This window comes from Anoplopoma fimbria, chromosome 10 (genome assembly GCF_027596085.1).
Source record: "Anoplopoma fimbria isolate UVic2021 breed Golden Eagle Sablefish chromosome 10, Afim_UVic_2022, whole genome shotgun sequence".
NCBI lineage: Eukaryota > Metazoa > Chordata > Actinopteri > Perciformes > Anoplopomatidae > Anoplopoma > Anoplopoma fimbria.
In genome coordinates this window covers 14,182,901-14,327,079 of record NC_072458.1, presented here as the reverse complement: position 1 = coordinate 14,327,079, position 144,179 = coordinate 14,182,901, and the positions used below count along the sequence as shown (strand labels likewise).

The following is a 144,179-nucleotide window of genomic DNA, read 5'->3' as shown; positions in this document are numbered from 1 at the left end:
TGTTTGACAAATATTCAAAACCTCTTATGGTTTCGTTCGCAAAGCCCTGCAAGGTGTAGGTAATGTTGTCGATGTGATCTGCCAAGAATGTCACCCCATACCATGGAAATAATCCTATACCCCACTTCTCTCCTATACTTATTCTCCAATGGTAAGATTCCAAATTGTGGAACTGTGCCAACTCACGTTTCTTCCTACTACTTGAAGCGACATCAGATTGGACCCCATCTGGCCCTACTCCCTTCTGGATCGTAAGAACCTCATATGGAAGTTTCAACAGTGCCATATAACAGCATCCTGTCCACCCATATGGTAGAAATATGTATGCCTTATTACCACAGACCCACCAAATATCTTTGAAATTTCCTATAGTCACATTCCCCGGCAATATCTGGTTATGTACCCTTAAAATTGTCTTCTTTTTGTGTTCTGGTATCTGAAAAGATGCTTCATACGAATCATTACTATTCCCATGTTTCATTTTACCCAAGTCCATCATATAGTCATCACAATCTGATAACCCCATAAACGTTCCCGGCCCATCATAAGTTGTATTTGAACAAAAACAGCTGGTAGCTCCCACTTCTGTCACCTCCATTACATCAGGGAACGCAGTTCTGATATCTTCATGCTGATCAAGTAAATTTACATATGATAATTCCATCAACCAAGAACAAGTAAATCTAGGCCTAAACAGATGCACTGACAAAGACATCACTATATCTACTGCTGACTGCTGGTGATACAACAGCCATGATAATGCATAACTTTGACACCTATTGGTTAGTGGTTCTGGTATAGTCTCTAAAATCGCAGGCCATGAGTTCGGCGATAGGACTTTCACCAGACATGGACCATCCGTTTTCACAACCGATCTTACGGAGTGGGTTACTTGCTGGAACCATAAGTTCCTACCTGCCCAAGGGTCTGCGATGTGTAACACTGAAGGATCAAACCCAAATGCCTTCCATTTAGTGTCTCTCTTTTGTACTGTATGGTATTGATCCATCATGTATTCTGGTGTCTGATCAGAGTCAACAAAGTTATTATCTACGTTTGAAATAGTCCTCTGAGCTGTCATAGATGACTCTACATACCTCTCTTCTATCCTCTGTTCTCTAACTTCAACAGTGTCATTACTGCTGTTCACGCTAGGCTCTATTTTTGACATTAGCTTCTGGGTTGCATTAATCACATCCTTAAATGTCCAAGATGTCATATTAGATGTCTGCGTTATATTTACAAATGTCGTAGATGCCACAGATGTCGTCACTGTTGTAGCATTCATCCCCTTTGAAGTCATAGCTAGAGTAGTAGCCTGAGTAGGTGTATGAACATTCTTAGTTGTTTCTGGAACTAACGTAACAAGCTTCATCTGTGTACTAATCACCTTTGGAGTAGTTACTGTAGTAAATTGTTTCTGAACCCCGTTAGTATTCGTAGAAACTCCAATAGGCCCCAAATCTCTTATCAGGAGTGACACTCTACGAGTTACACGACCTTCGATCCAATAATTTTGATATGGAACAAATTTAAACTCCGGTTCTACATAAGTACACGTGTATTCTCCTTCGTCTTCCCGAGTAACATTACGCAGGACAAGGGAACAATCATCTTCACTTTTCTTCCACCTCATCTCATTAAACAAAATATACTTCCTTTGATCACGAGGCACAATGTCATCTTCAGGTCTTGTCAACAACAAATCTTCACCACGACTATTCTCCCATTTGGGAGGCAAGTTACCACCACTGTTCCATCTCCCACATTGACAAGGAAGGTAAGCTGTTCCTCCTAACCTAACTCTGATCACAGTACTCAAAGGAGGTGACGTTATAGATACCACCTGAGGCGCCTTTGTAGTTACATGTGATGCATTTATACTTTCAATAGCTTTTGCCATTGAAAGAGTAGATTTCTCTTCCATTTTCCCAGCTTTCGTCTGGAGAGTTGATGTCATCGTTGTCAATTCTCTTGTTTCCCCAACATCTTGGAAGTCCATACTCTTATTCCCCCCTAGTATCACTAGAGACACTATGCGAACTCTAAATCCTAACTCGGGCCGCTTACTTCCAATATGTCGATCGTAAAAAGTACACCTGTAATCACCCTGATCTTCCTGTTGAGGCTTGCGTACATAGAGACTACAGTCTCCCTCACCCTTCACTCTCCTTTTGTCATTAATTAATGTATATTTCCCTAATGGTAATGTCTGACAGATCTAAGATCTTACCATGGCCATCTTTCCACTGAACTCTGAGTTTCCCTTTACCACTATTTTCTTCTGTACACTGACATGGAAGCCGAACTGACTCCCCCAAGGTTGCTTCAACCCTGGTTCTCGTAACGGTTTGGTTTGACTCTTCTCCTAACTGGTCTCGGGCTCCTTTGTCTAACTGGATCCCTGGGTTGTCCTGCAGCGGAGTCACCGCCCTTTGATATCTCTGGCGCTTTGCAGGCAACTGAAATAGGTCCTGCTGGGTCTGGGACATGTTGAAAGACAATGTCTCTAAATCTTTTTTCCTGTCCATCAACTGCCGAGTCATTTCTGGCATCATCAGGAATATGTACAGAAACATCACCATTGTCCACAACTTGGACGATCTCTCCTTCTGAATTCTGACTCTGGGGATTTTCATGCATCTCCCTCTCTGGTGTGTGTTCTTCCACATTGTCTTCGGGCTCTCTTGAGCCTTCAACATCTTGGCTCGGTGAATGTGGCGCCTCTTCACTTGGCGCTTTGACACAATGTGATAAATGATACCACGTGGGAGACCCTTTAACCTGGCATGAATTTTATTCCTAAATTAAACCCCTACCTAAACATTGTAGCATTTAGTGAACACCAACTGGACCAAACAGTTCAAACGGCAAAGGAATTCTCTGTAACTCCCAAGAAAGTGTCACCGAACGCCTTCACACCCCTACATTCCGACCTCCATCTAGAGGGAGTTTTGAGACGAGTGAGGGGGGGGTTTCAAATGCTACCCTTCTTAAACGAAGTTCATTGTGCATTTAACAGCTCATTTATTATATTACGTCCCTTTTAAGAAGAGCTCATGTTTTATTTACTAACTCGTTCAATTCATTAAGTCTTCTAAAAAGAAGCTCATAGTTTTATACCTTACCTTATTCAATTCATTACGTCTTCTAAAAAGAAGCTCATAGTTTTATACCTTACCTTATTCAATTCATTACGTCTTCTAAAAAGAAGCTCATAGTTTTTTACACAATACATCGGGCCACATATCTATCCTTACAAATTATTAAATGTCCCGTTCTCAAATCACCACCTATGCATGTTTATTCAATCATAATGTGTTTTTCTTTCTTTTAACTTTAACACATCTATTCTCTTCCTATACATTTTTATGGCACACAGTTGGACCACATCAGCAGCCAAGTTTCACACACACACATGCAGCACTCCTACGCACACCCATTCTCCCCAGTTTCTTCTCATCCCAAAGTAAACACACACACCCATTCTCTTCATCAGTTTTAGATCCCTTCATTCATACAGCATGCTTATTGCCGCTATTTCCTTACTTTTTCTCATAAAATTTATGCTACCTCTGAGATGTAGATATTCGATGAGAGGCTGCATCAGACACCGTTCGTCAACAAATGCCAGAGTGGGAACAGTCAATCGAATTGTGATTCTACACTCTCCAGTTATTAAACTGACCATAAGATGTCATTCCAGGTTTTACTCGGCCCGTACTACATGCTCCTACTCTTGAGGGCTCTATCCTATCCGATTTTGCGGCTCAATCATATGATCATTTCCTTTATTTCCTTTATTTCCTTATTTCCTTATCACTTTTTACATTTATTTATTCAAATTACCTGGATCCAGGTTTCCCCAATTTTGTCTTTCTAACTTAATTCCGGACTATGTCAGAGCCATCGTTACGCAGTGGCTAATATGCATGTGTCTTACCGTTAAGAAGTTGAGGGCCCCTCTTCAATTAATCTTGCACGATACTGTTTAGCACACCTTATCGTTACCATGAAGCTATTCTAAACTATTCCTTGTATTTCTCATACTTCTTTCCTTCACTTTTTATCTTCCCCCTTTTTACATTAAATTTAGCATGGAGCCTCACTTTAAACATCAAATCAACAGGACGTGTCCATAGCAAGAAGGTTCTTAATTTACGGTGTGACCAAACAACTCCACATAACAGCCCCAATTTATGACCAGCATTCAATCGAGTGAGCTCACCGTATGTGAAGTTGTAGCAGAAAACCGCGAGGCCACCTCCGATCCTGTTCGTGACGCCAAATTTGTCGTATCTTTCATGCGACAGTGCTGTTGAAGTGATGAGGAAGGATGCTCCGCGGACACTGTTCTTGCTGGTATAATAAAGTTTATTACAAACAAGCAACACATGTCATGACGGACGTCTAGAGCGCCCGGAGGTCTCAAGTCGAATCTGTGAGTTCCCTACTTTTCGGGCTCTCACACCTCATTATATAGGGTACATGTTATTCACATTTGGGCTGAAGTCAAGACCTTGTATGGGGCTCCGATATTCTATACATTTGCCCTTTGGCCCCTGGTATCGCGCACACCTGCTTCCTATATATTATATAAGACAAGAGCACTGGGGACCTTTGTCGTATTGTGCAAGGCCTGAAAATATACCACACTACTCAATACAACTGCATCCATCGTTAACAAACCACACCTGCTTTTAAAGAACAAGCTGAATGAAAATGAATCGGTCAATTTAGTCAGCTCACATGTCAGTCGGTCAGTCAGTCAGTCAGTCACTCAGTCAGTCTGTCTGTCTGACTGACTGTCTGTCTCTCTGTCTGTGCAATGATAAACTCTCGACCCACACATTGTAATACGCTGAGAGGGGTAGACAAACAAAGGGAGAGTGAAGGGGAGGGGGGTGTAGTGGCATATAGGAGGGAGGGCTTGTATGCAGAGATGTGTGCGTGTGTGTGTGTGTGTGTGTGTGTGTGTGTGTGTGTGTGTGTGTGTGTGTGTGTGTGTGTGTGTGTGTGTGTGTGTGTGTGTGTGGGGGGGAAGGAAGAATCAAACGCTGGCTGAATTGGGCCCAAATATCCAAGGTTAATTTTGTGAGAAAGCTGCAGTGCCCAGATAAGACCATCCCTGCAAATGAGTTCTGCCTGCCTGGATTACAGCTAAATTTATGCAGCTTTCCTTATCCTTTCACAAGCTCCTCTGAAGTGGCATAATTAACTTGCGCACATAAAATGTGCACATTTTCTGCATGGTGGTAACATTCCTCATTTTAGTGCTTTGATTTTTTCTTTCTCTCTTTTTTTGCCCTATTCATGAAGGTACTTTAAATGTGGCTTTTTCCTCAAGTTTAGAGATTGGTCATTGTAAGATAAGTCTTTCACTACTTGATCATTGTAATTACTTAATGGCTAAATCTCTGCCGTCATTGTTTCCTTATAGATACAACAAATAAACAAACACAGCGCTCCAATTATCCTCAAGTGCACATGGTGTCTGTGCACTCATCATTCGTGCTTTACAGTATATACACATACAGTACATGCATACACAGAGCAGGTAAGCATTAACATAGTAGACTGTTTGACAGTAAGGAAGCAGAAATCCCTGATACATGTCCAGGCCTAGAGAAATCCTTGAATCTTCAAAGCACATGCAGCTGAGATGCAAATATTGTAAGCTGCACTTGAGGACAGGAGAGAATATGCTCTGCTATTACAAAGCTTTTCTTTTTTTCTTTCCCATCATGCTCAAGAGTGCTCTGTTTAACTGCCCCCCAAAAGCTGTCCAAGCAGGGCTTTCTTAGTAGTAGTAGCACTGGTCCCAACAACCAGTTTAACTGGCACATGACCACTTGATTAATATTCATCCCACAGAGAACCAGCTGCAGACACATACACACACAACGAATAATAAAAATACAGAGCAGGGACACATGTATCCTAGTTTATGGTGGGGTCTTTCAGAAAGGATGAGTGATGGGTGGGATAAATGTCCAAAACAGTCTCACTGTGGATTATGAAATAGTCACGAAATGCAATCCATTGGTTTTATGTACAGGGACACAAATTGTCAGTTTTTCTTGTGCCGCTCGGAATTACTTTTTTTCAGGATGACATTATGTTAAAAACTAAAGTTAGGTTCAGGCAACAAAACCACCTAGTTAAGTTTTAGAAAAACATCATGATTGGGCTTAACATAACATTGTACAGTTAGCATTAGGCAACAAAACAAATGTTAGGTTTAGACAACAAAACCTTCAATCAAAAATCCTGTGTTTGTTGTTCATCACCTCTCATCCACCCACCATAACTGGTATTTCTGGATATTGAATACTACATTACATTACAGTCATTTAGCAGACGCTTTTATCCAAGGCGACTTAGAATAAGTAGTATACTATATTACATATCATTCACCCATTCACACACTGATGACAGGCTACCACGCAAGGTGCCACCATCAGACTCTAACTAACATTCGTGCAACATCCAGTCCACACCGATGGCAAGGCTTCGGGAGCAACTTGGGGTTAAGTGTCTTGTCCAAGGACACATCGACAGCTGAAGCCGGGTATCGAACCACCGACCTTCTGATTGGAGAACTACCTTGCTCTCCACTACGCCACAGCCGCCCACTACTACTTTGCTTTCTCTGACTGCTGTTTAGTCATGTGGATGCATTTCATTTATGTGTCCACCATGAAAAAGTATCCTAATTGTTTTTCCATAGGTGTTATTTTCGTCCTGAGTGACACAAAAAAAATGACAACTTGTGTACACAACCTGCCATGATACTGGGCTGGAATGTCTGCTGCATGTGGAATCTGCTAAAAAGATGAAAATCTAAAAAAAAAACACAACACTAAACAGCTGAATTCAGGGCTCGCCTCTGTTCACTAGCTTTTGCAAGGCAATCTCTCATACAGCATTTCTTTCATCTGTCTTCTTGATGTATTAAGTGTGTTCCTAAATGTTAACTTTCCATATTCTGAGACAAATCAGCACCACTGACACAGTGACACAGAGCTGGGTGAAATTGGTCAAAGTTTCACTTGAATTAATTAGACTTAAACCACATTGTTTTGGAAATGAAAGCACATTTTTTGCCAACTTATATCCAAACACACATCTCTTCCTGTCACTCTACATATTATATCCCCCAAGTATTCAAATATTATGTTACATTATTATAATAACTGCCTTTGAATTTTTTACTGAAAAGACAATAATCAATTCTGCACACTCTTGAAGGGAAGCTACTAACAATTATTTTTGCTCGTGATTAATTTGCATAATATTTTCTTGACTATTTTCTAGATTAATTGTTATGAAATATAAAAAAATAAATAGTGAATAATGCCCTTCAAAATTTCTTGGTATGGCTGACCACCTGTCCGATGCTAGACTGGAGCTGGAGTTGAGATGACTTGTACGGCTGGATGTTTCACAAGAAACCAGTTTACAAGCTCATTTTTATTCAATAAAAAAATTGAAATCATCGTCAGAAGATAGCAGGTTCTGAGTTCTGAGATTGCATTTCGGCCAATGCATTCCGCCTCTTTACACTCCGCAATGATTCTTTCTGCTGATTAACTTATTTCACATATTATGAATTAGTTCTCCATATACAAATTTGTTAAAATCCCATTAGGCTGAAAATGAAAAGGGTTTGACAAACAGAAACAACTTATCTCTTACCAATGACTTATAATTTGCTTCCTTCCAGACGCCTAATTAGTTTGTGCTTATTAAATTAGGATGCGTGATGGTCATCAAGATGAACCGCTCTGTGCTTTTATCTGGTGGTCAGTGTGAACAGATATTAGTTTATTTTCCACCTCATTTCAGGGATGTCAGGGAATATCCAGCAGCAACAGTAAGTAAAAAACACGTGTTAAAGGCCAGAATGGGTGTGACATTAAAGAGGATGTTCTACAGATACTGACTGATCTCTTGGCTTTAATTAGGACCTGCTAGGTAATCATTTCTATAAGAAACAATTAAAGCAAGTAAAGGTAACCCTAACTCAAAATGATTAGTATTAAAAGTAGCAGTGTTGTTTCAGTAGAAGTAGTAGCAGAAGGAATATCTGCTGTAGAAGTAGCCCAATAGACCTTTACCATGGCAGCCATTTAGGCTTTTTCACACTCAAAAAACAGTCAGCTGAACTAAAAGTAACAGGACACACAGGTTACATTAAGCACAATTTAATATATAATGTTAAACATTGATGGAAAGATATTGAGTATTTTATAAAAAAACATTTGAAATTGTTAAAGACATTTTTCAAAACTCACATGCCATTTAAGTGCAGCTGAAATCCATATGTCACCAGTTCCCACTCAAGTTAGCCCGCTTTGTTGATTGATCGCATGTTCAATTCAATTCAATTCAGTTTATTTTGTATAGCCCCGAATCACAAATTACAAATTTGCCTCAGAGGGCTTTACAATCTATGCACATGCGACATCCTCTGTCCTTCCCTCACATCGGCACAGGAAAAACTCCCCTAAAAAACCCCTTTAACAGGGAGAAAAAAGGAAGAAACCTATGGGAGAACGACAGAGGAGGGATACTTCTCCCAGGATGGACAGAATGCAATAGATGTCATGTGTACAGAATGAACAGCATAACAGAGATACAACACATTCAATGTATATGACATAAATGATTCATATAATAAGACTACTTATAAAGGTAGATGGGATGAACAGTTCTTGAGATATGCGAGGGACATGTATACATACGTACAGACAGATACAGATTCCTTGCTTTATAGTTAGATACATATATGTTCATCCACACACACACACATGTACATTTGTTTGCCTGTGTTACACACTGAGGCCAGCATATTGGGTATTGCCAACACTTGCAGGGAAAGTATATAATATAATTCTAAATTATTTCTTAATAAATTGAATAAAAACAGAACTCACATTAACAGCAGACTATCACTGAAATCAGGGATATAAGATAGGGCAAATAAACAGACCATGACTGGGATAAACCACATAATTACAATTAAATGCAGAAAATGTCCAAAGACAGCACTGGACTCTTATGGGACTCTTTGCAAAAAATACTCAGAATAGATCTGAAACAGCAAATAACTAACATAGAAACACAAATGAATACAAATTCATTTTCAGTTTTGATTTCAGGGAATGTAGATTACAATCTTGTAAGATTCTTGAGAGGAAATACAAAGCGCCATTTATACTCAAGTCTGCACTAAAGGGCAGATGGTTACATTACATTACAGTCATTTAGCAGACGCTTTTATCCAAAGCGACTTACAATCAGTAGTATATTACATATCATTCACCCATTCACACACTGATGACAGGCTACCATGCAAGGTGCCACCATCAGACTCTAACTAACATTCATTCACATCCAGTCCACACCGATGGCAAGCCTTCGGGAGCAACTTGGGGTTAAGTGTCTTGCCCAAGGACACATCGACTGCCGAAGCCAGGTATCGAACCACCGACCCTCTGATTGGAGAACTACCTTGCTCTCCACTACACCACAGCTGGTGTGCCTACTGGCATTAAAGCCCACAAATTAATGTTGGGGCCAGAACATTTAATGGTATTAAAGTAACAACTAAATTCTTTGAAATCAACTGGAAGCCAATGGGAAGCTACAATGACTACATGATCTCTATTCTGTGTTCATGTCAGGAGTCTTTAAGAGCGACCTTTACCACTGAGACAGGAAACAAGAGTTTCTCTCTGCAATTTGGGAATTAGTTCGTCGATCCTTGAATGTTGATTATAGTTTGCAGAAGAAAACAATGTGCGATAAAACTTTTGGTTGTGACAGGAGGGTGGGGCTCAAGAATAATTGTAAATTAGTCTCCTACATGGTTAAGAGCTAATCAACAAATTTCTGTTGACCTTACTGATCTCAACTAGAATTGTCCTATTTCAGACTGGTTTTCCAAAGTTGTCACAGGTACAGTTCCAATGACTTTAGCCATGTTAGTGTGGTTGCTCAAGGCATGGCTGGCTGTACAGCCAACCACTTTAGCTGATGGATTCAGACCAATCACGGAACCCATTGGCTATCGACCAGTCCGATGCTAGACTGGAGCTGGAGTTGAGATGACTTGTACGGCTGGATGTTTCACAAGAAACCAGTTTACAAGCTCATTTTTATTCAATAAAAAAATCGAAATCATCGTCAGAAGATAGCGGGTGAGTTCTGAGATTGTATTTCGGCCAATGCATTCCGCCTCTTTACTCTCCGCAACGATTCTTTCTGCCTTCAACCAAAGCCTGCTCCAACGTGATTTCTCAATACTACTCGGACTACAAAACGGATACCATAACGCTACCAAATACCAAACTCTTGTCCCATTTCATACAGATGTTGGATACGAGTAGAGAAACTGTTGATAGAGAATACCAGGACTTTGATGTTCCCCTGACTTTTTTCAAAATTGTGCTTTATGACCACATTTGTATGTTCGTATACCAATACAGGCTGATAAGCATTAGCTCAAAGCACAGCCTCACAGAGAATGTGTAGTCTCTTAGTGGAGATTCAGACCAAAAACAGTCTTGTGTTGGAGTTTCTAAACGGTTATCAGAAGCACTGCACACCAGTTGTAATTCTCACGGGCAGGATTTTACAACTCTGGAAAGTTATCATGGCAGAAGCTAATTTATCTTTTGTCGTGGCGATTGCAAAGTAAACAGTGGAAATATGGAATTCACATTACAAAGTAATCCACCAGGAAAGTGAACTTGTATGCATGTGATATGATTGGCCAACGCAGTACATTGCATCAGTTGTGGCTAATTTAACTTTTTTGTTGGACAATCCTGCTTTTTTGCTGAGGCCCCTTGTGTTGCAACTGCGTCATTGGACTGGCTGCATTCAAATTAATCAGCTGTGTTTTTTTACACAAGGCCAAAGTCTGTCTTAATGAGGCCTTAGGATACATATTTGGAGCTGACTGCATAATGTGCTGCTGCCTTAAAATTGGGAATTGATTACGTGTAGATTGTAGTTGAATACCCAATGGAAGCCAATGCGGAAGTGCCTTAATCAGGCGACTCCTCCTGTAGCAAAAAGAAGTCTGATTGCCTAGAAATCTATGAGAAAATGACCCTACTTCTCACTTGATTTACACATTGTAAACATGAGTTTATGGTCTCAATCACCAGTCTTCTTCAATACAGCATGATGTTCATTAAGTAAATTATGGTCCTATTTAGTGTCAAATAGACCATAAAGCGGGGTGTGCTAGTTCAGGGTGTGGTTACCTTGTGATTGTCAGGTCGCTACCAAGGCGTTGTCTGGTCTGGGAGATGTCAATGTTTTGGTCTTAGAACTTTAACCCTTTCACAGTGTGTTTTCATTTCATGAAAGTTAATTGTATCATTTGGTCGCATACAAATGTCTTATTCAGGGTTTGATTGTACTTAAAACACCATCTCGTGTCACTGCCTTGTCCGGTTTGAGTGTTTTCTTCTTACTACTTTAACCAGTGTGTTTTCAGCTAATTAAAGGAGCGTAAAACAGTATGCAGAGCAATAATATAGCAGTAAACAACTATTTGCTATGTAAACACATAGTGGAGCAATGTGTACCTGAGAAGAAAAGGAAGTCTCTCTCCCTCAGCATGTATTCTTATCAGAGCTTCTCCTTGCTTTGCTCACATAGCTGGTTAGGTCACACATTTCTTTTTATTGCATGTGAGTGTGCCCCGATAGCTAGCTCACAGCCCGCGCTCTTGACTGCTCTCATATGATGAACGCCCTTCACAACCGACAGATTTGTCTCGGTAGCGTAGCCCCGGCCTCCGGCTCTGCTTTCTTGATGGACACTTTTGCTTTTGATGTATGCCTTCCTCTTTCTGGTATTTTACAGTGTGTGTATTTACCGGCCCATTGCAGGAGCAATGCAAGCATGGAACCTCATAGAACAGAATACGGACATGCTGAACAAATCAAAAAAACATATATTTCTTTAGAAAATAAAGGTGCAGCACCATGCTTAGTCCCACACTGTCACTATGGTAACAACATAATTAGTGAATGCGCTCTATCGCTGTCAGCAAGACTGGACTGAAATTAATTTCCAACGTTTCACAAATGAGTTGATGAGCTTGAGATGGAATGGATTATGTTGGCTGGGACATATAAAAGGAACGCTGATAATGGAGATGATTTGTGTTCATAATTCAAGGTTCAGCCCTGTACAGGATTCCAGAGAAAGAGTGTCCACATTCTACGCTGTCGCATGAGCAAACTTAGCGTGGCTATTCTCCAGCACACGTTTTCATCAAATAACTTCCACCATAATCTTTTCAATCATGTACGCCTTGCATGTTGAATGAAGGGTGAGGATTACTAAAACCTTTGTTACAGCTCTTAGCATGGAATAACTGTTAAAATTCACAAAGTCGAAATTACTTTTTTCCATATCTGACGTGATGATCTGTACTTGCATCAACTTCTTGCCAGACAGAGAGGCGCTTTGCAAAGTCTCAATCACTCCCATTGTGATGATTTTCTGTGTAATCCAGCAATTTTCCCAATCCGGATTATTTTATCATCTCCCTCCTGATAAACAGAGGCAAAATAAATTCTGATTTCATTTACACCATCCAGGCCAGAAATAATCACTCCCAACCCCATTTATAAGTCTGGGGTTGTGCCCTAGTTTTTGCAAAAAGCATTTCACTAAACTTTTTGCCCCATTGGCAGCAGGGCCAAAGTGTTAGTACGTCAGTTAGTTCATCCATGTTTTTAACTCATTTTGACCCGCTGTCCTGTCCTTTAGCTCCCCACTCAGGACCATAGACTGTAGGAAGTTAACATAGATGTCATCCATTGGCGGAGCTTTAAAGTTTGGCATTTTTACTGTCATCATCTTGTTTTTGCACAACTGGAAATGACATAAGACATTTTTAGGTTACCAAAAGGTTGCATTTAACTTTCATGAAGTGAAAACACACTATGGGGAATGTACTTGTATTTGTATAGGTTCCAACTGGCCTTCAGGACTAATCATTTACTCATTCTTACACTGCAGGCACAGCTTTCAGGAGCAAATTGGGGTTAAGTGTCTTGCCCAAGGACACATCGAGGATCCCACCGCCGATCAACTATTGAAAGACGACCCACTCTATCTCTGAGCCACAGCCATCCTGCAAAAATTCTAAGCCAAAAAAGGCTTTCACAAGGTACCAGTTAATCACAAGGTAGCCATGCCCTAAAGCATAACCTGCTTTATGTTCTATTTTACTCTAAATGGACCATCATTTACTAAACAGTACATCATGCTGTATTGAAGGAAATTTGAAACTACAGATTGTACAATACAATCAGACTTTCTTTGGCAAACAGAGGAGAAAATAAGCAAGTTTAATCCTCTTTATGCACATCATGCATACATAGGCTGTGCGTAATATAGTGGCTAGCATTGTTGCCTCATAGCAGGAGGGGCCTGGATTCAATTACCAGGCTAGACGAACCTTGTGTGTAGAGTTAGCATGTTCTCCCTGTGTCAACGTAGGTTCTGGGTCATTTAGAGTCAAACAGAACATAAAGCAGGGTATGCTTCCTCCCACAGTCCAAAGACATGCAGCTTAGGTTGATTGAGGACTCTAAATTGCTTGTAGGTGTGGATGTGAGCGTGAATGGCTGTCTGTCTATATGTGTCAGCCCTCGATAGTCTGGTGACCTGTTCAGGTGTACCCTGTGTTTGCCAAATATGAGCTGGGATACAATTATCTCTACAGTCTTATTTGGATTTACAATTACAAGTATACATGGAGAAGTTGATTCAGTACCTTTGCATCACCCACTATCATTATTAAACACAGTCAAAATTTGGAAGAGTTTGAATGCACAGTGGTGAATTTGGCCTTTCATCTTACATTTATGAAAAACAAATGTAATTTACTGAGTGTTCTCTTAGTCTGTCAGGATGTGAAAACATCGTTTTTTCTGAATTGACTGCACCATTGAAATGTCTTATTACAAGATGAAACCCCACAACAGTGCATGTCCTGTTTTCAAAGTCTTTCAGCTTTAGAAACATTGACTGCATCTGCCTTAGTGACGCCATTAAGAGAGTAGCTGATTAAATTAAATCCTACCTATAAACTGAACATGAGAGAGACTATGATTGCTGGTAATTGTCAAGTTCAATTTGTCTTAATATTACATTCAAGGTCGAAGGAGTCGTGAGAGTGAATATGGAGTGTCTGCAAAGATATTTAACCTTGTTCCTCAGTGTATTTACTTTATATTTGCATATGCTTCATATCCCATTCTGTGTGAAAAAGGTGAATGGGGCATCTGAATGATCGGGGTCAGATTGTATGCTGACAAAACTCTTTAACGTGCTTATTTTTTCTATTTTGTATTGTTTGCCAAATAAAACTTCACACTGTCTATGTGTTTAAATATGTTTAAGTTGTGATCACGGTAAAATTGCAGCGTGAAGGGATTGCAGGGTTTGCCAACTTCTTCGTCTGAATGTCCTCTGATGAATAAGTACTCCATTATTAAAACTACCAAGCACATTGTCCTGCAATCAGGGCATTGATTGCAGGACAATGGATGTGTTTGATTGAGACACAATCAGACACTTCTCTAATTCAGCTTCAGAGGAAAATCAGCAGCATGCAGAAGTGAGGTAAAAATCACACAGTAGTTCTTCTTCAAAAGAGGCCAAGCAGTGGGTTTTATAAGGACCTGGGGTCATAAAGTTTAGTTTTTAGCACATATGTTCGTAACAATTTAAACAGTTTAAAAAATGTTTAACCTTAGTGTGGGCAGTGGCTTTCACAATGAGTACTTTTAACCAAGTGTTTATGTTGCTTAACCATAACCAGGTCTTAACCTTACTGAAGTATCCATGTGTATTTATTTTAGAAATATATAATTTAAAGAAAGTCAGCACTGAGTGTCTATACCAAGTCCAATCCTAATATTTACCTTAATGATGATTAAATATATATCCATCACTTTGAAATAACAGCTGCAGCCTTCTAAGTTCAGCCCACCTCATTTTCTAAGGGCTACTTGATCCAGATATACTGGAAGTCCTGATTAATAACTGTAGAGTTGATTATTTTATAAATTATTGATATGATATGCATGAAAGTTTAACAGTGAGTTCGCCACTACTGATATCGGCATGATGCAAAGAGCTATTATGAAAATATATCACTCTGTTGGAGTTGTGGGAACTACAGACAGTATTGTTTCAGAGTGATGCTTCAATCAATGAATTTGGCAGAACACAGACATTGACACATATAATAATAATAATAATAATAATAATAATAATAATAATAATAATAATAATAATAATAATAATAATAATAATAATAATAATAATACTTAAGGATCTGGAGCAAAATGAAGAGAAAGTATTTTTGAAGTAAAACGTAACAAACCAACAGTGTTGACTTACTTACCATAGTTTTGTTACTTAATTTACATAGGCTAAGTAATGTGCATGGTTATTACATAACAGATATACTTATTGCAACCCAAACCATGATATTTTCCAAAGCCTAGCAAATTACATCTGCTGCCTAAATCAAACCAAGCAGTTTCATTACATAAGTGAAGTTGGAAGTTTATTTTGAAGAAAAATACTTTATGCATGAAACGAGTGGAAACACTTCCTGTGAAAACAGAAGTTTATTTTGAAAAGGCGCTATGCATGTCATGAGCGGAAAAAGACAAGCAGTCCCTGATGAGCCCAAAACACTAGAAGGGAACCTTAAGCGTCATAGTTTGAATCGTAGGACCACTGACCAAGCCTGTTATTTGACAAGTTGGGAGTGATAATGTGTTGCATTAGACACCAGGAACACGTTATCAAGGAGGTATTCGCAATTATTATCAGAGAGAAATTCCATGAAGACCCAATTTCCCTAGGGAGAAATAAAGTTCTATCTTATCTTATCTTATCTCTAGGCACATGCAGATGGATGCTAATCAGTGAACAGTGATGAAATTATATATTTATTTAGTAAATATTTAAATTGGCCTTAAATCAAGGAGCACTTGGCAACTTCTAATCAGCCCAGTGTGTCTGTTACCTCTTGAAATTAGCCTGCGCTTATTATCGCCTAAAAGCTTTAATTTTGTTTTGCAACAATCCCAGAGCTGTGTGCATACAAAAAGAAGTGGCTCACCAGAGACCGTCTCATTCACAACTGCTTTGCTCCTTTTCGATTTTGCCGTTGTTGTGGAGGAGGAGGAGGCTCCCCATGGAACTTTCTATCACTACCTACAAGCGCTCTCTCTGCGACCAGCCACAACATACAGCAACAGCTTGTAGGTAATTGATCAGGCAAGTGAACTGTAAAATATTCATTTTCTACTTCAACAGCCAGATAAATCTCTGGGGAGGGTTTGGGGAGGACGCTGGCTGGAAATATTGCTTATGCACCACGAGGTAGGAGCTGCGGCAGCATGATGGTGAGGGGCAGATAAGAGGGGAAGCGTCTCTGGGTTTGGGTGTAGCTGCCAGTGATGGCCAGTCATGCAATTCCCTGCTTGGCTTTAGACCAAGAAGCCAAATCCCCCTCTACAGCCCTGGATTTCATGCTGCAGAGCTGAGGGGAGCTTGGTCTGCAACCTCCATGGCTGGCAGGCTAAAAAGCTGATTCCGGCCCCAGTCTGCCTGACCTGTTTTTGTGTGTTGTAGCTTCAAACACATCAACACATAAGAGACAGTGCCACTTCAATTCACTGTTTGTGTGTGTGTGTGTGTGTGTGTGTGTGTGTGTGTGTGTGTGTGTGTGTGTGTGTGTGTGTGTGTGTGTGTGTGTGTGTGTGTGTGTGTGTGTGTGTGTGATTGAAACTTAAGCAGAGGGGAAAACAGCAATTTCCAAGGCTCTCCTTTTATTTGTCAATGGAATTCGTCAATGAGGCAGCCGGTGAACCAGATGAGACATAAATCCCTAAATGTCCCTTGATGGCAACATTGATAAAAAAGTCACAATGTCAGAAAGGGAAGGTTATTCAAAAGGTGTTTTTTCTGACATTTTGTGTGATCCATCTTGATGAATTCACATTTAATCTATATCAATCTATATGTGCTATGTTACATGCCTAAAATGTTACATGCCTTTTGTTATGACCTTTAACAGCATGTGGTGGGTGTTCGACCTTCAGTCTCTTCACACACACACACACACACACACACACACACACACACACACACACACACACACACACACACACACACACACACACAAATGTGCTTACAGTTTATTGAAAATATGTTTCATACTCCAGTCTTAAACCCTATACTTCATATTTGGATATTTAAAAATTAGCCTTCTTTTAGTTCTTTCAGTATCAAAAATGTTAATGCAATATTCAGTAGTAAATATAGGTGAAGTAAGTAATGAGCAAATAAATAGTTTTAGTTCTGCAAATAATTTCAAAAGACAAAGCTGCTCTAACAGTCGAAACTGAGATTGAGAAACAACCTGACCAAAGACTAACCATAGTGATGGCATAAAATGCTTTTATTTTTTTAAACAAACCATGTGCTGCTGCTAGGGATGCCATATCAGAAAACATTATATGGTCGCATTACAAAAATGTCTCATAACCAGCTGCATGTCACTTTGATATTTGGAATAAAAAATAAGGAAAACGACTTAAATGGTGACATGCTGTGCATGTGAACAGTGGGTGGTGTGAGCGGGACTGGGTGGCCCTCGCTGAGCTCACACATGCTCTTATTGCTGTGTATGAAGTGCTTTGCTAAACACCCCATAGTCTGCTAAAAGACGTCGAAATGCCCAACTCACAGTGCCGCAGCAGAGCGGCGTGTTTGTAATTAAGTAGTTACAAATCAAAGCAATATGTGGAATGATTAATATTTAATAACACTGAGTTTTTTTTATGGCTTGGTTAATTGAATACCTTATCTTTATTATGCAGATGCTTCATAAATATGAAATATTACACATTACAGATAGCTGCTCTTGAAAACCTCACTGAAGCATTTAGAAATATAATTAAGCTTAGCAAAAATAAACCCAGGACTTTTCCTCTTTGCAATTTTTTCCTTGGGAAGCTTTATCTACAGTGAACCTACATCAACAAAATAATAAATAGCTCTGTGGACTTGCATAGAATTTAACTTCTTACATCCCCGGACCTACAAAATAGAAAACCTATTTTGCTGCCACTTCTATTCCTGCCTTCAAAAGGATGTATTTAGTCTTTTATTCTTTAAAGATCAATGTAAGCTCTCAGAGAGGGTTGATTAATCATGGGATTACGTCTGAGCTCAACCATTGAATATTTCAATATAAAATGTAATCTTGTCATTGTTTGCTGCTCTGCGGTCAGAGCAGGCACGCTGGATTGGAGAAGTCCAACAATCATTGTCTGCAGTGGATTACACAAAGCCATGCACTTTATTAAAGCTAAGGAACTGAACAGATCACGCAGTGAAGTACCTCATATGCTTCTATATGTTTAAAAAAACGCTACATTCATGGCTTGAGCTCGACAGACAAAAATGTGTCTGTATTGTCTGTGTTGTGTAAAGGGTGTAGGTGTTAAACAATCAGGATCCCTGGTATTAGTTTTTAGTCATGCTGGCGCTATAGCTTTAGGTATGACAATGTGAGTCTGTCTGCCTGTCCACCACTGAAATATCTAAACAAATATGTTAACTGTTAGCAACAGCTAAATCACTGGCCCTACACTTCAAAGTATGATGCTCTATAGCGTCATTGGTACATGTGTCAATTGCCACTAGCTACATGCATTCACTGTCAAAATAAACTCCTGTGTTCACAGGAAACAACTTGGTTAGGTTTAGCAAACAAAGCTACTTTATAAAAGGATTGTGCTTTGGGTTAAAATTGGTATGTCCTTTTTTTTGTTAAGTATGCTATGTTATGTACGCTGCAAAAGTCAAGTGCATTAGTAGTAATACTTTTTCGTCACATTGAGGTGTTTTTGATGACATTTTTTCCAGTGTCCCACTTAATCCAAGTAACAGGAGTATCATCCTGTCAAACAGACCCCTAGAGAGACTTTAATACAATCAGCTATTAGTAAATAATAATAAAATGTTATCTAATCTCTATTTAGCAATATAATCCCATTGAGATTTTGAATCTTATTTACAAGAGGGCAGCGTAATACTTTCACACAAACCACAAATTACTGAACGGGAAGTTAAAAACAACATATAAAGACATACAAAATTTCATATAAAAGAGACTTTAAACAAATCAGCAACCAGGACAAATTATCCTCAGTCATGTTTTTTTAAATCTTGCATTATTAGGAAATAATCTAGTTTAAAATGTCTCTGTAGCTCCCACAAAAATAAGGTTACAAAAACGGTGCGGGTTCTACGAATGACAAAAACAAAATAGGACCCATTATTGAACTTTGTGGGACACCAGTTTAAGTATTTAAAAAATCTGCAATACAAACAATTAAACCTATAAACTTTGAGTTCTACAGCTCAAATAGCTAACTGTTTTGGAGACAACCTTATGTTAACCAGCCTCCGTAACAAAACAGAGTGTTCAACCGTAACGTAACTGCAAGTTCCATCAGGAGAGGCAAGTGAAGGAAGGAAAGATAATTGTTTATTATAACAGATATGTGGTGATAAGGTCTTGACAGAAAGTCTTTAGCGCTTACGCTTTACTTTTTTTTAATATGGCTCAGGACCATGATCACATGATATGGAGCACAAACAGAAAATACAGTAATAGCACACTGATGGCGCATGCTACGCTTTAAGTACAACACGTTACTTCCATCAAGGAAGGACATTCTTGTCAAAGGCACCTAGCTTACAAATAACCTTTGACTTATCTGATTGTAAATAAAATAAATTTAAACATAGATGGGCAGTTTAAGTTATACTTTTGCAAATACCTTTCTCTATAATTCATAACACATACAAGGAATTTGGATTGGTGATTGGTGCGTAACAATAAACATACTTTGTTGATGAGCCCAACTTCAGATGGGAAGAAACAGTTTTTGTGGCCTGAGGTCTTAGTCCTGATGGACCGCAGCCTCCTGCCAGAGGGAAGGCACTCAAAGAGTTTTTGTCCAGGGTGAGAGGTGTCAGTTAAAATCTTTCTTGCCCGCCTCAGGGTCCTGGAGGCGAACAAGTCACGGAAAGACTTCAGATTGCAACCAATCACTCTCTCAGCAGAGTGTATGATACGCTGCAGTCTGCCCTTGTCCTTGGCAGTGGCTGCAGTGTACCAGATAGTGATGGAGTAGGAGAGGATGGACTCAATGATGGCAGTGTAGAAGTGCACCATCATTGTCTTTGGAATATTGAACTTCTTCAGCTGCCTCGGGAAGTACCTCTTCTGCTGAGCCTTCTTGGTGATGGAGCTGATGTTCAGCTTTCACTTGAGGTCCTGGGTTATTGTGGAGCCCAGGAAGCAGAAGGACTCTAGAGCGGGGACCAGGGAGTCAAATAGGGTATTGGGATAGATGGGGCTGAGTTCTTCCAGAAATCAACAACCATCTCATCTGTCTTTAGAGCGTTGAGCTCTAAGTTGTTTAGTCCTCACCAGGTCACCAGATGGTCAATCTTCTACCTGTAGGCGGACTCACACCAACGAGAGATGAGTCCAATGAGGGTGGTGTCATCCACCACTTCAGGAGCTTGACTTACTGGTGACTGGAGGTGCAGCTGTTCGTCTACAGGGAGAAGAGCAGAGAAAAAAGAAGGCAGCCTTGAGGGTAACCGGTGCCATTGGTCCGAGAGTCAGAGACATGTTCACCCAGCTTTACATGCTGCCTCTTGTCAAACAGACTGAGTGAGGCTTTTAGGTTATCTATGCTCCTAGACTGTCCCAATGCATTTAGGGCCTGGACAGCAGAAAAGTGTTGACAACTCATTGCTGGTAAGACACAGGTTGTAGTTGCTACACCAGAAAAAGTTGTCCCCACAATCAAGCAGAGTATTGGTCCACTTCCCTCTACTCTAACCTGTGTAATCTAGGGGTAATATTTGACCAATCCTTGTCATTTGACTCCCATATTAAGAATCTGTCTAGATCTTGTTTCTTCCACTGAAGAAATATTAGTAAACTGAGATCTGAAGTATCAACAGCTGCTCTGCCTGCACCCCTACAGTTCACTGAGTCTGTAAACTCTTTTTAACTGTTAAGACCTTCCTGTTTAGACAGGCGTTTTGGTAAGCTCTAGGTACCAGGTCTGAACTCTAAGTATGCACTTATAGTGTACTTTACAGTCTTTTGTGCCTTTTCAATACTTTTTATGTTTTAAACACTGCTCTCTTAAATTAGTGGCCATTGTATGGTCAGCTCGTGTTATATGTTTTCTTTCTTGCATGTAAAAATGCTCATGTAAAGCACTTACAGACAAATGTTTGTATGAAAGGCGCTATATAAATACATTTTACTTTTTAACATGAAGTCTGTGATCCACTTGCAGGTGGAGTCCGGCATATGCAGCTGGGAGAGCATGTCTTGCAGCAGAGACGTTATAATGGTGTAGAAGGCAGAGCTGAAGTCCACAAACAGGATCCTGGCGTAGGTTCCTGAGGAGTCCAGATGCTGGAGGAAGAAGTGAAGGGCCAAGTTGAATGTGTTGTCAACAGACCTCTTGGCTCTGTAGGCCACCTGCAGGTGTCCAGGAGTTGGTCGGTGAGTGTTTTGAGGTGAGACAGCCCTTTGTATCTTTCACTGACCTTAAAAAATCTGGTGTTGTTTATTCTAAAGTTATAAAGAGACTGTAATTACTTTTTTTTAAACACAAGGTAAATACTACATAAACTTTTTTGCAAGTTGTCACTTTTAGTTTTAAGGTATACTTAAGAAATGTGTGATGTTTTTTCCAAATCCCACACTTCACATGTGTATAACATACCTGGTGTGACTAACTTGTCAAACAGATCTATAACAATATCTCCACGTAAATCATTTTTTACAGAAAATGACCATCATTGCAAGGGAGGTTTGCTTATACAACTCCTCAATAGCAGTCTTAAATGATTCATTATAATTCATAATGACACCAATACATCTAAAACAATGGACGATAACTAAAATTGCAAATAAACTTTAGTTTATCATGGTGTCATCAAAATAAATGGGCTGAAAGTCACCCTGTAATAGGTAACTCTCTGTCATTGATAACTAAAGCAGACAACTATTAACTACTAACAGTTTGTTCTAGAGTGCATCCTCCAAAACTCTAAAAAGGCCTTTCTAAAATCAATGAAAGAACAACGTGTTTAAATAAATAAATAAAATCTGATCAATGGTGGAGTAACTCCTTATAAAGCAGGATATAATTATCATCACAGAACGTACATAATCTTGCATTCAATAGTTTTGAGAAAGGTTTACCCAAACAACTCAAAACTTTGATACCTCTGTAATTGTTACAGTCCCGACGTCACCTTTCCTGTTACAAATTGGCACAATTAAACCAAGCCTTCAGAGTCCAGAATCTTGGTAAACAAAGAGATATTATATCTATGTAGTGTTAATATACTCATTCAGGACTCATGCAGGACTGCTTTTCCTGGTTTGAATTTCAGAAAAACCTCATTACTATCTTGTTCAGTAAAACCAGAATTTAACACTGTCAAAGGTGTAACTGAGTGGCGTCTGCCCTGAGCAGCAGCCAGGTAAATCCCACAATGGGGTCCAGACAGTGGTGGTGGCTGTTGATTCTGCTGAGACTGTTATGCTGAGGAGGCTGTTGAAGCTGATGAATTTGTAAAGACTGAGCGTGATAGGAAGGTGGAGGGGCGTGTGTAACAGCAGCAAAAATGTACTACATGCAGAAAGACAATTATATTTAAAAAGAGAATTATAAACTTCAGGCCTTATCATGCTAAAGCATTTTATTCCCGACAGAACTAAGGCTGGAGCTTGATTTCTTGACACACTGACAGTTTCGGGCAATTTTTAAATAGGATGTTTGATTTGGTAGAATATTTAGCGTAAACCCCTGGAACAATGTTCAAACCATCCTGGGACACTAACAATCCCCACTAAAAGCCATTTTAATTACATTCGGTGGCTTAGAGACTCCACCGGTCTAAGGCGGCTTTCATTGCAGGTTTTATATACTTGTGATTAAAATCCCTCCATGGTACACATATTTTTAGGTTAGACATATGATACTCACTTCCTTTGGAAAAAATCAACACTGATCTGCTTTATGATGTGAATATCAAGGATACTTAGCAGTAATTGGAGCAACAGGTCCATTGTCAGTAAGTTTCAATATATGTGCAGTCCATGTATGGGCAGTTGGCCATATTTCCTGAGGTAGTAGCTATCCCCTTTGCCATCGCTCCTGCAGGCTGATTGATTTGAAGGGAAGACGCGCCTCCTGAAGGTTTAGGAGGAGGTGGTCACCCTACTAATTCCACTCCTCTAACCTGCAGCACAAACACAGGAAACCCTGGAATTTGATTTATTATAAAACTGTTAAAACTCACTCCTCTCCTCTTGTAACAATTGGTTAGCATCCTGAAAACCGTCTGCCACCCATCCAACAATATGGTGGGTGAAAGGTAGAGCTACTTCAGTCAAAGACTTATACTAAGGTTTTCCAACGACATACACAAGTAGATCATTCCTGCTGATCGCCATGAAACTCTTTAACGCATCCTCAGTCTTTAGCAAAGTATACATCGGCAGACTGGGATGCTCTGGGGCCCAATCGAATCTGATATAAACCCTCTCTTTGACGGACTGTTTTTGTTTGTGTGAGGGAAATGTCTTCATCGCATCCTGAACATCTTGCCGCCAAATGGTACAAGTTGCATCTCTCTGTGAACCCGCTATGTGGGAAGTAGATCTGACGTGGAACACTTTCATCTCAGGTGAAGTCTTAACCTAAAACACCAACCCCCAACATGGGGCTCGAACCCACGACCCTGAGTCTCCTGCTCTACTGTCTGAGCTAGCCGGGCCTAAAAAGTGCAAAAAAGTTCTTGATTTCGAGCCCAAACCTGGGCAATGATATTTTATGCTATGGACTACTGGGCTTAAGGGATGCCTTCAGTCCTGCAACATATGTCATAGACAATATCAGTTCATCCAGAGGTGTTGGCTAACTATAGACCTATATCTAAACTTCCGTTCCTCTCTAAGATCCTTGAGAAAGCAGTAGCAAATCAGCTCTGTGACTTTATGCATAACAATAGTTTATTTGAGGATTTTCAGTCAGGATTTAGAGTGAATCATAGCACAGAGACGGCACTGGTGAAAATTACCAATGACCTTCTAATAGCTTCAGACAAAGGACTTGTCTCTGTACTTGTATTGCTAGACCTTAGTGCTGCATTTGATACCATTGATCACCACATCCTATTACAGAGATTGGAGCATCTTATAGGCATTAAAGGAACCGCACTTAGCTGGTTTAAGTCGTATTTATCAGACCGATCTCAGTTTGTATATGTAAACAATGAAAGCTCGATGAAAACCAGGGTTAGTCACGGAGTTCCACAGGGGTCTGTTCTTGGACCTATTTTATTTACCTTATATATGCTTCCCTTGGGGAATATTATCAGAAAACACTCAGTAAACTTTCATTGTTATGCAGATGATACCCAGTTATATCTATCAATTAAGCCAGACGAAACTAACCAGTTCTCTAAACTTCAAGCATGTCTTACGGACATAAAAACCTGGATGACCTGTAACTTTTTAATGTTAAACTCTGAAAAAACAGAAGTTATCCTACTAGGCCCAGATCACCTTCGAATTCAATTATCTAACGATATAGTTTCTCTAGATGGCATTGCTCTAGCATCCAGCACTACCGTTAAGAAGCTTGGAGTTATCTTTGACCAGGATCTGTCTTTTAACTCTTACATAAAACAGATCTCAAGGACAGCCTTTTTTCATTTACGTAACATTGCGAAAATCAGGCAAATCCTGTCTCAAAGCGATGCTGAAAAACTAGTTCATGCATTTGTTACCTCTAGACTAGATTACTGTAACTCCTTATTATCAGGCTGCTCTAATAGGTCTCTTAGATCTTTACAGTTGATCCAGAATGCTGCAGCACGTGTTCTAACAAAAACTAAGAAAAGAGATCATATTACTCCAGTATTAGCTTCTCTGCACTGGCTCCCTGTTAAATCAAGAATAGAATTTAAAATTATTTTACTTACCTACAAAGCTCTAACTGGCCAGGCACCGTCTTATCTTAAGGAACTTATAGTTCCATATTACCCAACTAGAGAGCTGCGCTCAATCAATGCAGGGTTACTTGTGGTTCCTAGAGTATATAAAAGTAGGATGGGAGCCAGAGCCTTCAGTTATCAGGCTCCTCTTCTGTGGAACCAGGTTCCAGTTTCAGTCCGGGGGCAGACACACTCACCACTTTCAAGAGCAGGCTTAAGACCTTCCTTTTTGATAGCGCTTATAGTTAGGGCTGGTTCAGGTTCGCCTTGGTCCAGCCCCTAGATATGCTGCTATATGCCTAGACAGCCGGGGACTACCTAGGATACGCTGAGCTCCTCTCTCCTCTTCTCTCCCTCCATCTTTATGTATTAATCCCCTATTTATGCACATTACTGATTTTGCTTCTTCCCCGGAGTTCTTGTGCTTTCTCGCCTCGCAGGTTCCCAGGAATCGGGGTTATATTTGGGCTGTCATCATGCCACCTACTGAGGCCCTGCTGACACCCACTACTACTACCACTATCATTATTAGTCACATTACTATTATTATTGCCTGTACTATTACGCTTATTGACTTGCTTATACCCTGGAGTCTTTGTGCTTTCTCGCTTCGCAGGCTTCTATAAATCGTGGCTGTACCTGGACCATGGTCGTGCATCCTGCTACGGCCCTGCTGACACCGACTGCTACCACCATTATTATTACTAGTCACATTACTATTACTATTACCTGTACCATTAAGCATTTTAGCTTTACTTCCACCCTGAAGCCCTTTTGCTTTCTCGTTCTGCAGGTTTCCATGAATCGTTGTGGTACCTGGACCGTAGTCGTGCCTCCTGCTGTGACCCGACTGACACCCACTGCTACTTCGATTATTGTTATTAATCACATTACGATCCCTATTTTCATAACTATAATTCTACTGTAATAATTGCTGCTGTTATTATAAGTAGTCTTATTATATGAATCATTTATGTCATATACATTGAATGTGTTGTATCTCTGTTATGCTGTTCATTCTGTACACATGACATCTATTGCATTCTGTCCATCCTGGGAGAAGGATCCCTCCTCTGTCGTTCTCCCATAGGTTTCTTCCTTTTTTCTCCCTGTTAAAGGGGTTTTTTAGGGGAGTTTTTCCTGTGCCGATGTGAGGGAGGACAGAGGATGTCGCATGTGCACAGATTGTAAAGCCCTCTGAGGCAAATTTGTAATTTGTGATTCTGGGCTATACAAAATAAACTGAATTGAATTGAATTGAATTGAAAATTAACACTGGAAAGGAGAGCATGGCGATTGGATTAAAGGCCCATTAAGGCACAACAGGATTTATGCTGCGCTCGCCACTGGGTTCCGCCCACATCTGACTAGGTGTACTGGGAAGTCGCGGAGGATGCATCTGTCCTGTGCTAAGAAGCATGTGTAAGCACCAGCCCTGCTAGCAAACCTGATGCCTACTTGGTTGGAAAGGTGTTTCTAAGACAGGGCTTCCCTCCTGAGGTCTCGATCCAAGCACAAACTGTTGTACAGTTCAAGTAAAATTAGAGACATGCTTTGGCCTTCTGTGCCTTGCTGGCTGCCGACGAGCCAGTTCTGAGAAATGCGTGCCCAGCTAGGACTTAAGGCTGTTCCACTACCCAGCCTGCACCTGGCTGTTCTCCACTCGCAGGAAAGTGAAATGGATGGAAAAGGACTCAGAGCTCGGTGACTGCTGTGCCCACATCTTGCAGAGACCTGGCTCCATCATGCCATCTCAGATCTGTGGGTTCCGCAGCGATTTAGGTTTGAACCTTAAATGCAGAAGGGAAATTTCATGTATATATGTATTTATGTATGTATATTCATGACTATTAAAGCTGATACTTATACTGATACTGATACTTATAGCTGCAAATCAGCAAACAAGCAATTTGAAGAGCTTTTTTTTCTGGCGACATATTTTCTCCTTGTGTAAGGTTTTGTAGGGTGTGACCCCTTGTGACCAGTCAGTCATGTTGTGTGAAAACCACAATGGCTTCAAGACTCCTGATAACAAGACAGCAAGTTATGGTGTGTGAACAGTACAGCAGTCTGACCACTTTGAAGTCATGTAGTGTGTAGGCAGCGTAAGAGAACTAAAAAGACTTGTTAACAGAAATGTGAACATAACCTTGTGTGTGTGTTATAAAGCCATCAGAGGCACAGATCACAGGGAGAATGACTTGGTATGGAATTCTCTGTTTGCATGTTGATACGGCAGGAGTTCGCTTTTTATTTGCTCTGACTCACATCAGCCTCTGTGTTTGCTGTTAGTTTTACTGCCCTCTGCAGGGCATCTGTACAGTGTACAACACATCTAAACACACACCTTTGCCCTCTTGGCAATGGTGCAGCAGATGCACCTCCATTGCAAGGTATTTGCAGTTGGACGACAGATTAAATACTTTAAATCACCTGCAGTAGTATGCTCTTTCGGGCATAGATTAATAAACCAATCAACACTGTTAACTACACACACAATACAATACACAATGCACTTTTCCTCTCTTAGATAGTCTCATTCAAAGTTCTTCACAGAGCTATGACAATTAATCACACAATGCAACATAACGCACCCTGCATGGTGTTCCTTGGGCCTCTAAATGGGGTAAATAACCCCAGCACTCACCATGCAGGGAGACATTTCGTCAAACAAATATGATCAAAACAAAACTAATGACGTGTAAATTGTTTATGATGTATTCTGAAACGAGCGAGCCCGGCGCGCTGTCTGGGAGTAATCATAGCCACGAGAAAGACATAATCAGGAGGAAATGAATATGAACGTAGCTGGAGCGCACTTTGACACTCGCCGCTGTGTGTCGGAGTGGTCTGAAGGTGTGCGATGCAAATGTGTGCTCTCCTGGCAGCAGAGAAACATGTAGTCTCTGCCATCTGTGCTGGGTGAGAGAAAAAAATGCTGTTTGAAGAGAGATTGACTGACACAGATACGGAAAGTGTTCCTCCATTTCATAAAAGAGCAATCACAATACTGAGTGTAGTGTTATTTATAAGAGAGGGGAGCTCTATTGAATTTCCTGAACTGGCTGCTATTGAACAGTGATTCAATAAATGAACTCAAAGGGCAACATTACACTACATTTCAATTAGCAAAGGGGAACAAAGGCAGCTACGAATGTGTTACATTATAGTGACAGGCATGCGTGAAACAACTGCTGTATATCAAATGCATCATAATGTGTTTATTAAAGGAGTAAAATATACGACATTCAGATCATTAATATGGGAAAAAACAACCATGTGTTATGTAAAGATATTGTGGAGTATCATTAACTTGAGAATGATTCTGTGTGAGTGTTGTTATCCGAGCTTCTCTGTTCTTTGTTCTGGTAGCCGGGCCTGCTTTGCGTGCATGTGTGTGCATGTGAGTGCAAGTGAGTCCCTCCCTTTGAAACTGTTGGAACTCCCCGTTTCTTCTCCTCCCTCCCTTCGTGCTCATGTCCGACCGGCTAGCTACTTGCTGCCGCTCTGCAATGCCAATCTGCTTTGCACACTGCCTGGTAGCAGCGCTCCGCAATTACCTCAGATAATGCCAGCGTCGGATTGGGCGGCATCTTCGCATAAACCAGGTGGATCCGGTGAGTGTGAGCTTTCCCCAATTAACACCGCAACCTATGTCAGCTCCGTTGACGTTGCTAGAGCTGTTAGCACCATAAGCAAGGCAATCACGGCTCAGACTCTGAATTTAATTTATAGCTCCTTTAAACAGTATTATATATTATAATATTTTTTTAAATGATAATATAAGGTCATATACTGCTTGACTTCTTTATCAGTCAATCCCTAGTACTCTGGGAACTGTAGTAATAAACCACATTTGTTGTGAGCACCAGTAAAAAAGGTGTCACCAAATCAACCAGGACTGAAATCTCAAGGATTGTCCCATTAATATGATCCAGTACTTTACATTTAGACTAGACCAATATACATAATTGAATGTTGCATAGTTGATTCCAAGTAGATGGCTTTGTCCACATGAACACTGTTTCAGTCCTGTACATATTGTACTGTAAATGCTGAGAAGAACATAAGCAGTGACAAAGATACTGTAGATATGGCAGCTATTTCCTTCTAATATTTAAATGACTATATTGGTGGTGTGTTAGTCCACATTAAAAGTACCATGGGCCTTCATGGTACAAAAACAAAACATTTTTGGTACATATGAGAAAGGGCTGTGTACTGAAAAGTATTTGGGTTTATAATATGTATCATGATACAGGGGATACGATTGAATATAGTGTGTAATATTGCAATTTCTGTAAATAACTTTTTTGGGTGATTTGATCGACTTCTGTTCTGGAAACTACTCCGAAACTCGGTAATTGTCAATATACCTAGGATTGCCATACATCCTCTGAATGCCAGAGGCCTCTAGATCTCAGTTGTAAAGTTTCACGAGGCTTTGAATATCCTAGAGGTCCCAACATGTCATTTCATACAGTGAAATCAAGTCTTAAAAAAATTCTAATTCTCATTCACATGTTTCTCTTGATAGAATTTACACTAAATGTCCTTCCTTTCAAGCTGGCATTGCATGATTGCTACCAATGGATGACGTACGTCGTCTAGTTAAAACCTAGCCTGTCAACAGCCTCTTAAAGACTTTACTTAGATCGCTGCATAGTTATACCTTTTGGGAAATCCAGTATTTTGCTATCATTGCAAGAGTGAAAGAAGATCCACGTCAATCTTGTTTGTGCGTTAAGTTCAAAGCTGGAGTCAGGCTACGTGATGTCATGGAAAGACATGAAATCACCAGGACCAGTCGTTACGTGGTGGTGGCAGGTATTGTGTTAAATTGATGTTTCAGTGAAACATCACTTTAACTTTGAATTGTTCCCTTTCGAAAGAATGTAACGTTAGGTTAAGGCAACAAAACCACATAGTTATGTTTAGGAAAAACCTCATTGCTGGGCTTAAAGTAAGCAGGAAAAGATAAAATTGTGGAGACATCACAAAGTAACTTCACATTCACAGCAATTTGGGACATGAACACCCGTCCCCTGATTGAAAGTCCTGTGTTTGTTTGACCCATCAACCTCTTCTCCTGCCCAACATAAGTAGTCTTTCTCACTCTTTGTACTATATCACTAGCTTTGCGAACCCTTTTTTTCCATCCCATAGTGGAGCACATTGATAGTAACGGTGTTTAGGTGTCCTTTCACTGAAACTTTAAATGCCGCAAAATACAGCACACGTTACAATTTCATTCTCTTCTGCTCATTGCCTGCCTATCTTCACAAGGTCTGGTACAGAATAGCTCTGTGTTGCTAAGCAGTTCTATTTAATTATATTTGTAGGCGGAACTCAGTGTTTTCTTTTTGGAGAACTGTATAATAGAACATCTTCCTTATTTCACAGGAAATAGGTCACGTGCAGCGTCACCAGGAGTTAATTTACCATGGCGCAGATATCCCGTACTACTCTACCTGTTTTGATATCGCTGTAAATAGATGTGTTTGAGGGCTTGAGGAAACATGATTTCTCCATACAATCTCTGGGTGTAACAGATGGATTTTCCCCTCCAGGCGCTGAATGAAGAAAAAGAACATTCAATATGTAATTACCTTCCATAGACATCGTCACGGTGTTGTCAGGAATTCAATATGCACCCATGACACTGGCGGTGTAACGCAAAGGAAATAAATGTTTGTTGGCTTTGCGGAGGAGGGGCAAGGGCCACCTCGGCTGTTCATCATGAGAAGCAGGTCCGACCCCCGTCTGATCCTGGGAGAAGTCTCCCCGTGCCAACGAGTCCCTGTCAGAAAAACACACACACACACACACACACACACACACACACACACACACACACACACACACACACACACACACACACACACACACACACACCGACAGCCACATCTATGTAGTATTTGTAATGGTTGTGTGAGACTCTGCTGCAATATATTTTTTGATTCTTATTAACTGCAAGGGTGCAATTTATTTTCCTCTCAGGCAATGGAGGTGGTTGGGTGTGAGGCTAACTCTGGTCAGAGCTGATAAGCTGCCTCTCACACACATGGCCTGCTGGAGGGAGCAGATTTACCAGGAAGACAATGTCCACGAGGTCAGACGCACACATGGGCAAAAAACACACGCACAGACACACACACACTCATTTGTATATTTATACTTGAAGCTACATTTCTACCACAATCTCTAAGCTTTCCATTAAATAGAATAGAAGATACGCAAGATGAATGAGTGAAGGAAACGGAAGTGTGCTTAACTATATATCTTTATCAAACTCGGATGAATTACAGATGAAGGCTGAGTAACTTAAATTCTCTTCTTTTACATTGTAGCCATCTCGCTGCTACTTGTGAGTCCTCTTCAACACAGACGAATGCTTCGAACAGGTAATTTTTATTCATTTAAATCAAACACAAAATACGGACTGTCGTGCGCTCCCACACACTACCACATACCTCCACCGCCCGGGAGCCATCCGGCCTAGCCTACTCCCCCCCCCACCTGTGAGCGGGAAAGGAAGTCTGCCACAGCCATCTGCGCCCCCGGCCTATGGACCACTTTGAACTTGAAAGGCTGTAACGCCAGATACTACCAAGTGATCCGGGCGGAATTTGGCACCTCAGGCCCCAACTCATCCCTCTCTTTCACGACAGTCACCAGAGAAACAGGCTCTGCCTCTCTCCATGCTTTGAGGAGGTTAAGGTGGTAAATCTGTGTTGCCCCTCCCCTGTCAGAACGCACAACCTCATAGTCTACATCGCCCATTCGCTGTGTTACCACGAAGGGCCCTTGCCACTTAGCGAGCAGTTTGGAGCTGGAAGAGGGAAGTAATACAAGTACTTTATCTCCCGGTGCAAATTGTCTCAGCCTTGCCCTTCTGTTGTACAGGCGTTGTTGACGCTCCTGGGCCCTGAGCAAATTCTCCCGTGAACATTGCCCAAGTGTGTGGAGTTTTGCTCTCAGGTCCAGGACGTATTGAATTTCATATTTGCTTGGGCTCGGACCCTCCTCCCAGTTTTCCTAACTAAGTCCAGAACCCCACATGGTTTTCTGCCAAACAGCAGCTCAAAGGGAGAAAATCCTGTGGAGGCCTGGGGCACCTCCCACATTGCAAACAACAGAGGGTCAAGCCACTTATCCCAATTTCCGACATCATCGTGTATGAATTTACGGATCATGGACTTCAAGGTCTTATTCAAACGCTCGACAAGGCCGTCGGTTTGTGGATGGTAAACACTAGTCCGAATTGCCTTGATGCCCAATAATCCGTACAGTTCCCTTAATCTGCGTGACATAAAAGAGGTGCACTGGTCGGTCACAATCTCTTTCGGGATTCCAACTCGGGAGATGACCTGAAACAGTGCCTGCGCAACACTCTTTGCAGAGATAGTGCGCAGCAGCACCGCTTCAGGATATCGCGTTGCGTAGTCCACCAGAACTAACACAAAGCGATATCCTCGTGTACTCCGGTGAAATGGCCCGATGAGGTCCATGCCAATGCGCTCAAATGGGACCTCAATTAGTGGCAATGGTTGCAACGGCGCTCTTCGGATAGCCGGTTGGTTTACTAGTTGGCATTCAGGGCAAGAGGCACACCAACGGCGCACATCTCCCCGAATCCCAGGCCAATAGAATCGGGCCATTATCCGGTCTAGTGTTTTGTCATACCCCATGTGACCAGCCATTGGGTTATAGTGAGCCGCTTGGAAAACCATTTCCCGACGGCTTTCCGGCACCAACAATTGGGTGATATCTTCACCGGTCTGAGTGTCACGACTCACTCTATACAGTCTATCCCTAACCAATGAAAAGGGTGGATATGTCGGTGGTGTGTCAGGGTGTACCATTTGACCATCAATTTTATCACTTGGTCGAAGGCAAAGCGTAGAGCTTTGTCGCGAGACTGTTCAAGTGAAAATCTTCCATGGAGTGTATTTCGGGAACCTGCGGGGCCCCTTGTGAGGGCCCCACAGGTTCCCCCTCCCCGTCAGCAGTGTCTGACAACCTTGCATCACTACTGAGCACAGCACACATACCACATGTCCCTGCTGGTCGCGATCGCACACCCACATATTGCCCCACCAATCTATGGAACCCAGGCCCAAAATCAGTGGGTGTGCATGCGGGAGCTAACCGCAGCCTTAATTCTATACGTTTTGTTTAATTTCTGCTGGAACAACAGGATACCTGTGAACATCCCCATGCACACACCTTATCCCCACCCACTTTGCCTCTACCAAAGCCCTGGGCCGAACCAGGTTCTGGTGGACCATAGACTGCATACAGCCCGAATCCACCATAGCCTGGTGTACACCCCCTTGAATCCTTACCGGAGGAAGGTGCTGGCGGCAAGATGATCCTCTGCAAGGATGATGGCCGCCCCCAGGTCCGCAGGTTGGTGGCACCTCACCCATTCCGAGGTCCCGGTTGGGAGCCCCTCCACAATCTGTTCGATCACAATTCTCTCCAGCATCTTCTGCTCGCCAGCGGACTCCCCTGGCTGTAGCCACCTGCTTGCCGTGTCCCTCAGCTGCTGGGCATAGACAAAGGGATGGTCCGTGGGTATTCACTTCGTGCCCTGGAATCGGCAATGGTGGTCCTCAGGGGAGAAGCCAGTTCTATCCAGGACGGCTTTTTTGACGGAAACTCCCCCGTGAGGACGCTGACAGGCTGAGCGCCGCAGTTTGGGCCTCCCCTGACAACAAGGGAAGCAGGCGCAGGGACCACTCTGCCGCCGGCCACCTGCACGCCGCCGCCGCCGTCCCTTCAAACATCTCAAGGAAGGTCTGGGGGTTGTCTTCCGCGGACATCTTGTGAAGCGCGGGTCTGTCTCTCCACCTGGCTGTGGAATGCCTCCAAATGCCGCCGGTTTACCTCCATCTGCTCTCGATGCATGGCCGCGATCTCCCCCAGCATCTGTGTGTGAGTTCCAACCAACCAGAACTCCAGCCTGCTACTGCTTAATAGGATGAAGTGTGATAAGCAACAAGTTCCAGCTGTGCCAATTAAACTCACCATGGCACTGTTCCCCTGAACCACTCCCACACATCTCTCCCCTGCAGCTGAGCAGAGACCATGCCCACTACCAAATTCATTTTTATTTTTTAATCTGTATGACTTTGAAAAAGCAATTTGGAACAAATGATGTACAACAAATGAGGAAAATGATTGAAAGAAATACAGATGTAGGTGATTTTGATTTTAATCGACATGGCGGCTAGTGGACCAGCAAAGGGAGAATTCACATTTAAATGTAATTATTGGGTTTTTAGGTGTTAAAACTAAACACAAAGGGCCTGATCAGATCACACTTAAAAATGTTAATGTTAAAATTATTGGTTACGTGACGCTATTAACTAACCAGCTAAAGCTACTGGGAGCCACTGTGCTATTTACAGCAGCTCGTCCATTTTAATCTTTTAACTTACCTCTTTTATACTCTTTTATGACAACCGCAGATGGTTGCTAGGAGACAGGAGCGGCAAAAGGGTGGGAGCGCGAAAAGCTGGTGAAGCAAACAGAAAATCATCTGTAGACCAGACCGTCTCATTTCAGAGACCGCTCGTCTAGCCTTAGCGGTATTCAAAGGACGCGACCGACGTAGACCACAGAGGCTGGCTCCTCCGAAGGCTGCAGCCGTTGGATTGGGACACATCTATTGTGTGAGTAATGCTTAGCATGTTAGTATGCGATTTCCAGCACAACCTATGTAACTTTTACTGAATAGTGAATACTGTGCCCCAAAGTGGCTGAAAGGTACAGAGTCTCACTATACAGAATCAATGTAGGTGCTAGCCTTGCCCTGTCAAAAAAAGCCTCACAAAAACCCTAAAGTTTCAAGATTAAAGACTATATTGTAATTTCTTTTCATATTTTATTTAGTCATTTGGATTGTCTCTACTGTATTTTCATTATGTTGGTTATTCTGTACACACAACATTTATTGCATGTCTCTCCGTCCATAAAGAGGAATCCCCTTTCTGTTGCTATTCCTGAAGTTTCTTCCATTTTTTCCTTGTTAAAGGTTTTTTGGGGGAGTTTGTCTTTATCTGAATCGAGGGTCTTCAGACAGAGAGTGTTGTATACTGTACAGATTAAAAAGCCCCTTGAGACAAATTTTTGATTTGTGATATTGGGGTGTAGAAATAAAATGTATTATTAACATCTGACAAGATGGAAATTAAGTAAAATCTAAATCTGAAAACAGGCTGCCCTGGCAAATATAAAAAAGGCATTAGAGAGAGACTATTTGCTAACCAGTAGCTAATGTGGCCACAAGTTGCCATTACAGTAATGAAGTGTATCAAAAGCACAAGTTGAGTGAAGCCAATATTTTCAGCTAACCAAATCAGTTACACAAATAGCATTAGTAAATACAAGATACTGGTTAACTCACAACAAGTAAGGCTTCAAATATCTAAAGGAAAGGAATTGAGCAAAAGCGTGTTTTATTTTTTGGTGAGTTGAGCTTTTCATATTTTTAAGAAAAATAATATGTTAATAATTTTTCTTTCAAAAGCAACATAGTCTCACTTTAAAGAACTGAAAGGTCTCATGCGGCAATTCTTACTCCACTATATATTTACATAGCAAACAGTTGTTTGCTGCTCTATCAATGCCTTGAATTTTGGATTGATCCCCTTTAATAAACATAAAGTTGTAAAATAGTGGTCAGGGTTGTCCTTGTTGAGATGAGATCAACCTCTAAAAGTACAAAGAACTTGCATCACCTCCTGAGCAGTGAATGAAGTTCCAGGAAATCTATGGACAGTTGAGACAAAAGTTAAACCTGTCCATAAGGGCTGTATGTTGTGTTTTTTATGTTACTGCAGTGGAAACGTTTATGGGTGTTAAGGGACAGCTTTCAAGATGGAATCACTGTCCCTAATTCAATCCTGATTCTAATCTTAACCATGAACCTTGATCCTGTTTCGACTAATCATTTGAAGATGTTATCACTGTAAAAAAAAAAAGTCCCATTCTTATGTGATCTTATTTAATTTTATTTGCTTGCACACTAACATACAGCACATGCATGCATACCACTCTCATGACATTATGAGCATGGAAGTAATTAACAATTCCAGTGAGGTAGTGAGTGATGATGACCTTACATGGCATTTGAGCTCCATCACCTGAGCTCAACCCTCCTCAAAGTCATGATTATTCAGCTGTGCTACTTGTTTGTTTACTTGAGGAGGCCCGGAAAGAGCGGCGTCACGATAAGGGAGAAAAACTACAGCTTGCAGTGCACAGTCAGGAGCACAGACACGTCTATAAAGTGAAAGAAGCACTGCACTGTCGGAATATGACAGCCAATCCATCAGGGAAATGGAGGCTGTGTCTAAAACGCCAAGGAGAGAGTGCCTGGAAGTTTTATAAATAGTTACGCCTTTTAAAGGAAATTGGAAGTTGTCAGACACATGCCATCTGCATTTTTTTGAGAATATCTCCAATAGAGGCACTATTTTAACATGACTGAAGCATCATAACATATAAAGTGGCAGACCTGAGAGCCTATATGGGAGCGATTGGATCTCCGGCTGCGCTGAGAGCGGTCTATTCATGGCTCAGTAACACGTCAAGGGCTAATGAATAGAGTTTTCATCTATTAACCTTGCTTATTACTATGCTGTGTATGTGTGACTAAGTGTGTGTGTGTTACTGTATTTTGTGAACATCTATCGTTATGAGGACAGCTGATGAAAATCCTCAGCTCTGATTTTTCTTCTTAGAGGGGGCCAGTTAACCTCATGGCCGAACACAAGTTCTCTAGGTCTTTCACGAAGTTTGTAAAGTCTGATGAGCCTGTTCAAGAGCTTCATGGGACGATAAGCAGATAAAACTTACACATGACATCTTGAAAGACTACAGACACAAAACTGGTTCCCTGGTCATTCTGCACTTGCTTTGGCCACCCAAATCGAGAAATGAAACGTACTAATGCCTCTATGATGGTGATAGTCTTAATGTTTCTTAAAAGGACTTCAGGAAAACAAGTAATTACATCCATTTGCGTCAACAAAAACTCACTACTTTTCCTAGTTTTAGGCAGAGGGCCCACACAATCTATGACTACTCTAGAAAAGACCCTTCCAACCCAGGCACAGGGGTCCATTGACCTACAGGGACTTTTCGATTAAGTTTCCCTACCAACTGACAATTGTGATATGAGCACAAATGCTTTCACATCTTGATGAAGTTTTAAACCAATAAAAGTGTCTCATTACATTAGTTTTCCTAATGCCCAAGTTTTCCAAATGCCTAAGTGGCCCACTTATTGTATCCAATGGGCCATACGTAGTGCTTTAGACAACACTGAGACAGAACTATCTGCTCATGGACTGCCATATACTAAGTCGAGAAGAGAGCTGCTCTCTCCCTAAGAGGGCTCAGAGTGGGATCCTATTTCTGCTCCCTGATCAATGTGTCTCAACGCTGGCAACTGATCCACACAATTTGGCGATATTGTGGCCTTAGAGTTAACTAGACACTTTTACAAACTGTGCTTTTGCTTACAAATCATGCTCAGCATCAGCAGTGGGGTCTGTAAGGGCTTTAGTCTAAGAATGGCTGACTACACAGAAGGCTTCTGGATATTCCTCCTCCAAGACCTTGGTTTCTACAATCTTTTTCTAACTAAAGTTTAATTTGCTCATTTTGTTTTTTCTCTCTTTCTCATATATCTCACCAATATACTCTCCATGAGCTTTGGCTTATTAGCATCCTCAGGGGTCTCCTACTCCAAATACCCCACCAGTTCAGTCAGGAACACTTGCGTCATAGATTTGATCCATTTATTGCAACAATGGAAATACAGTTATACTTGGCGCTGGGACTCCGCTATTGACATGCTCCCTGGATGGCCAAGCAGCTACTAAGTCAAAACAGATATACAGAAATGAGCCCGAGGTTAGAATTTAAATTCCATTTCAACATTTGTTATGTAAGGTTAGCTCTAAACTAAAATGGGGTGGAGGCTGGGGTGGAGGAGGTGAAGCTTTGCCAGCGGTATGGTCGTAACGCGTTGGTGTAACAAGGATCAGTGAGAAGGGAGTCATATTTAAATGGACTGCCTTTGGTGAGAGTCAGCAGTGATTGGTGTGTGGCTGATTAGAAGCTATGATTCGATCGGCTGGCTGTCAGCTGGTTACAGCTGGGGGCGTATGACTTCCGTGTCTCGCATGAACTAACGCTAAGCTTCATTTTCCATAACATGGGTTTATTCAAGTCTTGCTAACCGTCCAAAAAAGTTTCAAAAAAATACTCTGGCTCAAACTGTAACATTTTCTCTGGAACACACACAAAAAGGGGGATAAAAGGTACAAACTTGTCAAATGACAACAATGAGGATTAATTCAGTTAGCAGAATCTGGGGGACTGCCTTGACCCACTGCTGAATCAGCAAACTTTCTATTGCTACCTTAACACGGCTCCACCAGCCTGCTGTGACTCCAGGCTCTGTGGTTTGTGCCGGCTTAAAAATGTAATATATTGACTGTGGATGTAGTAATCTAAACGTCACTCATTGATTTGTTGACTGCCATTTTGAAGGCTTGAGTTCAGCAATGTCTCCGTCACCATCTTGGATTACGGCCGTCTCCATGTTGTATTTTTTTGCAGACAATAATGGAAGTCCATATTTGGAATGTGGAGGAGTGCCGTAGAGACGCCGTATACGGCTCTGGTAGAGACCTGTCAATCACTGTGTAGCCCCACCCTAAATCATACTCCACTTTATGGTCTATTTGACTCTAAATGGAACATAATTTACTAAATGAACATCATGCTGTAATGAAGAAGACTTGAAACTAAATATTGAGACCATAAACTCATGTTTACAATGTTTACTGAGGGAATAAATCAAGTGAGAAGTAGATTCATTTTGTCATAGACTTCCATACAATCAGACTTCTTCTTGAAACTGGAGGAGTTTCCCACTGATGGTCAGTAGAGAGAATGCAAGTTTTAATACACTTCTACAGTGGCTTCACTCAGCACCGGAACCGGAGGTTGCTGCATGATCTAATAACTTATTATCATCTGGAGGTACAAGTGGAATTACAAAACAATACAGGAAGTAGCTAGCTGGTTAGCCTGCTCTGTTCATATCTGTGCAACACAATACAAAGATGTCTTTGACAACGACACTATAACCTCTTCACATTCTGTTGATAATGTTTGCTAATTTTTTTAATGTTTCAAACTAAAATTCTGGCCAGATTTAACATATTGCACCATTTTACGTCAAACTTTGTATGAACAGTATGTTAGTGTCTGGACTAACTTTAAGTACATTTTCAAGTTAATGATACTGCATCCACTTGAAATAATGCTAACTGTCCTATCCATTGGAATCCTCTTCCACAAAGACTCCTGGAAACCCTGAAGAAGCCATAGCAACCCTAAACAAACACAGGAATAAATTTGAACAAAAAAAACATTTCCTTTTATCTTCATTAAATTGCATGAACATATTTATTTCAATGGAAGTGTAACCGACATTTCTTTAAATGTAATCTGCTCAGCACGCCTCAGAAGTAATTGCTTACCAGACAATTTTTTATTGCAACACATCGGCAGGCAATGCCAGCCGGGTAGTAATACGATTCACTTTCTCTAGATCTAGAATGGAATGTAAAGGCAGACTCATGAAAGATAAATGAAGAATATGGTGTCAAATGATTTACACCATATGAATGGATAGATATTCCAATTTAAATGCAAAGTCTTGAAGTGGAGGGAGGCTGTACGTGTAGATCAACACAGACATTTTGGAGCATTTTACCTCAGTATTCATAAATAACATCCAATGCAATTACTCCTCTTCAAATGAGGTTTTAAACCTTACTTGTCATGGTGCGTCCTTATAGTAATGTTTTTATTTCCTAAACCCTGTGTTATTCTTGCTCTCGATGTAATTGCTTCTGTCTTTTGGCTCATCAAGCTGACTGATATCTGTGGTAGGACACTTGCTCAGCTCTCTGCACTGAGCCTGCACAGCCTTTCCACCTCTCCTCCTAAATCAAAACAAAAAAAAAAGTTGCAACCATCTACTTTTATCATCTACCGCATTTCATTTTACCCCTCAGCATAGTGGGTTAAGGGTAATTTTCAATGTGTACGATATGTTGGTGCACCTTATTTGTCTCTTTTAAATGACTCAAGCCTCTCTGTGCTTTCAAATCACCATATACTTAGTAAACAGTTGACTCCATGTGTGATCATTCAGGATATGATTTTTTTAATTCATACCCCTAAATACCTCATTAAATCATTATCATATAGGCACATCTTCAACTCCTGCACTCCTCCACCAGTCTGTTATATCTAATGCAATGAGTTTCATTTTGATTTAGTTTTAATATTCCATTGCCACCAATGAAACTATTCCCAGTTTGACAGGATTTCGGCTCCTCCAAAATTATATTGTTTGGATTGTCCGTCCAAGTAAAAGTCACCAGGGCTGAATAGAGCATGCGCCGCTTTTCTCCCAAAAATGGCATTTATACACGGTAAAAAAACCTGATGCAAACATAAATATAGGAAGGTGTACAAAAAGCCACATTTTTAACACTGGAGTCTGGGGTTCACATACTGTGTTCCACCTGTGGTTAAATTAGGCTACTAATACACTAATACAGTTTTGGTATTAGTACAATGTTTTGGTTCTGATCAATATTGAAAATAGATTTGTCCACTAACTAATTGTGACAATAAGAGCTAACTCTATGTTTTTGTAGTTGTTTATTTTACCGTGAACATTGAAGTGCCCAGACCCCATGGACTTATAACTCACAGGCTGTGCAGTAAAAGCAGCACACTAGAGCAACAGCAGCAGCTTTAGTCCTCCACTAGTACCTACAATGGATGCATTCAGGCGCAGTCTTGACTGTAGGTTACATGCATTTTGGCAACACTTGGAACCTAAGGCACAATCACTGTAGTGACACACATAAAAGAGAAGAAAATTGACTTGAAGCCTAAAAAGACTTGTTGGGTGATGACTCTATGAGTGAAACACAGGCCATTATGTGGCCTATGTATACATCTGTATTGATTAAAATAGAAGCGTATTTATTTTGTTCTTGTTTTTTTTTTTACAGCCTTATATAAAACATATAAATGAAACTCCTTGCCACCAATGAACTGTTAATATAAATAGTCACCACTCCTACAGGATCCCAGGTACAGGGAGATAGGACATTTTGGCAGTTGGACAGATTACTCACTTTCTGTTGTTTTAATGAGCCATTACTTTTTGGGAGGATGCTGTTCAAGGATTAAAAGATTCAAGGATAATTTATTGTCATGCAAAATGCAGAAGTAGCCAAAACATCAAGCAACAAAACAATTCTCTGTGCAGATAATATGGCCGACATCTTATCCTTAAACATATATATCAGAAAAAAACTTGTCCATCAACTTTAACTGTATTTGAGTACCAAGCATCATGATGTAAATAAAAGGGTCCACCTCCTCTCGTCCCATCAGAGTTCTGCTCTCTGTCCTGCTGTCTGCCCGTCAAGAGCAGCTTGATCTGGGAAGAACGATGGATCCAGGTCTCGGTGAAGATGTGGGCCCAATAGTCACCAACCTTCCTTTGCTGGGTTCGCCTGAAGTCTTATTTCATCCATTTTATTTTCCTGCGAAGCCAGCAGCATGCTAGGTAGTGGAATAGACTCAGGTCCTAGCTGTGTTAGCTTAGCTTCCATCTTGCCTCTCCTCCCTCTCCTCCATGGGGCAGTTGGGTGGCGTTTGGTCCGGCAGATCTTGCTGGTTGGTCGGTCGTGGGCGGTGATCGTCTTAAATTCGGCTGCAACTAATTACCCACGCTTCCTTTTCAGATGTTGATGAATGTATTCTGTCATATGCCATTTGAACTCCAGTAATAAACACAAAAAAACACTAAAATTAAGAAACGAATATGCAGCAAAATCTGTCACATTCAATTATCGATATTCACATTGTAACTCAGTACGATGCTTGTTCAAAAAAGGCCCAGTACAGGTCAAGACACATTGTGTGGAATTCAAGGTGTCATCTGACGCTAATGTTTAGAAGTGTAGCCTTTACTTTACTGCTCTATATCCATTCGTACTACTCAGGAATTGTATAAACTAGGATCTACTTGGTAAAATGTTGTAATTCAATGAGTAGAATGCTGTTAAAAGTTACACCTGGCCTCACTAACATTATCATATTGACCAATGTAATATCAGACCCACCAATTGTCACATTCCCTCCAACACTCTCTGGCTGCATCACATGTTTTATGTTGACCAAATCAGTGCAGGAGAGAAAACCATGAAAATGCTGATAGCGATGATGACAAGGACGGCCACTGTGATATTCCCAACATGTTTTGATGCAAGCTGATAAAAAAACTACCTCTTTCCAGCACAATGCAGAGCCATTTGTCATCAAGTAGGGACAGTTGTAATCATCCATTTTGCTTGCCTACACCATCAGTCTTCCCCTTCCCATGTATCAGGATCAATCTAAGCTCATTTATTTTAATCGTCTCTTATTTGCTAAAGTGGCAAAGTCAGGGGAGGACAAGAGAAACAAAGCTTGTTTTGAAAATGAGCTAAACTTCGTTTTCTTTATGCAACAGCGTCCTTTGGAAGGGAAATTTCCAGTTCAGCATGAATCTAAAAGAAAGTCTGAATAAAGTAGGAGCATGAATTCTCAAAATGTTGAAAACTGTATATCAGTATTGGCGATTTAAGGTTCAGGGCTTATTAACAGGAGATAACACAACAGTATGGCGTTTTAAGCCATTTTAAACCCATGAAATGCACTTTTTTTTAATGTTAATATTAACACTAGCATTGATGAGTTTCATCAAAGTACAGTCCTATTAGTTACTGACTGTGTTTTTGTGTGCAGTACCTTTTTAGTTGAGTTTTTTCCCCCTTTAATTTATTACTGTTTGTATTTTACTGTCCACCATACTGTTACCAAAATGTTTTGGTCCTTTTTGTCATGATTGTAATAGTTTTTTTAATGCTTTATAATTCGCCTTAATTTGAGACGATGCTGAGACAGCTGGAATAAGGTGAGTTGTTATTGGCCTCAGTAGCAGCTGGCAACACTGTTCTGGGTTCAGCTTTATCTCACACAATAAAGGAGGGCTGTCTTTGTAAATGCTCACGCTGTATGTGGTTCCAAAAATAGAAATAATTATATGTATGTATACCAATGCAGCATTACATTTATAAAATAATATAAACTCAATTATTAAAATGAAAGTATTCTTAATTATTAACTCTTCATGTATCCTTTTTTATTCATTTCTCTGTAATGTAACCATCCTCCTCATCTGTCCCATATGTGTCCCCATGGCAACATCCTCCAGTCGTCTATACGTCACAGCTGCTGTGTTTTTCATTGTCCACATACCATGCTGCTAAAAGGAGACCTGCCTTGTTCCTTGTAGTAAACTCGAACTACAAAGTGAGTGCTGCTTTCCACGTTGTCATTTCCCTCTACGATTCAGCACGGTTGTGTTAAGTTGGATTTGTCAGCGCTCCGATTTAACAACGTTATTTGCTGTCTCGAACTTCTTAATTATAAGCTAGCCTGCTAAGCTAGCCCAGCTGTGCTTTTGTGACTAGCACTTGGTCTCGCTAATAATGCTAATGCGATTGTGCAGTTCGGCACTTTGCTCGGGTCTTTTATTGTTAGGCTAACCGGAGTCTTAAAAGCCTTTCTCATACTTTTATCTACGTGAATCTGATGGGAGTGGTTCGCATAACAATGCCGTATCTTTGATGCGAATGACCACAGCTAATGCTAGCTACCTTTAGCTACTTGCTGCGGGCTGGCGACACAACTCGCAATAAATCCCGTCAGTGAGGTTGTTTGACGGAACTACTGCGCACACAGAAACCCGTTAGGCGAAAGAGAAAAGGGGTTATTCACTATCGACAGCGAGAGTTTGCTACGGCGTTGTGCAGCCTTTTTGGTAGCGGCGCAGCGGTGCTCTTTGTTTGCTAACACCATGCTATTAGCAATCGCGGTGTGCACGTGAGGTTCACGAATCTCATATTTGCCCGAATTTCAGCATCACAGTTGTCTATTATTAAAGCTGGTGGGCTAAATCCGATTGAACTTGTTGCAGCGTTTCCGTTTTCGCAGCTTAATTTAGCCACCGTGGTCCGTTTAAAGGTTTGTAAAATGTAAACAACCATCAGTCGTGGGGCTTTTTCCTACAAGAAGAAACAAAACCAGAACCCCTTAAATCTGAACCAAGGGCTGACATAAAGAAACAATTCAGCCAACCAAGCTATAAAGACAACCACATAGGTGGCGTTTTATTCAGCAACCCCAACATGAGACTAAGTAAAGTGCTGCTCAAGATGCTATTTAGTTCACAATGAGGTTTTTGGCAGCAGACTGACTTTACTGCAATGGCAAAGCTAAAGACTACAAGAAAATTAGAGTGATGCAGAGATCAAAATGTGGCTGATACCCCTCTTGTTTAAGTGTTGTGTATGGATTCTTGGTGGTTTGTCACTATTCACTATTGGTGTGCTTCAGCTGTTCCATGGATTTTGGCACTTAGAAACAATACAGTATTTCCAGTGGGTATGAATGATTATATAGTTCTGATGGGCACCTTGCATGGTAGCCCCTTTCATCAGTGTATGAATGTGTGTGAATGGATGAATGGGTGAATGATGACATGTAGTGTTAAAGTGCTTTGAGTGGTCGTAAGACTAAGAAAACACTATACAAGTACAGTCCATTCATCATCCATTTTACCACTCATGTTCCACTGGCACAAACTGATTCTAACTGATATGCCACTACTGATTAGGGCGCAGCCGCTGTAGACCACTCATAAGTGGCCTGTCACTCGTGTTCACTGACATACGCTGATGATGTGTCTCTCTTGTTTTAGTGGTGTGCCGCATTGACAAGTGCTATGCTTCCGCTCGTGTTCTCTCCTACGCGTTTCTGATGCTGGTAGGGATTGTTGACGTTGTGCAGACGATGTCCGGGGAGTTAAAGAAAGACTCCGCAGTCTTGAGTCGCTGCGGTAATGAGATAATGCCTGGGCTCTTACACACTTTTAAAAGTGGTTGCCAGGCTGGCAACCAGGCATCAGCCTGTGGTTGCTGAAACTGAAAATACATTTTATTTTTAGTCAACTTTTATTTAGAGTTAAAAGGATACTATACAGTCATATGTCTGCTTAAGTACTTCACCCACAAAATGACCCCTTCTATGTCAGTTATTCAGCCCGTGTAAACTTTAATTGTTGAATAAAACCATGTCTATCTTGCATGCCTCCGTGGTGAATTAGGAATCAGAAAACTGAGAAAAGTCTTGATGACTTAAAGTAAATAGAGGCAGTGTTTAACAGCAGAAAAACTTGTTGACACAACTTGTTCAGCATAATCCAAGTCTCATTTATCCAGTCGCTTGCTCACTTCTTTTCCAAACAAATGCCTCTAAGCTAAAACCTAAAAAGGTTTCGCTATAACTGGACTATTTAATTTAACACTTCTGCACAAACACTTAAGCACTATGTGGTTAAAGTATTTATTTGATAATGGAAGTGGGACATGTCTACATGTCATTTTTATGTTCATACTTCGGGGTATGATTTTCCCTTCAGGAATACACCGTCAAACATCTTCATTTTCTTCACCGTTGTCTCTAAGACCGATGCCTGTGCCCATGCGAGTTAACAAACCAACAGCTTTGTCTGCAATGCAACTAATAAAGCAAATGTATTTATTTTAGGCTGCGCGTGTTGCTGTTTGCTGTCTCTGTTTTTCATGTTAAAAAACAAAAGTCCAAGATTGGAGAATAGAATTTACCGGTCCGTCATGGCTCTGTGTCACATAGTGAAGTGTGGATTCAAATTAAGGCAACACAGCCTGATTACATATGTTACATCTTTCTAGAGTAGTGGAAGTGCCATCAGTGGGTGAAATCCAAGGGCGTTGCGTCAAGCATAAAAAGGAGTCTGTTATTTCTCAATAAATCTTTAAGGGCAAATCATTGTCTCTACTTTTCTAGCTTGGTGCTTGAATAAATTGCAAAAACCTGGAGTAAAGCTGGGTTACTCTCCAAAATATCCCAGGCCACCATGGAAGATTTGTGTCCGCTAAATTCAACTTCTTGTTCAACTTATATGATGAATCTGTATACGTTTCCACAAAAGCATAGTGCTGATAAAGTTTAAAAAATGAATCCAAGAAAAAAATGACATGAAGTTTTGAAATGATTTACATCTAAATGAATCATCACAAACCACGGCGACTATCCTTAGCCCTAACCTGAAACTTAGTCTATATTTGGACCTATCAGATTTTGATCAGGCTATGCATACATATATTTACAGAGGACAGAACTGATATTCCTTTGATTAATCTCCCTTTGACAGTGTTTTTATGTTATTTATGTCCATCTGATGTGTTGGTGCTGTATCTCTTTATAATGTGTGGGAGTAATCATCTTTAGGCAACACTTTAATAGCAGGTTTTATGTAGTAGAGATTTCTCCAATTACCTGCTCACTCAAACTTTGTATCCTTATGTTTCTTTCTCATCCTTTTTTTTTAGTGGACCGCAGTTTGAAGCGCCGGCAGGTGAAGCCCCTCGCCGCCTCCCTCTTAGATGCCTTGGATTACGACAGCTCAGATGACAGTGACTTTGAAGTGGGAGATGCTTCAGGTACGCACAGTCTTTTTGTAATGTCTAGCAGCCTTATGTAATATATCATAGTTTAACAAGAAAAAAAAAAAGATTTACAAAGGTAGGATTAGTTGAAAGCCTGCTGAAGCTTCCATGATTGTGGACAACCCCCAGTTTCAAAAAAAGTTTTGGGCTATATTTTAGCTATATAAAAGAACACAATTTAAAGACAGGACCAAAGAAATAAACATATTTTGTAACAGATATAAGATTTTTTTTAAATGAATGAGCCCCTGGGATATATCTTGGGAATCCTCATCCTAGGATTTGGAACCACTGCTGCAGGGCTGCAACTAGCAAATATTTTTATATTAAGTCTTATTATTTCTACAAGTATTCTCTTGGCTTGTAAAATGTCTGTAAATAATGAGAAAATGCACATTACATTTTCCCAAAGTCTGAATTGACATCTACAAATGTGTTATGATGTCTGACCATCGGTCCAACACCTAAAGATATCCATATAAAAGAGTATGGCAGCCAGTTCTCACTAATGAGGAGCTAGAATGAGAGAATGTTTCAGATTTCTTCTTGAAAATGCCTAAAATGATTAACTGGTCATCAAAATTAGCTAACAATTTTCAGTCTGTCAACAAGTCAAATAATTGACTTAATTGACTGGATTGTAAAGTCAATTGTGTTACCTTGGTGCAATTATGGCCGTGGTTACACTTGCTCATTAAAAAACCAAACATTTTGCCGCTTCAATATAAAAGCCTCCCTTTATTGTTCACTCTTTTGATTCTGTTGTCATTGTTTTGTGTTCTGACAGGATCGGACGGCACCGGCAACAACACAGACGAGGAAGGGTCTAAGGCAAGCGCTGCGGGTTCAGGAAGCGACTCGGACAACGGCGCTGGTTCTGCAGACGACGGCATAGACGAAGAGGAGGCCAAAGACCTGGCTGCTGAGGACAACCTGACAGAAGATGAGGAGAAGACCAAACAGCAGGCATCCTCGGACAGCTCCACCAAAGACACCCCCGCCGTTACCCCTCCCAAAGGCCGACGCAAGAGCAAGAAGACATCGGAGCCTGAGACCGCTGCAGGGGCCGGCACTGAATCTACCTTGACGTCCGGGTCCGGCAGCGTGAACATGGAGGAGTCCCAGGCAGAGCCCAAAAAATGGAATTTCCGCAGGAACCGCCCCTTGCTGGACTTCACTACCATGGAGGAACTGAACGAGATGGACGACTACGACAGCGAGGACGACAACGACTGGAGACCCGCGGCAGGGAAGAAGAAAGGCAAAGCAGCCTCTCAGAAAGGTGGGGCGGAGGGGGAGGACGGGGGCAGCGCTAGTGAGGATGACGACGACGATAACGACGACGACGACGACGATGAAGACGATGAGGACGATGAAGACGATGAGAAGGACGACGGTGATGACAACAACAACAACAACAATAACAACAACAACAACAGTACCAGTGACAGTGACAAAGAATTGAAGAAGCCCAAGAAGAAGACTAAGAGCACCAATGCTTTTGATGAAGAGCTGACTAACGACAGCATGTCCCAGGGAAAGGGCAATGAGGTGACACATTATTATTATTATTTGAATTATATCTTATACTATTGCACTGTGTTTATTGTTATGCACCACTCACCTAGCCAAATTCCTTGTATGTGTAACAGATTCTTAATAATGTCACAAAAAAGTTGCATATAGTAATCAAATAATTAAAAAAAAAATGGATTTGCATAAAGAATTTGAATTGAGGTCACAAGTATATCGTTGGCTATTCTATCAAGATATCAGCCAGAGAACAGGCTGAGGCACGATACAACGCAGCTCACATATATTTCAAGCTAGTCTCCCCTTATTAATGCTGCAGCAATAAGTCAATTAGACCTAAAAGTAATTTTCTATTACTATATAGATAATCGATTACTTGGAACAACGTGGATTCTACAGTGTAAGAAAATGGGTTTGTCAGTGAAATTCACAGAATATCAGTCCACCAACATTTTCCACAATTGAGTTTTGGGTTGTACCAAATAGTTGGAATCTTCAAAGCTTCACTCAACCTCGACATTCAAATTCTAAATCAATATTTCAATGCTGTGCATGAGGATAGGATTGTAATCACATAGGACTTCATCAGTACTACTTCTCTTATTTATACTCCCCATCGGTTCGATCTTTATCGCTAGTTTTTATCTGTTCTTTTTCATTACTAAATATTTGCTTTTTAATATATTGTTTATCAAAACAATCAATTCAGAACAGGATTAGAATTCATATTTTAGATATAACTACATTTTGTTTCTACAACAGCAAAACCACTATATGAACTCGATAATATCTCACTGGAAACAAATCCAACATGTCAATAAAATAAATTGGATTCCTGAGTGAAGATTCTAAAGAATAAAGAACAAAGACATCAGTCAGTATCAGTCCGTCCTCCTTTCTTCTGTCCTTCTCACTCTGCTGATACAGCTGGTCGAGGGAGGAGGGTCTACTGCTCAGCTAGAAGATACGTTTAAGATTTTAAGATCTGTGGCAAACAAAACTCAACAGTTAGACAATTTACAGACTTATAGATTTGTTTGAGTTAGCCGCAACAAATTGCTATTAGCCGAGCTAGCGTGCTGTGCTCGTGTTAACATAGCTGCATTGGATAAAAGACTGCGGACAGAGCAGATTGAAATAGTGCTTTTCTACTAGTTAACATGTTTATGCTTGTTGAACAGGTGTATTTAATAAGTATTGGCTTTTTACTCTCAAAGGTTTTATTGCACTAACAGTAATGAGTATTAGTTGTTATTTTCACTTCACCTGTTCACTTCTGTTTCTCCATTGCCGTGTGTGTGTGTGTGTGTGTGTGTGTGTGTGTGTGTGTGTGTGTGTGTGTGTGTGTGTGTGTGTGTGTGTGTGTGTGTGTGTGTGTGTGTGTGTGTGTGTGTGTGTGTGTGTGTGTGTGTTAACGAAGCTCAGCCCTGACACAGAGAGCAGATAATAATAAATGACACCAAAAGGTTAAAATAAAAGAACCTGTTATGTCTAAGCTTCTCAATACTCCAGTCTTTGATAATTTAGCACTGTTGCTTGTTTAATACTGGGTTTCAGTAGCCATCCCTACTCGGTAATGAACAGTGTTATACTATGCGTATAATTATATTCCAGGTTGGTTTCTGACTCATTATTGGTAGAAATGTTTTGAAAATGTGGATGTAATTATCTCCAGGCTTACAAAATATTTAGCTTCAATCGATATTTTTTGGGGTTTAACCTTTGAAAAAAACATTTGCTGCACGTACTGACAAGTTATAAAGAAAGTTGATTTAATAAAAGCATAAACTAAGTCATTCAATCTGATGAATCACTTTAGTCAAATTGGGGATTTTGTTGGAAGATTTAAAAAAGATATATATGGTGAGGTCATAACATTTGAGAACAGCTTTATTAAAAAAAAACTCAATAGAAGCTCTGGATGCAAAAAAACGACTTTAAGTACATCCCTTAGAATTCAGTTGGGAAGTGTTATTGGTTTCTAAATTATCGTTGTTGCTTGTGGTATTGTTATGGTATGATAGTGTGCAATTTAAGTCATAACTGTTATTTATACATGGTTGTGGACAAATATTTGTTTACCAGACTTTGTGCGTAGAGTCAAAAGGCTGAGTGAGAGCCTTTACATTAGTTAGCTACTGAGCATCGAAGCAAATACAGTCCTCAGCCTAATGCTGGTTATGTAACCACTGCAGATGAGTTAGGTATTTGGCCTGCATATTGGCTACTTTCTTTGTATAGTACTCCATAATACCAAAACAACAATATGGGTCACTAAATCAGCACATAATCCAATGAGAGGTTTAGATGGTATCAGAGCACAGTGTCCATGAGCATTGTGTACAGGATTTACTAACAGTCAGTTACTGGATCTGTGCTCAGATCAGGGGAGGAGGGGACGTTGATAAGTGGCTTTATTGTTTCTCTGATTCTCTGATTCCCCAGGATGCCTTGCTGGACCGGTCCCAAACCTGGAGCACTCAGCACATCCTCATCTGCTGCGTCTGTCTGGGGGACAACAGCGAGGATGCAGATGAGATCATCCAGTGTGACAACTGTGGGGTGACTGTGCACGAAGGTAGGCCGCTGAGTTTGGTCCATTGTAGAAGTGCGTCCATATATGCAGAGCTTCAAAAGACTCAAGCCTAAAGTTAGTATGGCAACAGTCCAGGTATTTGTCCCAATCAATGACTCTGTGGGTCATCTCCTATGGATTGGTGCTGTCTCAGACATCCATAGTTAAGGCTGACCATGCGAAGTGTATCAATGCGACACCATTTATCAAGTGCTGAAACTAAATAATTTTATATACTGAATGAAATGTTATTTATATTAAATTATAAGTCACCTGAGAGATAATGATTTGATATAAGATAATAAAGACAAAAAAACATAACAATAATGTTAAATTGTGAAGATTTGCTGCTAATCTTTGTGCTTTTGGACTATAAGTAAAATAAAACAAGCAATTGGAAGACTTCACCTTGTGCTCTGAAGAGCTGTGATCATCATTTTGAAAAAAGAAAAAATTAGAACAAAAACAACCACCAAACATACACCTATATATGTGTATATATATGTATATATGTATATATATATATATATATATATATATGTATATATATATATATATATATATATATATGTATATATATATATATGTATATATATATGTGTATATATATGTATATGTGCAAATTTATTAAAAAAGAAAAACTGAAATATCACATGGTCATAAGTATTCAGACCCTTTGCTGTGACACTCATATTTAACTCACATGCTGTCCATTTCTTCTGATCCTCCTTGAGATGGTTCTACTCCTTCATTGGAGTCCAGCTGTGTTTAATTAAACTGATTGGACTTGATTAGGAAAGGCACACACCTGTCTATATAAGACCTTACAGCTCACAGTGCATGTCAGAACAAATGAGAATCATGAGGTCGAAGGAACTGCCCAAGGAGCTCAGAGACAGAATTGTGGCAAGGCACAGATCTGGCCAAGGTTACAAAATAATTTCTGCAGCACTCAAGGTTCCTAAGAGCACAGTGGCCTCCATAATCCTTAAATGGAAGAAGTATGGGATGACCAGAACTCTTCCTAGACCTGGCCGTCCAGCCAAACTGAGCAATCGTGGGAGAAGAGCCTTGGTGAGAGAGGTAAAGAAGAACCCAAAGATCACTGTGGCTGAGCTCCAGAGATGCAGTAGGGAGATGGGAGAAAGTTCCACAAAGTCAACTATCACTGCAGCCCTCCACCAGTCGGGGCTTTATGGCAGAGTGGCCCGACGGAAGCCTCTCCTCAGTGCAAGACATATGAAAGCCCGCATAGAGTTTGCCAAAAAACACATGGAGGACTCCCAAACTATGAGAAATAAGATTCTCTGGTCTGATGAGACCAAGATTGAACTTTTTGGCGTTAATTCTAAGCGGTATGTGTGGAGAAAACCAGGCACTGCTCATCACCTGCCCAATACAATCCCAACAGTGAAACATGGTGGTGGCAGCATCATGCTATGGGGGTGTTTTTCAGCTGCAGGGACAGGACGACTGGTTGCAATTGAAGGAAAGATGAATGCGGCCAAGTACAGAGATATCCTGGAAGAAAACCTCCTCCAGAGTGCTCAGGACCTCAGACTGGGCCGAAGGTTCACCTTCCAACAAGACAATGACCCGAAGCACACAGCTAAAATAACAAAGGAGTGGCTTCGGAACAAGTCTGTGACCATTCTTGACTGGCCCAGCCAGAGCCCTGACCTAAACCCAATTGAGCATCTCTGGAGAGACCTGAAAATGGCTGTCCACCAACGTTCACCATCCAACCTGACAGAACTGGAGAGGATCTGCAAGGAAGAATGGCAGAGGATCCCCAAATCCAGGTGTGAGAAACTTGTTGCATCATTCCCAAGAAGACTCATGGCTGTACTAGCTCAAAAGGGTGCTTCTACTCAATACTGAGCAAAGGGTCTGAATACTTATGACCATGTGATATTTCAGTTTTTCTTTTTTAATAAATTTGCAAAAATTTCTACATTTCTGTTTTTTTCTGTCAAGATGGGTTGCTGAGTGTACATTAATGCGAAAAAAAATGAACTTTTTCGATTTTAGCAAATGGCTGCAATGAAACAAAGGGTGAAAAATTTAAAGGGGTCTGAATACTTTCCATACCCACTGTATGTGTATATGTATGTATATATATATATATATATATATATATATATGTATATATGTATATATATGTATATATATATATGTATATATATATATGTATGTATGTATATATATATATGTATATATATATATATATATATATATATATATATATATATATATATATATATACGTATGTGTATATATATATGTATAATATATATGTGTTAAAAACAACATTTTCCTCAGTACAACTAAAAACTCTTGTCTTGTAATGACACTACAGAGCAACAACAGAGCAGCTGTTTTGGACTCCTATACCAGCTTTCTGTGTATGTCAGTCTCATGTTTTACTTGTGTTTTAGTGCCATTACGAACATCTAGCATTATCGTAATCAGTGATGTGAAAACTTCAGATTTCCACTCAATCCAATGAATCAAAAATGAATTGTAGTTCAGTGATCCTGACACATTGTAGAGCACTGCTTCTGTTGCACTGCTTTGCCACCCTTTCCCTTCACTTAAATGTGTTTTTAACTTAAGAGCTCAATTTTAAAAAATGCCTGTAAACTTCCCTCTTGTGTTTATGACTTGTAAACAGTGAAAACATTGTTTTGCCAGGATAATCCTCTTCTGTTAAACAGGTGGAAAAGGTTTTACCAGGATAACTTTTCTATATCATTTAACTCTTTTTCATCCAATAAAACATTGTCACATTACTTGGTAACACATAATATATGTACCTTCTGTTTAGAGTTCACGGAGAAATAAAACATGAATGCTTTTATTTCTATTTAAATGAGTTTCACTTCAGCCTCTTGACTGAAATAAGTTTAACAACAGCAAACACATGAGAACATAGAACATAAAAAACGTGATCCTGGCAGAACTATTTTTTTTCACCTGGTCTTTAGTTATAAACAAAGGGGGAAAACAATTTTTAGATCAGACTTGGAAATTAAACCACCAGAATTTGTTGTATCCCTTCTCCTCTCAGGGCTTCCATATGTCTACCTTTGTAGCCACAACTGAAAAAAGCACCTGATGGTTCATGATAACACTGGATCTGAAAGGGATGCTTATTGACTAAAGATCCAACTCATTAATGTTTAAGCAGTTGCCCTTTTTGACGATGAAGTATGTAAAACATGGGCAGAGTATTGGCTGCCATAGAAAACAAAAATCAAGGGTGACATATTGGCCACATGTTGTATCAGAATCATCCATATTATCCAAGGGAAACGTATGCACACATTGAGTCACCATTAATAGTTTTCCCCATTAACTATAAGTTAATATGATTTTATTAAGTATCTTAAGAGTAACTAATGTCTTACTGAAAAATGCTGATGGTGGTATGTTTTTCGAGAGGTATGTGAAAATATGGCTGTGTGTTTGGCCTAGGAGGTGCAATATTTGTTAAACATTTAAGATTAAATATTGTCGTGCTGCAGAGATGTCCTGGCCTACACATCATATTCTACTGACCAAAAAATATATTTGTTTGGTACAGAACCCTGCACAAACACAAACATAATAATTTAAAAATGTTTTTCAATCAATATGAGAATATGAGGAATAATCCCCTCCAATTTTGCAAATTATATCTTTCAAAATTCTCAGCCCTAGAAAATAGAGTCTGCGTTTTCAAAGAAAACCATCTTTCCTTATTGGTTAAAAATTTGGTCCGGAATACCTCAAGGGTAATTTTTGGACCCTATTTTATTTTGGCTATGTATGCCTCCACTGGCCAATAGTGCGTTATTAACTGCAATGGTATAGTCTGTAGAGTAAATAATTAATGGATCTATATAAAAATAATTGATAAAATGATCCTGCCCTACATTTAAGAATAGATATATTGACAGCTTTATCTTCTAGCTGGATAAGTGATAGTCCTGATGCTGGTGTGCTCATAAAACGTTGGCTCATTTTTAGAGATCACAAAGTACCTCGGTCAAGGCTAAGACAAGGCCAAACAAGGAAGGACTTTGAGGCAGAAATGAGAGATGAGCTGTCCGTATCCGGAACTCATACGAGTCGGTCTCGCTGCTCGACTTCACAGCTTCTCTTTGTTCTCGCACCGCGCTACTGTCCGGACACCCTCACTGCCTCTCAGACGAAAAGAGAGGCCGACATGAAAGGTAGGCGCACATGACCAGGGTGAGAGATCAAAAGCTCTGGAGCAGAAGTCCACAAAGCAAGCGTCTACACAGAGCACAGAGAGGAGTCCTGTTCTTACCAGCCTGCCTTTTGATTATCACACACTCGCCACTCATACAGGCAGACATCATTACCATACCAGAAGATCTCCCTTTTCTTTTATTTGCCTTTGATTGTAAATGCCAAAGAAGACCATTTTGTCACGTATTCACATGTTAAGTTTTCTTTTTATTCAGTCTGAACATCCAGAACCCTTATTTTGTCATTTAAGGGCACCACATTTCTCTTAGCTATGATAGGCTACTGTAGGAAAGGTAAATGGTAATAATACATCCACTTCAGGCTGTCATCCTTTTCTGATCCAGTGAAAGTGATGTTGACTTTTATACTCAAATGTGAGTTCAAAGTACTGTCAATATAGTTATTGCCACAAATATCATGTTCAACACATTTATGTTTGCAACTTATTTTTTTAATGTTTAATACTAATTATTTGGGTCTAATGTTATATATTTTTTGTCATTTTCACTAAATGGAAAAACCAATACAACAACGTGATATTATACTTTCTGACTTCCCTGGTTGGGTGAGTCTGTGTCACCCAACCACAAGCCCTTAACATCTGTAAAACCTTCTAAAAACACTGTATATAGTTTAATTTAGCACAGAGAAAGAACATATATCAGGCTTTGGATACACATGCAATACTTTTCTGCAAAAAAAAACATGTTACTATTTACATGAAAACTAATTTATAACGAATTGTTTTTTACGAACCAGTTGTGATATTTTACTTTGACTAGGGTTGGTGAGAATAAGACATTTTGACAAATCAATCAATCTAGCCAGCTGTCGACTAGTAAGCTAGCTAGCTAGCTTGCGTGCTCTTTGCGTAATACTTACTACACTGGTTTAAAACAAACAAAGTTGCCATAGTGTCAGCAGTATTTGCCAAATAGAAGTGGTGCATTCCATCTAAAAGCATGAATTCATTGCATTTTTCTGCGATTGGATGGCGAAGATTGGCGAAGGGGTTTCTGAGCAGTTCTGAAACTGCTCAGAAACCCCTTTATTGGCAATATACCTAGGAAAGCCATGCATCATCTAACTGCCCTAGGTATTTAGTTTATCGTTCATAGGTTAAAATAACACATTTATACTGCTAAAAATGCTTGTTTTTTGCCTGAAATTGCATTGGATTAGCATAAAGGTGAGACCTATTTGTACCCAGAAAACCTATTTGCATTCCAATATCTTGAGGTAAGAGGTCAAGGGACGCCTGTGAATATGTCCATGCCAGTGAATATTATCACTTGCCTTTGGAGACTTATTTAGCCTCCTTTCCTACAAGCTAGCATGACATGGTTGGTGCCAATGTATTCCTTCTCGTTTTATATGCTAACAGTACCTTCCCTATAGCTCTTTAAAGAGAGCCTGCTACAGCCTCTGCATGACAGTAAAGTCGGAATACAATGCAGGCGTCTGCCAGGTATGTAAGGGGTTGGTGTTGTTTCTCCAGAGCAGCTTCAATGCTCGTCATAGACTCCTAGAAGTCTCCTAGAGGGAGAAGGGGGGATAATACAAAAGATATTCCCTCATTTAATGTTTTCATGATGATGATGGTGGTGATGACGGACAGTGCTGTTGAATATGTTGCCCCAAAATGTCCCCTAGGTTGGGAGAGATCTGGTGATGATGAAGGCTGTAACATAGGATTCACATAATTCCAGTGACCATTGTGGACCATGTTATGGAAACATCTGTGTTCATTGTCTTTCTCCACTCATTTATTCACATTTTTCTTTTGATTGGTTCTCATTTGTATTATATGGTATAAAGTTAGCTATAGATAGATGATTAGTAGTAGACTGCTGCCAAGTTGAATTTGTGAGCCAACGTTGTGCTGTCAGAATAGCAGTTGGCGTTTTCATTCATGTGAGTTGCTCATCACACTTATTCACAACCCCTGGAAAAAAACAACCCATGGGAACACCCCTCCATTGCCTTTACTCTGTCTTTATACTCATTCTCACTGCTGGTTGCATCCACAACAAGGGGGCTTTTGTTGTAGGCAAGCAAACAGTTCTTTCTATTAATTCTCAAAACCTTTTAAAGTACTGTTCTTGGTTCAGTCAACTCTACCTTGCCCCCTTTTTTTTTCCTGCCAAGCTCGTCATTCCTGACAAGGATAATCTTTCCTTCAGGGATTATGAAGATATCCTGTAGTCATCACTTTTTGTCGGCTTAGCTCATATTAGCCAGCAACCCGTGGCTTAACGGTCTGAGCTTTGTATCTCAGTTCAAAAGGAACACCGAAGATTTGTGCCACAGTTCAGCCATAAGTCGGTTAAACCAGCATGGTGGTCGTTCACAACCCCCAGTTCCACGGTTCAAAGCCCAATCAGGGAAGATGAAGCGCCTAACTGTAGCCAGAGTTACTCCAGTTTATACCTCTTTCTTTAGGAAAATAAATGTTGAGTTGAGATATAGGCCTTAGCCTTCTGTCCTTGCCACCTGCTGTGAAGGAAAATGGAGGTAGAAAAATAGGCAGCAGTTATGTTCACTTCTTGGGTAGTTAGATTCTAAGTGCTTAACCCATTTTGAAGGTCAGGACAATTCCAGCTGTGACTTAATTGCACCAGTGGAATAATCAGAAGCTTGACTGGTGTATCCTGCCTTTACGTTTAAGAAACTTAAGATATACCCTGCCAAGCTCTGAAGAGCAGAGTTCAAAATTTGTGATTCACCATGACACACAGCAAAGGATTGCAATCAGAAAAGGACATGCACCCACCAAACAAAGTGTAGAGCTGAATAAACAACTCCGTCCGCCCCAGTGTTTGCTTTCGATGGGCGCCCGACTCCCCAGTGTAGCACACAGTGACGGGCATGCAGAACATTGAGCTTTTGATTTGTGAGTCTTTCCCATTGCTCAAAAAGCCCGAAGGCTGGTTGACTGAATTAGGAGTTAGAGTGTTATCTCCCCAGCGGAGGCAGAGTACTGATTGCTGCCCTCATTGGTAGTGAAGAGCACGTCTGCCTGGTGTAATAGCTGCCATAGAAACCACATCAGCCAAGTAATTGTTTAGGCAACCTCAGAAAATTAAGGGGACAACATTAAAATTCTTTCGCTTGGCTTCGTCGTGCTTCTCTGGGGCACTTTTTTTTATATAAAATGTTCAATTTGTGGTGCTGCAGTGTCCCAGTAGATTTGAAACCAGAGCAGACCAGGTCTATTTTGTATTTTTAATTTCTTACTTGTTGTCATCTACTTGGTTCCCAGAGTGTTACAATAGCAAACCACAGGACTACATTTACAATACAATACAGGCAATACTATTGACATTGTTGTCCAGTGTGCAATAATTTGCGTCCATTGAAGACAGGACACACAGTATGGCAATGCTAATATGTCTCTGGTTGTTGGTTGGTTTCCGTTTTGTCCCTAAATTTTGTAGCAGCTGGCTAAGAATAGCTCATAGAGCAGCAAACAACTTTTGGTTTTAAACACAACATTGGAAGTAAATTAAGAGTATTTTTACCTTCAAACTAACCTATGGCAGAGCAAGAGGCAGGTCCATGTTATCTCTTTCCATTTAGGTTAGATGATTGATGGATTTTGCCATTCTATTGACGAATGACATCACTCGAGACTGCAAAAGGGTTTCCTGAATGTTTGACTTGAGAGAGAGAGGAAACCTGCAGTTGAACAGTAGTAGTTCTTGACTGTGTCAAATAATGTTCTTGCTTCATGCAAGTTATAAAAACAAAATGAGTACAATAAAATGGGTGTCTACTATTTCAAAAATTCTTTGCACTTTGCACTATGTATATTATCTGAATTCCAGTTTATTACAACCTAGTTCTTATTTTAGTACATTTTGTCATCATTTCTGGTTATTACTTTGTACTCACCTTGTTAATAGTTGAGAGCTATGATATATAATGTGGCCATATTGTTAAAATGAAGTCTGACAAGGCAAGAGAGATAAACAGTCAGACGGTTGGAGAGGTTTTAAAGGTTGTTAGCCTTAAGGTCAGCTTATTTGGAAGATAAAATGAATGTGAGCAGTAAAATTATTACCTACATCTTTTTAAAAAAAACAATCATCACAGTTTACTCTCTCTCTGTTGTGCACATTTATTGAACAATAAGGTGTTAATATCAACAATTCAGGTGTCATTGACAGTTTTATCTAGAATAAAGTGTTTTGGATATTCTAGATAAACCCTTAGCTTGTCTACAACCCTTCTTCCCTTTCTAACATTTTAGCCATATCATTACATTAACAAATCTCAGCAATACCTGGTGAGCACAATGATGTCAAAAGCAATACAAAATGGCCAAATACCATATGACAATCAGTGGGTCGTGTGCTGTGCATGGTACTTCCAAAACAGCCTAGGCCTATATCATGATCAGCCCATCGATCCAAGGTCCTACACAACAATACTTTGCAAACATCCTCTTTTCACTTTAGTAAATGTTGCTTCTAACATTTTAAAACAACGTGAGGCCCTTTTTGTAGACTTTCTGCCAACTAAACATGTTGTTGATGTGTCCATTTTTCAATTCATCGTTTTAGTGATTTAAGGACTGTTTTCTTCTTACACTGGGGCAAAGAAGGGCTTTTGTTTTGCATATGGTTATTGCTTTACATTTATTTGAGTTTAAAGACTTATGACCAGCTGTCCTCCTTGCGGTGGCTGCTGACCAAAGGAGCTCTGTCAAGTCTAAGAAAATAACCCTTATGATGTCATATTGGTGTGATCAGTTCCATCTATTTTGGACAATAAGGCGCTGCAGGAATGAAGTATCTTCCAAACAAGAAGTTAGCATTGCACTGGTTACCTTAACAGAAAGCCAATGAGATTATTGCAGTAAATAATCTCTGTGGAAAACCAACATTTTTCGATACTTACACCTTTTGTTCAGCAAGATAATCTTCACAAGTGAACACCAATTTGATGTTTTTTGAAATGTAAATAAAATCAGCAGACGTAAGACGCTAACGTTAGACAAACTACACCAAGGTTTGAATGACTTCATGTCACCATCACTAAGCTAAAGGCCCACTAGCGTGAAGACAGTAGGTAGTCTCATTTAGCCACTTGTTAGCGACCCCCTTTTTAAGACACGTAAAAGCTACAAAATTCACATTTGGGGTATTTACTAATGTATTTTATGTCATAGGACAACACTTTAAAATCTCTTCAGCAGTATTTTTTTGGGCATCTAAACAAAAAACGTCTAAAAAAACTCATTGACTTTGAGACAAGGCAAAAATGTTGACTGATTTCCGGGTTTTAGGACTCTTTGGACTACACATGTATAACAGAAAGCCTGCTTTACATGAGATTGAGATGTTTGAAAGAAGCACATTTTTACCAGGTAGGTAGGGTCTAACGAGAAATGCCATCACGTTGCATAATGGGAAATGTAGTTGTTTTTGGAGCTTGACCCATTCTATGGGCTAAAGGTCAGGATACCTCAACCTCTGCTGCATTATATTTGACCATTCATTTTTTTCTTTTTTTAAATCTAATCTCCTTTGTGTCCCACAACTTTACATAATTAGAATACTAACTCGTTGAAGTAATCATTGGTCCTTTGATTATTGCAAATTGCATTTAAATAGTAGCCTAAATGGAATGATAAACAATTTTGGAAGTGAATACTTTATGGATAACACAAAATAAGGTATTTATTTACACCGCCAAAGTTATAAGGTTATAAAGTTTTCAATGGTTCTTAGTTGTGGCCCAATGAGAGTAGTGAACAGTCAACTCATAGGCCTGTATTTCCTCTGCTTCTTTGTGAAAGTTAAGGCAGTATAATGTAATGAAAGCTGCAGCACGTCTGGTGTTCAATCGCCCCAAGTTCTCTCACACAACTTCCCTTCTCCGTTCTCTATACTGGCTCCCTGTAAGAGCTCGCATCCAGTTTAAGACTCTGGTGCTAGCCTACAGGGCAGTGAAAGGAACAGCTCCTTCCTATCTCCAGGCCATGGTCAAGCCCTACACCCCTGCCCGACCACTTCGCTCTGCTGCCTCGGGGCGACTGGTTGCCCCGTCGCTCAGAGGTCCCTGCGGCCGATCCACCCGGTCACAGCTTTTTTCTGTCCTGGCCCCTCAGTGGTGGAATGAACTCCCCACTGACGTCAGGACAGCAGAGTCGCTGCCCATCTTTCGGCGCAGGCTGAAAACTCACCTCTTCAAGAAGTACTACCCTGAGCCTTCCTCGTAGCACTTATTGCATTCGTATTAGTTGTTGCACTTATTGTATTCGTATCAGTTCGCTGCACTTATTGTATTTGTATTCGTTTACTGCACTTATCCTATTCGTATTAGTTTGTAGCACTTATTGTATTCGTATTAGTCTGTTGCAATTATTGTTTTCGTAGTAATTTGCTTCTGCACTATACTTTTGCTCTGGTTTATGCTTTAAGATGCTTGTTTAAGAAAGGAGATGCACTTATGACTTCTGGTGACTAGTAGTTCTCTTGAATACCTATGTTGAATACACTTCCTGTAAGTCGCTTTGGATAAAAGCGTCTGCTAAATGACTGTAATGTAATGTAATGTAATAATGGATAACGACATACCGGCAATCCTTTTCTCTGTTTCCAGGATGTTACGGTGTGGACGGCGAAAGCGACTCGATCATGAGCTCTGCCTCAGAGAATTCGACAGAGCCTTGGTTCTGTGACGCCTGCAAGAACGGGGTGACCCCCAGCTGTGAGCTGTGCCCCAACCAGGACGGCATCTTCAAAGAGACGGACGCCGGGAGGTGGGATACAATAACACAATGACCCGGTGGTCAGCTGCCATTTACGAGAGGCAGTGAGCGGAACATGTTCAAAGACAAATGATGCCCAATGACCTCAGTTGGTTGAAATGCTGAAGGCAATATATGTACAATGTAAATTGTACATACACTATATTCAGCAGTGGAGAGAAAAGGAAGTTGGATTAAGGAGGCGAGAGAGAGAACTGGCAGAGGAAGGAGAGAGGAGGATGGAGGGAGGAGAAGAGATAGAGAAAGGAAAGGAGTGAGAGAAAAGAGTGTGTTATGTGAAGCGTGGAGACTTCAGCCACGTTATCGCTGATAGTGCTCCTCAGCCAGGCTGCACCCGAATTTACTACTTCACTAGAGCATGAAAAACACAGCAAATTAAACTGTGAAGCCGTTGCTTGCTAGAGATGGATATCTTTATATTGGACTTCGGATTCTCTTCCCTAAAGTCCGCATTTGAAATTGTGTCACACCAAACCACAGCTAGAGTCTGGGGCTTCATAAATCTATGAATCCATTTCTTTTTGAAGTGTCTGAGCAACTCAGTAATCCACTATACTAAATGCAAAAATAACCACAGCCATAGATTTGAATAAATTTGATGGCGTTGCTTGAAATCAGTGACCGGATTTCAATTCATTTTAAATGTCACCTTTTTAAAACTAGGGCAGGGCAAGGTTCTCATACTAATGTGTGTTTTTCTGTTACTCTGTAACAAACCAGTTTATCAACCAATTTGATTTTCTTCCTCTTCCTTTTTAGATGGGTGCATGTGGTCTGTGCACTTTACGTTCCCGGCGTAGCATTTGGAGACATCGATAAATTACGACCAGTGACGCTCACAGAGATGAATTATTCAAAATACGGGGCCAAGGCAAGTACTCTTTTTTTTTTTTTTTTTTTTTCAGATCTATGCAGGTGGGATTATAAATTCACGTTCATGTCACATGTTTCGCATCCTGCAGGGGCCACTTTTTAGATATTGTTTTGATTACTCTCTCATGATTGTATATTCAAATATACTGATTATGTTTCATCATTCCTGCTTAGTTATTGTCCACTCAAACTAGAAAATGTAAATTTTCTGAAGGATATTAAAGATGCTCACTTCCACGCAAATCTCAGAGAATGTTTTAAAATATGAATTCTTGCATGCAGGGCATTGCGTGACAGTTGAAGTTCTGGATGAAGTACTCGAGGAGTTAAAGCACTGAGAGGGTTTTGAAGTGTCAGTTGAATTGTAGGATTAAAATAAGTTATGTGGACAGTTGAAATATAACCAATGAAAGCAATTAGACAGCAGGGATCTGAAGTCTCAGGTATGGAAGCTCATTTCTGCTAATGTGATGAAAAGAAAAAAATGTTAGTCATTATAGAGATATGAAGATATATAGACATGTAGATATAAATATAGATGTATATTCATTGTTTTGAGATATTTGGTTATTCTTTTGAGCGTTTCTTGTTGTTTTCAGATACTAAGGCATTATTTTGAGAACGTTTCTTGTTATTTTCAGATACTAAGGCATTATTTTGAGAACGTTTCTTGTTTTCAGATACTAAGGCATTATTTTGAGAATGTTTCTTGTTAATTTCAGATACTAAGGCATTAGTCATGACAGAAATTGGCTTTCATACTCAGGTGAAGTGGAAGTGCTGAAAAGAGTTTAAATCACTTAATGCAGTTAAACTCTTGTTTGAAGATTGCGATGAAGTTGAACCGTCAGGTGCAAAGTAAAAGCAATGAAAACTGTCAATTTGCCCTTCAAATGTCGGTTGAGGTTGAAGCGCTGGAGATAGTTTTGTCTGCATTTGAAGTTTCACAAATAGTTGAAGTGTTTTTTTTGACAGTAGTTGATATGTCAGTAAATCTTATACTCACTTCTCACAGAAGACATTTGGACTTGTTATTGTAGGAAAATGTGTTACTAATAACTAATAATGGCTCTGTTCATTTCAAGTGTGAGTGACAGTGAGCCAGCATCCACAATATCTGGACCCTGAAATCAAATCAGCTTAAATGGAATTTAGCCATTATTCATTTCATTATTTACACCTGTATCCAGTTAAAACGTCTTCTGTGGAAAAGTCCTGTAGATAAAAGTGGTAACAGTAAAGCAACCTATGTTGTGATGGGCTAAAAAGAAACCAGTGGTCACTCTCTCCTCGTTGCAGCTACAGCTTGAAGTCTCCCTGTTGTATTCTGTTGCATTTAGGAGTGCAGTTTCTGTGAGGACGCCCGCTTTGCCCGGACCGGTGTGTGCATCAGCTGTGACGCAGGCATGTGTCGCTCCTATTTCCATGTCACCTGTGCACAGAGGGAGGGGCTCCTTTCGGAGGCCGCAGCAGAGGAGGTGAGTACTTTACTTTTCTAAGTAGAAGAAGAAGAAAAATTCAAATTTTAGGTAACATGCTGATGGGCAACTGTTTAACTAACAAACCTGATTGAATCAATATTCAAAGGGTTAAGGTTTTATGACGCAGCCACAAATCACCAAACACAAGTAAAGACCAGCCCTGTGAGTCTTGTCCTACAGCTTATCTGTGTTCTCATCACACGGGACAGCCAATGTGAAGCTTCAATTACCATATTTACAATGTACATATGACTTTCAGTTTACATATGACTTATAGGTTAACAAATCTAGGTAGATTTTCTTTTTCTTTGTATGTATAACCATACATTTACAATCAAATACCAGAGCGTTGTAAAGCCTAAAAGTCAAAATGTATATAAAAAAAATGGGTGTTATAAAAAAATCAGCTTCAATCCAAGGTTGTTGGCGTTTCGCCTTGAAAAAACCTTTTTCAAAACCACATTAGATGCTTTTAAGGTAAAGAGATGACATTCTGTACAGCCCTAAAGTTGATAATCAGTGGTGGTATTGATTCATGGGTATTAGCTACAAACAGGGAAAAGCTAACCGAGACATTTTGAGTACCAACAAAATAATATGCCACTGCTCATTTTGTCTGTAAGATCAGCACTGTCCTGTCCATCAAAACAGCCAGCAGCAGCATTAGCTTCTAGCCTGTTAGCTAGGCAGCATGATGCAAGCAGGCTTCAGTGTATCTTCTCTGACGCCCTGCAGTGACTCTAAATGCAGAACAAAGCATTGCAAATAAATAGGACGTCTATTTTTAGAGAATGGATAAAACTTGATCTCGAGGTAAAGTTTGAGCTAACTGCTAACAAGCTAACCAGCTGTGAATATGCTTGCACAAGTCAGTTACCATATCTCACCAAGTTAGTTGACTAGCTTACTCAGTCAGCTCAGAAATGCTGCTGTTTTGAATGTTGCTGTACCTAACCATCAGATAGATTAAACCACTTTTAATGTTGTGCTCTATATTATTTCTCCTAACTTTCACCTTTTTCCTGCTATTTGTTTTAGATGACAAGTCATTGGCGTGCGTCTCAAATTGTAGGACACAAAGATTCAGTTCATGTTTATGTCAATGCCACAACCTGAGTGGTGATTAACTCATAACCATCATATAAAATGACCATGTCACATAATCCAAACTGTAAAATTAATAATTAATCAATGGATATTTAATTGATAATTATCACTCTCTAAATATAGAGAATATATATAGAGCGTATATATTTTCAGGTTGTCTGTCCGTACCATTCTTGTGAACATGATATCTAAGAATTTCAAATCATCTGGCACAAACATCTACTTAGACTCAAGGACGAACTGATTAGAATTTTGGAGGTCAGAGCTCTCTGTGACCTCACAAAACACATAACTCAATGATTCATATGCTAATTATGACAATTTCAAACAAATGTCTAATAGGATAAATTGATGAAGTGATGGTATTTTGGACAGATATAAACTGCAACTTAATTGGTTGGCGGGGGCATATAACTGTGAGCCCGTAAGTGCACTGGCTCACCGACTGTAAGCACCAGACATCGCCTTCTTCTGCACAATAAGCATCCAGAAAAGTGCCGACCAAGTGCAAACCACTTAATCCATTCAATCTCACAAAAAGGCTTCTATCAAGATGCTGATGTCATCCATGGCAACTAGTTAGGTTTAAATGGTCCCAAAAGGCCAGCAGCTAGAAAAACTACTTCTGCTTTTGAATGTTTCCTCCTGTGACAGAGTGAGGAATGAAGGGGACTGGGTTTTATAAATGTCAGTGTAGTAAAAGCTGTTAACAATAATGTTCCCATTCTTAACCTATTATTACAACTGTTAATGCATGCGCGTGTCTCTGCTTTATCAGGATATTGCCGACCCGTTTTTTGCGTACTGCAAACAACACGCAGACCGCTTTGACAGGAAGTGGAAAAGGAAGAATTATCTGGCCTTACAGTCGTACTGCAAAGTCTCCCTGCAGGAGAGAGAGAAGCAGCTCACTCCGGAAGCCCAGGTAATGTTCATCATTCATACCTTTTATACCTTTAAACATGTGCTTGTGTGTTATGATTAGGTTTAGGGCAGGAATATAATGAGTTTAGCGGTATACACTTGTATGTGAACATGTGTGTATACCACGCAGGCCCGAATCACTACCCGCCTGCAGCAGTACAGGGCAAAAGCAGAGCTGTCCAGGAACACCCGGCCTCAGGCGTGGGTGCCCCGGGAGAAGCTGCCGCGACCTCTGACCTCCAGTGCCTCAGCCATCAGGAAGCTGATGAGGAAAGCGGAGCTGATGGGCATCAGCACCGACATTTTCCCCGTGGACACGTCCGATGCCAACGCCAGCCTGGACGGACGCAGGAAGCACAAGCAGCCCGCCCTCACGGCAGACTTTGTCAACTATTACCTGGGTGAGTAAACTTCTATTCCGCTCCAGTCATGGCCATAGTGTTGTTTTTTCTCTTCTCAGATTGCAGAAATGTAACACTTTGAATGGGATATATAGAAACATACTAGTGTTACGAAGTGGAGAGTATTTCCAAATACAAGTTATCTGTTTTAGAATCAGTTGAGAACCTTTCAACCCCGTTTCCTGCCATTCTTTCTTCACCAATTGTTCTTGTTTGTAGGAGGGCTGCATATTCTATGGTTTCAGCATCGGATGTTCGCATGCGCAATAGTCAAATCGCCTGTTATCAAAAAGCAGCAGTGACACTAGAAGCACTGTTTTCCTTTTCTTTTCCTCCTCCGTTCTCCTTCAGAGCTGCCAGAGGAAGAGCTTAAGACGTGATGCTTATCTGTAAGCTCCCTGATAGCCCCTCTTATGGCTCTCCCTTGCTCCGTGCACTTGAATTTATGGATATGCATTTAGAGCATCAACAACATTTTAAAGTAGGAAACTTCTAATCTTTTTTATATTCTCTTATTTTTAGATCCAAAGTGCAGGAATGAAGCCCGGTGTCACGATTGTAATTTAAACAAAGCTGAAGGGTTTTGCATTTATCTCCATGCTGTATATACTAGTGGTGCAACGGATAATAAAACTCACGGTTTGGATCGTATCACGGATCAGAGTCATGGATCAGAGTCCCATTCGGATCAGCACAAAAGTAAAAAGGGAGAAAATATTCGTTTAGAGATCCCTAATCAGGTTTTGTTGTTTGATTATAGCAGCTGGTCTACACATTTTTTTGTCCCAAAAATAATTTCCACTGCTACAAAGTCTGTGTGAACCATCATAAATTCTAAATGTTATCCTTTAACTTTGTTAAGGTCATCAATAGTGTTTTTTTCTTCATAAAAAAAAACAGCATTCAAATGATAAGATTATATTTATGTGGATTAAAACAAATCTTGTTATTAGTAGTTTTAATGATGTATTATAATCTGCTTCGAGCTAGTGTAAACCGCTCATAATTCATCTCTAATATCTATTTATGTTGTTCTGAAAACATCTCAATCAAACAACTGGATTTATTCGAGTTTCTCACCAACACTGCATTTTACCAGATTACACGTGAACACATCATGATAACGTTATCATTTGCCTTTGCCCAATACTAAGTTTTACTCAAAAGAGCCTGTAAGCATCGAAATGTAACTGAATGGAACTTTTCATTCGTTGGCTGTTAGTGGTGCTGCTAACGTATCTAGCTCTCTTTCTGTCAAATTAAACATGGACTGGTTGTTTACAGTGTAACACTAGCTGAGATCGGCGACTACAAAAGCAAATATGCCGTTGTCCTGTTTCCATATTTTACAAAATTTTGGCGGATAAGGATTGTCAGTAAAACTGTATTTCACACTGTGATGATTAACGTTAAATCTCTGGTACCACTGGTATATACAGGATGGTTAAAGGGATAGTTAGGGTGTAAAGAAGTGGGGCTGTATGAGGTACTTATCCATAGTCAGTGTTAAAATATCCCTTTTGGTTATTGTCTGAATACTGTAAAAGCGTTTTTTTCCTCCCCAAATAAATTATTGTGATGCCAGATGTGTTGACGAGCCCGTAACCTTGAGAGCATTCTCCGTTAGCCTGCAGCAGAGGCTCTATCTGCCATCAGTACACTCTCTTGTGCGTTTTCCTGTATATATAGATTGTGATCGTGCTATTGATTTTCGTCCCATTGATATGCAGAGCGGAACATGCGAATGATCCAGATCCAGGACAACATCTCTGAACAGAAGAACTTAAAAGACAAGCTGGAGAGCGAGCAAGAAAAACTGCACGTGGAGTACAACAAGGTGAGCAACACAACCCGAACCACGACAAGATGGGTCATTTCTACTGCATGAAAATCAAGAGAGTGCTCTAACTCATTTAATATTGTATTATAATACAAATATTTTTTAGGCAGTTTTTCCAACATACGTTATTTAACAAACAAGACTATTTGAGCACAGAAATATCACCTCAGAGATAAATACCTGGTATAGCTGAATAGGCTCCAGCCACCAGTGTCATTCAAAAACCAAGCTAAAGAAAATGTGTCTCTTGAAGTATATTGCTTGATTATCTTTCAGGTTTATTATCTTAGGTTATTTATTTTGTAATGTTATTTATGAAAATATTTAAAGTAAGTACACTCTTCTGTCCGATTAAAAGACATCTATAATGCAAAAATCATAGTGAAAAAAGAATTCTAACAGGATTCAGCAATTCTTGTTTTGATGTTAAGGTTTAGCAGGTATGATATTTGCCAAGATCACCGTCTTAGTGTGTAAGCGTGCTAACATTTGCTAATGTGCACTAAACTATATTTGGTAATAAATTAAAGTATTGGACAAATTTAAATGTTGATCCGATGATGGTGTTGGAGGATTATTCAGAGGATCACTAAAGTTGTTACAGTTCTTCCTGAGGGGAACACGTACCTCTCTACCAAATTGACTCTTTGATAAGCCCCGCCCCCACGCTGCTATTTCTTCAAGCTGGCTGAGCTACTGTGGAGCCCACACTGTCACTAACTGCACACCTGCCTGCATAAATATTATCTGCATTAAGCGGTGCACAGCACCAACTGTCACTGCTAGTTTCAGACCGACACAGTTGCCATCGTCTAGCTCAGCGCCCAAATGTACTTGCGACATCTACGCGACCATGTTGGTCTTAAAAGGAGGTGGGTTCAGGTTCATTATTTGCAAACAAAAACCTCAAGCCTATCTCAAGTCGATGGTGTAGTATGTAGCTGCTTTATAAAGGAGGCATTATTCGAATTCAAAGATGTGCCTAAATAGACTAGTTCAACTTGCTTGTACATGATTCATGCATTTTATACCATTTGCTGTAGATCGTTTAAATCAAGGCTTTAATAGTGTTGTTACCTGTAGTTTTGCTGGCCTCTGCAGTGCAACAGCTTCAACATCAGCAGTGCTGCTATATGCGTTCAGTCGAAAGTGTAAGATTAAGTGAGAAAATGTGTCAAATAGAACAGAATAACTAGAAACTAGAAAATGCATTTCCTGCAGAAAATGCATTGGAATGCAGAAAGCTGGAATCAATCACAGAGCATTGCTGAAAATGTGGAAGTTTCAAATGACTTTCCTGAAAAAGCCCAAAAGCCAAGAACTGCACTGCTGAAAAAACCTGGTAGTTGAATTGTAAAACTGGCAGATATGGAAGCTAAACTGCATCATCAGAAGAAGCAAAGAGCTGAAATACAATGGAGAAAAGTCTGGAAGCTGAACTGTTAAACTGTAGAGGTGGTAGTAATAGTAGAAGAAGTAGTCATAACAAGAGTAGTAGTTTTAGAAGCTGAAGTTATAGTAGTAGTAGCAGCAGTAGTAGTATCAGTAGCAGCAGTAGTATCAGTGGTTTAGTAGAAAAAACTGTTTAATCAGCAATAGTAGTAGAAGTAGTAGTAGTAATAGTATTATCGTAATAGTAGTAGTAGTAGTAGAAGTTGTAGTATTAGTAGTAGTAGCAATAATAGTAGTAGTTGTAGTAGTAGTAGTAGCAATAATAGTAGTAGTTGTAATAGTAGTAGTAGTAGCAGTAGTAATAGTAGTAGTAGTAGTAGTAATAGTAGTAGTAGTATTAGTGCTGAGTCACTGTTGGCCATAACTGGTGATAACACAGAGAAGGTTCTAGCTGAACAAGACTCTGTAAGTCGTATTGATTTAATAACTTCATTTTGAGAATCCCAAGACTCTTCTGAAGACGTAGACATGTAATTTGTGTGGATAGTGTTAAAAATGAAAGTGGGGCTGTATAAATTCAATTGAAATTAAATGAATTGAAGAAAACTGAAAATTAGAAATTATGTGTGAGAGAGAGGAAGAGATTGAGAGATGGAGAAACAGAGATTAGAGAGAGAGAGAGTAAGAGAGAGGGAGAAAGGAAGAAAGAGAGAGAGACAGACAAACAAACAGAGAGGAAGAGAAAAAGAGAGAGACAGAGGGACAGTGAGAGAGACAGATAGATAGACAGGAGTTATAACTGCACTAATTAGGTCACATCAATCACCTGCCAGCATCAAAGGCTACCATATCAATATGACTTCAAAGACACTCAGGTACATAGGCTTTAAATGGAGTTAAAGCTGAGGCGCACCTCTCAAACTACTACTGATAACTCCTAAAACCTTAGCGCCGTTTTCACTTAATACCAGACCATGAGAAGCAGAACGACTTGATGAACAAGAATATGTAAAAATTGTGTCTGTAGTGTTAACAATGTGGCTGTAGTGGCAATCTAGAGAGGGGGTACTATTCTCTGTGCAAGATCTTTTTGGAGTCTGAAATAACATGGGTCTCTATGGAGTAGATAGCTGGACTTTCTCTTACTGTCAGGCTGCTCTGAAACAAATGTGTAAGTCTGTTGGATTCCACAGTGTGATGGGTGTGACTACGACAAGATTATCTACATTCTGACCAAAAATGATGAGTGAAAATTGTGGGATTTCTGGCAACTTTAAAATATTTTTTTCCAAGATTCCGGATTTCTTTCCACTCTGGTGATGACATCACGCGCTATAAGCTACGCAGTACACACTCATTATAAACTCAGAAAAGGTCTGAAAAAGGCATTAAACATAAGTGTGATTATTCAAAAAACTGTACAAGATATAAATAAGCTGAATCATACCTTCATAGTTCAAGGTTTTGTGAACATTTGAGAGTTTAAATGGTGTCTCTAGCTGAAGGTATGGGGAAACAGAAAGCTTTCAAAGTTGAAGACGTTTGAGAAGATTTGAGGATTTTCCCCATAGGGAACCATTATATGAAAAATATGAATATTGCTTAATATTTAAAAAAGCATGAGGTAGAAATGAGAAAAGTCATACCAGGAATGTCCTGAAAGAGCTGAATAATTTGATAGTCGAACGGTTTCTGTAGCTGAAAGTATGCAGAACTAGTTGGATGCCAAAAAACAAGAAGAAGAAATATAAGAAGAAGAAGAAGAAGAAGACTAGAAAATTTCGCAAGAAATTTTGACTGTGTGGCTGCTACTGCCTGAAGATGTTGCATATATTGACAGTTCTAAGTCAGCTTTATCATTGAGGTTCATTTGGGGTTGGTTTGGGGTTCATTTGAGGTACATTTAAAAAAAACGTGAGTCAAATCGCTAAAATATTATTATCAACAGAGAGAAAAGACTCTGCCGAATGCGTTGATTAATTTTTATGTTTGTGGTGTTTAAAATGTGACCAAAGGGGCACTTGAGAATGAGGAGCTATCGCTCCTCTCATCTCTGTATTAGAGATTCATAGGACACACGCACAGTGAGCGTGCACTCATGCTTCTGTTCGTGTGTGTAACTGGTTGCCATGGTGATTGGAGCACCTGGGTATACAGGCAGACTAATTAAGGAAGGTTACAGTAGACAGTGATTTAGCACAAAACTAGCTGTCACACCCATGCCTTGCGTTGCAAGCACATGCATCAAAATACATCAAAACGTGCGGCCTAATCGGGAATCGTGTGCTATGACTTTTCTCAGAGATTCGCCAGCGGTTTCCACGGGAACCGGGAAAAACGGCGAGAAATTTTCCCATAGAGATGAATGCGTTTTGGGTGTGGAGAGAGCTTAAAAACACTCAACTTTGGACCCAGACTGACTCGTCATACTTAAATGTAAAAAAAATATTTGAGGTTTAAAACGTTAACATAACTCTGGACTATATTGGGCCAAATGGGCATTTTGATAGCTACCACAGATTTCATGACATCAGAATTTAAGTTTCAGGAAAATTTAAGCCTTTTTCAGATTTTATAATGGGTGTGTATTGGATGGAATGTTCAGACTTAGAGTGGTTGATGTCATCGCTAGAGTGAGAGGAGCTTCAGAATCTTGTGAAAAAAATATTTAAAAGTTGCCAGAATACCCACAATTTTCACTCTTCAGGCATAGTTTTTTGGGTCAAATTGTAGATAAACTTGTCCTAGTCCATAACACTATGGAATCCAACAGACTTATACATTTGGTCACAGCAGCCTGAAAGTGAGAGGAATCCAGCTATCTACTCCATAGAGACCCATGTTAATTCAGACTCCAAAAAAATCTTGCACAGAGAACCATACCCCGTTTCTAAATTGCCACTACAGCCACATTTCTAACACTACAGACACAATTTTTACATATTCTTGTTCAAGTTGTTCTGCTATTTAGGAAAATAGGAGCTACGGTTTGGGAGATTTCAGCAGTAATTTGAGAGGTGCGCCTCAGCTTAAACTCCATTTAAAGCCTATGTACCTGTGAGTCTCTTTGAAGTCATATTGCTATGGTAACCTTTCATGCTGGCAGATGATTGATGTGAGCTAATTAGTACAGTTTGACACACACAGAGACAATGACACACGCACACACATACACAAATGACTTGGAGATATTCAGGCAAAGGAATTGTTATAACTCCTGTCTGTCTGTCTGTCTGTCTGTCTGTCTGTCTGTCTGTCTATCTCTCTGTGTCTCTGTCACTGTCTGTCTGTCTGTCTGTTTTTCTTTCTGTCTGTCTGTCTCTCTCTCTTTGTCTGTCTTCTGTCTCCCACTCTTTGTCTTCTGTCTCTCTCTCTTTTTCTTTCTCTGTGTGTCTCTCTTTTTCTCTTCATATCTATCTGTCTGTCTTTCTATCTATCTGTATCTTTATCTATCTGTCTCTCTCACAGTCTGTCTGTATTTATGTCTGTCTGTCTCTCACTGTCTGCCTGTATGTCTCTCTCTCTCTCTCTCTCTCTCTCTCTCTCTCTGATTTCAGCTTTCTGCATTCCAATGCATTTTCTGCAGGAAATGCATTTTCTAGTATTATTTATGTGATTGGACTTACTTTTTTTCCAAACGAACCTCAAATGTACCTCAAATGAACCCCAAACTAACCCTAAATTAACCTCATTGATACAGCTGTCTCAGAACTGTTAACATATGCAACTTCTTCGGGCAGTAGCAGCCACACAGTCAAAATTTCTTGCGAAATATTTCTAGTTTCAAGTGGCATTTGGTAATATTGTAACTCTTTTGTTAAGTACGTGGCCATCTTACCTCATATTCTAATGGACGAGGTTCTGCTTAGCTAGTACCATCACATTAGACATGGCCTCACTATGCTGCGTGGTGAGATCCCATGTGAGCCTTACTCTCATCTCCCCTCAAACATGTGACCTCTGAAGAGGCTGCCGCTCCATCTGTCAACACGAGGAAGGGAATACAGCAGCAGAGTAAAAGTCACAAGAGTTAATGTTGCGTTCAGTCTTCTGCCGTGCGTGTTAAGCGGTATTAATGGAGTGTGTGTTGCTAATTGCAATGCCTCAGTTGCTCTTACATGACTTTGGCCTTGGACAAAATTCCAGTGGAAGAATTTCATTACAAGTCTGGCTTTTTGATTGATATAGGAGTAGAGCCCAGTACAATGTTTGATTTTTGTGACACCAGGCTCAACTCTTGCAGATTATATGGACATTAAAATGTTACATTGACTCCAAATTTCTTGCAACATAAATGGTGAAACGGCGCGTATTCTAACATGTACAGGCTACTGTTCCACCCATGCGGCAACTCCGGTTCTGCCAAGTGAAGCAAATGCATTCTATCTTGCATTCTCTCTACTGGCCATCAGGGGGCAACTCTTTCAGATGCAAAGAGTCTGGTTGTATAAAAGTCTATGAGAAAATGACTCTACTTCTCACTTGATCTATTACCTCGGTAAACATGAGTTTATGCATTCCAAATATGGTAACTTGCGTTCATTGGTTGTGGAAAAAACATGTTGCGGCGGAAATCCAAGATGGCGACGGCGAAATAGCCAAACTCGAGTCTTCATAACAGCCAAACCAATGGGTGACGTCATGATGACTATGTCCACTTCTTATATACAGTCCGTGGTTCTACCCCTGTGACTGAAAGCCTTTTGATACAGCGCTTGGGAGTAGCTTAATATTAAATAGGCTTTTGATCCAGATGTAAGAGAACTTCATTTAAAATCACACTGACCTTTTATTGTAATTAGGGGTGTAACAGTACACAGAAATCATGGTTCGGTGGGAGTTTGGTACATGTGTCCGTTTGTTTTTCATTCATTGGGAACACACAGAAGTGCAAGCCTCAAAGATCTACCCCTAGCATTTATTTTACTGAATATCTGTTGTTGTCAACTGGTAAATCTGCTAAGCTATTTTTTATTATTAAAGATAAGGAACATTTCAAACACTTTCCCTAAAGGCAGGAGGTCACAATAGGCCGTAAGACTGAAAAACATATATTTTGCTATGAAATTACTACTATTCTACTATTCTCGTCTAACAAACAACTCACTCTCCTATATATATATATATATATATTATATTATATATATATATATTTATTCTTTTAATGTTCCTCTTTGATATGTTTGATCAAATCTAAGTGTGTAAATCGGTGGTGTCCCGGCCTCACGTTGTCTCCTCTCTCCTCCTGCAGCTTTGCGATTCCCTGAAGGAGCTGCTCAACGTGAATGGAGATCTGCGGAGTGAAGGCCAGGCCATGTGGACTCTGCTGGGGGGCATCCTGGGCCAGGTACCACCATCACTGCCTTCTCACACACCATCTCCCCACTTTTTCTGTCCTGCTCTCCACGTACATATTAGCTGCTGAAAAACTTTACAGAACACTCCTGTTTGTAGAATTTATTTTTTAGCGTAGCAGTGATTTGTGATGGAGATCTAATTAGATTGGGACTAGCAACCTGCATGGCCACCAGTGGTGTGACACTGCGGTCTGTAATAACCCTGCTTTTTATAAAAATCCTTTCACTTTGCACTGACTGATTGACCTGTCATTTGCCATGAAGTCAGACCTGACTGTCGGGAAGTAAAAGCCGTCTCCTGCTTCTCGTTCCTATGGTAACCAATTGCCAAGATGTGCCACTATGGCTGATGGGTTTTTTAATGAATGTGAAAGGCAATCTACAAAAATAGACTGAGACCTTTTTGTTTTTCTATTGAAACAGGCTAAAACTTGAGTTTACACACAGCATTCCTGTGTCTCCTGTGCAGCATTCAGTTGTATATAGTGATAAAACAGCAGCATTGGCACAACATTAAATATTGTTTATATTATTTTTGTTTTACATTTTTGGCAAACAAATATGGGGCCCTAAAGAGTTTAGTGTAAAATATGAATCATGGAATAGATGATCAGACTAATTAAAAGAGTAGAAACGTATATAAAGTGATGTGTTTCTAAGAAATGTATCACATATATACAACTGCCAAGTGTGAATAAGATGGCATAAACAGTTACAGACAGACAGACGTACAAACCACTAATATTCTAGAAGAATGTAAAATCAGAGTGTAATAATTGACTGTGTGTCCAATTTAACATTTAATAAGCTGCATCTAATTGTGCAACTCGGAAACAAAAATGTCCCTTTCTTAGGTCTTTCATGAGATCTGAACCGTTTCAAGAGAAATAAACCATGGGTTATGATTTAGCTTATTGTGACTTCCTTTGTCTCATCTCTAGAAATACAATCTCAAATTACATAACTTTACTGAAGATGCAGTGTAGAGCACTATGACTGGCGCCAGGGAGAGGAGAGGGAAGGACAAATTCCACAGCTTAAGTGTATATATTTGAAATATAAAAGACAAATCCCCACCAAGAGAGGTAAAAGGTAATTGTATTACAAGAGAAACTCTATTCTGAAGTTGGTTCAGAAGGGCCAGAATATCATTGGCTCGTGAGAAAAGGTGCAGCAGGATAGACCTATTCCTCTCCACTCATTGTGCTAACAGAATGCGTGACCTAGTGAGACAGCAGTTACTGCTATTGGTTACTCCGAGATGTTGCTCATGAATAGTTGGCCCACATGTCACCTACCCTGCCAATAGAATAGTTCACCTATATGTACACATTGGTGCTGCTTTAGTTAGTTCTTTGTTAGCTCAGCTGTCAATATCTGTCATTTTTAACTACTCATTTTCTGTCCCCCACACGTTAGCCCATTGTCCAACATGGATGTGGAACACAAAAAAGAGTCTACTTGTAATGATCCCCCAGCCAAAAGGACTCGCATAAGAGCCGCCTGGCAGCATTTCAGTTAATACAAAGATGTTCAACATCTGCATTGCACAACTAATTGCATTCCAAGCATCCTACCCTGGTATTACCCACCCAACCCCCAACAGTACTGTACCACTAGTCACTCTTCAACATCACCTATCTAAGCTGATGTTAATGCAAAATAGGTTTACCCACACAACCACCCCACAGCAAAGCAAATAACGGACACAGTGCGTTGACCTGTTGCCCTACTCATAAACCCTGAACCAATATTACCTTTGAGTGTTCGTAATTATTAAGATACTTGTAAACACATACACAGGATTTATTTTCATAGTTTTTTGTTTTTTATTCGAATTAAAGTACAACTCAATATACATATACAGGAAAATATAAAATTAAGAAAGAACAGCCACACTGAAAATTGCCATATTTTAGAGTCCCCCCAGTTTAGACTTTATAGGTCAAACTAATCAGGAAGAGCAACCAATGCATTATGCAGCAAAAACAACCACACATACAGCGGGTAAAATAAGTATTGAACACGTCACCATTTTTCTCAGTAAATATATTTCTAAAGGTCCTATTGACCTGAAGTTTTCACCAGATGTCAGTAACAACCCAAGTAATCCATACATACAAAGAAAACCAAAGTTCAGAAATTAAGTTATGTGCAATAAAATGGAATGACACAGGGAAAAAGTATTGAACACGCTTACTGAAATTTATTTAATACTTCGTACAAAAGCCTTTGTTTGTAATGACAGCTTCAAGACGCCTCCTGTATGGAGAAACTAGTCGCATGCGTTGCTCAGGTGTGATTTTGGCCCATTCTTCCACACAAACAGTCTTCAAATCTTGAAGGTTCCGTGGGCCTCTTCTATGAACTCTGATCTTTAGTTCTTTCCATAGATTTTCTATTGGATTCAAGTCAGGTGATTGGCTGGGCCATTCTAGCAGCTTTATTTTCTTTCTCTGAAACCAATTGAGAGTTTCCTTGGCTGTGTGTCTGGGATCATTGTCTTGCTGAAATGTCCACCCTTGTTTCATCTTCATCATCCTGGTAGATAGCAGCAGATTTTTATCCTTCCTTCAATTATATGAAGTTTGCCAGTGTCGTATGCTGAAAAACAGCCCCACACCATGATGTTCCCATCTCCAAACTTCACTGTTGGTATGGTGTTTTTGGGGTGATGTGCAGTGCCATTTGACCTCCAAACATGGTGTGTATTATGGCATCCAAAGAGTTCAATTTTGGTCTCATCTGACCAGACTATATTCTCCCAGTATTTCACAGGCTTGTCTAAATGTTGTGCAGTCAATACTTTTTCCCTGTGTCATTCCATTTTATTACACATAACTTAATTTCTGAACGTATTTGTTTGGTTTTCTTTGTATTTATTGATTACTTGGGTTGTTACCGACATCTGGTGAAAATTGCACCTTTAGAAATATATTTACTGAGAAAAATGGTGACGTGTTCAATACTTATTTTACCCGCTGTATATTAAGTAACATTGATCATGTTGGCAAAGAAGTTACCAGCTGAAACATTGTCGTGACTCTTCACTTTGAGAGAGCATCGGGCCAATAGGAAACTCCAACTCGACCGACCTATGGTGCTACTTAATCACTCGCTCACTGATACATTCAGACTTTTGCGTTTATAATGTTGGCCCTCCGCTTTGCAGCGGTCCAGCCAGGAATCATACATGATGTTAATAATTCCTTTAGCTTTTTATGCATTTTTGGTTGTCCATAATATTTTTTGTAAATATATTCTAGTCACTCATAGCAATCAATAGTGTCTTGACCTCTAAGATCAAAGGGAACTGTTAACTCTGACAGTTTACCTGGACTATTATCCATTATTTCCAATGTGGTACCTGGTACTCCTTCGGGGTTTTAATGTATATAAGTGCCAGCTAAAGCCATAAAAAGCCTTATTAAAAATATGGTCGTTGAGAAGTATGAGCCGTGTAGATGAATGGTCGAATGATGCTAATGCGGTGGTGAGGCAGCAGAATGGACAGGAGCTATAAGGAGACTGGCAGTGAATCTGCAACAACCACCATAAATCACCTAATTATGAACACGTACGATTTAAGTAGCAACATCAGTCACAGCACTGCATGCTTTTGTGTCATCTATCTGACACATTTTCATCTCCTATTTGTCATCCTGCCTGTGCATTTGCAGAAATTATTGATGTCCCCAACCGGGACTCTCATCCTTCTTCCAGTTCACACTCAGAGCTTTTGTTCCTGATGCTCCTGGCGTCTTCACAAGAGAACACGCAGAAGACATTTTCAACCAGCCACTTTAAAATGCCATGAGGCACAAACAGCTACTGGGCAGCAGATATTATACCAGGGATAAGTGTAAAAAATAGGAAGAAACCTCCGCCGAGATATCAACAGAGGATAGATCCTTCTACCAAGATGGACAGAGGTGCAATAGATCTCATGTGTACAAAATGAACAACATAATAAATTTACAACATAGTCGATTCATCAAGAGAAAAGTAATAGCAGTAGTAGCACAAATAATAGCAGAATAATATAAAATGATGACAGCTAATAACAGCAGCAGTGGATATAACAGAATAATGATAATAAAACATTAATAGTAAAAATAATAATAATAGAAATGAGCTGACTCTAACTATAAAGCTGAGCCTGCTCTAACTATAAAGCTGAGCCTGCCCTAACTATAAACCTGAGCCTGCTCTAACTATTAGTGTAATCAAAGAGGAAAGTCTTAAGCCTCCTCTTAAATGTGGTGAGTGTATCTAGCTTACAGACTGAAAGTGGAAGCCTGTTCAGCAGGGCACTGAGGTTGACCAAGAAGCCCAGACTCTGGCCGACTAAGGCTGAAACAGTTGATCTGTGTGCATGGGCAGGCCGGGCAGACCGACACTTCCTCCTGCAGCGCACACTGCCAATATTTTCCCCAGCAGTGAACCTTTGGTGGCCTTGGCCTTGGAGTGCATAGCTGCACTAAAACAATCTTCAATAAATCATTTTGCTTCTGAGTCACGAGATATGAAGTTTCTATTAGTTTAGGTATTGTTCTCTTCTATACGCTTGAACCAAAAAAAGAGCGAATGAAATTAGTTCATTTTCAGGTTCACTAATACTGTAGAAAAAACTCCTGCACAAACCACAACATGATGTACCAGAACATTTATTATCTCCAAACTGCAATAATATATGATAATTTGAGTCACGAAATTTGATTATGAAACAGTATGACCAGGAATTACACAAAAGTCACAAGCACAGTATTGCATGAAATGAATTAAATTTTATAAAATCGAAAGGAATAGATACCAGTCTCTGAATAAAGTTGAAGCTGTGCGTAAGCAATAGATTATGTACTCATTATATATATATAATATATTTCTGCAAATTTCCCCGCTGCGGGACTAATAAAGGATTATCTTATCTTATCTTATCTTATCTTATAGCAAATCAGAAATATGGTGGATCATTAATATAACCTAAACTAAACAGAAAGAATAATGCACAGTTCAGTTGACTTCTGAATTTAATGTTGTCCAACAAAAAAGGTTAATGATTATTTTCAATATTGAATAATCTGCTTAATCTGTTATTTTACAAAACCCAAATATGTTTAATTTATTGTTTATTTTATTATTTATATTAATAGAAAACAGGGAAAAGCAGCAAATTCTCTAAGTTTGAGAGGCTGAAAATAGCAAATGTTGTATAATGTTGACAAATAAGGCTGGAAAGGTTGCAAATGTGCACTTAATAACAACATGGCAACTAGGGCTGGGCAACTTCTCGATATTATGTCAATATGATGATATGAGACTGCATATTCTCTTTGATTGTGGATATCATCATATTGTAATATATGTGTTTTCTATTCCTGGTTTTAAAGGCTGCATACCAGTAAAGTGATCACATTTTCTGAACACAGTATTATTTGCTTTTACTCTAAGTCATTATATCCACATTACCAATGATTATTTATTAAAATTCTCACCTGACAACATAGTCGCACAATCGTAGTGAGGTTTTTCATCAAAAATGTTTGGATAATAGATTTTCTCCGTCTCCTCCAGCACTAACAGCTACACTGAAGACGCACTTGCTTTAGTGGTTGTAAAACTTATCTCAGGCAAAGGTGGAGGCTGAGCAAATTGGTTTTACTAAACATAAACATCATGATTGAAGGACTGAGTTGATATCAGCTGGCTGTTTGCCGCTGGTTGGAGAGGCCAGACTTGAGTAGGCTAGACACGTTGACATTTTTGAGGGGGCTGCCATTATTATGAAGTACATTATTACCAGGGATACAGTGATTTGGCTTTTTCAGAACCAATACATGGGCTTTTGTTATCTGCTGAAACTGATCCGTTACCTGTTTCGTTAATAAACTGTATGCCTCTGTGTGGAAGAGACTGGGATTATTCTCTATTGTGTGAGGCAACATCAGGCTCGATTTAAACATTGCTTTCATAACTTTGTAAAACAAAATGTAACAAATAAATACATAGAAATCAAGCATGTAAAAAATATATTTTTTATTATGATTGATATAAAGATTTTCTTTGATTAATCTAACTACTAATTGATTGATTATTTTATATATTGTTTCTTAAATTCCTTATTTCAGTTCAAATTTAAACCTAAAATGAATATATAAATTGTGTCTGATTAAGATTTCAATGTTTTATTCAATCTTCATCTCTGGAAAACTAAAGAATTTAGCAAGATAATAAACCCTAGATCAATAGTCAATCTATTGTTGTGACACATAGAAGAATGTCATCACTGTTAGTCATAGCAACCCTTTCCCTCAAGTACTTGACTTAAAACTTATAATGTTTGTAATGTGGATTCCTTTCATCACTGGAGTGATCTGCAGTTAAAATAAACACTATTAAATGTATTTTTGCATTATTGTGGGGAGAAATAGTTAAAACAATTTACAGATTGGATCAACAGACTGTTGTTTTGTGCCACAACTAGATATTCATGATAATACTGTATTGAATATTGAATCTGCTCGGCAACAGAAAGTGTTCGAGTTTGCTCCTGCACTGTAATGTTTTCAGTTTTCCCTGAGGATACAGCAGTGTGGCAGGAAGCCAGACGGCCTAAAGCATGTCTGTGCGCCTGGCCGTTTCCACTCACCGTTTATAATCTGGACCCTTTTTAAACATCTTCATCTGTCCGATAAAGCATGTTAACAATGTTGAAACTGCACCATATCAGCAGTAGAGACACTTCCTTGTGGTCGGACGCGGGCAGCCTGCAGTCCAGGTTGAGGAGATAGCCCCCCCATCTATCAGGCCTCCCTGCGGGGACTCTCCCTGGGCGCTGTAGGCAAAGCGAACCCGTCCAGATTAGTGCTCCTCAGAGGAAACCTTGTCTGTTTAGTGACAAACTCGGTCCCTACGAGATAAGTTTTCTAATTAACCTACGTGGCAGCAATGCACCCAAGATACAGGGGAGAATAAAATGGCTGTCTACTGCTGCTTTTCACCTGCCACATACAAGATGTTCCCATCGCTTCTCCTCACAACTTTGCTGTGAGGGAACTTTCACAGCTCTGCTTTGGCTAACGCTTTATTTGGATAATCTAAACTCTCAGCCAACACAAAGCAGGCAATACAACTCTGACTTTAGCAACACCAGCCTACAATTTAACTTTCATTCAAAGTGTGTAGTGGGTGGGGACAGAATATTCAAGTCTACACATTAGATGATCAACAGTTTTGTCTTTTAATGTATCAACAAAATGAACTCTTCTAAACCTGATTGGACGAACAGACCCTTGCTTGGCAAGTATGTAACGATTGTTATCAACTCAATTATAAACCATAAATCCATACATTTGTATTAAAATAATGATGCCACTTAGCTTCCGCCATAAAACATAACTTATCACGTTACTGATTTTAAAACTTAAATTAGATTAAATTTAGGACGCGTTTTTGAGAAATAACGAAAACAAAATGTTATGTTAATCAATTAAGTTGAGATCTTGTCATGGTGTACAGTGACTTTGTGTTGCCTTTAAGTTTAAAATCTGAATACTTCTTCCACCACTGAATATCTTTGTCTGCTCCTTGTGCCAAGTGCACTCTACAGGAGTGATCTAAATCACTTTTGAAATACATATTCTCTAACCTTGTAACATTTTGCAAGTGTGAGCACAGAAATGACAGTGGGATGTCAGATACTTTGTGATACTGGCTTTTTTTCCTGATATCAAAAGCTATAAGATTCAGCAATTGCAACCATTAAGATCATTTGGATTCCTCGTTATCAACTTTTTTTAAACTTTATTCTGAAACATCCACTAACTTCATTGTTGACAGTTTTGATTATATCTACCTCCTTCAGAAAGTAACAATCCGTGTGGAAACGTTGTGTTCTGTGGGTTACCCAGAGGACAGGGGATGGGTAAAGCTATGGACCGGGTCACTGTTTAGGGAAGAAATGTTGCTGCTCATAGCTGCAACATGAAAACACTTGTGTATCTTTTTTTGGCAGAAACTGAACACCCCAGCTGTTTTGAAAGCCCCAAAAGAGAGGAAGCCCAGCAAGAAGGAGGGAGGATCCCCAGGGAAGTCATCCAGCCTGCCAGCAATCCTCTACAGGTGAACGTACTGTGCCCTGAGAGATGCTTAGCAACCAAAAGGAAGGATTAAAGATGAAGGTTAAATGAAGTAAACATAGTGAAAATATCATCAGATGCCAGAGGCAGTAACAAGTGTTGTACTGCAGAAGCCCATCATTGTTTTTAGACCATTCAGGGTTGATTGTGTGATTTACAATCTATATAATCCCTTTGTCTATGGTAAAACAAAAATCTATAAGGCTGTTCTGTCTGTCTCAAACACTGCCTTTTCTGCTAAATAACCAATAGCTGGCCTTTTCTCACACATTATTGCACATGTTTTCCTGCAGTTGTGGCATCTGTAAGAAGAACCAGGACCAACATCTGCTGGTACTGTGTGACACCTGCAAGCTCTACTATCACCTGGGCTGCCTGGAGCCACCACTCACACGCATGCCCAAGAAGACCAAGAACAGCTACTGGTGAGAGACACGGAGACACAAGGGGGTTAGGGAGCCATACATGGGACAGATACTGTGCAAGGACACATCCTGAAAGTATGGGACCTAAAAAACACATAGACAAAATGATTGTCAGTTGCTGATGAGTTACAAGTGTATTCTTTGGATCACTGTAAGCTTGAGGAACCAGACACACGCCCAGACTGCTGGAGAGCCATCAGTGAAGGTTACAGAGTTCAAGATTCCTCAGGAGGAACGCTCACATATCAGTGTGCTGCTCCATCAGTCTTTACATCTGCTGGCTGCAGAGCTTCCACTGTACATGCAGCTGTGCTTCATGACATGATTCAACATGACAGTGAAGACAGTGCAGAGAATATTAGAGGAACACCACAAGTGGAGGCAGGGCCCCTGTCTCAACAAAATAATAGGCACATTAATAACAGCACATTTGAAGCTGCAGACAAACTCACAAAAAAAACACAGACAACAGATTCAACTAAAAAAGAGACAAAGGGACAAAGTAATAAATACATAAGCAAACATTTATACATTTTCATCTGGGGGAACAAGCAAATCCTTTAGCTGATTTCAACCAGATATTTGCCATATCATATAGTGAAACTCAAATTTCCTCGGGTTAAAACAACAACTTTAATATTGTTGATTAAGATGCATTATCTTTGTGATTATGAAGTGAGAGAGAGACTGTGAAATAAGGGGAATATGAGACTGATCTGCTAGTCACTGGTCATGGCTGATCACATGAAATTCTGCCAGTTTGGATTGGCTGCCAATCAATAGGTGCATCTCTAGTCTCCTCTAACCAGATTATTATCTCAGAATTCTGAGAAAAGTTTTCATTGGAAACAAACTGTTTTTTATTCCTTAAGTGAATGCATTACGTTTCCCTACATTTCTATATTCAGTCACCATGCCACAAAGCCTTACACAGTATGATTGGTCATCATGTTTTACCTCACCATCCTTTAATAGGCCTTACATTGAATTTAGACTTAACTAACGTGTTAGTAACTGGCCAACTCTGCTGAACATCAAGTATAATTTCACAGCCCTACATTGATCTACTTCACAACTTCACCTGGGGATCTTTTTTCTTCTTTTTGCTCACAAACCAAAACTGGTGCCGTGGAGTATTAGGATTACTTTAGGTATTAGGTTTAGGATACTGGAGGGCCATCCTGGTATGAAATATAAAGCATACTGATTAGTCATTACTCCATAAATATTGACTTGATACTTCAAGAAAAATCTATACTTTTGATAACCCTAACCCTAAAACATCTTCATTGTGTGAATATGAACAGGGAGTGCTTCACATATTCATAGTCCGTCTGCTAGCAGTAGCAACACATTGGGATCCAGAGGATGTTTATTCCTATGAGTTCTGACATTTGAGGCCAGTCGGTGGCAGCGAGATTATCACATGACGGATGCTGAGATGGTGGAAATGTCAGTCTCTTCTCTCAACTACTGCACTTCCTTATCTAGACAGGAGATTTAGGGCTTCTCTTTTTTTTTTCCATATACAATAGCTCTGAGATATTCATCGCTTAGTGAAGTACTTCTTTCTCAGTTGGTGAAGAGAGAATCTCTGCTGAATTAACAAACTGAGGAGACGCAGCTGTTATTACAATACAGGACGTGTTTGTGTTTGTCTAACACAATCTGTCTGTGTCTGGAGTAATTCATTTAGCATTCGTTTGACTGAAAATAAGAAGCCTTTTGAATGATGAAAGTGTGTGGATGTAGAGTCATAACTAATTACCCGGTGGTGAACGTTGAAAAAGCCACAGAGACTACAGGCTACTGTGCTCTTCTCTACCACAAACAGAGGAGGCGGCTTGTTTATGGGAACTGTATTTATTCTTAGGTCTAACGTTGACTCGATGCAGTAAATATCAGAATTATCTCATGGGTTTGTGTATTGGCAAGGACATCTGATAAGGTTTGGGTCTAGACTTAAGCAAGTGCTGAATCGATTCCAGGAGCTGAGGGTGTTTACCTCCATTTATCTTAGCTTTGTGGGTGAAATACTGAGTGTCTTACCTCTCATAAATGTGGATGTGCGATCCATCATCAGCAAAAACACACTGATAACCATATGCTCCACTCAGTATATTTCAGGCTTTTTACTCTGAATGATAGTTTGTCCAGTTTATTGTGTACCCATAGACTGCAGGGTTTTTATCCCTCTTTATTAATTTGAACAGTCATGGATGTAAACTGCAACTTGACAGAGGAGGCTAAAACGATGACTACGTCCACTTTTCATCAGTATAAGAAGTGGACGTAGTCATCGTGCTGTCACCCTTTGGTTTGTGGAAGCCTTGAGTTCAGCCATTTTGCTGTCGCCATCTTAGATTACAGCCGTCGCCATGTTGTGTTTTTTTGCAGAGATTGAGACCATAAACTCATGTTTACAATATCTACTGAGGGAATAAATCTAGTCAGAAGTAGGGTCATGTTCTCATAGACTTCTATACAAACATACTTCCTTTTGCAACCAGAGGAGTCGCCCCCTGCTGGTCAGAGAGAGAATGCAGAATGGTTTTAAGATACCATTCTATTTTTATGAACTTTTGGGGAATAATGTAGTCAAAAAAAACAACAGCATCAACACAACAAACTACAAATGATACAACAAGTTTCTTTAGCCATGCTAGCAGCTTTAGGAACAGTGGTGCTTTGAGCCAACATTAGCTAATTAGTTGTAAATACAAAGTGCAGCAGAGGATGATGAGCATGTCAAAAGAAGTCAAATATTCTGACTTAATGATGGTAAAAGCTTCTTGGAAGAAAAACATATTTTTTTGCTCAAACATTATGATTGGTCATCTGGATTATAGAGCTAGCTAACATGTTCATTTTGCTTGTTTCCATCAAGTCGCTTAATTTCTTAAATACTGAAATCATAGTTAATACGATTCATCCAGTTGACGACATGAATGTGCGTATCAAAGTTCATGGGAAGTCATCCAATAGTTGTTAAGATATTTCACTGAGAACCACAAATCTCATGATGAACCACAAAGTCATTAGGAGCTGTACCAAATTAGATTGATGTCAATCAAATATCGGTCAAGATATTTCAGTCTGGACCAAGGACCAAGAACATGTTTGTATATTGATTATTTTATTTTTTTCACTCAGCTCTATTGTGTCTCTTAAGTTGTTTCCCCCTTTTGATGAGAATAAGCTGTTGTTGTTTTTTTTTACAGTAAAGATTTGTGTCTGTGATAATAAAAATCAATACAGGTCAGTGAGAGGAGTTCTCTTCCTTCCCCTCAGGCAATGCTCCGAGTGTGACCAGGCCAGCAGCGATGAGGCCGATATCGCCATGGAGACGCTGCCAGACGGCACCAAAAGGTCCAGGAGGCAGATCAAAGGACCGATCAAATTCATCCCGCAAGAGATGTCTCCGGAGCCCAAGAAACATCAAGTGAGAGGCACGGTGTGTATTGACACACCAGGAGTTTAAAACGTGATCCGTAGTAATTAAGAGTGCAGCCGATGTCAGCGTTGGCCGAATGATTGATCTGCATTGATTACAAATAATGAACTGGAGCTCTCATTTGCCTCATGCTGTCCTTAAGGTTATCAGAGAGTTGCACAAGGTGATAGTGTGCTCCCATGAGCAGAGAATAAACATTGGTAACTTTTTGTACAGAATATATAGTCAGTGGGAACAGATGTGGATTTGGTCTTGGTGCAACTGAGGCAGGAGGAATCCACTCACACTGGCAAAAAAAAACACTGTTATCATTTTATTTGAATACAAAAGCAGGAAGGAAAGAGCCTGGTGGGAAATAATTGAAACAAATGTTTAAAATCATTCCCTGCTGTCACAAACGCCAGAACCCTTGCAGAATTCCATAAATAAAGCACTTTATATGGTTTTTTTTTTTTTTTTTTTTTTAAATGTGCTTCTCTGCCCTGCAGAGACTCTGTTTCTAGAGAGTCTCTTGTTTTTTTGCGTAGTATAGAAAAAAAGAAAAGAAAATTACGACTAAGCAGAATCGGCTGAAACTCTAAAGGCTAGAGTCTCTCCAGCCTGCAGCACGGTCAGGTAACAAAGCATCAGGACTCCACAGAATTTTAAAGCAGTGGTGTCTGCCTCCACTGTAAGTCATGTGGAGCCTCTGAGTTCAAGTGTATTATGACAAAAAAAATCCAATGATTTGTGCACTTCAGTCATTAAGATCAAATCTCTACGACAAATACAGTGAAATGTCACCCTAAACTTAATAAGGGGTTTAAGGACAGGTTCACATGTTACGAGTCAACAGTCAGGTGTACATGTGTACATTGACACAAGGAACCCACTCAGTCACTCACATTCAGAGAGCTGGAGATTCTCTACAACGGGGCGGGAGATGTTCTGTGTCGTTGGATTTATGTCCAACTTCTCAAGCGTGGTAAAACATGCTCATGAGCAAATTCTATTACTTCACACTCGCAGATATTAACTGCCGTTAGCACGAAATAAGTCCTCGTGCACCAATTCAACAACTGAATGTTGCACAGGCAACTGCAAGAAAGAAACAGAACACAGTGATGATAGGTGTACTGATTACTTATTGGATTTAAATTCAGTTGGTCAGCTTTATGCCAAAACATTAACCTGAATTAGTCAGCTTAATGGGTTCGCGATAATGTTGATTTTTAAGAAAACAACATCAAGTGTATATAATTATATACTGGCTGCGACACTTTTGTTATTTTACAATTAGTTTTCATTACGACTTTTTTTCTTCTGGCCCTAAAAAGAGTGCCAGTATGTGGACTGTGTCAGTTTGTGGTGTAACATTTTATGTCAGCTGTGAGAGGGAACAGGACCCCTCCCTCCATCCCTCACCGATCCCACTTATCTGCACCGACCATACTCTCTGATCCCGCGATACAGAGCAGCCTCCCCGCTCCCTCAAGAAACACTCCAGATTGATATCTGACAGCTCGGCGGGGAGGGGAGAAGCGGCGGGTGGGGATTGTCTTTCCCTTCTCTTTTTGTTTTTCAACTGTCAGTGTGTGACCCGGTGCCACTCACTTGGGACTTCAGGGAACTTTCCTCTTGTGACCGCGGACGCCAACAGCAGAGTCGATTCCACCGAAAGCCACTCCCGACTACAGTCTCTGTTACAAATAGAGAGAGGAACAAAGGAGGTGCCCCAGCCACTCCTCCGCTCTCTGCACTCTATCTGTCTTAGATGGGAAACAGCGGAGTGTGTTGGAGCACAGTGGCAGTCTGGGTTAATGTGTTTCTCTGTTCAGGTTTGGAAACCCCGGGCCCAGACATGTGCCGAGGACCCCGCTGGAGCTCTCGGGGATTAAGCAGCTTTCTGATTTCTCCTCGCAGCCACAGCCACTCAGGCGAGGCACTTCAGTGCAGCATTTATCTTCAAATGCAAGGCGCGCCATGGCAGACGCTAAAAGGGCCCTGCTTTGCATTTTTAATGCTTTTACCAGGGCGCCCGAGCACTGGCACTTCTCTAAAGCCACGTTTCAATATATCAGGACTGGCTAATCAACCTCCCGCTGGCCTCCGAGGCTGGTGTGTGTGTCTGTGTGTCTGTGTGTCTGTGTGTCTGTGTCTGTCTGTCTGTTGTGGAGTTTTCATGTCAGGAAAAAGCGGCATGTGTGCACATTTACTTCCTGCCAAAAGGGCGAGCGTGGCCCGGCGCCACCCTCATGAAGCTGAGGGTCTTGTGGCCGTTATTCATGGCCTGTAGTGGATCATGCATGCTGGAGGAAAAACCTTCAAAGTCGTCCTGTGAGCTGAATTTTATTTAGCATGTATGTAATGTTGCAGCTGTAAAATTAATGCTCCATGATTCTACACAGCCCTGCTGAATAAAGACCACCTCTAACACTCCTCTATCCAGATTGAGCTTCATGCAAGGACGAGTCATTAGCACACATTTGTTCTTCGGTGTAAAAGAAATGCAGCCAGGGTTTCCTCCGACTCCATTGTGGATCTAGTTTTAATACTGACCATTTCTCACTGTCAGCAGCTTTCAGCCCCTGCCCCAAATGCTCTTATTAAGCAAAGGTGTTTTTGAGAGATAGTCAGTTAAAGCAGAAGGAGATCACTCTGAAAATGAAAGAACTTTGAACAGCTAAACATGCTGTAGAATGAGGGATTACTATTTCCATGACAGTAATTATATTACAGTTATTAATGGAAGTCATGTTACGTTGTGTTACTGCGCTACCAGAACGCCATTTGATTTTTCTGCCGGGTATGTTTATTACGATAACGTGGACACGCGTAGGGTCGGTATGCATCTTCACATTGAAACATGAACATGAACTGAATATGGCTTCAGCAGACGGTCACTTGCCTGCATTCATGCAGATGTCACTTTGCTCTGCTTTCTACTGCTGGAAGTATCGTCATTGTGAAGAGTTCATCTCAGTCACAGAAGCTAAAAGAACATTGCCGTCTGTTTTAAACTTTACTTTGTTACTTTAAAAGTAATATACAAAGTAAGTAAAAAAAGTAGTTAATTCCACTTTACTGATGCAGAAAGGCTCTTGCCATGGAGGTTACAAGTGGCTATAGGTTAAGATCTGAGGTATCAGAAAAAGCGGCAATTTCCAACATAAATAAAATATTAATAATTTGTATAGTTATTTAGGCTATTTTCATATATTAATTTGCCATCAGTTGTGCTAGAAAGTACTGGCAACTACAGATCTTACTTTGTCCCTCGCGTGCGTGCGTGTCCTTTGCAAACTTCTAGAACCGTTCATCTGATCCACGTCACACGGAAGTGCATTGTTGAAGTTTAGTCATCTTTGAATGAACAGGCGATAGCGCTCTGTGTAGCAGCGGGGTCTGCAGCGGGCCTCTATAGGCCGCAGTTCACTTTTGTTGCTGATTATAAGAGCATTATAACTGAACGCTTCTACACTTCTCTTGAGTTAACATGAGTGGATTCCAACAAAGCTGCAGTTAAACATTTACAAATGATCAGCTTCTTTTACTGCTTCAGTGTTTCCCACAGGATTTCCACAGACAATGGTGGGTGGACCTTGGACTCTCTTGGAGGCCTATGAGCATGGACCCCTGGAAGAAAATGTGTACATTTCAAAGTAGAAACGATCAATCTGGTGCACTTTGTACTCTTGTAAACCATTTGTGCTTTAGCAGTGATAGAATGTAACTAAGTACGTTTAGGCTACTCAAGCACTGCACTTAAGTACAATTATGAGGTGCCCTACTTTACTTGAGTATTTCCATTTTTTTCCCTTGTCCACTACATCTCAGACGGGAAAGATTGTACATTTAACTTCACTATATTTATTTGAAAAAGTTAGTCACTAGTAAGGCTACTTTGCAGATTCAGATTCTTAATACAAAATATAAATAAACTACGAGGTAATATTATGTATTGTATACCTAAATTATATGTATATAAAGCCATCTGAAACATTAAATGCATCAGAAATTATAACCCAATGATAAGGTCTGCCCTAATATATTATTTAAAATGGGCCATTCTGCTAATGAATATACTACACTTTTGGTACTAAAAGTATATTTTGATTCCAGTACTTTTTTTTACTTTTGCTCAGGTAACATTTTGAATACAGGACTTTTACTTGTAACAGAGAGTTTTTACAATTTGCTGTAGTGCTCTGGTTGTATAGATATGAATGGTAAACAAGGTCTGTGTTTCAAGACGGTAGTGGTGGGTTGCCGACATTGCGACAGACACTGAGGACAATTCTCCCTGGTTAACAGTCGTGCCTCATGCACATGGGCTCCTCACTCCCCGCAGGGAGCGAGGGCGCAGTGAGCACTCAGTTCATGGCCCCGGGAAGCAACCGTCACAGTCTAGATCATGTATGGGTTACACTGCTGTATTGGACACTTTTCAACCAGTTTTCCTTTCTGATATTTCCCGCTTTTTAACACTTTGAACCCCTTGATGCAAATTTAAATCACTTCCTTTCTTCTCACTCCCAGACGTCATACACATACCTATGTAATCAGTGGGACTGTGTCGTGATAACGGTATCTCCGGCCATGGAGTCCATGTCCATTGTTGATAAAAAAGTACTTAAAAATTTATGGAAAAAAAGACTCTTCTTTTATCTTCAAATCTTGCCTTGTGATCATCATTATTTTCTGATTTGATTACCCTTTAAGGTGAACTTTAGTGCCACACATTAGCCTTCCACTGCAGTGGGTAACTACGAGTAGGTCTTGTTCAGTATTTGACCCAAAACGAGGCCCAAATATTGTTTGAAAAGTTGAGGTCTTCTTATGTTCAAGCACTAGACGGTTGCGTGTTTTCAACATCAGATATTATTTTCAAACAGAGAGCACACCGGTGAGCATTGCATTATGGGTTATTTGTAGCTGCAGTTTTTTTTAAACTTGCTACAAATTGCTACGCCAATTTTAATCAAGCTGTCAGGGCTTGTTTTCACCTTGCCATTTAGGAATTTTTTCATTGTGTCAAAAAACCCTAATTACTTCCACTGTAGTTACATGTTATTAAAAAATAATAAGCTGAAAAATGCTCTGCATTTATTTGATGTAATGATCATTAAGGGGTAGTTTAAAGGGGAATTGAGGGTTCCAGAGGCTAACTGAAGGTGGCAATAAAATGCCCCTCCTAATAGGACATGATTTACCACCGCCTGTGACCATCGCAGTGCTTACATTAAAACCTCCAATATGAACATATGCCATTAATCAGTTGGAAATTATGAGAATTAAGTTAATATATCTAGTAACTACCACTTCCTATGCTCTGTTAATTTCCCTAATCCTGTGTGAAATGATTCATGCTTGTTAAAGACGCACTGATGTACTTAATTAAAAGATTGATTTTACCCAGGACTTATAAACTGCCTGCAGTTTTAATTTCCTCACCTGAGCAGAGCCTGAGATTAGCCGTGCTGTGTGGCTGAGCGTTTTCTTTTTTTTTTTTTTTTTTTACTGCTGAACCAGCTGCTGAACTGCACCCAGCTCTCCCTGGCCTTATAGATTACTTCACAGATACCACTTTAATACATAAATAACTAAATCGTGTCTTTTGTTTGGTGGTGCAGTCGCAGGAGAAACGGCGAAAGGTCCGCAAGAGCCAATTGGCAGCGTTCTTGCAGTTAGCATTCTTAACGATAAGTGCCCCATCTGGCGAGCAGTGGCGAGCCAAAGGCGACAGATGGGATTGTTTTCACAATCTGTTTAAATATGTTGTCGATTTTTCTTTCCCTTTTAAGCTCTCCCCAGCAGCTCCCAACGCTCACTTGCTAGCAAACAAGAAGGGGATGTTTGATTTTTATTTTCTTCATGCGCCGTTCACTCTCCTGCGAGGACAAAGCACACTTCAGACCCGCGTAGGAGACGGGAAAGCTGCTGCATGTCCGTCCAGCACCGTTTTGCTTCCACTGAAAGAACGTGATTGGTGCTCCGGCATGTTCAGTCGTCTTATTCATTACCACAGCATGACTAACTGTAGAAGTGGTTGGCCAGTATTGCCACAAGTCAGGCTGCCTTCATGTGTTGAAGTGAAGTGGTCAGTGCTTGGGGCACAAAGAGGCCACTGAATTCTACTCAGGTTTTATATTAATTGATTAAAATGAGTCCCACTATACAAAAAAGTAGGTTTGGTTTCAGCTGTGGATATTCCTTACAAAAAAGCAGCATTCAAAGTCCCAGTGAAACAGATAGAGCGCCTTTTAGCTTCTGTACTGCGACGGAATATTTGAGCAGCGTACAGTTACAGGAGGCTTTTATATCACATCCTTGGTATTTGGACCTCTAAAAGGTGGGTTGGCCTAGAATGTAGCGCGATGCGGAGCTCCCGAGGGCTCTGGTTCCAAACACTGAATGTTACATGACACATTTGGTTAAAATTGGTTGGTTTTAGCTTACGCAAGCACATTTCATATTTTGATTTAAATGAGAATACAAGTTACAAAAATACTGTTTTTTTGTAAAGATCCTTTGCATTATTTGTTAGATATGTGCATAATGTGAGCGGGTATATGATCTCAAAGGTTTGTAAGCATTTTTACATTTCATCTTGTGAAAATGAAAACAAGAAAATGTCACTTGAGAATTTTTGTGTTGATTTTTTGATTTTTATAAACTGTTTGTGTTTTGCAGAGAACCAGAGGGCAGAAGAGGAAAAGGGTTCCCATCTGTGAAGACAGAGAAGATAAAATCGAGGTTCGTCCTAGCTTACATGCTAATGACATACTCAAGTTCATTATGAACCAGTTCAGCTCTGCTCTTACCTTATGTTTGCTTTTTTGACCCCTTTGCTTTAGTATTTACTTTAGGTTTGTTTGTCTTGGATCAACGTAGTACCTCATTTTATTGTGAATTTTATTAAAATAAGAGATCAGTGGATTTCTGACACCTAATGCTAACCCTCTCCACAGTCTGCATTTCAATCTGGTATTGATACGGCCGGTAGGAGGCTTGATCCTGCTAGCAAGAATTAACTTCTAAGAGAAAACAATCAAATAATGCATTTATTTCAGACCTTAATTGTGATAAAGGCATTGAAGAATATTTCAATCAGTCAGAAGGACAGTTTATACTTCATTTTCTTGATTCATTTATTAGTCAACAAAAGTCAAATTTAAATAGAAAATGGAAATGCCCTCCAAAATTCAAAGTGCTGTAGCAACTGTTACATTCATGGGTAAAAGGAAGCAACTTTTCAATTCAAAATTAAGCCTCACATAGCCAATGTTTAGAATATTATAAATAATATAAATACCTTGTTAATTGAAGTCGATTAATTCACTGTTGTCAGGCTACTAAGAGAATAAATAGTTCAACATTTAGTAAATTAATTATTTACAACAGAGACAGAGATGCTTTTGTGTTAGCTACGGGGTTGGAGTCAGGAGGTGTTAATCTTAGCTCAGTCTGGACTAAGATTTAGACAGTTTGTGGCTTAAGGGGAAGTTTTGCACTGGAACTATTTCTTGACAAACAACAACCGAGCAAAGGTACTTTTCCTGAAGTATTGTCGCCACAGTGAGGTTGCCAGGTTTGGTACCATCTTTTCGCACAGAGACCAAAGCCAAAAACCTGTGCTCCTTGACCGCATCTGGGAAACATTTGCTGTAGCCAGAGAAGCACACACTGTTGTTAGTCAGGAAATAGATCCAACTAGAGTTGGGTCGGTTTCCTGTAACCACTTTGATTTTATACAAACCAGCTGAACTGGCTTTTGTTGTTATGACACGTTATGACACGTTCTGGCAAAGTAAAAAGTAGCAATCATCGGCTAGTGTTTTGCTTAACGTGAAACCGGTTTGAAAACGTTAACACGGGCCAAACCCTAGTATTAACGCTTACAACAACTTAAGCTCAACCACAAATGGATGTATTTACAGTTTTGTTTGTGTAGAGCTTAAACACACAAGATACAAAGGGTTGATTATCGACCTTCAGAGGTGTTGGCATAACTATAGAGCAGTGGACAGAGCCATGCAAGCTATTTCCCTCTGCTTCCAGTCTTTATGCTAAGCTAGGCTAACCGCGTCCTGACTCTGGTGCTGTAATCAACACACACATGACAATGATGTGGCTCTTAATATCTCTCTAATAACAACAGAAGACTCCACGGAAGACAGTAATTCTTAATTTTTTCTATAAACAAAAATGTACACCATCCCAAAAAATTTAAAGATGTTCTCACATAAAAAAAAGGTTACACATTAGTTGCTTTAAGTCAAGAGGTTGACTGTGAAGAATCCACATCCTAACAATCACTTTCATGAATTGTGTTTGGGTAATGATCCTCTGGTGTTTTCCCCGTCTCCCCAGTTTAAATGTTTTTACATCCCCACCACCACCAAGTGCCCATACGTCCCTCGATTCTAATAAGCCATGTTTCCATAGGAACCATTGCCACGGGAACGTCGGCAACGCCAGTCTGCAATGCAGAAAAAACCCAAAGCCGACGACACGCGGACCGAGTGCACAACCTGCAGAGGACCGGGCGACAATGAAAACCTTGTGAGGTGAGGGAGAGTGTGTGTAGATCAGAGAGGAAGCCGGGGGTGGGGGGCGTTATCAGACCAGCTCTGTGCGTGTGCGTGTGCGTGTGCGTGTGTGTGTGTGTGTGGGGGGGGGGGTGTCTCATGAGGCAGCCATATCCTCCTGATGATTAAAGTTCAGTCTTCATTAGGCTCCGGCCGCCTGGGCTCTGCAGAGCGAGGGGGCCGAGGGGAGCTCATCCAGAGGCCCCCTGTATTGACCTGCCACATACATTTGCACAGTTCATTAAGGCGTAATGAATAGCACAATTTATTCTACTCCTTTCTTGGGATTTCAGGTGTCAGGCATTTAATAAGCAGGTTTTTTTTCCTTTGACATTGGAATTCTGTGAGAAAGTAAAAACAAAAACTAGATCACAGCAGGCACCTGGTCAGAACAGTGTCATGTGATGAATGTCTTACATAAAACACTTCTCCATTCTCATCTGTCCAGAATCCCCTTCATGTATTTCATCATTGTACTATTGTAGTATAGTATAAAGTAACTTGAACCAGTTTATGACTTTTGAATTGTTCTGCTGAAACTCGCAGTGGCAGGAAGCTTTTATTTGAATCCTGTTTGTGTTTCGGACAGGTATTTTTTTCCATTTTAGTTTTTTAAGCATATTTTCACCTGTTGTCTTCATAAATTCAAGTAATGTACACTCTAAGGCACTTATGCCATTACTACAACAACTGTACTCACCACTCTGGTAATCATTTTTTATTTAGGAAAAAAATACTACATTCACTCCTTAATTCTACTGCACTTACCTGTTTTTTCAACCGCTGTTAACCTTCTCTCGATGTTACTCAGCACATCTCTTGTGAATGTTTCACATTCCAGCATCTCAAAGGACATAATCCTTCTCGAGTTTAAGCAATAAGCAAATCAGCAGAAGATTACGACCCAACTATTCAGATAATTGTATAATTATTTCAGTCATTTTTCAAGCAAAATCAGAAACATTTTCTGAGGACGTTACTTTTTGTAATAATCCAAAATAATAACCAATTGATCAAAATAATGATTTCAGTGCTCAATCCCTTTTAAGGAGAGAAAACCAGGCCAAAACATTGTTTGTTTTTTTGATTTTATTCTATTTTGCCTCCATAACATTTGCCTCCATCTTTTTTCAGGTTAGTTGAAAGAAAACACCCAAATTCACATTTAGGTGTTCATTTTACTACTTTGTCTATTTGTGCTGTCGATTTATCACCAAAGTTACCATTAGATACTGCCTAATTTGCATATTTAACCATAACATTTCAGAAAATGCGTTATACAAAAACAAATGTAAGTGATCAACTGGGGAAGTTTCATGTTGAAATCTATTATTTAATATCTTTACCTTTTTTCTATATTAATGTCTTCAAAATGTATGTGATTGTACAATACATATCCAAAAGCCAGAAATCTCCACTTCAGTAGCACTGACCATCCAAAAACTTTCTACTTTCATTCCTATCTGTATTTCTAAAGTTTTTTACAGAGGGGTTTGTTCATAGATTATTCAGAGGCTGATTTATACAACATTTTATTCCCAAAAAATGATTGATTGTTGACAGTACATGCCGAATTCAGAAGAAATCCTTAAAAACCTTAAACTCTAAAATTTCATCAAAATGAAACAAGAATCTTGAACCTGGCATTAACCAATGTTCACATTTCTGTTCTGTGCAAATTAGCACATATGTGACAAGATAATGCATCATTTCCATATTTAAGCATAGATTTCCAGAACACAAAAAATTATCATCTCAGTCTAAGTAATCTAATGTTTTAACTTTTCCGTCTGGGGTGTCTGCCCTTAATGTGATCTAAGCATTGCGTTAACACGTGGAAACACTTGGGATTATTTTGTTGCTGTATTACTGTTGAAACGAGTACAAAGTGTACAACATGCTGAAAATAAAATGAAACAGGTCATTTCACCACCCGCCATACCCTCAATATTTTACCAGGATTTGTCAGCAACTCGCCTTTATTTATTTTTTTGTCCGTGAATGCTTATTATTTGAGACTCTTTTCTTTTCTTGAAAACTGGCTTCTATTCAAGAATTTGTCTTCTTTTGCGCTACTTCACAGAACAGTATGTGTAAACCAAACCCAACAAGAAAAAGCCAATGTAGAGTAAAATCCGCACAAGAAAATGAATACCTTCATTTAAATCCATGTAGTGATATCCTGTATTGAAAAATACACTATGTCCATGGCAATAGCAATGTCATAGAGATGGATGAAAAAAGTTGTAAGGCTTGCTGGTCGGGGGTGTGAGGTGTGCTGCCCTGACTCTTTCTATCTTTGCATTGCACAGGTTGTGAGAGCCGGGGCAGCCAGCTCACCTCCCGTAAAAACTCGGGACAGATGACCGTTGGCTTAGAGACAGAGAGAGGCAAATTGAAGCGTTTGAAGAATGGCGCTCGAGTCAGGCTGAAGATTGAGACCGTCACGCCGCCCCACAACCACCTCTGATCCAAACTGGACCAAGAACTGTCCAACGAAAAATTGAGCAGGACTGTCTGAATCCAAAACATGGAGTCAGTAATTTTTGGTTAATGTTGGACTCTTAACTGCTTTTACACACTATGAGTAACTTGGTTGATTATTTTTGTGACCGATTGTGGCTCTAGTTGCATCTATGCAATTGTCTGCATCTACAAAGTTTTGACCATGTTTTTTATACCATTCATGTATTAAACCATTGTGGCGGATCACCACCTCACCTCTCTTGTGCTAGTTAGGTAGCATTTCCCCAAAATAAGTAAAAAAAGACAGTAGAGTTTCGCTTAGAGCGAACTGTTACAAATTTAATTTGTAAAGCATTAAGTCATTGCTACCTTTTTAAAGATCCAATGAAATGGTGTCATTCCTTCCTTAATGTGATGTATTCCCTCTAGAAATAAGATGTTAGACAGTGAGGGATATATCAACTATGAAAATCTGCTATATTTTATACACTCTTAGAACTAAGGGGTTTAAAGAGGGTTCTTCCTAAGGGGTTAGGTTCTACCCAGGACCATTTGCTTCTGAAGAACACCTGTTTGAAAAAAGTGTTTTTCATGGGTTCTTTGAACGCTTTTCATCCAAACAGCCAATTTTGGAAGAAGTAGTTCTTCAAGGATTATTGAAAGCATGAATGCAATGATCCTTCCAGGCACACTTACCCCAAAACTGTGATGTGAGCCGCTGTGCACCACATCAGTCCCTGCTTATAATGAGCCTCATGAAGAACACTGGGTGGGTTCTAGATGAAAGCCTTGGAACATAAACAGCTTCTTGACAGAACCCCTGGGTGGGTTTTAGATGAAACCCCTGGAACATAAAAGGCTTCTTGATAGAACCCTCTTGGTCGGTTCTTGTTAGCACCCCTTTGAAGGTGGAAAAGTTCTAGATAGAACCTCCAGAGAGGGTTCTTGGTGGAACCATTACTCCATAGAGGAGTTCTCTCTAGAACTTATCATAGGGGGTTCTGGGTGGAACCTTTTACAGATGGTTTTAGGTATAACCCTTTACATTGTGTTCTAGGAGGAACCCTCTGACAAGTTTCCGGATAGAACCTTTATGAAAGTACTAACAGGACTCATTTTTTTCTCCTATTGGGACAAACTAACAAACCCTATCTAGTTAGCACCTCTATTTCCAAGAGTGTAAGGCAGGGTTCTTAGTTTTTTTTATGTTAACAGTATACCCACTAAAGGACCACTGAGACCACTGAAGATGGACTGATTACCACGAAGGAGCAGCTTTCTATTCAGCTCATTTCATGGGATCTTTAGGTCCCATGAAATGAGCTGAATAGAAAGCTGAAGCAGATGGCTTCTTGGTGGCTCACATGGCAGATGAGCTTCCCTCTTGGGAGAAATGAGAGGAGGATTCTTAGTTTCTTGGCCATGTTGCTCACAGTGTGAACGATCAAAAAGCTGTAACAGGCAGAAAACCTACTGGACTCAGTCGATTTTTGCATCTTCTGACTTCGGAGGCTTTTTGCAAATAATTCCTCTCTTTTTCTCTAGGTGCTTTTTTAGATATTTTACTCTTTTGACCTCTCAGTACCACCTCTCATCAGTACGGATCAGTATTATTGATGAAGTCATCACCCTGAGCATTTCAGTGTGAATTTGGTTGATTACAGACACACTTGAACCCAGGCTCTCCCAGACTTGAATGTTGTTTTGTGTTTTCTATGTACATAGAGGACAAGAAGTATTAAGAAAAGTCAGTGTTGTGAATAGAAATGCCAACTGTTTCTGGTAAGTGAATGCTACTATAAAGCATCTGTAGTAGAATCAAACTAGTTTAGTTAGTGATAATAGCACTTAAACATTAGTCTGAATTTCCTTATTGTCTATAGGCATTTAGGTCTTCCTCTGTCTCCATATCTTAAAGTGACAGTTGAACTGACACGTCCTCAGAAAGAAGCCCAGCTTTGTCTCCATGTCCCTGGCGGCCCATAGTCAATGCTGTCAAAACAACAGCTGCTCTGTTGCTCTGTCAGGGCTCATGACAAGTGTCACACTCTGCCCTCATATGTCACCCTGTTGCCCGTTCAGGGCCCTGTATGCATGCTCAAACACATGCAGTTTACTGCTTTTTGCTTCTCTGGAGTTTGCCTGGACCTGACTCCACACTGGCTCCGTCTTTAGAGACTAGACCTCGGTGCAGATCCACTTGCCGTCCCCCAACCAGTCCTTTCCCCTCACTCACGCTCAGTCAGTCTTAAAGACTGCGTGTCAGTTCTACAATGCATGGCTGTATCTATTTATCCAGGTCTATACAGTAATTTTAAAAAAATTAAGTGATGTGGTCTTGTTGAATTTGAATGCCAGGTAGCTAAGTAAGTGTGACAATGTGTACAGTATTTATTGAAGAGGCCAAGCATACGTTTTTGTGCCTACATACTTGATTATATATCATAAGCTTGTGTTGTGAACATAGTTGAACTCTGATTTGTGACGTAGACTTGAAGCGACTACCATTTTTTCTTTTGATAGCCAAACGTTGGTTCACATTTGTTTACGCCCATGCTTTTAAGGGAATATTTCTAATTAACTGTGTGCTGTATTGTGATACTGTACGGAGTAAGAATGTGAATGTTGCTGCTGTTGTGTATATGCAGTGTCTCAGCGTCTGGCTTACAGCTCTTGAAAATTAAGCAGAGCTTTAATAAACTCTTGACTTTTTCACCTTATTGCCGCAGTGATAAATGAGTGTCAGCCAGCTAATTAATTGTTCTAAAGGTGCGGCGGCGGCAGTCCGTTTGTGCGTGTAATGCCCTCTGTCATTTGTGATTTATCACCTGGGAAGTGGCCTTCTTGTTGGGGGTGGGGGGATGGGGGGGATGGCTCTCAAACAGAATCTTGCTGCTCAGCCCACATACAACACACTCTGCAGTCACTGACAAGGTTTGATCAGCATAGAATTATTTAAAAAAACTGTGAAAACAGAGTATTGAAGCTGCTGATCGTGAATATCTTGACCTTTACTTTCAGCCATTTCATGCCTAAGCATAAACACACAAATTCTCATGTTTGAAAAAGACCCAAGACCATTATAGAGCCTGGAACTCTAAAGCTGTCAACCAATAGACAATCAATGAGGCATTGATCATAAGGCTGGACTGGTACTCTGTTTTTTACCCATCTATTCATTGTGTGTAAAACTTGTATTTCTGCATAGATAGCAATGAAAGATTACCATGGCATGCATTCCTATGGTGGCATGTGGTAGCACACTGTAAATAAGTGACTTTCAAAGAAAGTTTAAAAAAACTGCTCTCTCACTTGCTGCACACAAAAGGAGGCAACCGCCTCTAATAACAAGGCGTTACACTATTATTGAAGATAACTTAAATTGTTACCAAAAAATTATAATAATAATCTGTATTGGAGTTTAACGCTCATATGTCACCTCTGTCATACCAACGACTGTAGAAATATTTGAAAGAAATTTTCAGTTTGAAAGCATTCAAAGTTGATTTAGTAAGACAAACTAATTTAATCAGATTAATCATTTTATTCAAATTGAGGATTTTGTTTGAGGATGTTTTATAATTTGTTTTAAGGGCAATGAAATCATAAAATATGACGACAAACATTAAAAGCTTTATTTAAAAACCTCACCAGAAGGGTTGAATGTAAAAAAAGAAATGTTTTTAATACAGCCCTTAAAGATTTAAACATGTAAACTATTTCATGTAGATAAAATCACGATTGAACCACTCTTGATCATTTTTCATAAAAAGATTAAAGTAAAAAACAGGCCATTGAAGAGAAAACCAAATGGTTCATCCTCTCAGGAGCATGGATTTTGTAGATTTTAGTAGATTTCATGGCACTTTGTGAGATATGTTTCTAAACTTGACATCTCTGCCTGAACATGTGCTGTACAAAAGTGCCATTCAGTGTTTAAAATGCCAAATGGTTCATCTTCTGAATTTTCTAAATTTTATTGAAACCTGACACTTTGATGTTGATCAGAGCCTGACCAAAACTGGAGTTTTGAGGCCAGTTCTGTTATTTTTATTTGAGAGTGTAAAACTACAACAACAGTTTATTGGTAGTAATAATTGATATCGTAAGAGCAAATATAAAGGGAGTCACTAGAAACATTATGAATCATCCACATCATAGGCTTAAGGCTTATTACTGACCTGAAATGTCAATTTTTCTTTCAATTGCCAATATTTCTTGAGAGATTTTTCAGTTGGTCAGTTTTTGACAGACAGAAGAGCCTGGATGGGCAGCTTAGTGAACAAAGATTAACAGTACATGTACGGTGTGCAAATGCAAAAAAGGTCAAATGGATCTGAATAAATAAATCTAAATATGGCAAGAATCAAACAAAGGATGCACGCATTGTATATTTCATTATGCTAAGTTTTGATCTAATAGAGATCTTCGTCAGGCATTATCAAATCATCTTCAGAATAAAAGAACAAGCAATAAAATATAGACAGAAACAAATTCATCACTCAGGTGTTCTGCATGATTAAGAGTTAATCTACTCCCAAATGGGCCCATTCAGCAGAGCTGAATGACGCTGTCTGATACTCCCACATGGGGGACAGTGTGAGCCTTTGTGAAAAAAAGAAGAAGAAACATAAAGATCAATGTGAAACAAGCATATATAAAATGTAACATCAGAAAAACAGTCAAATACTTTTCATGAATCATCCGGGAGAAACAATAAGTAAAACAGTAAAATACAAAGAAAAGCAGATAAATTAAATATAGAAAATAAAAAATATAGAATAATATTATTCTCCCTAAAGGGAAATAAAAACACAAACAAAGTTTCAGGGATACATGCAAGTTTAGCTTAACAAGCTTAGTTCAGCTCAGCCCTCGATCTTGAAACAATTGTGGTAGAAGACAGAAAGAGAGACATTGTGGTTTTCAATGTGGCATCTCTGAGATGGAACCAACTCACCGTGGTGAACTGTACCCGCCCCCATCCCTCATCCAGTGGTCTTTGGGGACCCAACAGCAACCAGCTAACCAGAGATTGGCCCGGCTGAAGCTTGTTTCTGGTTTGGGATGAGACCGGGGCCAGGAGGCTCATGAAGGGGAGGGGACGATGAGAGACAGAGCTAGCGGGGTGGGGGGTGTTGGGTGTTCTGGAAGGCAGTAACCTTTCCGATGATGAGTGCGTTTCCCATTACTGCTCTGACACCGGATCCGGGGAGATGATTTAATGGCGGCATTTTGTTTTTGCTGACTTCACCCTTTTCCCCCTCCTATTAAAACAGAAAACACCAGAGCTGGGTCTGGGGCTGTGTGGGAAGTGTGGCCAAGCAGCTAAAATCTATTACTCCCCAGCTTCTTCCCCCTTCTCTTTATCCCACTGATTCCTCCACAGTGTGGGTCCGCTCCAGTGCTTCCTAAAGTACACGTTCTCCCCTCTCCTCCTTTCTGTCTTATCCTCTTTAAACTGCATTGGGTTGCCTCCTACCCCCTTTTTTAAATCATTACATACTGAACATGAGCCACAAAGCCCCATAGGTGCCTTATGTCTTAATTGATAACCTCGTCAGAGACTTGCTTTAATGGAGTTGCAGTGGGCTACAAGCTGATTGTATCTGTAGTGGAATTTCCGTAGCGAGGTACCAATAGAGTAGACTAAAGATTCTCACCGGGTCAGACACTACAGAGGTGAGGGCACAGACCTGCCGCTGAAATCGACTCTTCTCCAGGGTTGTACCCAGCTAACTGGGGCCCCCTGCTGGAATTAGAAAGAAACACGCGATCAGTCCCATACAAAGCAGGTGGGAGCCGTAGAGATCATTCCCTTTCCCAGCTGTGAATGAGTTGTGTCCGGATGAGCTAATAAAGGCAGCCGCTCTGCCTTCGCTTTCACCGTAGGTGCAACTTCAGCAGTCCGTTCATTTATCCGCCCCTCTTGTAAAACAATGGCTCTTTTCTAATGTTGTAGTGACCCAACAGTAAAGCAAAAAAAAAGTAGGAGGCTCACAAAGTCCAATAATCCACTCCTTTCTATGGAAAGACACCGGTGGCACACTTTGTCACGGATGAGAGTCAATGGCTGAGTGCCTTTGTGTCATATTGATTTCTGTCACGTGGCCACCCTGAGGTAATTGCATTGCCCACTTGTGATAAATTCATTGCCTTGTTTCAGCCACTCGGGCCCAGATGCCAGGGCTGCTGGAGAGAAAAGACGTATTTTAGGCCACAAACCCACCGTCGATACATGGACCCAGGACTGTCGGTACAAAGCAGGTGTGAAGGAAATACCATCAATAACCCTACAGGTTCTGTGTCTCATCATTAAGGTTATTGAGCTCAGTGCTCAGTTTGTGTTTTTTATTTTTCCCATTGTTTTTTTTTGCAATCTGCTTTGGTTTATGATAAGGACAGGGGAACATGGGAGCTGATGCCTTTCTACATCTCTACTACTCAAAGGGTTCAGACACAGCGAAGCTAATCAGAATAGACGAAATGCCCCAAACTAGGAAAAACTGTTTCTCACATTCAACTGAAACACTAACAATTGAAGAAAGACTCTGTCACCTTTAAAAGAGGAAATACTTTATTTTACAAATCAAAAGCTGAATTCAGAAGAAACCAAACACACCTTTTCTCGATTCAATACACTCTGGTTTTGTTAATTTACCCTTAACTAGAATCAGAATCAGCTCTATTTGCCAAGTATGCTTACACATACGAGGAATATGACTAAATTTTTCCATCTGTCATTATGTACTTACAGAGAATAGAAAAAACAGCTAGGGACAAGGACATCAAAGCTGGACAAACAAAGGTAAATAATAGACAGGACTGTTATGTATATGTGTGTATGTATACATGTTATATAAGTATATAAAAAAGCAGCAATGAGCAACAATAGAATAATAAATAAAAGGTCTATATACAAGTCAAGTGTTCTGTAAGTTGTAAACAATACAAATATGGCAACGAATTACATATTGAATAGACAGACGGACAGACAGACAGATGGATGGATGGATGGATGGATGGATAGATGGATAGATAGATAAAGATATGTCAATGTCTGAAGGTGATTACACCGTTGACCATCCAACAAGCACTTTGGCTGAAGCATGCTGAAGCTTTTTCTTGGTCTGGTATTATCAGTAGCTTGTTTGCTCATGTTAGCTAACATGGTGCAGATAATGCTTTATAACATTATAAATAAATTACAAATTAACAATAAAGGTTTGAAGCTTTTGACTCTTTTCGACTCATACTTTTGTCTTGCTAGTATTATCTTATAATAGCCCACACACGTCACAGTGACGAGGGTGGGTCAGAGTTAGGGTTAGTGTTGGCTTGCTTTAACTGCTCAGGGCTTGCACAGTATGCTTGTGCTAATCAACTGGTACTGAGAACTCCACGCTGAAAACAAATAAAGGCTTTGCATAAATTATCAAAGAAAAAGTTTAGAAATTAGTTTACAATTGGTTTAGATATGAACTAAATATCCATATTTTAATAGCTAAGAGCCATCTTGATGGAAACTACAACCCAATAACCCCAAGTATTTATGAAGAAATAATTCTGCTCTGCATTCTAAATACTCCTTCAACATGTGTCACTTAGCTTGAATTATCTCACTACATTCCCTGTCCTCATCAGTGCAATTTCATTTAGTTGTGGTGATACGTCACAGAATATTTCTGCAGCGTCTGTCGATGGATAGGGGAGCTCTTTGCAGATCCTCGAGCGATGGTGTTCCTTTTTATGACAGAAATGTGACAGCGATTTTGAAGAGGTGGATGAGATCAAATGAAGTCAGCTCAGATTTGTGGGCCATGAGCCCTGCTTGGCGAGGACAGGTCCCCCTGGTGATGTCGGGGGGGGGAGGGGGGATCTCAGAACTTCACACAGAGATTAAATACCAGATGAAAGTTGACACGAATCGCCAACCGAGAGCAACATGTGTAGCAGACAAAAGCAATCAATCATGTCCCCTCCACCACCTCACCTCCAATAAGATTACATCAATCAATAACCTCTCTTATGAGTGATTGGATTTTGTCTGCTTCCAAAGTGGGAGGGGGGGGAGGGGGGGCTGCTCAATTTTCCCAATGATTAAAGCAGGGCCAAATTGCTTTGATAACATCAAGGACCTTGCTGTGGCTGGGTGTGTAAGGGCAAGTGTTGGGAGCAGATAGGCTGGTGGTAGCAGGTGCCTCAGACAGCGAACAGACTGAGAACAACACTTGCTAAATTACTTATATCAGCCAGTGAGGGTCCAAATTCACCAGCTTCCAAGAGCCCAATGCTGCTACAATGTGACTTTGATGGATCAAACAGCGGCCCAAGGTATCGGTTTCCTCAATACTTAAGGTGGTTAACCAGCCTAACACTGGCCAAAAGAACAGAAAACAGGGATGGTCTGTGTTATCACCTAAAGTTTTCTAAATGGATGTTTGTTGGTTGACATTTTGGTTGTTCTGGTAGCTACTAATGCTGTGTTTTATTTACCTCAGAGGCCGTAAATTGAAACTGGGAGTGAAGTCAACTCGAGACTGTACATAAGAAGTAGACGTAGTCATCACGTCACCCACTGGTTTGCCGTTTTGAAGCCTCAAGTTTGTTGGATTTTGGAATAAGGCCATCGCCATGTTGTTTTTGATGCAACCAATGAACAGAAGTTACAATATTTGGAATGCGAAGGATTGACGTAGAGATGCCGTATAAAGATCAGGTAGCGGCAGCGGCCTGTCAATCACAGTAAGCCTGCCCTAAAGCATACTCTGCTTCTTGGTCTATTTGACTCTGAATGAACCATAATTTACGAAATGAAGAGCATGCTGTAGTGAAGAAGACTTGAAACTAGAAATTGAGACCATAAACTCATGTTTACAATGTTTACTGTGAAAATAAATCAAGTGAAAAGTAAGGTTATTTTCTCTTAGGCTTCTATACAATCGCACTTTTTGTAACGAGAGGAGTTGCACCCTGCTGGTCTGTAGAGAGAATGCAAGTTTAAAAACTCTTATGCATTGGCTTCACTTGGCAGAACCAGAGGTTGCCGCCTGAGTCAAACCATAATTGGCCTAGTCAGAAAAAGTTAGCATTACCGTTTCCTGCCAGGGTAGCCATTTTTAGCAATACCACTTGACAACAACGCAATGTGCTGTATTTTGTGTATACACAGTAGCAACATGCCCACAGATAGAAGTTGGACAGTACAGTGTGTACACATCCAAGACAGACGTCCTAGATACTCACTAGACTTCACTTCCGTTTATGTATGGAGCAGCCATCTTGGATTTTTAGGTCAGGGTTGGTGAGCGTCTTTAGACTTTCCTAGTAAGAAAAATGACCTCAGGGGACGTTCCAGTTGAAAATATCCAACTTGAAATTTGGGCAAGGGGCTTCTTAATTAACTTTTCTCTAAGCCATAAAGCAGCTATAATCAATACTTTTATAACAGTGTATTGACAATGCAGAACAGTGTGACACTGTAAAGCGATCGCTCATGGTGACGACCTTCCAGAGAATGATCACCTGAACCTGCAGCTCCCCTGCAGAGCTTTACAGTGACATCCAACTCATTGTTAAGGTGTCCAGCCCACAACTTTAGTGTTCTGAGTCACACCGCCGCTTTTAAAAACCAACTGTTCACTACAACAGAGGAACATAGTTAGAGACTGAGGCTAATCACACTCTTCGTTTAAAAACGGGGTTTTAAAAATGAAAACACATGCGTTTCAGCATCTTTTTCGCTTCCTCCGCGTCGGCAGTAGTCGCTTATAAAACAGCTGCTAGTAAAGACGACAAGGTCAACAACGCCTGAAATCCGTTATCCATTTTAAATTAACCTGGTAGTCTATTGATAATCAAGGCTGTTGTTTGTTTTCTTCCGGAAAGGGTCATAAGGGCGGGAAGAATCAGGGGAAACCCGGCGTTTTCAAACGTATCCGTCCTCGGTAGCGTTTTCAAACTCCTCCGTTTTCGGTGCCCGAAAACTCCGGACTAGTGTGGACGCTCAATGTTAACGTAGCAAAAGATATGCGTTTTGAAATGAAAACTAAGTAGTGTGGACAGGGCCTAAGTGGTGGACAGGGCCTAAGTGGTGAACAATGCGCAGAATGAAGCAGCTAAAGAGCCTGATTATAACTGGTTGAGACCATAAACAGAGAAAAAAGGAAACACAACTGCAAACGAGACAGGTGCACTCACTAGAGTGTAAATCTCTGCCCAGTGTGTGTGCAAGGACAAATACTGTATTGTGTGATTCAATGAATAAAACCCACTATTAGCTAACCGACCCCTCTTCTAAACCACAATAGGCTGTAAAGCGTCTGAAAAACACACTTTATTCAAACTCAAAAACAAGCGTTTTCATGCAAAAACTAGGCAATCAGCTCAAAGTCGTTCTATAAGACATTTCAAATAATCTTGCCAAAAACAAAATTAAACTTATCAAGCTGTTGCCTGCGTAGCAGCAGTTGATAGGCGGCAATGTACTCAACAGTGTGTGTGCTGGCTGTTCTGTTCAGCCAAACACACCGTCCAAAACAATAAAAGTGAGCAAAATGTTTTAGCCCCCTGTTTCTTTGGGTGAAGAGTAGCGGCTGAGGGTTCAGCGATGCACTCAGCTGTGTTATCACTAGCAGCCCCTAACAGCCGGGGGTCGTTTAAGAGTAGTGAGTGAGGAGTCAGCAGGCAGTCAATAACAGTATACAACAGGCATTAGAAGGTGTTTTGTGAAAGTGTGAGTCACCGCAACTATGAGAGATTCCTTGCGCATGCAGCCATGACTGGCCACCCAAAATTGTAAACGGTTTACTGCAGCAGATTGCGAGAATAGCCCTGGACAGAAACAGAGGTTCACACTCACTCACTGACGCACTCACACATGTGGCCCATCACATGATCCTCAGTATCCTCAGATAACAATGAATGCTGCTGTTGGATGCGAAATAATCAAATGTTTGCTAACAGTGGTGGTCAGGGGTGGTCATTTTAGTCTGTCTGCCACTCAAGAATGAAAATATCTCAACATCCAGTGTGTGGCTTGCCTTGAAATTGTGAACAAACATTCATAGTCGCCACAGGAGGAAACCAAATGGCTTTGGTGATGCTCTGATTTTCACTCTAGGGCCACCAGCCAGTCAAACCTTTTATTTCACACTGTAATAACTCAACATGTTTTAGGACAATTAATGAAATTAGGACTTTTTGAATATAGCTCTATAGGTAAATCCCTAAACGAGCCCTAAAAAAGTATTGCTCAACATTGGCAATCTCATACACTGTTAGTTATTTGCACTAATTGGAATTTAAATTCAGTTCAAGTTACCAACAGTGTGCAGGATTTCTGGTTCTGTTTCAATACATTTCTTTAAAATCTAAAATAACCACCTAGTCGCTATTTGTGGTACTTTATCTTAAGGCACTTTGGCATAACCTTCAGTGTCAGGTCATAGGCACTGAATTTACAGTTTGCCTCTAACCTCTGTCCTGAACAAACATAAATCTGACAGAAAATGTGTATTGCCAATAAAGATATTGTTGTCAGGCATTTTTTTTTGTATACAAGCCCCTGTCAAGTGAGACAAAATTTGCACTACAGCCAGGCGTCAGATCAAAGTTTCCGGACAGAGCAGTCCAGTTAGATAACTGCTTGATTGATGACTTGAATACCTCTTTGAGTGATGATATGATTGGAATTTTTTTTCTTTGCTGGTCGTTTCTCTCAGGCAGCAGCCTCCGGTTCTGAAGAGTGAATCCGATGCAGAAATGTCTTTAAACTTGCATTCTCTCTACTGACCACCAGGGGCAACTCCTCCGGTTTGTAAAAAGAAGTCTGATTATATAGAAGTCTATGAGAAAATGACTCTACTTCTCACTTGATTTATTCCCTCAGTAAACATTGTAAACATGAGTTTATGATCACAATCTCTAGTTTCAAGTCTTCTTCAATACATCATGATGTTCATTTAATACATTATGTTTCATTTAGAGTCAAATTGACCATAAAGTGGAGTATGATTTAGGGCGGGCTTACTGTGATTGACAGGTCGCTGCCATTACCCGAAACATAAACGTACGGCGTATTTACGTCACTCTGTCACATTCCAAATATGGTTACTTCCTTTCAAACCCAATATAGTGATGGCTGTAATCCAAGATGGCATCGGCGAAAGGGCCGATCTCGAGCCTCCCTAACGGCAGTCCACAAACCAATGGGTGACGTCAAGATGACTACATCCACTTTTTATATTGTCTATGGTTTTTATCCCTGCTTGTGGTCTTTGAGCTGCTCCAAGTTAAGTGTGTTCAAAACATAGAGATGAAAATAGAACAATGGTTAATAGAACAATGGTTAATGGCAAAAGACAAAAAGAACAACATTTTGGAATGCTCTTTTTACTGGTCTTGCTTTGTCCCCTTTCACACCAGTCCACACCATTGACTCTTGGCTTGTAGTATTAGCTTGCGTGACACAGCTATTGCTATCATAGCTTCCTTCATTCGGGGCTGTACCTTTCCCTTCCCTCAAGGACATCAATGTCAAGATGTTTGGCTATTGGTCAGTAGCTCAAACTACTGCTCCAAAGTTCACCAAAATGTTACATGAAAGCCCCTTGTGCATTTCCATCAAGTTAGAATGTATTTCTGTCTGAGCGTTACCAAACACATACAGCAGTGGATCGTCAGCTCTCAGTCTGAACAAGCTCAATTTAGCTAATTTTAGCCCACCTTTCATGGATACATGAAGATTAAAAACTACATTATCCCTCAAAAAATCCCTGCATCTGCTTCTGTGAGCAATGCTTTAATTCAAAGATCTTCCCCACGATACACAACAAACATTAAACAAGGGTTCATTAAGGTAAAGTAATTAGGGAAGCATGTGTGCAGCCGCCACAGTCTCGCCAAATAAAAAGGAACCTCCAGTGAGTTTGGAAGGTCTTCAAGAGTCTCCAGCAGCGAAACTGAAGAGTTTGCTGCTTCCTTTTTTCGCCTTGGTTGGAGATTCACTTGAAATCAATTGGGCGGTTTGTGTGCAACAATAGGAGTGTGCTCATTAGAGGAGCGCACACACTTTGGTCATTTGTCTTCTATTCACTAGGTGGCCAGAGGGCACTTAAAATTCCCATCGTTTCCTAGGCAGATATGCCTGCTCAGCCCATCCAAGATTCTTGTTTGTGTGTGTGTGTGTGTGTGTGTGTGTGTGTGTGTGTGTGTGTGTGTGTGTGTGTGTGTGTGTGTGTGTGTGTGTGTGTGTGTGTGTGTGTGTGTGTGTGTGTGTGTGTGTGTGTGTGTGTGTGTGTGTGTGTGTGTGTGTGTGTGTGTGTGTTTGTTTCAGTGTGAGCGAGATCCACCTGCCTCTGCACATTTGAGCTAATGTGCAGCAGCTGTTAGCTTATGCCCCTACAACTCATAAGATGCCAATTATCTACGCCAATTAAATTTCAACTCTGATTTTAGTTAATCCAACGGACTTAATATGTAAACACTACAGTATGATATATTTAGACCTATTCACAGCTTCTTCTTTTTTTCAGCCCAGTGCCATAGGGCTTCCTTCCATTAGTTTATGTTTATTAGAGTTTGGCTTGTCTCAGTCTAAATGGAGGTCCCCACTATGTTCTGTTGGTTGCTTAAAGAAACATTCTAGTTTATAACAACTTGGGTTTTGTTTTTGTGCTTTTTGCCATCGTTCCTGGTAATAAGCTCACCCAGTTAATTGCTGACATCAGGGATCATGTTTTGTTTATAATGTAACTGCAGACGTTACCGTTGTGACAGCTTATACAGCTACTTCTATTTTTGGAAATCATGAAAATGGGCAGGTCCACATTAAGTTTACATTCAGTGTAACTATTGAAATGCTTTGTGTGTATTAGAGTTAGGCCAGTTTAATTTTTTTAAAGATGTCGCACTTCAAACAGCAGCTGCTTCACAAAAACCCGGAGGAGCGGCTTCTCACTAAATTAAGAAAAGCTGGTCCACCTTAAAGGTCAGCTCACCTTAAGAGGGCCTTGGCCCAAGTTGTTGCTAATTCAGAGCTAACACCCCCTTCACTTTAATCATCAACAAGACACAGGGACTTGACTTGGGTCTCAAAGAGTGTGGCTATGTTCACAGCTATAACGTTAGCGCTGCCTTCATACGCACCATCAGTCACGTGGTCGCTCCCCACACCGCCACACACTCACTGACGTTATGTGCTGCCCGGCTGGCAGTACCCTGGCTGGTGGAAATCTTCTGGAACCCGTCTTGTCACTTCAAAAACTACATGAGCTTTCTATTAGACTTAAGTAAAATTGTTAGGTACGCTTACATTACTAGTTTGTATTTCCAATTTATTTTACTTAATACTTCTACTCATCTATTTCAGAGACAATTCAATTCAGTTTATTTTGTACAGCCCAGAATCACAAATTACAAATTTGCCTGAGGGCTTTACAATCTGTACACATGCAACATCCTCTGTCCTTCCCTCACATCGGCACAGAAAAAACTCCCCTAAAAAACCCCTTTAACAGGGAGAAAAAAGGAAGAAACCTATGGGAGAACGACAGAGGAGGGATACTTCTCCCAGGATGGACAGAATGCAATAGATGTCATGTGTACAGAATGAACAGCATAACAGAGATACAACACATTCAATGTATATGACATAAATGATTCATATAATAAGACTACGTATAATAACAGCAGCAATTATTATAGTAGAATTATAATTATGAAAATAGGGATAGTAATGTGATTAATAATAATAATCGAAGTAGCAGTGGGTGTCAGTCGGCTCACAGCAGGAGGCACGACTACGGTCCAGGTACCACAACGATTCATGGAAACCTGCAGAGCGAGAAAGCAAAAAGGGCTTCAGGGTGGAAGTAAAGCTAAAATGCTTAATGGTACAGGTAATAGTAATAGTAATGTGACTAGTAATAATAATGGTGGTAGCAGTCAGTGTCAGCAGGGCTGTAGCAGGATGCATGACCACGGTCCAGGTACAACCACAATTTATAGAAGCCTTCGAAGCGAGAAAGCACAAAGACTCCAGGGTAGAAGCAAGTCAATAAGCGTAATAGTACAGGCAATAGTAATGTGACTAATAATGATAGTGGTAGTAGTAGTGGGTGTCAGCAGGGCCTCAGCAGGTGGCACGATGACAGTCCAAATATAACCCCGATTCCTGGGAACCTGCCAGGCGAGAAAGCACAAGAACTCCGGGGAAGAAGCAAAATCAGTAATGTGCATAAATAGGAGATTAATACATAAAGAGGGAGTGAGAGAAGAGGAGAGAGGAGCTCAGTGTATCCTAGGTAGTCCCCCGGCTGTCTAGGCATATAGCAGCATATCTAGGGGCTGGGCCAAGGCGAACCTGAGCCAGCCCTAACTATAAGCGCTATCAAAAAAGGAAGGTCTTAAGCCTGCTCTTAAAAGTGGTGAGTGTGTCTGCCCCCCGGACTCAAACTGGAACCTGGTTCCACAGAAGAGGAGCCTGATAACTGAAGGCTCTGGCACCCATCCTACTTTTATATACTCTAGGAACCACAAGTAACCCTGCATTGATTGAGCGCAGCTTTCTAGTTGGGTAATATGGAACTATAAGTTCCTTAAGATAAGACGGTGCCTGGCCAGTTAGAGCTTTGTAGGTAAGTAAAAGAATTTTAAATTCTATTCTTGATTTAACAGGGAGCCAGTGCAGAGAAGCTAATACTGGAGTAATATGATCTCTTTTCTTAGTTTTTGTTAGAACACGTGCTGCAGCATTCTGGATCAACTGTAAAGATCTAAGAGACCTATTAGAGCAGCCTGATAATAAGGAGTTACAGTAATCTAGTCTAGAGGTAACAAATGCATGAACTAGTTTTTCTGCATCGCTTTGAGACAGGATTTGCCTGATTTTCGCAATGTTACATAAATGAAAAAAGGCTGTCCTTGAGATCTGTTTTATATAAGAGTTAAAAGACAGATCCTGATCAAAGATAACTCCAAGGTTCTTAACGGTAGTGCTGGATGCTAGAGCAATGCCATCTAGAGAAACTATATCGTTAGATAATTGATTTCGAAGGTGATCTGGGCCTAGTAGGATAACTTCTGGTTTTTTTTAACATTAAGAAGTTACAGGTCATCCAGGTTTTTATGTCTGTAAGACATGCTTGAAGTTTAGAGAACTGGTTAGTTTCGTCTGGCTTAATTGATAGATATAACTGGGTATCATCTGCATAACAATGAAAATTTACTGAGTGTTTTCTGATAATATTCCCCAAGGGAAGCATATATAAGGTAAATAAAATAGGTCCAAGAACAGACCCCTGTGGAACTCCGTGACTGACCCTGGTTTTCATCAAGCTTTCATTGTTTACATATATAAACTGAGATCGGTCTGATAAATACGACTTAAACCAGCTAAGTGCGGTTCCTTTAATGCCCATTAGATGCTCCAATCTCTGTAATAGGATTTGGTGATCAATGGTATCAAATGCAGCACTAAGGTCTAGCAATACAAGTACAGAGACAAGTCCTTTGTCTGAAGCTATTAGAAGGTCGTTGGTAATTTTCACCAGTGCCGTCTCTGTGCTATGATTCACTCTAAATCCTGACTGAAAATCCTCAAATAAACTATTGTTATGCATAAAGTCACACAGCTGATTTGCTACTGCTTTCTCAAGGATCTTAGAGAGGAACAGAAGGTTAGATATAGGTCTATAGTTAGCCAACACCTCTGGATCAAGAGTAGGTTTCTTAAGAAGAGGTTTAATTACAGCTAGTTTGAAGGCCTGTGGTACATGGCCCGTCAGTAAAGACAGATTGATAATCTCTAATAAAGAATTGCTAATTAAAGGTAAAACTTCCTTAAGCAGCCTAGTCGGAATCGGGTCTAAGAGACAGGTGGAAGGTTTAGACTTAGAAATAGTTAGTCAATTGTTGAAGGTCGATGGGAGAAAAGCCATCTAAATATAATATTGTGCTTTTCCTTCCACTCCTTACGATACATATTTCAAATCTTAGGTAACTAGTTATTTAGTTTATTGATGTTTTGGATATATATTTTTATGGTTAAGCCACCCATCAGTATACTGTATGAAGCGATTAAAATGAGCTCCAGCATGATTCGTCTTCCACCACTGCTGATTTTCAATTCAACCTTAATGACTTAAAACACTGAGTATATAACATGATAACATCCAAAATATATATGACAACATATTGTGTAAATCACAGTGTCATATTGCATATTCTTAATGATATGAAAGTTGGATTTAGTGCCATGACGCCATTGGCACAGGTTGATGTAGGCTACTTTTTAGTTTGCATAAAATCAAACGGGTGTAAGCTTGTACAACGTACTGGACTGGCAAAACAAGAAGTCAACCTGTTGTGTATCCTGGAAGTCAAAGCAATCTGATGTGTGCATTAACCTCCCCATAAAACATTTGCAAAGCTGATTTTTTAAGCATTTAAAATCCAGCACATCCTTTCTATTTAGCTTGTGGCATCTTCCCTTGCCTTTGCTGGTGCATTGCAGCATATCTTGGCATGTGACCGTCACCTATTGATCAGTGGAATGCTGTCACATCATCCATAGAATCGTGAACAAGATCAACAAAACAGTGACTGGCTTGTAGACAAACAGCTCCAGCTCCCAGTGCTAATTAAAGGTCTAATACTTTACAGGGCACCTTTATCTTCCTACATGTGTAACAGACTAGAGCTCTAACAGTCTTCTGATCGGGACCGTCTTTGATGTGCTGCAGCTATCAAAGCAGATAGGTGGGGTCTGATTTGCCCTGCTTTGAAAAATTCACCAGAAACAATGTGGCTGTTCCTGTGGACAATCCATAGAACACACTGAACAGTTATTATATGAACTATTTCCTCAGTAGAATTTCGCTCTTTTTAAGAGAAAAAGCTGTTTAAGCCCGAAAATGTAGCAACTGTCACCAACCACAGTTATTAATTTATAAATGCATTGGCATCCTGTCATTTTTTTGTTATCAAACTGTGGGAGATTTAAATGCTCGAAAACCAATTTATTTGGAAAAAGCATAAAAAGTACCACCAGATTTTTCCCTTTAATTTTTTCTTCAGGAGAAAAAATACATTTTTAGTTCCTGAATTAACATTGGTTACTATCAGACAAGGCTGTTATCAGTTATCTACAGAAAATAACAAAACTGCATCCAGAAAAAATACATTTTGAAGCTCTTTTGACTGAAGGTGTTATAAAATCACTTATTACATTACTAATTGTATGCAAGATCATTACGGAATTTGAATGACAGAAATCTGCTTTTGGTTTGCTCCCAGATACTATTCTCATGGATACAAATGTAACATGAAGTGAACAAAATGAATGTGACCCCTAACCACCAGCAGACTCCCTTATGTTCCGACTGGACGTGTTCCCAGCCCTTCCTGTGGAACGTCAGCCTCAGACAAAGCCAGAGGCACACTTTCCATTCACCATATTGAAATTCCTGTAGAGCCATCATATCTGACAGCATCAAACTGCCTAATTCCTTTCAACACACACGTCCAACTCAAAGTTGGCTTTGTTGGTGAGGACCAGTAATTGATATCCAAACACTGGCTGCCATAAATCAAGAACAAGACAGCCTCTTGGACGGAGCGTATAATGTGATTTCATGATATTCATCGTGAAACCACAGCATGAAAAGACAGAACATCCCAACAGAATGAAACAGAATCAGTGTGAAGGAGCGCTGATCTCCCACTGATTCAATAAATCCTGTTCTTTTTATTGACTGAGGTGAGGAGAGTGGCTCAGCAGCTTCCTGAACATGAAATGGTGCGTGCATCCGTGCGTGCGTGCGTGCGTGCGTGCGTGCGTGCGTGCGTGCATGCGTGCGTGCATGCGTGTGATGTCCGATGAAAATATGTGGATTCTTAAAACACATTTATACTTGTTTCTCATTGGCTTGCAGATTTAATTTAATATAATGCACTTGAATGTCTCAAATATAATTTAAGTCAAATGTTTAACTGCTATTCTACATCCATATGAAATGTATATATTTATTTTCTTAAAAAGCAGGTAATCACAGAAACATGGGGAACGCCTTATATTTAAATAAAGTGCATGAGGGTTTGTCACACAGAACCAGGACAGGAAAAGGGCAGGCACAGAATACTTGGCAGGGAATTGGGTGAGCCATCTGTCAATCAAACTCTTGCCGAAGCCAGTCAGGAGATGAGAGAAAACATCTTTCCCATGGAGAAGTACCTTCAGTGCCCTAATTTGCTCCTCTTTTAATTAAGGGATTCTCTCCATTTCTCATATTACTGATGCTATTGAAGCGTCTACGCTAACTTTTGCAGGATTCACCATTGTTGTTTTGAACCAACGGTCACCTCTCCATGTCGTTTCACACACACTTCAGCCCCGCCGTAGCTGCCAGTAGCTCCTCACAGGACGCTGATTGGTCTGGACACAAAGTCATTACTCCAAGCCTGAGTAGAGTAGATTTTGTTTGATCTCGTGATACAATCATTAGATCGACTGTTCAATCCCGGCTCGGCCAGTCCATGTCGATGTGTCCTTGTGCAAGACACTTTACCCGAAATTCTCCCGAAGGCTGTGCTATGATGTATGAATGGGTGTGAAAGTGAGATAGTCATGATGGTCAGGTGGCCCCTTGCATGGTAGCCCATGTCATCAGTGTATGAATGGATTTGAAGCGCTAAACAAGTCCATTTACCTTTTATCATCTAGTAATATCACAAGAATCCAGCTGCCATGAAATGGACAGCCCAGATAATATGATGATAGAGTGAGCAAAATTCTGTTTTATTGCTTGGTTTGCTCTTATTGTCATCCTTAATTTGCCAAAGTTAAAACAACTGCGGAGAAAAAAACCAGCAGTGTGTGAGAAACAAATGTTTCCCATTCAGTGTTAATAGGCTCATATAGATGGGTTTGAGATGTATTTGCACAATTTATTTGCACAATTTATTTGCACAATTTATTTGCACAATTTGTTTGCCTTTGGATTTATACAATTTGTTTGCCTTTGGATTTATACAATTTGTTTGCCTTTGGAATGAAAAGGCCTCTAGGCTGCTAGTCCACCAGGACACCTTTAAATTAATTTATGTTTAACCCTATGCAGTACAAGTACATTATAATAATCTTTCACTTATTAAATATATCTCCACAAATCTCATTTACTGTCAGCAGAGCTAGTAAAACACATCACAGCAAGAAACAGCTAAGGGAAGTCAATTCTGCGTTGACACCCAATAAACTACATTAAAAGCATGGGAGTATCTGAGCGAGGAGAGATTGACCCGTGACTGCAGCACAAAGAGAGCAGGCTTTTCTTTTAATCATTTATGAGGCTGACTGCCCTTCAACGAGTTCCCCCCGGCCTGGTAAACACACATACACACTCACAGTCCACAATTAGAGCCAATTATGTCCTAATCAATGAAGGAGATTCACATTCTCCAATGGAAATCTGATAACAGTTTAACAGCCAGGGAGGTCAACCTGAACCCTCTCCATTCGTCTCCATTACTGGGCAAAGCAGGACAGCGTGAGGGGTTTAAAGACATGGAGAGTAAAACAACAGGACAATAAGCACAAGTGTATCAGCGCGGTTCAGAGAGACTTTTTAAGACTTTAGTTCTCTTCAGGGTAGAGTTCAAGATCAATTTATAACCTGTGAACTACAAATGAGCAATGTACTGAGAACACCGCGGGATATGTATGAATGAAATTTCAATCTATAGCCCCATTTGAACAGGACTAACACTACAGGGGGAGGTGGGGAATCAAATAATCACTGTGGTTCTCTGTAAATGTAAAGCATCGTACCGGAAGACATTTCATCCATTCAGAGCTTGCAGGATATGGTCTATAATATGTTTCTGCAAGACAATACCAAAAGTGAATAACTCTACCTGTAGCTGACATTACAATACAATAGCACATTTGATGAGCTTTTACTTGGTCTTGCACTCCCAAAGGCTTTCATTTTGTTTCCATCATTTTATAGACCCTTTCCAAGTAAAATGCAATGATGAATCAATAGCTCACAAGATCGCAAATTCAACCTAAACAAATTGACTTTCCTGTTCTGTGTGCTATAAGTGAGTGGGTATTGTGGTCAGGCTGCTCTCATCCAGCATTCTTGGCTATACCGACAAAACTAATGCACGGCAATTTGTAGATATCCCATAAAAAATTGGGATGTTATCCAGCTAATCTTGAACGAGAAAGTATGAAGACTGCAAAAGCATACAACACAGTGCAGCTGTCGGGAGGTGTGGCAGACTGATCCAACAAACAGTGATCTTTCAGCCAGGAGACCGCTGTTCGATCCCCATGAGAAGTCAATGTTGATGTTTTTGTTACATAACTTGCGTACTTCCGTAGTTATATTAACCCAACCACAATCTATTCCTAAAGGATCATATGCGTCTAATAATTGGAAATTAGAAGCAATTTCTTTCATAAGATATCATCGGAACCGTTGTATGAAGACCATGTTATCTGTGGTCACGTACAGAACGTCAAAAACACCATAGCAAAGACTCAGAGTTTTGACTTTATTGAGTCTGAAAATGGGCCTCATAAACACAAGCATTTATGATCAGTTCGGTGGTAGTCAACACAGCTATAGCTTGCAGCCATAGATTCGGTTTAAATGGTAAATGGACATGTACCTGTATAGTGCTTTTCTAGTTTTCCGACCACTGTCATCACCGCTGATCCTCTGATTGGACGACGACCCTGCTCTACCACTGAACCACAGTCGCCCAGAGGGGACTCTTAGCATAATGTGTCGCAGTTGCTTGTAGTGACAGCAGCTGTTGGAAACATGAACAGAACATGTAGGTGTCCTCATAGAAACCTTTTAATCAATTTTAAATACATACTCATCTGTGTCTATTATCCACCCCAACCATGTCAGTTAATACGAGCAACCGCTGACGCATTTGGCTGAAAGTCATCAGTTTACACGGTCACTCTTTCACTGCTGTTTGTCTAAAAAGGTCATGATCCTGTCGTAATTCAGTACTCTAATGTAAGAGTATTGATTCTGACAACCCAACATGCCACAACTATACAGTTTGATGCTGTGAACAGCTATAATTCGATGTTTAAAGCTTTCTAACTGGTCTGGATGGCTGGGGAAAAAGGCCACATCCGTTGCAAACATGCTCAATCATATTTTTCACGACATCAGTCGTGAAAGGGCCTTTGGTCCCCAAATAGGCCTATATGATGGTGTTAACATATCTCCTTCTATCACATTAGCAAAAACATGTTTGACTTTCTCTATTTTCAAATTTCACAATGCGCTGATAAAAAGGTCAAGAAGTAGAGGACATACATTTTGAAATGCACAACACCCACTCTAAATATATAAATCCACTCCAAATGTGGTTTAAGAGTGGACATGCAGTGCAGAGAAACCTGCCATGACACTAGCACTTCTCAAAAGAAAATGTACTTTAGTGGTATAGAATTTTGACAATGATGGTTTGGCATACTGTTTGTTTCAGTCACTCCCTTTCCTCTCAGGATGAACTGTAATCACTTGGATGAGCCTCTGACTTTTCATCTAGCGCCATCATCGGGTCAAAATTGGGTGCAATGACTGTGTGTTCATCTACCCAGAGTCAGATTGGTACCATCAGAAACCTATGCTCATTGAATTATGAGCAGATGGATAAGATATTGTTTGTATATAGATAATTCCAACGCACAACTCCTGCTAAAACCGCAAATTATTGTTTTCACATTACTTTTTATGCACAAGAGCTTTAAAGGTGTTGGTAGGTGTACTTTTAATCTTTGGACAGAGCCAGGCCAGCTATTTCTAGTCGTTACGCTAAGCTAGATCATAAATCTTTGATAGGAATGATCTAACTACAGACAGTGTGTGACAGAAGGTCTGCTGTGACACAGAGAAATTTGATTGATTTGTCCACTTTGCTGATCAACTTGTAAGATTGGCTGCTGGCTGTGTTTTCTTCAGTGTGCGATTGGTTTCACACTCATTTTCATATTATGTGAGTAACATCAAACAGTTTTACCCATTAAAAAGATTAATAGCATCATTCTGGACGTATCTATCAGTGCTTTAAACATTCAGTGAATGAGGGATCCTCTGCATCATCTTCTGCGGGCAAATTTCCCTCAAGTCTTTCAGTGTTTCCTGTGTGTTGTCTGACCGTTGTTACTTCACCTGAGGACACAGACTCATTTCAGCTTTAGGAGACCTGACAGTCATATATCTGACACTTAACAAGGCCTGTATTTATCTGACTGCTGATATGAACCATTGGACAGTCAATGGCTGTGTAAGGTCAAGGGACCGGAGTGATTAGAGGGACTCTGGAATGCATTAACAAAGTCTCATGACTGACAACTAGCTGCCTTGTCCTCATCCATCACAGCTCCCTTAGCTGGCCTCGTCACTGTAGGAGGACGGGTTGCTTTATTTATGCGAGGCGTAACGCGTGCCCTCCCTGTCCAGGTGTGACGAGTGCCGGCTCTGCTATCACTTCGGGTGTCTGGACCCCCCGCTGAAGAAATCCCCCAAGCAGACGGGATACGGCTGGATCTGCCAGGAGTGTGACACATCTTCCTCCAAGGTGAGTGTGAACAGTTATGTGTGCATTGCTCAGAAAGCAACTGAGGAGAAGGGGGGGATTTGGAGGAGGGTGTTTGGTACTTGCAGCTGTGTTGTAAAACCAAATAAATTGCCTAAATTAGCTACTGAACTATTGATGCAAATACAGAAAAAGTGTGTATGGCTCCCTTTTTGATTATTTGAACAAACTGAATTAGAAAAATAATAGCCAGACAGCCAGAAGGGCGGCAGCTGCGGCGGTTGCTGAGGCAAAAACCTGGGTGTGGGAGGAGTTCGGCGAGGCCATGGAGAAGGACTTTCGAATGGCCTCAAGGAAGTTCTGGCAAACCGTGAGACGACTCAGAAAGGGGAAACAGGGCTTTTCTCAGGTTGTGCTCAGCAGGGGGGGAGAACTGCAGACCCGGACTGGGGATATTGTCGAGCGGTGGAAAGAACACTTTGAGGAACTCCTGAACCCGACCAACACGTCCTCTGTGGAAGAGGCAGAGTCTGAAGACTCAGGGGAAGACTCGTCCATATGCCTGGCGGAGGTCGTTGAGGTAGTTAAAAAGCTCTTCAGCAGCAAAGCGCCAGGAGTGGATGAGATTCGACCGGAGATGCTAAAGGCTCTGGACATTGTTGGGCTGTCTTGGTTGACACGTCTCTTCACTGTCGCGTGGAAGTCGGGTACAGTGCCTGTGGAGTGGTAGTGGTTCCCATTTTCAAAAAGGGGGACCGGAGAGTGTGCTCCAATTATAGGGGTATCACACTGCTCAGCCTCCCCGGGAAAGTTTACTCCAGGGTGCTGGAAAGGAGGCTCCGTCCGATTGTCGAACCTCGGATTCAGGAGGAGCAATGCGGATTCCGTCCTGGACGTGGAACAGCGGACCAACTCTTTACCCTTGCAGGTCTGTTGGAGGGTGCATGGGAGTTTGCTCATCCAGTCTACATGTGTTTTGTGGACTCCCTCGGGGAGTCCTGTGGGGGGTACTGCGGGACTATGGGGTACCTGGTTCGTTACTACGAGCCATTCGGTCCTTGTATGACCAAAGTGAGAGCTGTGTCCGGATACTCGGCACAAAGTCGAGCTTGTTCCCAGTGCGTGTTGGCCTCCGCCAGGGCTGCCCATTGTCACCAATCCTGTTTGTGATTTTCATGGACAGGATTTCAAGGCGCAGCCGGGGGAGGAGAGTTTCCGGTTTGGGGACCTCAGAATCACATCCCTGCTTTTTGCAGATGATGTGGTTCTGTTGGCTTCTTCAGAACATGACCTTCAGCACGCACTGGGGCGGTTCACAGCCGAGTGTGAAGCGGTCGGGATGAGAGTCAGTACCTCCAAGTCTGAGGCCATGGTTCTCTTCCGGAAAACGGTGGATTGCACCCTCTGCGTTGGGAGTGAGTCACTGCCCCAAGCGAGGGAGTTCAAGTATCTCGGGATCTTATTCACGAGTGAGGGTAAAATGGAGCGGGAGATGGACAGGCGGTTCGGTGCAGTGTCAGCAGTGATGCGGGCGTTGTACCGGACCGTTTTGGTGAAGAAGGAGCTGAGCCGTAAGGCAAAGCTCTCGATTTACCAGTCCATCTACGTTCCAACCCTCACCTATGGTCATGAGCTTTGGGTAGTGACCGAAAGAATGAGATCGCGAATACAAGCGGCCGAAATGAGCTTCCTTCGTAGGGTGGCTGGGCTCCCGGAGGGAGCTCGGAGTAGAGCCGCTGCTCCTTCGCGTCGAAAGGGGCCAGCTGAGGTGGCTCGGGCATCTGATCAGGATGCCTCCTGGACGCCTCCCTTTAGAGGTTTTCCAGGCACGTCCAACTGGTAAGAGGCCCCGGGGTAGACCCAGAACACGCTGGAGAGATTATATATCTCGTCTGGCCTGGGAACGCCTTGGGGTTCCCCAGGAGGAGCTGGAAAGTGTTGCTGGGGAGAAGGACGTCTGGAGGACCCTCCTTACCCACTGTATCTAGGATAAGTGGAAGGAAATGGATGGATGGATGGATAGATTTTGTTTCAATGCGCCTGTGGCGGCTTCACAGACATTTGCCCCTTGTCTGTTGTTATGTCTGTTGTTCTTTTTCCAGAGATATCGTAGCAGTAACAAATTGGCAAAATCTCTGACTCTAAATTACAACCGTGAGACTGACTTAAAGGTTGTTTTTTTTCCCATTAGTGTAACTGGATCCATGAAAGAGACGCGGCTAATGCTTGTTAGATCATGCCCTTTTTGTCTTACAGGACTAACACAGTGCTTGACAGCAACTCAGCAGGTGTAACAGCACACAGAAAAAGTAATGCCAGTGGGAATCAGTGCTAATATTAGCAAGCAAGGCTGACTAGCTACCATTGTCTGAGTGGAATTCAAACCGTCAGCACAATGGGATCCAATGGTCACTAAAACTAGATACAGTGGGTAAGTCAAACAGTTCTGACTGAGCACATTCACAATTTAAAAGAGGCACACGTTCAATTCAAACAGACAAATTATGAGGCCAAAATTTATGTTTAAACAGCTGAGAAAGACGTTTTTTATAGATTTAATGTTTCACAGTGCAGCACTTGTTAAATGTACAATGTGAAGCAATTTATGTGAAATGGCTTTGTATTGCCAATGTGTGAAAGGATTGTAACTTAAAAAGAGAACTTCCAAGACTTACTCGGTTGTGTATAACAGCTTGTGGACTGATTTCTATGTCTTTGGACAGTTTGGCCAAGAAAACCCAAAGGATATTTATTTGATGCTTGCTTCGGAGTGCCTTACCTCTATTCAGCTCCGCTACAGCTCCTATAGTATGCAGCTAACTTAGCCAAATACTGTCTAGAGTGGATAACGAATGATAATTCATCCAGACTCCATGGGCTGATCTGGCTGATAAATTGGCTAGCTTGCCGATTGCAAATTACTCGATCAGCTTAAGTTACGAACCTGAGAGGATAGGTTAGTTGGCAAGCTTGCCAAATGACTGACTTGAGCCATGATAATAACTTAATAATAATGAATAACTAGCCAACTGAAGAGAGATGCAACGTAAGGGCAGCCGACTAGATACATTCCATAGTACCTATAAAGGTACCTTGTGGACCACCTTTTGCTCCTTTAAAGTGGCCCTATTATGCTTTTCCACTTTTTCCCTCTCCTTTAGTGTGTTTTGTAGTAATCTGCCTCTGCACTATACTTTTGCTCTGGCTTATGCTTTGAGATGCTTGTTTAAGAAAGGAGATGCACTTATGACTTCTGGTGACTAGTAGTTCTCTCGAATACCTATGTTGAATACACTTCCTGTAAGTCGCTTTGGATAAAAGCGTCTGCTAAATGACTGTAATGTAATGTAAATGTAATGTTATATATATATTTTTACATGTAAAAGGTCCGTAGAGTGTCAAACCTGAAGTCCACGCCTAAAAGGAGTTACCCTACCCCTCAGAAACACTGCTCCTGAGCTGCCTGAAACGGCTCCATTGAATTATTTCCTTCACTTCCGTAACTTTATGAGATCACAATGTTACAGAAGTGACGTAAGACTCTCCAGCTATTTTGGCCCTCAAACAACAAAAGAGAGAGACGGAGCTGAAGTTCACATCTACTGTGGTGTAGTGGTTAAGACAGCAGTTTGTTACCCAGGAGGCCCAGGATCGAATCCCGCTGTGAGTGTTGTTCGTATGTTATACTCTGGAGGGAAAGTTTTTTTAAATGTGAAACATTGACCAATCAGGGCAGACTTTGCTTTCTGGAGGGTGGAGTAAGCGCTACAACGGAGCATTTCAGAGAGAGGGTGAGAAGAGGTGCTGCAGGACAGCCAGGATGAGAAAAACAAGGCGGATTATGAGCATGTAAACATGTTGTAACTGTAACTTGAGATAGAAATATGCACCTGGAAAATAGCATAATAGGGCCTATTTAAGCAATGTTTCATGAGCAGGTTCTTTTGTTGTTTGTACATTATGAATGTCTAGCACATGTACAGGGATGCATATGTGGATGCGATACATGTTCCTAGAGGTCTTCTCATCCGTTTCCACTCAGTGACAGTTCCTGCTTCCCCACTTATTATTTGAAAATGTTTGTTAGGCCCAGAGCTAACACAAGTAGGCTACATTTACCTGGTATCTGCAAAGGTCTTTTCACTTGAAAATAAAATACAGTACAGCGGCTCTAAATCTCAAAAATGTATCCTCAACAGCAGAATACGATTTTCTTTTTTTTTAAACCCTGCACAATAATTAAAAAAATGTAGTTTAGTTCTTTGCTTGTATTTAATCAATTATCTTCCAATAAAGGGACCACTCTGCTGCCATTCAACCTAACTGATGAATGTGTGCCCATTTCTATCCCTCTAGAAACTAGTAATCTGTCCTGTTATGCCCCATCTATGTGGGATATGGGGGCTCATTGATGCTGGCGCATGAGAAATCAATTATAAAAGCTGAAGTGGAGATGCTACAGCACAGGAATGGAACATTATCAAGAAAACCAGAAGGTTAAAGCTCTCTTTAAATTGTTAAGTGGTCCCCATGTTAAAATCGAATTGAAAAAAATCTGATTTGTTTTGAAATGCACTATTACATTTTTTTGGGTGCAATACATTTTTTATTTTATTTGACATTCTATGGTGTTCATAAACACACTAATCCTACACACCTGATGGTCTGATCTGTACTCTTTGGCATAACTGAGGCATAGAAAATCGGAATAAGAGCATCAGTCCAGGCAGCATAATCCAGTATCAGATGTGAACATCCTCTTATATCCAAAAAGGGATTTCGGGTTACTTCAAGTACTTTGGGATTCCATTCTAATGTCTAATGAACCTCAGCATGGTTCTTTTGTCCTGCATTTACAGGCATATTGACGTACTTATACCCTTGGTTAGTTAGTTTCTTTTAGATTTTTGCCATAACATGGAATCCATTTAATTCGGTTGGTAAATTATATTTAGTTATCGGTATACTGTATATGTACCTGATTCTGGTTCAAGTAAATATTTTTCCTCCATATACCAATCCCTTCAGTAGAAGCCCATGCAATTGACCATTTCAAGAATCCCTTTCCTTTTTGGTGCTGGCTTTAAAGGGCTCTAGCTCCAGCTGTTTGTTAAACTATGATGTGAATTTGCACAGCCATCAGAAGTTGTGTTCAGAAATGGAACAAGTCATTATTCTAGTGGTTTGACATCAACCTCCTTTGTACAATTATACTCTGCCAGACAGCAAATTACAGCATCAGCCGTAATTGTGTTCAATGTCAATTTAATTCCTGTGTTGTTTGCAAAATGTCCAATGCTCGATGCTGGAAAAAATTTGTTCAACTGAACTAGGGATAACTTACAGACTTTAGTGCCACAGCATTTTCATGTCAGTGAATGAAAATGATCCCTCTGAGTTCCGTCGATAGATATTTTATAGTAGAGGAAAGGACATCCCCACAGATAATCGGCAACAACAGACCCTGAACAAAGATCAAAAAAAGTTTGATTTGATCATCCCTAACTTATGTTTATCTAACTAATGTAACAATAACTGAAGGCTATGTTGCTAAAAACTAGATCTATATGAAATCAACAAAAAACCTTTGTCATTGCCTTCCAAAAATTATATCAGTGCTTTCCGATCTGGACAAGACAGCATTGTTCATCAGATGCCTTGAAGATCGATGCTTGTTACAAGCCATCAATATACGAGAGTTTTATGATCTGTACAATTCAAATTCCCATGTCGAATGAAACCTATTCTAGACTGTATTTTCCTCTTTTATCGTTGCCTTTACTTCACATCTTATACTTTTATGCTGCAGACTTTTAGCAGTAAAGACAAATAGTGAGTATTAGGCCGGTCTCTGTGGCTCTCTCTCCCTCTCAATTCTCTGTGTCATATCCCTCATTTTGCCACCTCCTAGACTTTGGTTCTTTATTCCCTCTGGAGTATGTGGTCCCTATGAAGTTGCTCCCATCCTCATCCCCCTCCCTCCTACTTGTTAACATCAAATGGGAGAACCACTTGCCTTCAGCTCTCTCTGCCCCGGAGCAGGTCGACATTTCACTGGTGACAGGAGAATAACGCTTGCTGTGTTGATGTGACAAATTAGTGTGAACGTTTTTTCTCTCCATTCCTTTGCAAGCAAAGATCACTTGTGTTCAATAACTGTAAGGCTGCTCAAAGCCTCGGTTATTTCAATCTGTTTATATTCAGCGTCAGAAATATACATAAGGGGTCAATGTTTTCTTATCCTGAAGGATCTTAAATATTCCTTTTGAGTTCTTCTGGCACATTGAAGAGGCATATTTAAGCAACAAATGGGTGAAAGAAGCCAACACGTGTACGCCATTTCTAATGTTGCAGGGTCTACATTCTGAGAGGCAGTGAAGAATGTGACATTTTTGAGAAAGCATGGTGTACAGACCTTTTTAAGGCACGAGGTGCTCAGAGTGTCTCAGTAATAGCAAGTGTAGGGAGATAATTGACTCCACTAAGGGCATCTAAAAAGCACTTTGAGATGAGAGCTGTATTTAAGGAAAGTTTTTTTTATCTGCTGTTAAATGCCAAGTCATGCACCGTTTTTGCCTATGGGGGGAAAATGTTTTTTTTAAATGCCAGCATTAAGTGCACAGTATTACCTGATCATTGCGACTGAGATATAGCTGCTGGCAGAGATAGCGGATGGTCAACCCCTCTGCCTGGCACTCTGTTACAAAGAGTTGTACAGGAAGTGATTTGAGCCCCCCGTAGCCACTGCTCTTATCTGAGAGGTGACGTTTGACATCTAAAGGGAGAGGTATGCAGGAAGCGACACAAACTATCTTACAGTATTTGATGCTGAGCACAGTTTTGGTTAAGTGTGTTGTTTGAAAGCCAACCTGTTTCTGAAGTGCACCAAAGAGTGAAGCGGTTTGTTAGTTAGAATACAAGTATAACATGGACAGCAATACTGTTATTTAAGAAAAGCTAGAATATAGCAACCAATCAAACCAACCTGAATAACAGGCTGTGCAACTGCCAATGGCTGTGACAGAGGTCACACTTATTAACAGTGTACCATCGGTTTAGCACCTACGGGTGCACGCCCCTCACTTTTTGTCTGGTACTAAGCAGAATGTTGGGAATAAAGTCAGGCTAGAATTACTGGTTTTTGGTGCAGACAATGTCACCATGTGGCCATTTATATGCCGTTTTAATCTTTGGATTCTGATCTAATGATCTCCTGAATCTAGCCACTAGAAAGCATGCTGAAAGACATTAGAATTTTGAGCTCTCGTTCAAAATTCAAACTTGTCCACAAAAAGTTAGGTTCTCAACTTTGTCTTGGGGGCATTTTGCAATTATGCAGATGATCAAACTGGCATGTCACCATGTTCATTCCGGAAGTCACACCTCCGAGCTCATCGCGGTTTTTGTGGCAAGTTTTTCTGTCACTGCTTTTAAAGGATGTAGCTCAGTAGCTAGCTAGCTAAATGAAGATTACATATCAGTTCTGAATCTGGTTACTCAGAGCCCTGTTTGTTTCTCCAACCAGGGGAAACAGTCATCAAGGAGCACAACACCAAGTCTGTTTGAATCTGGCACATCCCAGACTCATTGTCACTCATTGTTGACACATATTAGTGATTTTCATGGAATTTGTATTTTGTCTGTGACCAAACCAAATATAAATGTACAACAAAGTTAATACTATACTACTATATTTTCCAGCTTAAGAAAACCAATCCAAAGACACAAGTGCTTTTGCTATCATCGGTTATTGTCTTATTGTCTGGGACTATTGAACAACAGAACTCTTCTAACTAATGATTTGTCCCTATGATGTGCTCGTATTGTTGAGATGTGTGTGCAGCAGTAGTAATTACAGAGGAGCTGCTGGTTTACAGTGTTGCAGGCAGATGCAGGAGGTGAGCGCTGGTGCCGATGCAGACGTTGTTTCTGTTGTGCGAAGGGGCAATAAAAGGCTTTATTAGACAGGCTTGAGTTCATTATAGACGCTGTGTTTCTTCCAGCCTGCTCGGCTCAGATAAACCCCGCTCTGACCAAGGCCACATCCCTCCCGCTGTCGCCACAGGCCCTCGCTGAATTGATTTCAGTAGTAAAGTGACAGTGTTGCCTTAATATACGGATGGCCTTTAATTTAAGCCTGTTACCGTGCCAAGGGGTGCTTGTTTAAGGCTTTATTTACACCCTTGCAGTGCCGCCTGGCACCATGGGCTCCATGGTGAATCACACCAGAAGATTTGGATAAAAGGTTTGAAATGCCAAAAGCTCTTAAAGTTGCCCAGGCAGTGTTTAAAGTACTCAACTGTGAACTTGTGTGGGATGCACTACTTTAGCTGCACTCAGACTTGTTGTCATCAAAAGGATTGCAACTGTTGGAATTACTGTCCGTAAAAAGTTTCATTTTCCTCCCTTCCTCCACAGCCACAGGCCCACTCCCACACAGCAATCAGTTTGTGTTTGAAGTTCTTTTACGACCTCGGAGTATATTCAGCTCTGTTTATGTGTATGTGGCAGTTATGTGTTTAAAGATAGTCTTTGCCTATTTTTCACTACTGGGTGTTTATGAGGCAAATGTACCTTAAGTGTTTGTCATTTTTGATGTTTTTTCAGCGGCTGATGTTCGTGTCGATGTCATTCCCGATTTAGAGGAAGATTACCTTTACACGCTGCGCCATCAATCAGAAGCTCCATCGCTTGACCTGTGAAAGACTGTAATTAAGTTAGCCTAATTAACTTAATGAAGTGGCACGCTTGGCTGCCTTTACTATATCGGGTAAATTGAAAGAAAAATAGGCATCATTACTCATCAGATGTTGGGGTATTTAGAGTGAGAACGAGGGAATACATTTTTTTTACCTACTCCTCAGCCAGTGGGCGTCTTATCTATGTGCAAAAATCTAACCTTTAGCCTGCTGTATTTTCTCAATGAGGCATTTTTCATTAGCAGTCTGATTAGTTTAATCAGTATCACTGGTGCATTTATGGAAAAGAAACAAATCCTGGAGTGCAATCTGAATTTGTTGTTCTCTACATTCTCTTATCTGTATTCAAGTTGAACCTTAATGCCTGAGGACCGCGCGATCAATAAGCCCGGCGGTCGGGGCTTTTACTCAGACGTATGAAGCTCTTAAAGCATGAGAACCTCATCAATGACGGTTGTCTTTTAGTCACGGCCAAAGTTTAACCACAGTTTAATGTGATTTAAAGGCATGCCGGGGGGGCAGCTAAACTAGCCTGTAGGGAGCACGGGACACGGTCAAGGGTGGCCGGGCAGAACGGCGAAGACGAAGAGAAAATCAATGGCTAGGAGTCACCTCAATCACTTTAACTAGGCGCTACAGACGCCCGCGCCCCCTCTCAGGGGCCAATTTGTGGAGTAAACAGGAGTGTGTGATTGCTGCCAGGGTCCCCAGCGGCCCCAGCAGTCCATTTCTCTGGACCTGGCTCATTCTAACAAGCCTCTTAGCGGTGAGCGTACATGAGGCCGTTCTCGTACCCCCTCAGTATTTCATGGCCATAAACAGTGTAGCAGACACTTTTTCTTTATCGCCCTTCGTTAGGATAGCGTTCCCACAAGTCCCTGGCTCCTGCTGCATGGGCGGAAAGCTTGCTATATCCTCCAATATATATTCAAAATAAACTTGAGTTTAACGTTTCTTTTTGTGAACACACCACAGTTGAAAATAAGGTGTAATTTGTGGCTTTACTTGTGTTAACCAGTGAGCATAGCACTAATAGACATGAGACTAGAAAGATACTGTTATATGTTGATGCTTTCCTTGTTTAAATGCATTCATCTCAATGAGACTGATTTCCTTTTCCTTACAAATGATCAAGGACAGACTCTGGCTTGCAGAGAGAACGTTAACAGACAGAAGAAGTATCTACTTGGCCTGCCATGAACTTTCCCACCAAACTAACGTTAATGAATCTACAGCTGATCAAATCTGCGGTCGGCAGTGTTTGTCACATTAGCCATCAAAAAGGATGGTCAGCGGCTAAATCAGCTCAAAATTTGTATTTTGTTCATTGTAAATTTCTCTTTGCTTATAATTAAGACACAGAACAGACTAATTATTAGTCAGATATTAGTTAGAGTTGGAGCTTAGCGTATGCAGGTATTTTAGCAAAATTGGATTGGACGGCAGGTTAATGTTCATCATAAACAGGCATCAACACGTGCAAGCAAAAAGTGTCAAGAAGAATAGCATGTTCCTTGTAACATTGTACTACAAGGTATAGTACATGCTACACACTTATTCACAAATACACTAGATATTTTATGAGATAAAGCTTTTAATATATTTAATTATGAGCACATTTCATGAGGATGTTTGGTCACACCATGTGTTGAGCCACACTAATAACACACACATTTACCAGAATGCTGGAAGGTCTCTGATCGGTGCTATAAATTACATAAACTACTGGTCTGCTGAAGTCTTTATTCCTCTGCAACCCGCTTCTTTTCTCATTGCTACTAGAGCTGCACCTTATGTATTGATTCAGCATCAACATTGCGCATGGGCAATGGTCAAATCACAGAACGTCAGCAAAATAATTCAAACGTTTTGGTCAGGTTACAGTTTTTTTTTAGTTGGAAAACACCCACGGTTCTGAATTTCATGGTTTACCCAATGTTTTTCATCAATCACCTACATTCTAGGTAGTCAAATGTCTTCAAGCACATTTGAGAAGTCTCTCGTTGTATCCTGCTGAAAGACTGATTGAGAATGAAAATGTAATCACTAATAAATTTAAATATACAAAAACGACAGTAAGACAGGTTATCAGTCTCATGTTTGTGCATCAAATATGGAGCTAGAGTCGGGACACGTTTAACCTCTAGTGTTAACCTCTATTCACCCTCCAAAGTTCATAAATGCATCTTCAATCAAGTCCACCAATTAAAATGTACTATGAAAAATGATGTATCACAGGTATGGAAACGAACGCAGGTTGAATTAATTTGATGTTTTATTCTGGATTTTTTTTAATATAATTCTATAGTGGGTGTGGTGGTACGGAACAGGGGAGTCACTAGTGTTTTGCCTGTATAGTGTTGTGCATAAGTCATTTGTGTACTTGTATGGTGAAGGTTTTGGGGGAACCTGCATCATATATTTTGGTGTATAGAACTCATGTACCATGTAAAATATGTAGTCAAGGGTCTCTTCCTCTTTGGTCCCATAATACAAGACTTATTTTTTTAATTTTCTCCTGACATGTTGTGTGTTCCCTGCGTTGTTCAGAGATAAAGCAGAGATACACGACCACTTATCCCACAGTGCCCGAGCACTCAAACCTATTTATTATCTTTGGCTTTATTCTAAATGCTACAAATTGGAAACAAATAGAAAGTTGCCCCCTGTTTCAGACCGTATATCCTCTTCTGGGAGGCATTTGTAGTTCTCTGACGAGGCGATAAAAAAGAAAAACCTGCTTGTGAATTTTTTACCTCTGATTAAATTAGCCGTCGCCTGGTAACTCTACCTCGGTATCAGTCATGCCTCGCTTAAGTGGAAATACCTTTCTTGGAGAGAAAGACAAAAAAAAAGGACATTAAAGAATGCCCTTTGTAATAAATGAAACGGGAATAGCAAATATGCGCAGTCATGAAATTTAATTGTGCTCTCTGGTGACTGGTTTGTGGGTGCAGGAGGAGCGGAGGAGGTGCAGGAGGAGCGCTGGGGGCAGAGGTGGTTAAATGTAGCGCGTAACGCACTGCCTGAACAGGCTAATGAAGCCGCTGTTTATGACCCACTACAATGTGTCATCTCCTGAATGGCAACAAGATGCCAGCGAACACTCAGAGAGATACTCAAACACACTGACACACACACACACACACACACACACACACACACACACACACACACACACACACACACACACACACACACTGCAATGTGCTTCAATCTACCCAACGTGGTATTGTCTATGGTAAAATGTATTAATATGTAAATGGTTTTGTGCTGAGAAGAGGCCACATACCTACAGTACAATGCAACAATCTAGGAGTATACAACATCATTGGAACGACTTTTTAAAATGTATTTTTCTGTGCCATTATAGCTGATGAAACTAGGCAGTAGACTTATGATACGGAATATGTCCAATAAGAAAAAGGTAAATAAATAACACATTGTGAAATAACCTACAGAAGCATTTCCTCATGTTAATTGGCATGATTTGAGAGGAACTTATAATCATATAGAAACAACATCAAAATGTTTTGAGGAGGGATGGGTGGCTTTCAAAAACTTCCCCTTAAATGCATTATTGTATATAGCTCTTAAACTGTACATAATGGACATGGACAGTTGATCAGTATGTTAGTACTTAGAATATTGAAATATGAATCCAGTTTGTTCTGTTTACATGACTGAGGTTTCAATACATACAAAAAATGTGAATCATGATCAGTCAATCAATCAGGCAATAGGCTATCAATACTTTCACAGTATTCCTTTTAGTAATTGCAGTTATCAAATGTCATAGCACCCATCTGAAGAAGAAAACTTACTAAGTTGCAGAGAAAATGTATTCATTTTAGTGGCATTAACTGTAGAGCCCCAAAATTGTGTTTAAAAAAATAATGTATTCAGAAATATCTCAATAAATACATAAATTATAAAATTATATTAGAATTGGCAAAAAAAAAGCCAATAATGAAATAACCGCTGTAGAGACAATCCATTATTCAGTTTCAAATCAAAACATTGCTACAGTGAAAAAAAAGTCCATTAAAATTAGATGAAAATAACTTTTTGTAATAAAGGGTTGAGTTATCATACATTTTAACATTACTTTAGAATATTTTGCTTCATATATGTTTTATGTATTTTTATTTTATTTCCTAATAATTTTTGACTTTTTGGAAATTCTTATTCCTGTAGTGTTTGAAAAACTTGAGATGACCTGTGCTTCCTCATTTGTTTGTAGCGTAGCATAAAAACATGCAGAACTGTGCGGTTATCTCTGCTGCTGAACGTTCATCTCACTGTGAGGGTAAAGTGGATCCATCAGAGGTGAGAGGACACTTTGAAGCAGAGCCTCTTCTGCATACAGACATTATGCAGCGTAAGACGCACTCATAAATAAATACGGCGGAAGCAGAAAACAAGATAAGAAAATCAGTCCCTCTAATTAACTGCTAATTCGTTTGAGGACTGCATAAGTTTGATAAAGGAAAGCAAAGCTTCTTAAAGTACGTGCTATGTTGTACATTATGATTCCTTTACAGGGAAAAATATAATCCACGTTTATGAGCTTGATTGAATAGGGTGTGTGGTGCTCATATCTGTGTGTGTTATTGTTGATGGTGGGAGCAGTGGGGACGTGAGGCTGAGCAGTGTGAACATCCAGTGCTCTTCATCGCCCCTACGGCTTAGTCTGAGCTCTCCTCCTCCTCTCTCCCCGCATCACATGACAGAGACGACGCTCTGCTTCTGCCCTTTAAAAAAGCCACCCCTGACTCCAATGAAAAATGTGGCATTTCATTATCATATATGTATATGTTAGTGCCAGAGGGGCCTGCTAGCCTATGGAAGGCAAGCGGTGAAAGCAACCCCCCCTTTCTCCTCTCCCTCGTTTCCCCAGAGGGAATGGATGGAGATATCCCGCAATGCAAGAGCCCATCAGTTCCTGCAGGTCCGTCAGAGGGGGGATGGGAGGGGGGGATCTGCCTCTCATTTCAAACAAAGCAAACGTCTCGAGCAGGGGCCGCTGATGCAAAACGCAGCCCCATACCTCAGCCTCTCTAGTCCACCGTTCTTTCTGTCCTCTTTATCTGGATCAGTGGCTTTAAAACATGCTGAAAATCTTCACACTGCAGTTAATATTAGGTTTACAATGATGATTATAGCTATGTTATTGTCTTCCTGTAAGTCGCTTTGGATAAAAGCGTCTGCTAAATGACTGTAATGTAATGTAATGTAAAACAGGATCTTGGATATGTCATTAATGGTATGGATGGAATGGAGTATGATTGATTACGTTTTCATCACATATACACAGCTTGTTTCAAAGACACTTCAAAATCACATAGAGGGATTGTAAACCATCCAACACCTTACTGCTCATCATCTTAGTATAAACTTTATTATAAATCCGGTCATTACAGAGTATTTTAAGTTCTTAAAAGCAACTCCAACCAATGTGTAGATCCATCAAGTGAATGGAAAATGTGAAAATGATCAGTTTCATTCAGGTACTAAAGAGGAGATGCTTCATCATTGCACATTGATTTAAACATCTTTCACCATGAGAATTAGACATTTATACACAGTATCTTAAGTAGAACAATTCTATTTTTATTCCCTATATATTTTCATAAATTTATAAACTTGCCATATTTTGCCATATAATGAATTTAAAATATTTAGCATATGGCTGCAACATACCAACATATGAAAAATGAAAGGGTCTGTAACTGTATGCCAATTTTTAAACCCACTGTACACTACCTACATAACAACAGACAGACAAAGTTAGCAACATAGTGGAGAATTTAGCAGCTAAAGAGACAAAGGTTTTTTTTTCTCAGGAGTAGCTGGAAACCAAAAACAGAGCTAAAAGAGAGTCAGGGTAGGGCAGTTCTTTTCCCTGGTGAGGCCACATCGGAAATTAATTAGTCTGTCGTGGGCCGGACACAAATAGAACAGAATTAGCAATGTTCCAGATTAACTTCTCGGGTGACATTATCTTGTATTGTTCGGCATGTTTTGCCTCGTACAGAGGTGAATTGTAAATCTTAAACCCAGCGACTTGCTCCTTGCAGGCTAAACACAGTTTTGCTGGGTACTTCAGTGAAAAAAAAGTGCTTATGAGTCCATGTCTTGTTAAAGATTAGTACATTCAGTGTCAACCTTACACTTTTAACCACTCAGCTAATGTAAATCACTGTTGCTAAGCACAAAACATCTTTCATGCTTGGCTTAGCCAACGGTAATGGCTGTGACTTTAGCTAACTTAATATTATACTACTACAGTGTTGGATTGTGATTACCGGAAGACATGGAGACAGTAAGTCAAAGCATAGGTAGAAAAATGCTGTATAGGGCTATGCTAATAATAGCATAGTCAGAAGTGTGCTGTATAGGGCTATGCTAATGATAGCATAGTCAGGAGTGTGCTGTATAGGGCTAAGCTAATAATTGCATAGTCAGGAGTGTTATGTAAAGGGCTATGCTAATAATAGCATAGTCAGAAGTGTGCTGTGTAGGGCTATGCTGATAATAACATAGTCAGAAGTGTGCTGTGTAGTGCACACTGTTAATTTACGGTAGATGTCTGACGGTTAATAGCTGGCTAACACAGCGATGCAATTCCACTGTTTGCAAATATTTCTGAATCGCCATGTGATGGAATTGTTGGCAGTTTTTTTCAAAGCTTAAAGTTTTACAGTTTGGCATGCAAACCGGATAGAGGGTGCAACAATAGTAGCAGCAACAGTAGAAAAACAATGAAAACAACATGGATGTCCAGCAATGAGTGAATAAAGATACAGTGTATTATTAAAGATACACGAATGAACACTGTTTTTGTTAGATTTTAATTAACACCAGCAGGACTCCAAAGTAATATAATCTCTGTTGAATGTGCAAATGGGGATTTGTTTGCTGACACAATTTCCAACATTTATCAGGCGATACGTTACAATGCATTGTGTTTACAGCTTTTCTGATGTCCCAAAGTGGCCAGGAAGTCGGGGAATGCAGCTTTAAACAATGCTCCTGCTCTGAAAAAGGTTTAAATCATCTTTTAATTGCAGCACAGATACTTCAGTTACCTATTGATAACGCTATGACACATGTAATGACACAGCATGTGCTCTCTTTCAGGAGTTACACCCTTCCCCAAACAACTCTTAAGATACTCCCCAGGTGACGCGTGCATTTCAAATATGACCACTCCATCTCTCTGACACTTTAAATTGCAAGCTGCACAGGCAATTTCTGTAGACTCACTCCATAAGCCTGACTATAAGAGCAGATGAATGAGGAATGGGCTCTAACGGAAGGCCAATCTTAAGCTGTAGTATCACTCCCAGCACAGCATTTCACTGAGATTCAAAGAAACGCGAAAAACTGATGAAGATTTAGAGCCGTGTCTCTCCCTGCTGCTGCTCTCCAACTCAGACTGGAGGGGGTGGGGGCTCTGCAGGCAGACAGACAGCAGGATAATACCAGCGACAGTGAAGCTGTGGAGAGCAGACCCCTCAGGCAGACACAGGTGTGACAGGTGGATGAGCGGTCGAAGTGGGGAGGACAAAGTGCACATGAGAAACCCCGAGAAGGCCCTCAGAAGCCACGGGGACCGGTGTCACCCTGCTCCCCAGGGACACACACTAAATCAGTGCTGAGGCATGGGAGGCACATCTCTGGCTTTATGAGATAGTTAGCATGCGCTGGCCCCTCCCCTCCCTCTCTTGTTTCCCATTTAGGAGCTGACTCCTCCCCCCGATAACGGATGGCGCCACAGGTAATTGGAAAATTGGCAGGCTTGTCAGGGAGATTTGGTGGATGGCACGAGTGTATATGACGGCGGGGTTCATGAAGTGTCACCCCGCAGCTAGATTTATATCAGCCCCATGGACCGGCGCCGGAAAGTATCCGGAGTTCAGGAAAAAGTAGCACATTTTTCTCCTGGGCGAGACTGCATATCAAGTGTGCTCCAGAGGGACGGACAAGGTTCCTGTTAGTAAAGAGATTATATATGAGCCGTCCTTTGCATTAACCCTAACCTTCATTAACTGTCTCTGCACATGCTTTAACAACCGCTGCAAGTAGCTCCGCACATCCCACACTCTGATTTATTTGCACTAAGATCTGCTCATCTTCATCTTCTGTGACAATTTAAATTTCAATCTGCATCATCAAATGGCGGTTTACATGATAGAGTCCTACATGTTTTTTTTTTTACTAAAGTCTCGCCAGGAATCTTCATTTCATTGGTCAAGAATATCTAATGAAGTCCACAGTGCAGGAAAGGGGGAGATGTAAGGGCTGTGAAACATATTTTATATAATAAAATAATTGTAATAATATTTTTTCCCTTCTAAATAATCTCTCAGAATTTGAACAATTTATGTTCAAGTTCTTGTGGATAAGGATTGGGCAAAATGTAAAAATTTCCGGCTGGCCAACCTCAGCCCAACAACCAGCAATTGCCAACATATTCATGCAGGTGTCTTCTTCAGAGGAGGAACATTAAATTAGCAAAATAAAACGGCAAAAACAACCAAAAGACCTCACAATTACCCGATTTTGCCATCATGGTTTCATAACCATAAGAATTGTAGATCGCAGATGAGGTTGTTTTACGTAAATCGGAATATGCACACCTGTGTGTAAATGAGAATATTTTTGGAATATTCATTTTCAGCAGCCATGTAAACAGACTATTTGGAATATTGTCTTTTTCGGATAAGGGTGAAAACCGGAATATGTGGTGCGTGTAAATGTAGTTGCTGTTTATCCTCTCGTTGCCTTGCCTAGATTGGCTGAACCAAATATTTTCTTTGTCTTTAGTTAAGAATAATTAAAGGTAAAACATGTCCAAGCGCGGGACTCCATTGCTGACCAGTGTTGTGAAAAGGAAATTAACCGGGACAAAAGTGGACAATTTCATGTCGGGCTTGGTGTTCGTTCTCTCCGTTGTGGATCTCCACTATTGTGATCCAGATGGAGATGCTTCTACAGCTAATGCAATTTCTACAGACCTTCATGGTTCCCAGGCTAAGAAACCTAGCCACTTTTCTTCAGCTGACATTTCCTCTAGCGCCACCACAAGGTTTCTTCAGTGAGCATGTTATTTTGTTGATGTTAGCATTTAGCTCAAATAACCACTGTGGCTTAGTACAGCCTCAGAGAGCCATGGAGCTATTGTTATAAAGTTTTAATTACAACCCAAAGAATCTTTAAACCAAATGCTTGAGAAGTCTTTGCCCAAGAGTCTACTGATTTAAATGAGTCTGCCAGTGAAATTCACCCTCAAAGTCTATTGTTAAAGATGAATTCTGTATTTTAATTAGCGAGCACACGGTCGGGACATGCTGCAGTATTAAAAACTGCTTCCCTGGTGATTGGCCTTTAGGGGCAACAATCACATACGGCACTGTTCGTTTTTTCTAAAGTACTTTTGAAGTGCCAACATTTTCACTGGGCCTGGACCAGATTGTGTCAGGATGGGTCTATTGGGAAGATTTTGTAATATTTAAGAAATATGTATATTTATGTGAGTATCCATATGGGAGTGAAACCATTGGTGATTGACAGAGAATTAGAACCTAACAGCTAGCTGGAGGGACGGTGATTCATGTGGCGTCGGGGGCTGCAGGTCCTAACCTGGTGATCACACGTTCTGGAGTATAGATGTGTTTATTAACCTCTGGAGGGGGGATAATTGTATCTGTCAGAGTCGTTTAATCACCGCTGCAGCTCTCACCGCTGTCACTTTCACTTTGTCATTTTGACTAAATAAGCTGGCTCCTCGCTTGGCCCAGTTACGACTCCTGCTCTCCTCGTGTCACTTTCCTTTTGTTGGCTGTAAAACTCATGTGTTTCATCATTGTAAAAAAACAAAAATCTACTCTTTGTGTAACTGTGTCCAGGGCATGATTTAAAGACATCTAAAACACTGGTTGTGACTTCAGAAAGACACATTTGAAAGTGGGCGATACAACAATATTTTGTTAATAATTCATCAATCAAATACAGTGGATCCAACACCATCAGCCTGATTCTGATGAAATTTAATCAGAGGGAGCATCTTAATATTGTGATCCAGCATTAAGATCCAATTTGGTGGACATTGCCCAACCCTAATCTCCCTTGTGCAAGTCAGATGTGCATGCCCCCGTAAATTTTGAGGTGGGGTATTGGCTCTTCGCTAAGTCCTGCCCCCTTGAACGCAGACTGGCCAATCACAGTAAAGTATCGCCCAGCTTCAACCAGTAGGCTCCATAGACTCTCATGCAATCGGTTCAGATTTTCTTCTTTTTCAGGCTGGTTTTGTGGATTTGGAGCTAGTCATGGTTAAAGTTGTGTAATAGTGATACTCGTTACCCAAAGAAGTTGAAAGAAGCTATATATTTCTGATCTAAGTAAAAAAGTAACGTAACGTAGCTCTGGCAGTTTGACGGAGTAGTACAGGGGGGCGGGGCTTAGCGAAGGGTCAAAAGTCCAAGGGAGAGCTGCATGGATAACATATTTTTGTAGGCTAGCCTGGAAGTTAGTATCGGACCAGTTCCCTCAACAAAAAGTTTTTGGATTAATCCAGAAAATAGGCTCTGTGGCGAACAAAAGTTTGGTCTGCAAGATATTCTTCACAAATAAACACCACTTTTGAGATATTTCAAGTTTAGAAGCAATAGGCGGAAGTAAAAAGCTAACGTTGTGCTATTAACGAACTACAAAACATGACTTCACTTCATAACCACTAAGCTAAGGGCAGAGTAGTGATCAGCATGATGCCGTTTAGTCGTCTCATTTAGCCACTTGTTTGCGACCACCTTTTTAACACACAGGAAAAAAATCCAAATTCACAAGAGGGGTATTTACGCAATGTCGAAAAAAGTTAAAACCTCTTCAGCTTGTGTTTACCGCAGACCTTATCTAACCAAAAACCCATCGACTTTGAGACGAATAAACCAGAAGTGACAAAATGCTGACTCATGTCCAGGTTTATAGGACTCATTCCTGCAGCACTCTATTTGGACGTAGTACCTGGGACAGTGGGCTGATCAGCAAATCCCCCTAGGTTTAAGAGCAATGGATGGTCTGTTTAATATGTGATATTATGTTGTATCCTGTGTTTCCAGGAGGAAGAGGAGGAGGAGCAGCTGGAGGAGGAGCAGCTGGAGGAAGATGACGCCGTTAAAGAGGAAACAGCGGAGCAGGAGATTCCAAACTGAACTTGAGTGAGCGGACATCGAACACACCACTGCTCCGTGGCTTCACCTCCAGTCTAAGCATTTCCGTTCAGACTACAGCACACGTAACTTTTTACTAGCCTCCCAAAGTTTGTAGACGGCCAGCAGTTAGCTTCCACTCCACATAGTTTAGTGAACAGAGGTGTATTTTAGAAAAAACACTATTAAAATTGTGATATCTTTAGAGTCAAGGGTCAAGAGTTTGTACTTTTTATGGAAGAGGTTGGACAGACGGACAAACACCTCTCAGATTTCAGACATCTTTGTGAAGCATCCAGCCACAGGAGCACACACATACCACCACGCTTCTCCTACAGCAGAGACATGTGTCCGGCTGTGGAAGTCCGGTCAAATGACATGTTTGTAACACTTTCCACACAATCTATTTTCATACACTAATGATGATCAGACAGTGTGTCCACACAGAGTATCCTCAGTGTCCTGTTTACAAGATGAAGCGAGCAGTCGGGTCCACAGAACACGTCTTCTTCCCTGCCGAGCGCGCTGACGTCAGCAGTGAAGCGCTTTTCACCGTCTTTGCACGCATATCACTCAGCATTTGACTGGAGGATTTTATTTTTATATTTCATGCATATGTTCCTCTTATTTCCCCATTTTAAATATATACTTACTTTCTCACTCACTTACAGTTATGTGAAGTATTGAGTCTGGTTTTTGTGTTAAAAAGAAATGTTTTTTTATCTTTGATTTACAGCTTCTTTAAGTGCTGCATTCCAATCTATTTTGTTATTGGATTTGTAATAAAAGCTTCCATGTTTGATTGTAGATTGTATTTACATATTTTGTAAAGTTGTGTTTTCTTTTTCTTCGACCTCTTCTCTGGTTCTCTGACCTGCTAGTAGTCTGTGGTCCAGACTGGGTCTCTAAGCTCCCTGGGAATCATCGAACACAGAAAATGAACTGAAGTCTAATTTCAAATAAACTACTACCTGTAATTTAATACTAAATGTGGCAGATTTAACCCTAAATGAGGAGTAAAGTGATTATTACATTGAGCGTACATGAACCAATCAATCATTAGATTTGACCAGTGACTACTGTGAGGCCAAAGCAATCGTTGTCAGACACTCGCAGAGAGTCTGGAATTATCCTGTAAAGTGCCAATAAATATGAACTGCAAACGTTTTTTGCTTCTCTATCACTAATACTCAATGCACATGAAATGTTTGAAATCTATCGATCAAGGTGGCTCTTGGCTTATTTGGTGTCTGACAGACTGAAGTGACTCAACTTTAGCAGGTTAAAAGTTGTTATATAAAGGCAGAACGTTTCATTTATATTTATTTAAAGCCAGAATAACACCAAAGGCTGCAAAACAGGACTCAGATTACCTTGATGCACCGAGGCACCGTTATCACGCCTCGCTGTTCCGTAGAAATGGTAGCGAGAAGGAACAGGTGGAGGGAGGGCATTATTACTCCACCGCTTAGCCAGCAGCGGAGGTAGTCACAGAGCTGAATTGATGTCTGTGTAAAAGGGACATCCGGTACTACAGGTTCACACTGTAGCGGCAACCTTCTGTTCTGAAAAGTGAAGCCACTCCTCTGGTTGTTAAAAAAGGACTGGTTGTATAGAAGTCTATGAGAAAATAACTCTACTTCTCTCTTGATTTATTCCCTCAGTAAATATTGTAAACATGAGTTTATGGTCTCTATCTCTAGTTTCACATTTTCTTCAATACAGCATGATGTTCATTTCGTAAATTATGGTTAATTTAGAGTGAAATAGACCATAAAGCAGGGTATGCTTTAGTGCGGGGCTACACAGTGATTGACAGGAGCGTAATGGCAGATTTTATTTACTGCAGTATTGTGGCATCTCTGTGTAAAAGGGGCTTGTGAGTTTTCAACCCCCACCTTAGTAGTAATTATAGTCTCAATGACATACAGTTTGTTTTTCAGTGAACCAGCTGGTCTTCCTGTTAAGGAGGGTTTCAGTCCACATATACACTTTGCATTTTAAAATGGTATCTCTGAGTTTATACCCATAGAACTGCACTTACTCTTGGATAGTTCCATCAGCTCAGCTCACGGTGTGACACCTGAAGTGGGAAAAGGATTTTTGCTAAACTGATAGATTTCCTGTCGGCTTCAATCAACCCATAAATTGAAGGCGGCCTCATCAATATTTTGTCCCGAGTGGTTCTGTCTCTGCTCTACCTTTGTGCAGCAGGTTTGAGGGT

The 144,179-nt window shown here is 40.4% G+C and overlaps 1 protein-coding gene across 4 annotated transcripts; it reads left to right on the top strand.

The window, feature by feature from the left end:
* The first annotated feature begins 43,570 nt into the window (after positions 1 to 43,570).
* On the top strand, positions 43,571 to 143,072 carry phf14 (PHD finger protein 14). Of its 4 annotated transcripts, none has more exons than XM_054605402.1 (18): positions 43,571 to 43,659; positions 46,782 to 46,892; positions 47,686 to 48,449; positions 50,877 to 51,009; positions 61,873 to 62,032; positions 62,801 to 62,912; positions 64,255 to 64,392; positions 66,281 to 66,427; positions 66,557 to 66,827; positions 68,558 to 68,664; positions 75,311 to 75,406; positions 83,431 to 83,537; positions 83,848 to 83,979; positions 87,271 to 87,421; positions 94,106 to 94,168; positions 95,861 to 95,982; positions 121,968 to 122,085; positions 141,866 to 143,072. In XM_054605402.1, coding segments are annotated over exons 1-18 (2,826 nt in total). In that variant the 5' UTR covers positions 43,571 to 43,658; the 3' UTR covers positions 141,959 to 143,072. The 4 variants fall into 4 exon arrangements, with proteins under 4 accessions (XP_054461377.1, XP_054461376.1, XP_054461378.1 ...); XM_054605401.1 differs by having other exon boundaries at positions 87,271 to 87,433; XM_054605403.1 differs by lacking the exon at positions 121,968 to 122,085 and having other exon boundaries at positions 87,271 to 87,433.
* The last annotated feature ends 1,107 nt before the right edge of the window (positions 143,073 to 144,179 follow it).

Coding starts and splice junctions, on each gene's coding strand:
- phf14 (XM_054605401.1), top strand. Junction 62,913..64,254: donor ATTCAAAATACGGGGCCAAG/GCAAGTACTCTT, acceptor TGTTGCATTTAG/GAGTGCAGTTTCTGTGAGGA. Junction 122,086..141,865: donor GTGACACATCTTCCTCCAAG/GTGAGTGTGAAC, acceptor CTGTGTTTCCAG/GAGGAAGAGGAGGAGGAGCA.